Source organism: Mytilus edulis, chromosome 8 (genome assembly GCF_963676685.1).
Source record: "Mytilus edulis chromosome 8, xbMytEdul2.2, whole genome shotgun sequence".
NCBI lineage: Eukaryota > Metazoa > Mollusca > Bivalvia > Mytilida > Mytilidae > Mytilus > Mytilus edulis.
The window spans coordinates 41,712,264-41,856,442 of record NC_092351.1 but is presented as its reverse complement, the minus strand read 5'-3'; the positions used below and the strand labels follow the sequence as shown (position 1 = coordinate 41,856,442).

The following is a 144,179-nucleotide window of genomic DNA, read 5'->3' as shown; positions in this document are numbered from 1 at the left end:
ATTTTTAGTCATTGAGCTTTATAATAAGTCACTTAAGCTTTAATCCCTTTTTTTAATTACATAAGGAAGAAATCAAATTAGGGACTGCCTGATCCAACACCACTTTTTTCCAAAAATGTAAAATCACATCTTCAATGGGGCGAAATTTGATGGGCAAAAAATTTACATCAGTCATCATGGTAATATTCTTTTCTTTTGCCTAATATTAATCATGCTAATTAATGTAGACAGAAAATGAGAAAATAATAAATTATAAAGCAGCAAAATTTAATCTTTAACCTTATAGTATTGGATTCAAACTTTAACTGGTCATGATAAATCTTTACCAAATATCAAATTAATATAGATCTTCCCACGGCATCAGCTTGTCTTGCTAAACAGGCGTTGGACTTCAAAGTAATCTTGGACAAGATATATAGCAACAGTCATTCGTTTTGTTTTTTTAACAATCGCTGAAATGCAGTTGTAAGGGGAAAAGAGGGGGGGGGGGTATTATATTTTTAAATGGTTTAAAAATAACAAAACAGTGTCAGATAATTGATTTCTTCCTATTTAGGGTTTGAAATTAGCAGGAGCCCACATGCCAATGGCCCCTAAAATTTGATGTGCGCTACTTAAATTTCAGCTTTTCTTGGGTATTGGGTCCATTCGCCCTAATAATATGTTCCCCTTTGGGATTATTCGCCCTTATAATATGTTCCCCTTTGGGATTGTTCTCCCATAGCGTCCATTCGCCCTACTAAAAAAAATTCAATATTCAGGGCATTGAAGTTTAATAAACTTATTCAGATAGATTCAGTTTATTGCTTGTTTAGGATCAGTAATTGCTCAATAATTCGGACCACTGATTATTGTGATCCTTGTCTTTTCATTTAATGGATTAATAATAAAAACAAACGTTTTGTTTTGTTTTGATAAAATATTCAGCTTGAAGTTAATGAAAACAATGATGTACGAAATGTAAATCACGAAACGGATTTACAAGTTCATTTATTATTATACTATGAGACTAGTTTCAGTTATACTGCATGCATTTGTGATTTAATGAATACAGTTATTTTGTTAACAAAAAGGAGGGGTGATAATAGGGAGTCCTGATCCTGAAATCCCTGGCTTAAAAACACTAAATCCTGAGGTCCCGAAATTAATTAAAGTAAATCCCGGCATCCCGAAATCCGAAAAAAAGAATTCCCGGATCCCGAAAGGATCAATCCAGAAATCCCGACCTTAAAAACAGCCGATCCCGGAGTCCTATCCCCCCTCAAAAAGCAATATGAAGACAAATACAGTATTCTACTCTGAGTCAATCAAAGGGAAAATGATAAATTGATTATATAAATATTCTGTCAATTTTTCAACAAACTTTAACATAGTTTGTTCAAATACTTAAAATCATGAGACTAGACCGAGACTACTACTGTACTACTGTAGTAGTCTCAGGACTAGACAACAATTAGAAAAAAATAAAAATCAGGGCGAATGTACCCTGAGAAAACAGGTATCAGGGCGAACAGGTACTAGGGCGAACGTAAATCAGTGAGAATGGACCCAGATTCCTTTTCTTATATAGGAATATATATTTGGCATACACAATTTAAGTTGAATTTAAGCTGTGGGCTACAGCTGCCAGTCTTCAGTTTAATCCCTTCCCACCCCACCCATAGATTACATAGTTGATCCCTTTTATTTCATTTTTTTTTTATAATATATGTATTTAAATGTATGTACAAAAAACATTGTAATTACCTAGTGCTAATTTTGAATTGATGTCAAATGTTCCATTGTTTCTCTTTCCTGTTTTCACGTCGTTTAATGAACTACACACACTGTTCTGACACCGTATAAAAAGTATGCTGCCTAAACCATATCGTCTCTCACTCTCAATGTCGGCCAGGTGTAGTCGAGCATCACATGAGGTGCAAAACATCTGTTGGGCTAAGGCTTGAAGCTCGACTACCCGTCTACCAGTCTTCCAGTCATCATTTAGAGATGGGCCAATGGTACAGCTTGCACCAAGTTCAAGATCCGAGTCTGAGAAAACTGGATAGGTGTTGGAATGCACGTAGTTGTGATCTTCTGTAATGGGCTCATCAACAGGATGACTTACTGATATATTTCTTTTGGACTCTTGTGCTTTGAATTGCTTAACAAATGACTTTTTCGATTGAAATTTTCCTGTTTTACTTCTCAACATTTTGCAGACGATAATTAGAATGTTTGCAAATTAAGTTTGCAATAACAAGGTAAATTTCGCTGATTTCAAACGCTCGAGTGAATCAGCGTTATTCCAAGATTTGAATACGAGTTGTCTCCCTGTGAACGCAAACCTTACCTTAAAGACAAGAGTTTCAACTCTTTTTAAGGACGCCATACGAGTTGGTTAGCCGTTTTTGTATATCAACACAGATGACATCAGATATGTTCCTATCGTCGAAAACACAATTCCTTCCTTCTTCTGCCCGAATGTATCTTCCCGAATTATAATTATCATCGAGTGTGTACTTACATGAGACACAAGACAGATGCCGCATGTAGAGCAGGTCATGCTTAACCGTCCAGAGAACTTGAGATCAACACCAGTTTTTTTGTTGGTTTCGTGTGGCTAAGTCTGTTGTCCTCTATGTTTTGTTTTGTATACAATTGTTGGTCTTTTTGGTTTTGTTTTTGGTTTTTTAATTGCTATGGAGTTGTCAGATTATTTTTACTTCTAAGTTTTGAATGTTCCTTTGGTATTTTGCCTCTCTTTAACACAGTTTAATCTTAAAAAAACATGTTTAACCCCGTCGCATTTTCTTGAATGTCCCAAGTCAGGATTCCCTTTTCTTTGTTAGTTTTGTTTGATTTTTAATTTTAGTTTCTTGTGTATAATTCGGAGTTCAGTATAATGTCCATTATCATTGAACTCGTAACATATTTGTTTAAGGGTCAAACTAAAGGACTCCTCTGGTGAGGGAGTTTCTCGAGGCATTGAAACCCCATTGGTGGCCTTCGGCTGTTGTCTGCTCTATTGTCGGGTTGTTGTCTCTTTGACATATTCCCCATTTCCATTTTCAATTTCAATGTGCTGGATCCCAAGTGTTGTCCCATTCGCTCTTCGGCTTACAGTCAAACCTGAGTAAACCGGACCCTGAATAAACCAGTTTTCCCGTTCCTTTCCGGCCGATAATTTTAAAAGTCCCATTTTCCCCCTTCTTTGTTAAAATACACTTTGTAAACCGGACACTGTGTATTCCGAATTCCGGTCTTTTGATGGAGTCCGAATACTTTTAATTACATCAATTATTACTTGTCATAACCATAACCAGTTTGTCTAATTTTAGAATATCAAATGATCGATTTGCAATCAAAACATATTTGTTTATACAATATGGCTTTTTAGGATAATCAATTAGCCAGCTGTTAAACTGTGAACTTACAATCGTACAGTAGTGAGCTGCATTATTTATTACAACACCATAAACGTGTTAATTAAACTCGCCGAATATATCTCGGATTGAACTTACGTTGTAATTTGGATAATTGTTTCAAATTAATAATCGAAAATACCTTTCTGTAAAACCATTGATTCCTTTCTTTAAAAAGCACAATTGCGACAGCCATGTTTCACTGCTTAATTGAGTACAGTATACATTTAATCATTCCTTGTGTTATATTGAAAATAATTGAATCCAATAAAAAACGTAACGTTATTGAAATTTGCAGTCCACTAAGTAGTATTTCGCTGTCTGCAAAATTAATATTTTACAAAAAAAAACAATATGATGTTCTTCCGTTTGCAGAAAAGTTCACTATAAAGTACTGCTTTGATGAGAGCACGTAGTAATCATATCATTCTTTACTTCCACCAAAGAAAACAGCTACTTCTACAATTTGTGTCACAATAGTGAACAAACTGACAAAAGTAAGAAATTGGAAATCCTTTGCTCCCTGTTGTGAACCCCTAAACTACTGACCCTGATAATGAAGAAAACCGGATGACAACAATCAATAGGTATTGTTCTCTGTACGACAATGTTTCGATCGTGATGAAATTTTGTTTGATTATATACTGGCTTTTTATTGGCAATACCAACATTGGAAAACAATCATGGATTTAAAATGAAACTCTCGTGTCACAATCAAAACAACGCGAGTATAATGATGCAAATGAAAACAATGAAAATCAAAGTGAAACTGATGTTACCGAGCTCTAATTGACATACGAGGATATGAAAAACAAGGTTAAATATTATTTTTTTTAATTCGAGGAACAACCAGTTTCTTAAATTTCTATAGCCAATGAATATGAAGATTCAAAACAACGATCCTACGAAGTTATTACGTTATTGCTCTTTGTATTTTAATTGATCAGTTTTTAATATACAATCAGACAGAACTTTTACATGCATTACATAGGACAACACAAGTCTTTTACTTCCGGTCAAAACGGAAACCTGAATAAAACGGCTCACTGTCCAAACCAGCCTTTTCCAAGTCCCGTAGCCCGCCGGTTTATACAGTATTTATCAATGATATAGTCGAAATTAAAACAAAAATCACTTAATCATGTTAATTAAATTGTGCAAGTTCCAAGAGTTTTTGTATACTGTTTCTAGACATGTTTCTACTGTTGTTAAATATAAACTAAAAAATTGATTGAATTATTTAAATCAATGGAAGTCCTTTATCCAAGATTAAATTAATTGATCCGTGTTGTGGAAAAATGAATGTCTAAATATACAACCAATTGCTAGTATATACAGTTAATAATCAAATGTGAAATGAAGCATAAGAAAATACACCATAACAGTTGAAACGTTAAAATGTGACGTCACACATCTGGTCATATAAGGCCAATATTGGTAAACAGTCCAGTCAATCTAGCATAAATTTGACCCTAACCTTAAAGTAATTGCAACAGAGATTTCGTTATTCATTAGTTGACCATTTATTGAATTTTTTAACATATCGAGGTAAAGAACCTCAAATTTAATAAAAATAATTAAGCATGTATTCTTCTTTTATGGTTTAAAGTTTCTTTAAACAAGTAAGATGCTGAGAAAATATAATATACAGATATAAACAATACCAATGTTTCACATTATTTTTTTTAAATGGTCACAAAGCCACAAATTTGCTATTTCTTTAACGAAAAATGCAACAACAACAAAAAAAACACATAACACTTCCGTTTTTGTACATTTCATTAGTAAAATATTATATTATTTAGTTTAATACAAACTTGTAACCCCATCAAAGTATCATACTGTACATAATTTTTTAAGAAAATCAACCAAAAACTTACCCCAAAAAGACTCATTTTTGCAGAGTTATCTCCCCTTCCAATATTAATTTCCTTAGGAAATTTAACATGCTGATTTTGAGTTTTCCTTAAGTTAGATTTTATTGGATTTTTTCTGTGTATATTAAGGGCTTAAAGCTATAGGTTAGCACTAAAACATTTTCTGTTGCAATTAGTTTGGGGTTAAATCTTAGTTTGACTGGACTAAAATATCGATGACGAACCTTTTCTATAACCGAATACGAATGTATTGTGATTCATAAGAAACGCAACTGTTTATATGGGTTCCACGACAGGGTTCTCTAGCGGATCAATAGTTTCTAATTCTTAATAAAATCTGTATATGGAAAGATAAAGGTATCAGTTCCACATTTATTTTATATACACCATTATCAAAATTGTAACAGGGAAGTACAATAAAAGTGATTTCAATGATCTAAACTTCCTTGATATGATAATTTTTCCTAATTAAACCAGCATCAATTTTCAAATGCTATCATATTTATAGGATGCGCTTTCAAAAATTCATAGCCATGATTATATTCATAAATTTATTGTTGATACTAGACGTAATGGAATCTTCTCGTCTAGGACGTTGTACCGATTATGACAGGTAAATTATAATTCTTTTTAGAACCAATATAAATAAGTTAAAACTCAGCTTGTTACTATAATCACATGGATTCATTTTAATATTGTGAATATCTCACGAAAGTTCAAAATTTGTGGTATTTTCATTAGTTGGGAAAACGCATTAGTTCTGTAGTTCCTGTATCTATTGAACAGATTCATTCATTACCTTGAAACTTACAAGCTTACTGTATCACATAAAGAACCTCCCTAAAATATAATTTGCATTCAAAATCAGAATATTCCACATCATTTGGATTCTGATGGATACTTGTCTTATAGGCAATCATACCACATCTCCTTAGTGTCATATACGTCAATCTAATAATTAGTTATGGGTAAATATTTTATAGTTCCTTTTCTAGAATTGCAAAGGTAATGAAAAAAAAAGATGCTTTACCCAAACATGAGAAGCAAACATTGATATTCCATATCCGAATTTCGACAACAAATATCTTTTCAGTGATGTTAGGAATCAGTATTTGGAAGGCTAACAATTTACATCAATTGAAGATAGACTCTTGAAATTTGAAAAGTCGAAAAATGCTAAACGGATCATATAAACCCGAAGGCAGATATAAAACAAACCCCAAACGACAAAAAAGTAAAATCTAAATTGAAAACAAATTTCAAACCTATAATTGCATTGGATAAATATATATGTAAACCTGGATATTAGTAAACAATCTTTCTTACGAGGATTGATTGATTGTTGGTTGCTTTACGCCGCATTAGCAAAAAAGGGCTATATCGCGGCGATTCTTACGAGGACACTGGATCGTTACGAGAAATAAAATTGAGAATAGAAATGGGGAATGTGCCAAAGAGACAACAACCCGACCAAATAAAAAACAACAACAGAGGGTCACCAACAGGTCTTCAATGCAGCGTGAAACTCCCGCACTCGGAGGCGTCCTTCAGCTGGCCCCTAAACAAATATATACTAGTCCAGTGATAATGAACGCCATACTAATATACACAAGAAACTAAAATTAAAATAATACAAGACTAACAAAGGCCATAGGCTCCTGACTTGGGACAGGCGCAAAAATGCGGCGGGGTTAAACATGTTTGTGAGATCTCAACCCTCCCCCTATACCTCTAACCAATGTAGAAAAGTAAACGCATAACAATACGCACATTAAAATTCAGTTCAAGAGAAGTCCGAGTCTGATGTCAGAAGATGTAACCAAGGAAAATAAACGAAATGACAATAATACATAAATAACAACAGACTACTAGCAGTTAACTGACATGCCAGCTCCAGACTTCAATTAAACTGACTGAAAGATTATGATTTCATCATATGAACATCAGGCACAATCCTTCCCGTTAGGTGTTTAGTATCATACTATCATAACATATATGAGAAGAACATAACCCGTGTCATGTCAACAGCTGTTTTTAGAATAAATGTGTTTAGTTCCGATGCAAAGACCTTATCAGTGACTCAATATTAACGCCAAAATATGCAATCTTTAATGACTTGACAACAGTATCGTAATTATATCCCTTCTTAATAAGTCTATTCAAAGGTTTTGTAAGTTTCTGAGGTGAATACTGACACCTTTGTGCTTTATAAAGAATATTTCCATAAAAAATTGGATGTGAAATACCTGAAAGTATTAGAAGTCTGCATGTTGAGCTATATTTACGAATGATGTCTTTATACCGATGATAAAATTTAGTAAATGTTTTGACTAGTTTGTGATATCGAAAACCCTGGTGTAATAATTTTTTCAGTAATACATAAATTTCTCTCGTTAAAATCTAAAACATTGTTACATACACGAGCGAATCGTACAAGTTGAGATATATAAACACCGTAAGATGGTGTCAAGGGAACGTCACCATCTAAAAACGGATAATTAACTATAGGAAATAAAAAATCATCCCTTTTATCATAAATTTTAGTATTCAGCTTTCCATTAGTGATATAGATATCAAGATCGAGGGCAGTGGTCATTGTTAGTATTAGCTTTATTTAAAGTAAGTTCAACAGGATAAATTTCGTTAATATACATACTGAAGTCGTCATTATTGAGAGCCAAAATATCATCCAAATATCTAAAAGTATTATTAAATTTGTTTATCAGATGTTGTTACGATGGGTCTTTGCTTATTTTTGTCATAAATTGTAACTCATAACAATACAAAAACAGGTCCGCAATAAGTGGTGCACAGTTAGTCTCCATTGAAATTCCGATAATTTGACGATATACGGAATCCCCAAAGGGAACAAAAATGTTATCTAGTAAAAATTCAAGGGCATATATAGTATCAAAGCATGTCCAATTAACATAGTTTTTTTGTTTATTGCTACTAAAAAATGACCTAAAAGAGTTTGAACATATATATTCACATTCTGATTTTTTGAATGCCCATTAAATTAGGTGTGTGAATTTTTTCTTAATGAGAATGTGAGGCAATGTGGTATACAGGGTAGAAATATCAAAACTTTGAACAGATTCAAAATCACCAATACAAGCATGCAATTTATCAAGTACTTCCAACGAGTTCTTGACACTCCAAAAGTAATTTATTCCACTATTTTCGAAGGCCTTATTTGAACAATTTATTATCAGGTTTTTAATTGTACCAAGTGTGCTGGTAAGAATAATAGACAATTTAGTAGTTGAACAATGGCTTGAAGACGAAATAAATCTATATTTGTAAGGGGTTTTGTGTAGCTTCGGAAGCCAATACATAGTTGGGACTTTCATTGTATTTGGCTCTGCTTGTAAAGCGGTGGCTAAAAGTTTATGTTTGTTACAGATTTCGTTTTCTGAAAATGGAGTCAGTTGGAATGTTGGTGAATTGGTGATTTCCTTTTTCAGAACCTCAATGTAAAATTTACGTCAAACAATAATTATTAGCAGCTTTATCGGCCGGGACAAAAACAAATTCCTTGGCTAGTTCTTTTAGTTTATGTTTGATACGAGAAATAGGTTTATTGTGGTTATTGTTTATAGTAAAATGTTCTTTAAAATGATGAATACGTATATCAACTATCTTCATTACTGAATTAAAAAAAGAGTCCAAAGATTTTTTGTCAGCTTTTTCCCGTTATGTTACATGTACACATAAATAAATTATATAAACGCTTAAAAAGTGTACAAAACAAAATCAAACAACAACAATAATAAAAAAAAAAGGAAACATTCAATGCAACTATATCTATCATGTAACGTGTAACGTTTTATTATGTGTATCCTCGGGTTCGTATCAGTTTCCTGGGAATTGAAGAGCAATTCAAAAATTCTAAAATCAATAAAAAGTTTACGCTATCAGTTCCATATATAAAACAAATACTACATAAAATGAAATTCAATACCTATTTACTTAACCCGAACCTAGTAAATTGGAACAGTTTAACAAAACCCTTTCGGTCTGATATTATTTTTAAACCAAATGTTCGGAACTAGGTTGAAAGCTAAATGTACGAAACTGGGCTGCAACCTAAAAGGTATGCTCAAAACCGATCCTTAATTTATGGAACCGGGCTGAAACCCATTAAAACGAATTATGGAAACTATTTCAACTGGTGTAAACTTTCGGTTTATGAAACTTTATTTAAATATATATGTATTAAACTGTTGTAATAACAGGGTAGCACTAAGGTATGGTATAACAGCAAACACTCACTGCAAAAGTGAGAGATGTGGAACGCAAAACTCATAGAATTTTTGTCTAATGCTTAGTCCGTTTCTGTATGTGTGTGTGTGTTACATTTTAATGTTGTGTTGTGTTTTCTCCTCTTATATTTAATGCGTTTCTCCCAGTTTTAGTTTGTTACCCCGATTTTGTTTTTTGTCCATGGATTTATGAGTTTTGAACAGCGGTATACTACTGTTGCCTTTACTTAGTACACGCCATGTTTAGACAACTTGTACAGAAACAAATCAATTAACTGTCATACCTTTCTGCTCTACTTCTTGCAACGTCTCCGGTACAATTGACAACTTTAACTGAATAGCTACCCGGTATTTATACTTAAAGCGCGGACCTCAAAGAGAGCAGGCTAGCAATATCTGTACAGGTAAAGCGTTTTATAGCAACCAAGGATAAAGGGGTGATTTTGTTGCCGTTTTCAACTATTAAACGATCACATGGCAAAAATTCATAGAGATATCGGAAAATATATAACTAGAAATTTTAAAACATTGTTAAACTGCAAATTCGTAACAATTATATATATTTCGGATAACAGATATCCTTCATCAGTATGATTATGATGTAAAATGAATCGTATCAATCTACTCCGATTCAACTAAAACAATATTTAAATTCATACAATAAAACAGTTAAAACCGTCGAGTTAGTGGCAAGTAAATGTTTGAGCATTGAGTATTTGTTGACAAGTCAGATATCGTCTGTTGCCATGCATTTAAACAGCCTTAATTAGAGGAGACGTTAGCTCTCAGACAGGAGGTTTAGAAAAGATCTTGGATACTTTTGGGGGCTTAGCATTAATGAGTCAATTGGCACGGATCAAACGTGAAAGGATAGTAAAGGATGGATTGTATGTTAAAAGAAACGGAACTATTTCGCTGCGCATCTTCTGCTTGTAGTAGGTCATTGCGGCTGTTATTGTTAGCATGCACAAAACCCTTATCTTTATCCCGTTTTTTAAAACTTCGTTTGGTCAAAAATCCAGGAAGTTCCTGTAACCGTTAAGTGATAGCTTCCTCACAATGAATGTAATGCATACTCTCTGTACAGGTGATAGCTTTGGGTAGAAAATTATTGATGTTTATCTGTAGGTTTACAGTAGAGGTCTGTTAATATGACACCGTCCTTTATATATGTAGTTGTGTCTAAGAAAGATATTTTAGAGTCGGAAATTTCATACGTAAATTTAATTAACTGATGGGCGTTGTTTGCATGTCTGATAAAATCATCGATGTTTTTTCTTTTTCTTTTTTTTCTTTTGGTGTTGAAATCTGTTTTTAGTAATTAATGTTCATAAGAATTTTACAAAAACAATAATTTATTTTTTTGTATGGTCGTATGAAGAGGAGCATAAAAAAACATCAACAAAGCAAAAATAATTTTAAGTAGAAATTCTATTTTTTTAAACAGAATTATAGATAAAAACTATTAAATCCGGTGGGGATAACAGTACATATCCCGTACACCGTTGGTTTCACATATAGATGAAAATGACTCTAGCAAAGACTTACGCGTATAGTCGAACCATATGAGTATATGCATATAGTCATGACCATACGCGTATAGTGAAAATTCTAATAATGTCCAGTATATATATATATATAAATTATATTATATTGACTATAGATCTAAAAATATTTTAGCATTAATTATTTTGTGCGAAATTATGTTTATGTATAAATATACATATTGTTTTATTTCAGTTCAGGTATTGAAATATGGTTTTGTTGCCTGAATCACGAGGAGGTTAATGGCACCTGTATTGGTAAGTAAATCTTTAATACATGTTTTGTTTGATTTCAATCAAAGTTAAATTCAAGTTCAATAAAAATGACAATTCGGAGTTGTGGAACGTCAAATCAACAGCTATCCAACGACACATTAAAAAAAAATTAACAGACTTATGAAGGATTATTTTAGAGGGAGGTATGCAAACTAATTATATCAAATTTGTTCTAGAATATAACAGTTATTAAATCGATAGTAGTAAAAGTTGCAAACGGCACCAATTACCTGATCACCAAGAAATACAAAAGTTTTTGAAAATAAAAAAAATCATACATATAAAAATTCAAAGAACATGACTATAAATTAGTCATTTGATGTTTCAAATCTATCCATAACTTTTTGGGGGGATTTAAAGTTTTGGATGCGTGTTTTTTTTTTTAATTTATACGGAATAAAAGCAATTGACCTTCAAACTTTGCATGAACCGTTGAAGCGCCTATTGCTTAACATGTGGTCGTCACCTGATTTTATTTCTTATCAATTAAAAAATCACAGGATGCCATTCTTATATTTACAAATATGTATTTGTTATTAATATTTGAATCTGGGCTATTACAAAAAAACCGTCACGCGCGGTAAAAAAAAATCCTCACCATTCTATGTGAAATCAATTATACGTCCAAAAGCTGGAGTTAACAAAATGAAGAGGTCGATTTCAAGATAGACAGTTCGTAAAACATTAATAAAATTTGAATAATTATACATGCATATCATGAACTCCACCAGGCAAAGTTGATTTTAGATCCTAAAGATTCCAAGTATGTATACATCTTTTGCTTTTATGCTATTGTCAAATGATTGTGTTCCGACGTTCTAGGTGAACATAGATCCAAACAAGCGCTTTGGATGCAACACATTCATAAAGATTCATTTTCAGTAACTAACCCTTTGTAAATACTGCCGCTGCTCGAGTGGTAGTCACCGATGATATCTTCATCTCAGGATACAATACTTAGCTGTTGACATGATTATAACATACCTTTCTTATATTCTTCATTCAACAACAGCATTAACAATACCAGTTTACCACAACATATGATTTATGCATTCCGACAATTAAATAAACTCATCATAGATACCAGGATCAAAATTTTTGTATTTGCGCCAGACGCGGTTTTGGTCTTTAAAAGACTCATCAGTAGTGCTCGAATAATCAAAAAAAAAGGAAAAAAGGTCAAATAGAGTACGAAGTTGAAAAGCATTGAGAATGAAAAATTCCTAGAAGTTTTTTCGAATAAGGCTAAGGTATCTTTTGTTTATTAATATCGTTTCACTTAATCAAGTACTGGTACTCTAATTTCATCTTGTGGATTTGATCGTCCTTTGAAACGATAAATATAGAAATTGTATAGAACAATGACATCAAAGCGGATTTTGTTTTCTTTAAATGGTTATTTTTCAATAATAGTATCGAAAGGAATTGGACGATATGGACGCAAGAGTGTGTTAACCTGATGTTTAAAGTCATATGAAACTTCAAATTAAAAAATGATGCATATGTTTTTTTTAACTAAATGACTAGATTTTATTACAAAACTTTACATACTAGTATACATTTTTTCTGAAGACAGTTCTAAAATTAGTCCAAATGAGTAGGTCCGGTAAGGACCGATTTTGGCCTCAAATTTCAGGTTCATCTGACAAAAGATTTTGACTACTTTTTAAACACTTAAGTGTCTATTGCATTTGAATCAATTAGTTTATGTGAAAGATTTGAACTGATTTAGTCATTAAAAACGATCCGATTGAAGCTCAAATATGAAAAATCAACCAAATATGCCGAAAAATGGCACTTTTCAGACGGTTTTTGTCAAAAATGAAAGTGGCCGCATCCGTGTTCATCCTCAACCTTTATATATGTTATGTATTATCATAAAATACAACATCTATTTCAATATTAAGGATGAACACGAATGCGGCCACTTTCGTTTTACACGAAAACCGTCTAAAATTTAACTAAAATGCTAGAATTGTGAAGATTTCAGTAATTAAGCATGACTTTAAGGTGCTAGTGCCCGATACATGTTCATTGTATAGTAAAAAATAGCCCATATTTATGTAGCAGAAACATTCTACTGTTCAATGAATAACTGAAAGTTTACATTTTATCAACTTTGTAAAACTGCTATATTTTGGGGCCAAAATGGGCTCTTAATGGACCTACTCCTTTAAAAGAAAATTCAAGTCTTAGATAAATGATTTTATTTATTAATTGTTATTTGTATTTGAGCTAACTGTCAGTTACTGCGCGTACCCTCATATCTGTACTTGGTGTCTTTTTTGTTGTAAGGGACGAGTGAAATATATATATCCTGCCACGCCCTGTCTGTATTTGGATTGATATTTTTCTTGGTATCGAGTTAGGCCTTTTTTAACTGATTTTTATAGTTTGTTCTTATGAGTTATGATTTTGGATTTTCCTATGAATTCAACAAAAAGCTAAACGTTCATTCGAAAATTTGATATGGTGTACCCAAAGTTGATATCGTTACAATACATATTGTATTCATAGTAACATCCTTTAGTTTTAACTTATTTTATCTTAATGTCTTTTTGAACATCAAAATCATGTACATTGTAGCTGAAAATTATTGATATACATATCATTTTTGGGTTTCAACAGAATGTTTGAATGGATTTGAATCGCTAGACGGCAGTCCATGCAGACCTTGTCCTAAAGGATTATTTGGAAAAGGATGTCTGAAGATATGTAACTGCAGCACAACTGAGTATAGTGATCAATGTCTTTTTAGCTGACCTATCCCAAAAGGGCCAAGTGAGCTTTTCTCATCACTTGGTGTCCGTCGTCCGTCATCGTCCGTCGTCGTCGTCAGTTAACTTTTAGAAAAATCTTCTCCTCTGAAACTACTAATTGAACCAACAAAAATGAATCCGATGACCCCGCCCATTGACCAGGACGTCCGTCGTGGATTGAAATAGAACATGGGGGTAGAATGCAGTTTTTGGGTTATAGCTCTGAAACTAAAGCATTTAGAGCAAATCTGACAGGCAGGGGGAATGTCCATCAAAACAATACAAGATATATCTGCTCTGCCATTTTCAGATGCATCAGGCAGTTCGTTGTTGGGTTGCTGCCCCGACATTGGTAATTTTACGATAATTTTGCAGTTTTTGGTTATTATCTTGAATATTATAATAGATAGAGTTAAAATATAAACAGCAACATTGTTCAGCAAAGTGAGATCTACAAATAAGTCGACATGACCAAAATAGTCAATTGACCCCTGTAGAAGTAGTTGTCCTTCGTATTTAAAATTGGACAATTTTTGGTATAAGTAACATCTACAAAAAAGCAATATGACGAAAATTGTCAATTTTAAGGAGTTATTGCTGTTTGAAGACAATTTTACACAATTTGTTCATCAAGTTTGCTACCACTAAAAAATCTTTTCCTCTGGCCAAATAGTTTCAAACTTTAGCTAATAAAATTAACGGTACCAATTTTCTTGCACCAGATGCGCATTTAGACAATACATGTCTCTTCAGTGATGCTCGTGGCCAAAATATTTGCAATCCAAAGCTTATATAAAAGATGAAGAGCTATAATCCAAAAGGTCCAAAAAGTATAGTCAAATCCGTGAAAGAAATCAGAGCTTTGCATGAGGGAGATCTTCCTTAGGGTAACCAGTTTATAAATTTTATCCAGTTTTGATCCATCGACAAACATGACCACCATGGCTAAAAATGGAACATAGGGGTCAAATGCAGTTTTTGGCTTTTATCTAAAAATCTAGAGAAAAATCTAGAGAAAATCTGATACGTGTTAAAATTGTTCAATTGGTCAATATTTATCAGCCCTGAAGGCTTCAGACGAATCGAACAACCCAACTAAATTGCTAGCTTTCAGGAAATTTTGCATTTTTTAAAATTATTATCTTGAATATTATCATAGATAGATATAAGGGACCGTTCAATATTTATCAGATGGATGGGCCGGTGCAAAATGGGGCGGGGCAAGCACTTTTTTTGTGGAAATATTTGGCTGGGCGAGAACTTTTTAAAAAATATTTAGTGGATGGGCCAGAACATATTTTATATATATAGGAAAAATTTTGCTATCAATTTTATCGTTGTGTAGGAAATTTCTTTAGCGGACACTCAAAACATGTCTCAACAAACTGGTAGCTTGGTTCATTTCTGTTAATTTAAAGGATTTAATTAAGGAATAAAAAAGCTAGAATTTTCTGCTCGGACTATCTTTTTTAATTATTTTGACCTTATAGAATACCAAGTTGTTTAATAGTTTGGTGTATTGCTGTTAAATTTATGAATTTGATTAATAGGTAAGGTAAGAAAAAAAAGGTCAAATTTTCATTTTAGGCTAAATTCAGATAGTCACCTTTAAATTTTTTTAAAACTTTTTCAAATCAACTTGGATTTTCATAAAACTCAACAGCTATCTCAATTACATATTGATCTTACAGAAAGCCAGTTTGTTTGGTACTTTGGTGTATTGCTGTCATTTTTATGAATTTTATAAATGGGTAAAAAAAAGCTAAAATTTTAAGTTTAGGCTGAATCTAGATAGTCATCTTTAAATTTTTTTATAACTTTTTTATATCAACATGGATTTTCACAAAACTCTACAGCTATTTCATATACATATTGATCTTATAGAATGTCAGGTTGATTGATAGTTTTGTGTACTGCTGTCATTCTTACGGATTTAATAAAAAGGTTTAAAAAAAAAATCAAATTTTCCGTTAAGGCTAAATCCAGATAGTCATCTTTAAATTTTGTTATAACTTTTTTCAAATCAACATGGATTTTCATAAAACTTTACAGTTATTTTATTTATATATTGATCTCTAAGAATGCCAAGTTGTTTGGTAATTTGGTGTATTGCTGTCATTCTTATGGATTTAATAAAAAGGTTTAAAAAAAAGCTCAAATTTACAGTTTTGGCTAATTCAAGATAGTCATCTTTAAATTTTTTTTATATCTTTTTCAAATCAACTTGCATTTTCATAAAATTTTACTGTTGTATCATTTTTATATTGATCTTATTGAATGGCAGGCTGTTTAGGACTTTTGGTTCTTGCTGTCATTTTTATGGATTTAGTTAATAGGTTAAAAAAAAGCTACAATTTTAAGTTTAGACTAAATTCATATGGTCACCTTTAAAAAAAATTATAACTTTTTCAAATCAACTTAGATTTTCATAAAACTCTACAGCTATCTCATTTATATATTGACCTTACAGAATGCCAGGTTGTTTGGTAGTCTTTTGATTGTTTGGTGTTTAGCTGTCAAATCTAGGGAATTAATTAATAGGCGAAAAAGGCTGCATCATAGTCAAAAACATGTCTGCCTATATTTGCTTAAACAGACCATTTTTTTCTTTTTGAAAAGTAGAATAGATCAAGGGACATTTATATTTGAACTATAAACATGCTCAGTTATTAGGACAATAATTTGTAATTCAACATATGATAAGTTTACTAGTCCAAGAACTATTTCCCCTTAATTTATATTATTTCCTTAATTTTAAATCAATATTGTATTTGAGGCTGCACATATAAAATCAAATCTGTACATGTATATTCATACTGGTTTTAAAAAAACAATAAAATGTATGGTTCTGATACACACATATATATATGCATATAGGAATTAACTAGCACATTTTAAATTTTGTATTAACACATTAAAAGTCTATTCTTTGATTTCAAGACATAAAAATTTAAAAACTTTAAAAAAGAAAAAGAACCTAAATCATTTTTGATTGTCCTAAGTTTTAGAGGGACAAGGACTTTTTTTTATAGATTTTTTTAGATGGGCAAGGACTTTTTATCAGAATTTTAAAGGATGGGCATTAACTTTTTTAATGAAACAATATTAAGAATGCACCGGCCCATCCATCTGGTAAATATTGAACGGTCCCTAAACTCTAAACAGTAATAATGTTTAGCAAAGTTAGATCTACAAATAAGGTCAATGACAAAAATTGTCAATTGACCCCTTAAGGATTTATTGCCTTTCAAAGACAATTTTACACAACTTGTTCATTGAGTTTGCTAACATTTGAAAATCTTCTTCTCTGAAACAACTGGATCAAATTCCTTCAAACTTAAACTAAATGTTCCTTATGGTGCCTTATTTATTAATTGTATCCGACGTTTAAATCCATCGATAAACATGGCCTCCATGGCTAAAAATAGAACATTGGGGCCAAATGCAGTTTTTGGCTTATTTCTTAGAAACTTTTTAGAAAGCATTTAGAGCCAATCTGCCTTTGGATATAAATGTTCAAAAGGCCAAGTCTTAAAATTCAGACAAACCGAACAACCCGTTGTTGGGTTCCTGCCACTAAATTGGTTATTTTAACGAAATTTTGCAGTTTTTGGTTATTATCTTGGATATTATTGAGGAGAAAGATAAACTGTAAACAGAAAAAATGATCAGCAAAGTAAGATCTACAAAAAAGTTTGATGACCAAAATTGTTAATTGCCCCCTTAAGGAGATATTGTCCTTTACGGACAACTTTACATAAGTTGTTGATGTTTTTTAATTTAAAAATCTTCTTAAATGAATCTATGTGAAATGTTGTATTGTATTTCCTTGTACGTCAAGAAAAACACTTTAGTTAAAATTGAACATATTGATAAAATGCATATATTTGCTTTTGAAGAAAATATGACAGATACAATGAACATTTAAATGGCATTTTTAAGCCACTCATTATTATATATTGAAAAGCAGAAATAATCATTGATGAAAGATTTAAGCAAATAAATAACAGGTGAGCGACTCGGGCTCTTGAGAGCCTCTTGTTTTCAAATGTTCACTCCTTTTGTCCTGTGTACAAGCTTTAGTTACCATACAACCTCAAGTTGTCAAAAAAATCTATAGAAACACAAAAAATAAATTACAGGTGGTTTGGAACACCAAAGATATATTTATGACTCAGAATCTTTTTACTGCAATAAAATATAGAATAAATTTCCAACAACTGTAAAATTCAAGGGAATATTTTTTCGACCCTTTTTCGCATGCAACCGGATGTGACGTACTACGACTTCCCTTGGTGATAATATACATATATAAATAAATTTTGTACAATTTAAAAGTAATTATAAAAATCTTACTATTATACGAAGTGCAGTTAACGTACTAAATGTACTTCTGTACTTGAAGAATTGAATTAGGAAATAAAAGAGCGATTTGTGTGTCCATAAAAAATATATTGTTTCTGTGACTGAAAAGTCTTTATTTATAATAACACGCATGCAAATCGGTATATCGATAGAAACAATCTTTAACAAATACCGTAAGGTGGCCAGGCATTGCGATGGGATCGTAAAGATCTTGTTTCGGATCGTAAATGTAATTAATTGAAATTCTACTTCAAAATCTGTGAAAAATCTGGGTTTTTTTCTTTCAAAACGCGGAACAAATCCGAAAAAATTGCTAATATGAATACTCTTCACATGACACAACATGACACAGAAATTAAAAACTATATGTCACCGTACGGTCGAATGTTTACAAGCACTTTTTCTACTAGACATTTTTTACGCAATTTTACAACAAAAATGAGACCAAAAAGGTACACTCAAGGGGATTAAAACTCTATTTTGGCAAAACTTTGGAGAAATAAGTGACATCTTAACCCCCTTTTTGCAATATGTTCTTTTAGCAAAAACAAGTAAATTGTTGCCATGAATACAAATCTAACATCAGTACCAATATCATTTGTGGTGGTAACTTTAAAGAAAAGAGCAGTACAACTCTTTTGACATACCAGCGTTATTCTTCTCTCCAATGACGTTTTATAATTGTGGTACCTTTCCTGTGCCAAATCAGAAAAATGGCAGTTGTTGTCTTATCGTTCGTTTCTGTGTGTGTTATATTGTCGTTTGGTTTTTTTGTTGCACTTTAGTTTTTCTGTTGTTTCGTTGTTTTCCTCTTATAGTTGATGTGTTTCCCTTAGTTTTTGGTTTTGCAATTTGCGCTTTACTGTTTAGGATACTTGTACCTTATGAAAAAAAGAACATTTGCGCTTTCTCAACATACCGGTAACATAAAAAATTATATGATATAAAAAAAAAACAAAAAAAAACACACCTCATTTATACATTTATATACAGCAAAAACCCTCAACCTTTCTCTAATAAGCTTGTGTCAGATGAAAAAAAATGGCAATTTCCCACGAGAGTTCATGGGAGTAAATTCCTTATAACAACCATGACTCTTTATAAAATGCAACAGGTACAGCAGTTCGTTTAAAAATAAAATGTCGGTCTTCACAAATTGAAGCAATTTTAGATAAACTATGATGGTACAGTTCCTGGATTATCCATGCAACAGAAAAACCACATGAGGAATATAGTATCCTTTTATAATCAACTAATAAGGCAGCTAATTGAAGAATTTCGGTTAAAATCTATTTTTTCCATCCATAAGATTTTCGTTTCTCTATCTTTTGCTGAGAGACTGGTGCATTACATTAGCACTCATTAAAAAAATCATTACGTTTGCACACAGCTTTTGAATACATTAGCGCGCCTTCTTTTCGGGATAAACTCCGGTTAATAAGGTAGACTATACATATGTATTTATTTTACTATTATTTTCGAACAGGATAAGTCCGTGTAATTACGCACATTCCCTAAGTCCTGGAACAGTATACAGATAACAATGCATAAATACTTATTTCACACGTCATAACATGCTCAAAAATGTATGTAGTTACGCTTGGATTCTGCTTGATGCCAAAAGACTTGGTGGAAAATGGGAATCCGATGAAATACCTTTTGCAATTATTTACGATGCATCTCTATGAAATATCTCTTGACTTTTAAGTGTTCTGTCTTTATGGAAAGTAAATTCCTTGTACATAAATACCCATCCCCCAAAAACATTTTTTCTGACAAACGAAACTGTGTCTTGGTGCAATTTTACAAACTGAATTATATTATGTATACATTAAATTGCCATTTTGTGAAATAATGAAACAGAATATTATCTCCTCTAAAATATTCGCATATGTAAGCAAAGGCTACGCGCAAACGTAAACAGAAATTAATTCCAAAATGCGCGAGAAATGTAATGCGACCCAGAAACGTATTTATTTTCCTCATATTCTTAGTTTTTTCTACAAAAATATCTGGACGTACGAAAAATTTGGACAGTGAAACACATTATAGCACATTAAACCGGTGAATATAATCTTGATGCATGTTCTTAAAAACTAATATTGAAGGCTAAAGTTTACTAAGACAGCAACTGTCTAATAAGGAATATTAATGCACAATTATTTTCGTATTTGTAAAATCCTCTGGGTCTTAAATGCAGGATCTACTTTCGGAACACTTGAGATCATCCCAGTTTGTTTTTTGTGGGTTTCGTGTTGCTAAGTTTTTTTAGTTTTCTATGTTGTGTTATGTGGACTACTGTTTGTCTTCTCGTCGGTTTTCGTTTTCGCTATGGCTGTGTCAGTTTGTTTTCTACCTTTAAGTTTGATTGAACCTTTGGTACCGTATCTTTTGTCTCTCTTTTAAAATTTTACCCCTCCTTATAAAAGTACAGAAACGATTGTGTGTCCAGTGAAAAATAAATAATGACAATATTTGTTAGCGGAAGCAAAGTTATGATAGCTTATCAGAACTGCACACACTATAGATAATCATTTATCTGTCATGTATACTCGTTTATGGCCGAGTAGAGATCGAAGAGTGGTCGAATGTGATCATGAAGCGATCAGGCTTTGGTCTATTTAATCTTGACCAAATATCAATCAGATTGTCGATGATCCGGAAATGATCGGATTTTAATCTAGCAAAGGTCGAGATGATCAAATACCGATCGGTAAAATATTTGTATTCCGACCAAACTCGATCTCTACAGAATCCTTTCCCGATCAATTCGACTGCTACTCGACGAATCGTCGATTACTTCTCGAGTTACTGGCTTCACGATCTTTACTCGAATTGTTTTGACAAGTCAAAATTCTAGGGTAGTATGTTATATCAATGACGATAAAGGTATACCACCAAGAACATTCTTATCGATTGAGTCAGACCAGTCGCCCGATCGCTTAATATATCTTGTCGGTTTGTATTCTTCATCTGTCTCAGCGCAAGTATAGTTTAGTGATCAGGGGATTAATCCCTAACCATGGCATCAGAATTAATACTATTGTTGAAGGGACCATAAATGCCTTAAAATACATTGACATTATTAGTGCGGTGACTGAAGGCAGATTTTTTTTAATTTAATCTCCCCACCGAACACACACCTACATAATATATCATTGGAAAGAAGAAATCGTGTACTATAATAATATGTCTGTCGTCAGGACTTGATATGGTCACATTTCTTTTAAATTGAGGTCGAAGGTCAAATGTAAAAATCTGTGAAAATTTGGGATGGTTTCAATTTTGACATTTTTTTCTATTTCTAAACTCTACCTAAATACAAATGATACCGTTTTGGCTTTAGTAATGTTTGTTATTATACATAAACCTTAATCATTGAGATTTTTTTATCAAAAAAATCCTAAAACGACGTTTTATTAACAAAACTTCAAAAACCAAGTTTTCAACCTATAAAATGTTTAGAGCACCTTAACCTTATGAAAAATATCAATTTCAAGTAAAAATCAAGTGTCATGCAGGACAATACTTTAAAATTATTTTTTAAACTATCATAGTGGGTGAGTTATCAATCCAAAGCCATAACCACGACAGTCAAATATGACCTCAAATTGAATTTGCGGATACTTCAGGTTTTTTTTATAGACTACTCGTTGCTTTTGTTTTTTTTTCACAATTATTACTGCTACCATAGTATTATCTTTTGTTGTGTATTTAACTTTGGTTAATATCTATTACATAGTTTTGTTTTGCAACTATATCACCCCTTTTTTCGCTTGCAACGTACCACAAACTTCAAAAGTATTCCATATACAAAAAAAGAAGATGTGATATGATTGCAAATGAGACAACTATCCCAATGAGACCAAATGAGACATAAAACAATTATAGGTCCCGTACGGGCTTCAACAATGAGTAAAATTCATACTGCATAGTCTTCAATTCCCGATATGAATAATGTAAAACAAACCAAAAATCTAACGGCCTGATTAATGTACAAAATAAATAAGAAACAAACAAATATAGTATATAGAAACAAACGAAAAACACTGCGTTACCGTCTCTTGACTTGAAACAGACGCATACAGATAGTGTTGGGGTTTAACTTTTTTAAGGGCACGCCTACACTCCCCTAAACACGGGGCTGGAACCGTGTGTACCAGTGCAACAAGCTTTATACCAAATCAACCGCTATCTCCATCATCTTCATTTTCATCAACCGTCACAAAACATGTTTTAATATTTCTACACATTTCTTTCATGGCCACAGGTCTGCACATGAAATGTTCTGCTCAAAGCAAACACGTTATTTTGAGTTTTTCTTTACAAGTACAGATAAGGTGTTGTAGGAAGTCCGAAGACATATGTTCCTAAAAGAATACCAGCTTCAAACCATCCCTATCAATTCATTCAAGATTTAACAGAGATCTAAAAGGGGGCTAGGAAGGTGTGATGACATTCATATGCTTGTCTGCAAAGATGCTGGGGAAACATTATACGAGACGTACACACTATCTTGAATTCGCTCAATGTCATGGTTGGCAACAAATTAGATAGCGTCGCACTTTACTTTAAGAAGCATAAAATCCATTTGCATTCAATGTTTCAACAAGGTGTTTTGAACCAAACTCATTGTACATTTGTAAAGTCAATTCTAAATGAAAAGGAGTAAAACAAAAACGGTTGCCTCAACAATTGCTTAGCATTTCCACAATTTCTCTGGTGCCATTTCCTGAGAATAGTCTTGGCTGTATGCAGTTTCATTGAGTAACCATAGAATGAATTGCAATGAATACGAAGGCATTGACTGAATTAAGAAGGAAGAGACAATTCACCCGAAGTTGGGTAGTCTTCTTTAGAGTTTCGATGTCTTTTCTAAGTAAACTTGCAGCGGAATGAAATATCTGTCCGTTATTTGTGTCTATTACAGTTGACATTGAGATTTTGAGGTCAGTGTTCAATTGACTAGAAGCTTATACGGCATCTTAAATAGTTATTTTGCTACTAAATATTATGTTATATTTGCCTTGAACTTGTTGAAGTTGATTGACAACTGAATTTCTATAGAAATAAATGAGTTTAGACTGCATTTTACATACAGAATATTTTAAATTAGAATCAGCCGGAAAAAATTATCTATATTCATCAAGTAACGGTGCTATGAGGAATGACCATTAAATCGCTGTCAATAGCCAAAATAAAATTAGTAAAAGCAGTATCGTGTTCTGAGATATCTGCTTCCACGGGTTTGGATTTTTTTTTATCGTTTTTAGCAAATAATTTGTAATATTACCAAAATGACAGAGTGCTTGAAGTTTAAAAGATGGACGGGAAACTATTTCAACTTTAACTTTATCTGACACGCATAAAACATTTTTAATACGCTCATTTGATTCAAACTTGAGTATTTTTTTTATCTTTCTAAAATGTTTTGTTGCAACAAAATATACAAGCACTCCAGTTGAACAACTGCATTCTTGAACGTGTACAAATACCCGAAACTGAGGGATAACAGTCACATAATTGTATGTCGTCATTAAATATCAGACTAGAAGCTTCCTCGCTCTAAAAAGGGGGAACAAATATATTTACTTTGTAAGTTTTGTAGCATGAACGATGATAAGCTGCCTGCACAGAGTTCTTCAAATTAACAGCTTTCGCATGAAACATCTTGATGTTCACCTCATGATCATCATCCAATCTTTTATGCAATGCAGATACAAAAATTGACTTCCTTTAACTGGTAAATTGACTCAAAATTTCAATCGAGGGTTTTTTTTGGGGGGGGGGGGGGGGGGGGCATATTATGCACTGCATAAAATTTAACGACTTTTGTCTTTTCTTTGGACTTAATAAAGCAATTTGCAAATGACTTGACATATCACGGAATATTTACTGAAACTATCCGTCAATTATTTTGATTTTACAATAAGACTTTTCTGACAAAGTATTTGATGTTTTATAACGAAAAAACATAGAACATAAACATATACAAACAAAGTATGTGCATATGTCAGTGCACTTTAATTGAAAATATGTGTATATAATAGCGAAAATGGTAGTTATTTCATATATCATTTGAGAGCAAATTATTGACTAATACACAAAATGTGACGGAAGGCAAGTGATTGAGTTCCGTGTTGAAAATGAAGATTTTTACTCGATTCTTTTTCCGTTGATTTCTTAAGGTTTTTTTTCATATTTTGGTCCGAAATTTTTATCACTTATAAGTTTTATTAAATACTATATGCTTAAAATATTATGGGATAATTTTTATTACTACTATGAAGAAGAAACTAAAGTTTGAGTTTGAATTTGCAATTTAAATTACCTCAATTTTAAATAGTCTAAACTTCGCAAATTTTATAGATTAGAAGAAAATAAAATACTGAATAGAATATTTTGACATATATAAATAGCTTCAGGAAAAACTATTTCAATTAAATATAAGCAAACATACACATTTATTCATTTTAAAAAAGGGGGGTTGAAACTCTCCAATATACTACCAGTCATTAAAACGACTTTTTAGAAAAAAGTGACCGTACGAAATTCTGACGACAGGGCAAAAACTAAAGAAGACATATTTTTCTTTAAGTTAAGACCATTTTTAGCCGTGTGTTTTTTGGGGAGATTAAACTCGCGATCTAGACAACTTTTTACGCTTCTGTCACCGCACTATATTGACATTAACGTGTGGTCAGTGGTTGTTTGTCATTTTCCCGACAATGACTACGTTTTTTCAGACAAAAATGCCCTCGTCCATCGAGCCCGATCCGTTAATAATTTTCGTAGTGATACAGGATTATAAAGCACTAACTGGCTAGCTCAGAGTCATGATCTTAATATTATTGAAAATCGTTCGTGGGTATTAAAAAGGAAACTGCAAAAACGAACTTAAAAAATAAATAATACCAAAGACTAGGAACGTAGAATTAATGACATAAGGGACAACGTAACTGTAACTAACCTGTAATCGTTGTATAACAGTAGTAGGATTTTACGAGGAATGGGGGGAAAAAAAGAAAAATGACAGATTATTATTTCATAAATTGTTCAAAAGTTTCAAATTTTTTCATGTGCAGATTTACCTAGGATGGCGGCCATTTGTTTTTTTTAAGAAGACCTATATATAAAGCTTTACATGAATAAATCTTATAAAATATAAAGGCAATAAAAAAAGCTTACTTTTATATGAAATGCAGTTACTGTACTAAATGGCAGTTACTTCTTTACTTATAGAATAGAATTAGAATATACGTTAACGCTTTGTGTGTCCATATAAGTATCTATGACTTTACATTTGCTTCGTTTATAATAAGACATTATTTAAATATCAATGCAAAAAGTAAAATCACAAAAATACTGAACTTAGAGGAAGATCAATTGGGAAAGTCCATAATCACATGGCAAAATCAAATAACAAAACACAATCTGCTTCAGTGCAATTATATTAATTTATCAATATATAGAATCAATTTTAGGTTTCAAACAAAATGAAAACTTTCCACTTTCCTTTTCCCTAAAGTCTATAGAAAAAAGAAAACCACAATACTTTTACAGTGACTTGACTGTTAGTGTTGCTATCCACCAATTGCAACTCATTCAAAATTTTGACCAAATTGCAATTTGTTTTATAAAATCAAATTGTTCAACTGGTCAGAATATTGAACAAATTGTTCAGTCAAAATGTGAAAGTGCAAGGTGATAAAATAAAATATACTTACAATCCTATAAGACTTTAACTCCACTTTATTGATGGTATTACTAAATCAGTCTATCAATCTGTATAGTTATATTATAGCCATTACCATACTAAAGGTGAACTGTTTTATTTTTAATTGCTATAAAAATGTCCAAACTAAGCTTTTATATAGTTTTTCTTTCGAAAAGTATTCTATATTCATAAGAATCACACATTATGTGAATAAAAGCATTTCATATTCAGTAAAATATTTGTGAAATTGCAATATGTTTGTAGGAAGGGGAGATAATCTTTTTTGGTTTAAAAAAATCTTTATTCAAAAGAATAGTATTTTAGGTTATCTCCACAAGGAAACTTATCAATAGCATATTGTTATTTCACACATATTTTACTGAATATATGATTTATTATTTTAAATGATATATGATTCTTATAAATATAAAATCCTTTTTATTTTTAATTGCTATAAAAATGTCCAAACTAAGCTTTTATATAGTTTTTCTTTTGAAAAGGATTTTATATTTATAAGAATCATATATCATTTAAAATAATACAACATATATTCAGTAAAATATGTGTGAAATAACAATATGCTATTGATAAGTTTCCTTGTGGAGATAACCTAAAATACTATTCTTTTGAATAAAGATTTTTTGAAACCAAAAAAGATTATCTCCCCTTCCTACAAACATATTGCAATTTCACAAATATTTTACTGAATATGAAATGTTTTTATTCACATAATGTGTGATTCTTATGAATATAGAATACTTTTCGAAAGAAAAACTATATAAAAGCTTAGTTTGGACATTTTTATAGCAATTAAAAATAAAACAGTTCACCTTTAGTATGGTAATGGCTATAATATAACTATACAGATTGATAGACTGATTTAAAAATACCATCAATAAAGTGGAGTTAAAGTCTTATAGGATTGTAAGTATGTTTTATTTTATCACCTTGCACTTTCAGTCTTGACTGTGGTTTTCTACAGCAGTTGGTTCAAATTTCTGACCAGTTGAACAATTTAGTTTAATGAAACAAATTGCAAATTGGTCAAAATTTTGAATGAATTGCAATTGGTGGATAGCAACACTTACAGTCAAGTCACTGTAAACTATTTTCAAAAAACTATCTTTTGCTAACTAATTTACGTTTAATTTATTAAATGCAAATCTTCATTGGTAGATGTAATCACATAAAAGGATGTATCAATATTCCAAAGAATGCGACTGGCGAGGAAAAAGGTGATGATATTTTTTTTATATCTACTACATTATCTTCGCTAATCATAGTTTTCACTTGTTTTTCATGATTTAGTTTTTGAATCACAGACTAGAACATTTTATACTATAACTATTTATAAAAATGGCAATTTATATATCTGTTATCTGTCTTTGCAAGATGTTTATTCCGGTAGTTAAGAAAAGGTTTGCTCTTCAAGAGGAGTTATCATGCCACTAACACTTGATCATGTTGATGTTGTGATCTCCTTTATAAGTTACATATCGAAAAAACTTTCTGTTGGTCAATTTTGTTATGTTTAATTGTAACAGGTACACTGCAGATGATTTAGTTGTCTGCTGTTTAGTCAACTTTTAAATGATAGTTCAATTAAACTTTAGGTGATATAAAGTTTTACTGTTTTTGGCATAATTCTTAGTGTTGAAAATATCATCGCATTTGTCAGAATTTAAGCAAAATCATTTACGAAACTGTTATCCGCTTTGTTTAAAATGTTTCTCATAAGTGTTTATTGCGTCTGGTGTTGGTCGAATTGAAAAGTAATTTTAAACCAGTTGGTATTTCGTTTATATTTTGTATAACACTATTGAAGCCAAGACTGCAATATTTTAACACATCTGAGTCTACTGCAGAATACTCGAGCGTATCTTTAACTGTTCAGACTAGAACAAAATCAGATTTGAGGACTGATAAGAATGACTTTTTTCACGAAAACTGAATAAATTATTAAATGTAGAATTTCAGCGACAGTGCACTTTAATAGAAAGTCTTGCAATTGAAAATTCAACGAATAATACATCCGGTTATATACTGAACACCAACGTTATTAATCACAAGCTGAGTGTTGTTTTGTTCTGGCACGAAAAACACATACACAAAATCTTTACTGTAAATAGAGGAACGAAAGACACCAGAGGACATTCAAACTCATGTGTCGAAAATAATCACACAATACAATGAATAAAAACGAAATAGACCAATTAACAATCAATAGTACACATAAAACAACATATGAAACTAATAATATAGAAGTCAATATAATTCTCAAAGAATGTAACATCCTATTGCATAGCTGCATTTCCTTGTAAGTGTTTTACTATACGCTTTGTATCAGACTCAAGTTTGTAAATGATATCAAAACTTTCAAGTAGGTTGGCCTCACGAGACAGACATTTATTATCGCAATACGCATCTACAACTATACATCTGGTGTAGAAAATTGGAACCGTAAATGGTATTGACTTTACATCATCAATAAATTAAAGGGATTGTGATATTTCAGTTTGTTTCTATCTTTTAGGATAACACAGCTGAAATATAGTGTATGTATGGAAAGATTAAACAGGAATTTCATTGATTACAGATGATTTAGTGGGCAGAAAAGTACTTGAAATAATTGTTTAAACATACACATGCAAAGAAGCTGTGATATTTTTATTATTTATTTAATGGTATGAATATTCATGTATTAAGAGATTTATATAAGTATTGTTTTAGCTTTTGTTCAATAAAACAATTGTGTTTTTACAGAATCTACAATACCACCTACAACCACGAGAGAATACAATGTGAGCTGGTTCACTACACTGCTGTATCCTACCATAGAATTAAATACAACGTTTATGATTAGTTTGAGAAGATCAACAAGCCCTTCTATAGAGCCGAAATTGAATGAACTGGGTAAAACAATGTTTGTGGGCTATTAATTTACATACGGACATTTGATACCAAAAATCTTAAGCACCTCGTACACATTTACCTGTACTTAGCACCAGCAGTAATTCATATCCAGTGATTTTTATAAGTGGCACATAACACATACATAACACTACCTTAATTTCGACTTAGTTTAATTTACTGATATGGGGTACGTTTAAACATATTTATTTATAGTGGATTGGGAAACAAGTTATTGCAACTTATATCAATCCTTTCCACTTTGCGAGTGCGAGTTCTGCATTCGTCTGCAAGTTCTAAATCTACAAGGGTGTCTTTTACGTGCAATACTCGCAAATGGTGTCAAGAGAGAGCCACAAGTTCAGTCCCTGAAATGTTCTTATCGGAACGGGGATCGAACTAGGAACCTTTTTGTTAGTATTCCAATACGCTAACCACTACACCATGGCTCCCCTTAATATGTGGTAGAACAAGTCTTCAGAGATACATGTGATTTAACCTTTTATGAGTGTACGTGTCCGAAGAGCTTTTCTGGGTTGAACTGTATCGGGTACATCAAAAACCAAACATAAAAGCATATGATGTATATGTTGTGTACTGGTTGCGATTTTGTGCATGTTTTACCCTGTACAAAAATATTGTATATGTTATTACTTGTGTAATGCAAAAATAAAAGTTATAACAAATACAAAAGTACCCGTACATGTTATAAATTGTACAAATTATGGATTAAAATAGTGTTATCATGTACAAAATTTATAAAATAAATTTAAATAAAGCTGAATAGTTTTTTTTAGAGTAATTGAATCTGCTCTTCAACAGTTTTGGTCATCAGCATAACTGATGTAGATATCATGCTTCAAATTGTTATTTTTGATAACTAATAAGATCATTGCACGAGGCGAATGTCATTTTGATGATTTATATGTAGATCCTCTACTTTAAAAACAGGGTATTGCCTGAAAAGAAATTTTGCTCGACATATAAAGTATTTAAATGTGAAATCTATTCTGGTTCTCCTCTTGCATCTTAAAATCAACTATAATGAAAGTAGTTTACTATTGCCTTCAAAGTGGACACTCAAAATTTCAATTCATCAGATTAGAATACTGAAAAAAATTATTCATCTGGCCATTAACTGTATAAAAAAAGACAAACCACACAAACTTGAACGAAAAATTAAAAAAAATGAGGAAAATATTATTGAGGTTGCAATTTTAGAAACATATCTTTATTTTCAAATTGTTACAAGTTTACATATTTTTAAGGAATATTTTGTACTTGTAATAACATGTGCGATGTACTTTTGAACATGTTCATGTTGTAACATGTATTTTTGCCTTGTTAAATTTTTAACATGTACAATATTTTTGTACATGCTATACAATGTACAAAGTCGAACTTATAAATGACATATAAAACTACTCAATCGTATACTTTGGGAGTTAAATGATATTAAGCAAATAGCCAAATCCATACAAGGTTAACTTTTCCAGAGTAAAGTTTCCTTAGCTTAGCACTTATCATTTGTCATATCTAATACTTCTCATCGGTGACTCTTGAATCAAAAGAGATTAAATGCAAAATCACTTTTAAAAAATGATTTAGGCATTAAAATCCCTATTTAAAAAAAACCAATTGTGCCACATATTGCTGAGTTCTGTTTTATACATGAAAACAAATCTTCACTTTAGAATCATAATTATGATGATAAATAATCACTTCTATGATAAATCAAGTCAACAGTGAAAGTCTGTGAATTATGCTATTAATGCTCTCTTGTTTGGATAAAATGTTTACACTTATGACATAAACCAAATGAAGGTTTAATGATCAATTACGGTATCAGATATACAATTAAGTTTGCTCGAACCATTGACCCCTAAACAAGATTCGCTTGAATGCAGAACATTTAGAAAATCCTTTTGAATTGAAAGACCGTACATATAAAAGTTTGTCGATCCACTGAACCAACTGTAGTCATTGAGAGTATTATCGGTTAATTATTCAAAGCGTTAGTACTATAAACATATCGCAGAGTTGGAACTTGTTTAGACGTTCTTATCTTATACTTATTTCTTTGTCTTCATCTTACGATCCTTAGCGATAGATAATTTAAAATAACATTTGTTTTTTTTTGCATATTATCTTTCAATTTCCAAATTGCAAAGTATTGTTTTCAAGCGTCTGATTGTTTTATAAAATAATTCCTTAATTTCCGTTTATAAATTAAGAAAAAAGAGGCATTTTAACCTTAAATAGATTATAATAAAGCTTTGCGTATGCCTATTGGCAATAAAGCGACTAACAAATTCGGATATTAACACATTTTTTATTTAAATTTCATGTTTTCGGATAAAAATGAATCCACAAAGCGGATGCACTAACACGAACTTGACAGTGCAGTAGTCATTGCACATGATGAGATAAATTGAAATAAAGGGGTCAGTTCAAATCCTATGAAAGTCCCTTTTTATAGAAGAAGATGGCTACTTGATTTTATAATACTTTTCTAAATTTACTCATGTAATCTTTAAGAAAAATATGTTAAAAATAATACAGGTTACATGTTCCAGTAGTTCTTAAGTCCATTTTTCATCAAATAAAATAATTATTGCTCTCACTAATTGTCCAAAAAAACTGAAAACAAACCAAACATATTAACACTTGTTTGTATCTGTATCCCTAAAGTCTTGGACTAGCAATATTACATTTTTTCAAATATGATACGTTACGTTAAAAATTAGCTTATCCCGTCCATGAGAAATGAGTTGTTCATAAGTTTTTTTCTTTGATTGTACGTCTTTTATTTTTATTATGAAGGAATCTATAGTAAGAAGTCCAATTTCTATTTTCCTTTCATATGTTATTATAAAGCGATAGTCGTTGTCTATTTATTTTATTGTTTTGAAATGATGTCTTGTCTTTTACATATATTTCAGTTTGGTCTATTTGACATGTCTTATTCTGGTGAAAACGGACATTATTTCTTTATTCTTATTGGTTCCTGTATGTGAATTATTTGCGACTATTACATGCATTCCTGATTTTGTTGCTTACCAAGTGTTATCTTGTGTTGTTTTTTGCTGTTGTTGTTTTTATTGTTGCAAACTTCCCTTTTTATGCATACATGTTGAATTTAACTACTGTTGTTGGTAACTGTTGTTTGTTATTGAATTTTCAGGTTTGAATAACAGAGAAATCATTGTTTATTCTATTTGTGCCGGTACATTGGTATTCTTTGTATTAATGTGCAGTTTGTCCCAGCACCGGTATCAAAAGATTTACTGGCATTTCAAGAGGTATCAGACTAGCAATATACGAAGAACAGAGAACCAACAACAGGGAATACCTCCTGAAGAAATTGAGGGAATATATGAAGTGATAGATGAATCAAATATGATATATAACCTTGGTGACCTTAGGAATGATAATATGTCAGTTCCAGGCACTAATGGAAGTTATGTTCAGCCTGATAGTAACGATTATCTCACGCCTTATCATCCTGTGGATGATGATGCAAAAACAAATAACTCAAAAGACAATGAATCAGAATCTACAGCGTCCTCAGACTCAAATAATCGACCAACAAGTAATCACGAATCCTCTTCATCAAGCTCAGACATGCAAGGAAGAAGATCTAGCTATCTTAATCCATATCAACTAATCGTTCAGTCGGTAGATATTCACGAATATTTATCTATTGATAACATTGATGATTCCGTTTCATCGGGGTCAATCGAAAAAACAAGCGAAAGTGGTTATTTGAATCCAGTTCAGTCTGTGATTCCAGTCAGTAATTTACTTGATAATAAGTATGTCATCGGTTGTTCAGATGGACCGGGTTCCTCGTTGAAAGATACGCGCACTAAAGAAATGGGGGTTAAGTGTCAATATCCTTATATAGATGTCACATCGGAAAAGGAACCACTTGAATACAAATCAGTAACTGGTAAATCATCAGATACAGTTCCAACGAACTTAGATACGGCATTCGAGGATTCTGTTGAAAGAAAATTGGATGTTTAACGAGCAAGTTCTAACAAAATATGATGATTCGACAAACTATTCATCTTTTAATTTCAAAACTGGACAATTTTCTTGCAATCAATTTTGTGATACATTTTTTGTTTATGTAGAATTATTGTGTTCTAAATTATATAACCTATAAAACTTGTATCAAAAGAACAATTTTGTTAAAACGCTCATCCGAATAATATAATTTCACAACAAAAGACGAGTACTTAACCGTCTGAACTTGTACTTGACCTTTACTCGACCAGTAACTAACCATTTCAAATGTGTGTGAACTATTCTCGACCAATACTGAACCATGCTCAACCTAGCCAAACCATACTCGACCACGTCTGAACCATGTTAAATCCATATCTGTATCTATCTATTTTATTTCATCAATTTTTGAACGGTTTTAACTACAGCTATTTCCCTTGACTAATTGATTAAGTTTTCTATTTATATTCATATCATGTTCGAATTACATTATATGTACCCTAATGCAGTGAACATATTTAATTAACAATGACACTTGTGTTTTGTGAAAACAAGAATTTAAGATAATAGAACTCATCTAGTGAATTCATATACTCTTTTGGTTTTAGTTTTACAGGATGTTTTGTTTTTAACTTCATTGATGTTATTAAGTTTTCTCGTTTGAATTGTTTAACATTGTCATATCGGGGCCTTTTATAGCTGACTAAGCGGTATGGGCTTTTTTCATTGTTGAAGGCTGAACGGTGACCTATAGTTGTTAATTTTTGTGTTATTTTGGTCTCTTGTGGAAAGTTGTCTCATTGGCAATCATACCACATCTTCGTTTTTTTATACATCAAAAATATTAGAAATTTTCACCATTATTAAAATATCTAAAATGGTATTCAAGTTTTTTTTCATGTATCAGATATATGTTATGGTTACTGGAAAATAATTCTGGTAGAGAATTATGGTGGCAGTCGAAGTAAACTAATGCAGTGAACATATTTAATTAACAATGACTGTTGTTTTGTGAAAAGAAGAATTTAAGATAATAAAGCTTATCTAGTGAATTCATATTCTCTTGTGATTTTAGTTTTACAGGATGTTTTTTTTTAACTTCATTGATTTTATTTAAAATTTATTACTTTCTGCCCAGGTGTGATCTTTTTTAATGAGTGTGCCATAAGCAGGGGTATTTTTTTTTTTTATAGTTGACCTTTTATCATAAGAGAATTATTAATCGTTGCCTCAAATTGTTTTCCATCTCGTTTAAATAGATGTATTCTAAATAATAATAAGAAAGTATATATTTCTGATATAAGGTTACAATAAGAATAGATATATTTCTATTATAAGGTTATAATGAGAATCAAAATATTTCTGATATAAGGTTATAATAAGAATAGATATATTTCTGATATAAGGTTATAAAAGATATACTTCTAATTTAAGATTATAATAATAACTGATATATTTTTGATATAAGGTTAAACAGTTTCAGTGATTATGTTGGCTGTTGTTTTATCAGTTAAACAGATATATCTATTGTAGGTAACCATGAAACCTATGTAGCTTTTATTAAAGAATTAAGGTGAATTCAGAATTGTTTAAAAAAAACTACAAGACAAACAAGAATCACCTTAACAAGGTTTAAGTACCCTTAGTACAGGTGTGGTTCAGGTTAATGATTTTTTTAAACAAGACTCAGACTTCAAAATTAGATAACTATCTCGATTTGATAAATCTGGTAATCATGTAAGGATGTAGACAAATTGTCATGTTATCTACAGAAAAGTTATTTAAACAGTTAAAATTGAAATAAAAAGGTAGATCTTACTCCATCAAGTAAAGAAAATAATTTTAACAGATAACATTTTAAAAAAAGTAGAGGTTATTCGGTCAAGTATGGTTAAGACTGGTCGAGTATTGTTCGGATTTTTGGTCGAGTATGGTTTAGACCTTTGCTCGAGTATGCTTCACACCGAAAACATAGGTCAATAGTTGGTCAAGTATTGGTCGAGTACAGGTATGGAACGGGTTAAGGCTGTTTAAGTATGGTCGAGTAATATTTCATACTATTTCAATGGCAAAATCAGGGCAACGAAGTACTGGTCAGTACAGTCGTGTATGGTTAAGATTAGGGTCGAGCAATATCAATAAAAATTCAGATCAATTCAGACTGGTCGAGTAAATATCAGTATATTCGAGTTCAGATATAGGCCATTTCAGACGTTTACTAGTTTGTAGTGATAGGATTATTGGGTTGTAAAAGACTACATAGGATAAGGTCAAATTCACAAACAACAATTTGTTGTGTAGAGCGTTTTGGTTTTGATCCAACGGGATCAAGCGTTTTAAAATTAGATTTCAAAATTAGTGTTTTTTGCTCCTTTTTTTTATAGAGATGCTTGTCAGAATATAATGAAACGAGTTGGTATTGCCTGTGAGATGCAACATTGTGATATATCAAGTTTGAAATCCGACTTCGTTCATAATCTTGACAAATGGAAAGAATCATATGCATATAACGTTCGTATGTTCTTGGTCTGAATACACTATTGTACATATAATAATTGCAGCTGTATGTAAACATCCATGCATTTTTGTTATAAAATTGATATGGCATTATTTTCACCTAGTGTTCTTAGAGTATATAACATAGTTGAAAACACAGATATTTTCAAATCGTATCCGCACAACAATGACTTTTATTCTAAGAACGGAAAAATGGCAATTCCTCTGTCTAAATATTTCCAAACTTTGTTTCCGATTTTTAAAATAGTTTTATTTTCATTTACAAAATATGTCTATACTATCTGTTTCTGTACAACCATAGCCAATCTAAGATACAGTAGTGATTGATCCTTCTTGTCGTGTTCATTTGGGTTCATTTGTGGTTGACACCTGTAATTTCAAATACTTTAGATATTGATAAAGATAAAATAAAGAATTCAAGACAAAAACTAATGAGTCTGTGTCCTACATTTTTTAGGTCGTCACCATATGCATGTTGATGTTAAGTGTACCGATACACAGCCCAGTAGTAAGCACTTCGGTGTTGACATAAATATAAATTATATGGTAGTTTTTTTTTAAATTTCCTGAATTTTTCGAAAAACTAAGGATTTTTTTTATCTCAGGAATAGATTACCTTAAGCGTATTTGGCACAACTTTTAGGAATTTTTGATCCTCAATTTTCAGCTTTGTGCTTGTTTGGCTTTATAAATCTTTTGATCTGAGCATCACTGATGAGTCTTATGTAGACAAAACGCGAGTCTGTCGTATTGAATTATATTCCTGGTACCTTTGATATTCGACATTTTTTCACTACCAGTTTCTTAATGCCATGCACATATGTTTAATAATATGAATGACTGAAACTATTCTAAGACTTGAATACAGTATATACCTAATCCATTTTAATTCCGCATCATAAAATCATTTATATTTTTAATATCTCATTGTCTGAGTTGGGACTAAAACGTTTGAATGCAATTTAAAAAACTTAATATAACAGAATGTGGCAAATAGTGAATGTGCACAGCTTCTAGTACTTCAGTTGCTTTCGAGTGTCAAATTGAATATATGATAAAAAACTTACATGAACAAGCAAAGAAATTTCTAATACAGCTTACTTATTTTTGTCTCCATAAATGGTTTCTTTCTTTCATAAGTGTTCTTTCGTTTTGCGTCACTGAGTTTCTTGTGCTCTTTTCATTTGAACAGGAATTTTTAATAAACCTTTTCTGAAGTCTTGAAAAGAAATCAAGTTTAAGGAGGTATTTTAATTGATAATTCAGTTGTAAAATATCGTCTTTGACATGCCGCTTATAATTAGCTATAAGAGAGAGGTAGAAGATATTAAATGGACATTCGAACTTAAAAGTTATATGTCATCGCCTTATACCAGTGGTTCATTTACATGTAGCAGTGGTGTGGTATTTCAAGTGGAGGGAAGGGGATTGGTTTATTTTAAAACCCAGGGAATTCTGATACATATATATGCTTAAAGAAGTCTGTAAACTTCTGATTTAAAGTTGGTCGTTGATATTTGATATTATAACAGAGATTTTAATGGTTATCTTTAAAATAACTTTGTTCTTCTTTCATTTTCAATACTTTTACACGTTCTAAATTGACGGGGTTTATCCAGCACTGAGTAGGAACATGCAAATGTTTAGTGTCTTCGTATTTTTGTGAATACAATTTGGCAAAGATATTTCACGAGTTCAAAAAGATGTTACATAACCATAGCGGTGATATCACAATTGAAATTTCAAAAACATAAAAATGTCATAAAAAATCATTCACAATCAACTAATCAGTTATTACAACTTTCGAATATAAAGAAAAAGAAAAGCATGGGAGTATGTTAATATTAAATAGAAATGGGTTGTGAACACAATCAAAAAGGGTGTCAGCGATGTGAATTGTGGGTATATTCAGTTTCCCAATACTGCCGGATATCGATAATGGAATGATAAAAAAAAAACTCACTCGGAGAAAAGAAATTCTGTCATATCAAATGTATCCGCTAGGAAAGAAGAATTTCCATTAGCACTTTAAAATGTTACATCAATGACTTTCATCGTTAATCTATAATATCAACTACAGGTATAGCTCTAATGGTAAATTGCTTTTTATATCGTAAATTATTAGAAAATTTTGTTTTGTCATTTGATTTTGCCATGTGATTATGGACTTTCTGATTGGATTGTTCTCTGAAATCAGTATTTTTGTGATTTTACTTTTTTTTGGCACATATCTTCAGTGAACAATGATAAAACTTTCAATAAAAACCGAAGGTTATTTCATGGGTACAGAAGATTTCAAAATTTAGTTTAAGCCAAAATAGCGTGATTGCTACACGAAATATGCTTGACCCATATTTCAACTGTTTCAATAAATGGATTTCATTGGAATAAACATAGGATTTTTAGAAGGACAGACGAGGAAGTTGTTAAAAAATAATGGGTTTGATTTCAGTAGTAATAACAATGAGCTTTAACCTTTTGACCCCAAATTGGCCTCTTGTTATTGTATTGTTTATGTCTTATATTGTACTATGCTCCTTGTATGCCCATTTAAAGGAAATACACATCTTCTTTTTCTTCTATATCATCTGTGTTAATTTCATTACTTATCAAGCAAGGAATACTCAAGATATTATCCGAAAACAAAAAGATGTGGATACATCGGAGAGCTAAACAGATTGACAAACAAAAGACTGACTCTAGGTTCCAGGTTTTTTTCCAGGGACCATAAAAAGTGTAATTATGACATAAATGCACATACGTATAGACCAATTGATGGTCTTTTGCTGTTTTTTGCTTTTTGGTCGTGTTGTTGTCTCCATGACACATACACCATTTCATTCAAAATTTTTGATGACAGAACTGTTCTTATATATATTGATACAGCTACACTGTCAGCTGGTGATACAACAATACTGATTGATTCATTATGTGCTTATTTTCCATGCATACTAAGGAAATTTATAGGATAAATTAACATACATCTATTGTGTATTTTTTTAAATGTAAATCTCCAAGAATGAAAAGCAGGAAAATTTTACAGCTACTAGGCAGATGCAGAATATAAGACAAATGTCTCTTGAATTAGGAATAAACTCATTATAAATACCAGGATAGCAACAGTGTCTATCATCTTTCAGGATAACGGCTGTAAATCTATTCATATATCATAGCAAAAGAGATGTTTACTCCCCCTCAGCATAGGTTTCAATCCCAGATAAGAAGCCCAAGACACCAATTTATATACCCTTGTAAAAAGTAAAATCACAAAAATACTGAACTCTGAAGGAAAATTCAAAACAGAAAGTCCCTAATTAAATGGCAAATCAAATGAAAAAACACATCAAACGAATGGACAACAACTGTCATATTCCTGACTTGGTACAGGCATTTTCAAATGTAGAAAATGGTGGATTGAACCTGGTTTTATAGCACTGAACCTCTCACTTGTACGACAGTCGCATCACATTCCATTATATTGACATCAATGTGTGACAAAATGTCACAAATAGGGGTACAACAACAACATGGAACCCATCAAAAACTTAAGGTTATTTCAGGTGCTTCGGAAGGGTAAGCATATCCTACTCCACATGTGATGTTGCTCATGTTATAGCAGAACCCTCGTGGTTATTATTGAATAACACTTTCATACTACCTTTGTACTTGTCTCTCTCTGGGTACACAATTCCTCCAACTTTTTTCTGAATATTTTCTGGTGCTTGTCCCTGTTACTTAGATGTAAATCATTCTATATTTTGTATTAACTCTTTTTTCAACTATTATTTACAACAAGCATAATTTTCACATGCATATAGTGTTCTAAGTCAATTTTAACCAGCATGTGTACTCTGTGCAAGCAAAGTTTTAAACGTTTTTCTTGAATGTGCATTCTACTTGGACAGAAGTTTGGCCATTTTTTAAAGATTACACCATTATAAATAAGCAGCTGCACCATGAGCACTTGAAACATCCTTTTGTGCATTTTACAATGAGATAGATTGATAAATAATTGCTTAAAGCCAAGACTTTAAAGGAAGAAATAAAGGCTATGTCCTGTAGGTAGAACTGATTAAAAGAAGTCTCCTTCTTGTGCAATAACTTAGAATAAGGGGATTGCTGTATTATGATACACCCGTGATTTACTTTAGGATATTATCTTTGCTATAGGGTCCAGGTTTTTGGAGAATAACAAAAAAACAAATCAATTAAGTGCAGAATTTAATCTATCAGATCTAACAATACTTATTAACTTTAATAAGATAAATAAATAATTAATACATTTCATAACATAAAATCACAGACTATTCAATGGACGGACTTTTGTCATATAACAATGATCTTCATAAATTATCATAAAAATATAGTTTCATCCTATTTATATATCATTTTATATATACTATTTTAATATTGCCAAGATGTATTAACATTCATTCTTAAAAAATCTTATTAGTTATTCAAGTACATATCTCAACAACAATTCATAAATAAATTTTACTTATTTTATAAATACTTTAGTCCAATTTTGTTTTATTTTATATATATTTTTTAATATCCAAAAGATGAACTAACATTATAACAATACAAAATCTTATCTTTCGTTATTTAAATGATTTTCATATTTGATATAAACCAGTTTAATATATTTTTGACTCATTTTGTAAATAAAGCAATCTAGTAAAAATGAAAGTTAAAGTGATTGGTGAATTACAATTCTAACAGCAAACAAATAATAAATAAATAAATACATAACAGCACAATATCACTCTAACTAAACAGGATATGCAACATAATTGTATATTTTATGTCTCAAATAAAAACAGTTCAATTACTGAGTCTTAAGGAAGAGGGCAGCACCACACTGTAGCCAGACATTCTTATTTCCACCACATGGTACCTCCATTTTAGCCACAATACGATCACGTTCATTACTGGTGTAGATAGGTATAGAGATGGTGTCATCTAAACTGTACGCATCAGGAGAATCCTGGAAAATAGAAAAGAAGTTTTAAGATTAAAACTCTAGTTTGTTTTAAAATTTGTGGTTTTTAAAAAAAAAGTTTCTATTGTTTTTAATCATTAGAAAATATATCTCCTAATTTCTTTGGTGGTTGCGTTCCATTAGCACAATTATCATACACAGTAAATTCTCTTTTATCACTTTTCCAAATGTTTATTCTCCAAATTAGTTTTAACAAATACATCATCATTTAATAGCAAACTATTATTGAGGATCATAAGTCTATCTAGTATGTGCACACGGTCATTCTGAAACAAAGTCTCTAATAAATATTTTGGTGAAGATTCTCATTTCTTCAAGCAAAGCTGACCTTTGATGATTTTTTACAGTTAATTTTATGTCTAGATTTCATGTAATTTTCTTCAAGAAATTCACAAATAGTTGAAACCTCTGTAATAATTATCAATCTACAGTACATTTATATTGTAGATGAAAAAAATATTTTTTCCCTAGTACACAGATGCCCCATCTGCACTATCATTGTCTATGTTCAATGGACCGTGAAAATGGGGTAAAAACTGTAATATGGCATTAAAATTAGAAAAATCATATCATAAGGAACATTTGTACTTAGTTTCAAGTTGATTGGACTTTAACTTCATCAAAAACTACCTCAACCAAAAACTTAATCCTGAAGCCGGACAGTTGGACAAACGAATGAACGGACAAGATTAACAGATGAACAAACGGACACACAGAAAAGAAAACATAAAGCCAATAAATGGGGCATTATAAATGGGGCGTAAAATATTAATTTCAAGGCATTCAAATCAAGAATGCTTTAAATTACCAGTTCGTTTGATAATTACCTTAGGTATCCACCCAATAACACATGGTGGGATTCCTGATACACTGGGGGAATCTCTCTGATTCTCTGACAGTCTGGAACCATCAAAACTACAGCCTTCCATCAGAAGTCCTCCAATTCTAACCTGGATTTTAGCTCCCTGTATAGACCCCTTCCAGCTGGCACCAAACTTCAAGCTGTCCATAGATACACCTAACTCTCTGTGAATAAAAATAACAAATTTAATCAATAGCAAATGTATTATGAAATTTAATGAACAACACAAAGATTTTAGCCCTCAACAATGGTATATATAAAAGAAACAAAGTTTGAATACTAAGAAAAATCATAACTTATACAAAAATATGTGTTCTGAAAATTATACTGTAAACTTGAGCATCTGTCCATTTCAATTTAGAACAACAGTTTTTTATAATCTGATTTAGGTATAAATAGCTTTTGAATGTCTCATAAGTTCATTTAAGAAAGCATAAAGCATATAATTGGACTTTAGTATGACGTCCATTTAAGAGATAACTGTATTGTATTTGAAGCTTTAAGGACGTCCATCGGTAGTTTTACTGTCGCAAATTTAGTTTACCTGGCGACGCCGAGCGGAGACAGGTAAACGGGTATTTGCGACAGTAAAACTACCGATGGACGTCCGCAAAGCTTCAAATACAATACAGTTATCTCTATTCTAATGCAAAACAAGTTTATAATTAAATTTCAATCATTATTTCAGTGTAAAATGTTCATTAAAGAAAATTACGCAAAAAGATGTTATGTTCTTTGGTCCCTACACTAGGTGACGTAATAGGTATGCTTCCGGCGTCAAACATTAACACCGGGCGTTTTCTGGCTTCTGTGCCGCTTCAGAATGTAATAAAATTTGATGAAAAGAAGATTTTCAGGCGCAACAAGTGAGTTTTTTTGTTTATTATTGTAGAAATAACATGTGAATACATTCCGAAATTCAAAATGTCGGCTTCCTTAGTTACAGACAAGGAGATAGAGAATTTTACGCCTGCTGTTATCCAATCAGAACAATTGTTACAAAATAATTGCATTAGAGTATCATTTAACTAATACACATTTTTGTTAAGGGGCCAGCTAAATCACATCTCTGGGTGCCCAATTTTCTCGCTATATTGAATACCCATTTTTTGCCTTCAGCTGTTTTCTACTCTTTGGTCAGATTATTGTCTCTTTGACACGTTCCCCATTTCCATTCTCAATTTTATTTACATAAATTATCTCTGAAAGAGATTGGACCTACCTTGCAGTTTGTTGTCTCAATGCATTTATAAATGTATCAGGATGGAATAGTTCTGATAGATCTAAAGTATCTCTTAGTATGGTATTATGTGTAGCCTTGTCTACCCACGTCTGTATGGCTATAGCTCTAGACACTAGTCCACGTAGGTACTGTATAGGGTCTTCTGGTCCATCCCAATTACTTAACCATGTTAGAGGAGTCTGAAATAAGAGAACTCAATTTCAAAGACATGAGCAAGAAAGATATCCTGAAAGTTCTTCTTCAATATAGTTGATGTGTATTTAAAAATTATGAATAAATATTGTCTTGTATTATGGCATAGTATTATATTTTTTGTTTTGTTTGTTTGTTTTTTCTCTATAAGTTTCTTTGTTAGGGGATAAGAATCACATACTGTATACTGTGGATTCATTATTATTCGTTGGATACCAATTTTCGTGTATTTCGTGGGTACAGGTTAACCACGAAATTAAATGTTCCACGAATGACAAACTTTCCGTAAGCTTGTATGTCGACTTTGATTGAACCACGAAATCAAATATCCACGAACATGTGAGATTTCCTCAATCCACGAAAATTGGTACCCACGAAAATAAATGAATCCACAGTAGATAATAATCAAAGTTAGAGCTACTAGAATGATATTATCCACTTTATATATAAATATCAAAATAACTATGTCTTTCTATTGAAAAAGTTATCTATGTATAATAATTTAGGAAAAAAAGACTGGGCTTTAAAAAGCAAACTGCAAGTGGAAAAAATTAATAATCAGAACAGATTTAATCCATACTAATACCAACCTCTTGGTGAAGTAATGCAGCAGCTAGCTTCTGTGCCTCTGATGTCAATAACATGGTTCCCCTGATGATCTTACTGAGTGATGCTAAGGACTGATGAATACTTTGTACCAGTTTAATAGCATTATAATATTCTAACTTGATGAATGATACAACAGGCAGTTCCTGTCCTGTCTTGTCAGATGGTGGGGAAACTCTGGCTTGGATTACATTTGCTCCCTAAAAGTACAAAATTTGTATACTTTGATACATCGCATGTTAAATAAATCAACTACAGTGAAACCTGAATAAACCGAACCCTGAATAAACCGGACACCTATCTAATCCAAACCGTTCTGAAAACCAATCATATCACATTTTATGCATTGTGAACCTGATGAAACCGAATACCTGCCAAAACCGAACAACATCTCATGTCCCGAAAGGGTTCGGTTTAGTCAGGTTTTACTGTAGTTTGAAAGACAAGATATAGTGTATAAATACATGACATCACAGTTACACTAAAAGATAAATAATAAATATATTACTCTTTTAAGAACAATATGTGTCCATAGGATACCATGCCTACTTTGCACCCCAGAGATTGGAGAAAAAGCTACCAGTACTTTATCTTTTGGGGGGGGGGGGGGGAATTTCTATCTGCATACCAGTCATCTGACAGTGTTCTCCCACTAATGAATAATTTCTACCTTTTTCACCTTTAAGTCATAGGAAGAAGTCAAATAAATAATCATGAAACATTCTTGGTTTACAGAATAAACAGCACCCAATCATTATGACATGTTTTAAAGGGTGAATAATGATTGGACTTATTAGAATATGAGTTGTAAGAATTACTCATATGAAAAGTAAAATAAAGAAAAAATGAAGAAAACAACATGAAATAGGTTCTGTAACAAATCTCCCACTATGGAGGTTTAAAATAATACAATATACTTACAGAATTCAGTTTTTTCCACAGATTCAGAACTGGTCCTAGTTCATTAGCCCAGACTTCCTTATCAAACTTGCTGGCTTTAACATCAGCTCTCTGTAGAACCTTCAGTTGTGATATAACTTGTGAACTAACAATGCGCTGGGCAGATCTTTCTATATTCTCTGGTAAACCAAAGTAAGATGGCTTATCAAACTCTGGTAGCTCTTCTATAGCATCAATATAATCCTGAAAATATATAAAGTATAAATTACACATAACATTCTTATATTGTAAATTTATCACGTAAGTCTGTACTTATGTTCCACTTCTCTTTCAACAATCCTAGACAGAGCAGTTGATGTTGAAATAATGGGTTACTACTTTAAGACACTAAGCTTTTTCATTGTATTTTTAAAAAGTTTTGGTTGTTTTACCGTTTATATTTGAAGGTTGTACCTTAGAGTAGGTCTTTATTTCTGTATAGCATTTGGAAGATTATCTGTCATCAACTACGAAATTGATGGCAAAAATGTAGTATACTGGAAACAAACAAGGCACAAGAAATTTTTCAAAAACAATACTGTTACTGCCATTCTAATGCAACTGTTCAAACTGTTCAAAAAATGTCTTTCTAAAACTTATTAGTAGTGTTTAAATAAACTATAAACTGCTACTCTAGACACATTGACCTGGTAATCAATGAGATTATGGATATTAAAGTGTATCTGAATAATATAAATAATCAACATCATGTGAAATCAAATTTTTGCCATATTTAAAAAAAAAAAAGGATAACTTTAAGTGAGCTGGTTCTTATTTAAACTATGAGCTAAATCTAGATTTAATATAAATTTAGCTTTACATATCAAATAGTAAAAACATACCCTATAGTTAGTAGATGATGGAAGTTTGAGTGCTCCAAGACGTTTGTTCCTGGATTGGCTGGATAAAACACTGCCATCAAAGAATTGTTTGAGGTAAGATACCATCACTCGTAAATCAAATGGATTATCTACCCTTCCTCCATAGATGGCAAACTCATACAAACCATGAACAAACTGCCATTGTACTTCAGAACCTAGAAATATTAAATTTATAAATAATTATTGTGCATGTAAGCTCTAAATTAAATGAAAAGGAAATTTACAATTCAAGAGTCCAATCTTGGGTCTCTTGCTGGAGTTGTTCATTTTATATTTTCTTCTTCAAACTCCTGATGTTGACTAACAAGAGTGCACACGCTGAAATGTCTCGCCTTCTATACTAATCATTGATATTATGTAGATAGTCCTAAGTATAAAGCTTTATTACAACTGTCTCATAAACTTAACATTAACCAAGATAACTAAACAAAGACCAATGAACCATGAAAATGAGGTCAAGGTCAGATGAACCATGCCAGGCAGACATGTACAGCTAACAATGCTTCTATACAACATATATAGTTGACCTATTACTTACAGTTTAAGAAAAATAGACCAAAACACAAAAAAAACTTAACACTGTGCAATGAACCATGAAAATGATGTCAGGGTCAAAAGAAACCTGCACTACTGACATAAAGATCATAAAATATTTCCATACACCAAATATAGTTGACCTATGGCATATAGTATTAGATAAAAAGACCAAAACTCAAAAACTTAACTTTGACCACTGAACCATGAAAATGAGGTCAAGGTCACATGACATCTGCCCGCTAGACATGTACACCTTACAATCATTCCATACAACAAATATAGTAGACCTATTGCATATAGTATGAAAAAAAACAGACCAAAACACAAAAATTTAACTATAACCACTGAACCATGAAAATGAGGTCAAGGTCACATGACATCTGCCCGCTAGACATGTACACCTTACAATCATTCCATATAACAAATATAGTAGACCTATTGCATATAGTACGAAAAAAACAGACCAAAACACAAAAATTTACCTATAACCACTGAACCATGAAAATGAGGTCAAGGTCAGATGACACCTGCCAGTTGGACATGTACACCTTACAGTCCTTCCATACACCGAATATACTAGCCCTATTGCTTATAGTATCTGAGATATGGACTTGACCACCAAAACTTAACCTTGTTCACTGATCCATGAAATGAGGTCGAGGTCAAGTGAAAACTGTCTGACAGACATGAGGACCTTGCAAGGTACGCACATATCAAATATAGTTATCCTATTACTTATAATAAGAGAGAATTCAACATTACAAAAAATTTGAACTTTTTTTTCAAGTGGTCACTGAACCATGAAAATGAGGTCAAGGACATTGGACATGTGACTGACGGAAACTTCGTAACATGAGGCATCTATATACAAAGTATGAAGCATCCAGGTCTTCCACCTTCTAAAATATAAAGCTTTTAAGAAGTTAGCTAACACCGCCGCCGCCGCCGCCGCCGCAGCCGCCGCCGCCGGATCACTATCCCTATGTCGAGCTTTCTGCAACAAAAGTTGCAGGCTCAACAAAAATGGTAAACTACATTTTTGTTGTTAATATATTAACATCAAAAACAATCTAAAACTTAAATTAGCATCTGTATAACTTTTTTCGCATTCAAGTATTTCACTTAAAAAAAAAATTACTGAGAAAATCAATAAATTGAATTATAATGCACATTTCATTGATTGAAACATTTTATTACATTTTATCTTTTCATATTTAAATTCATTTATGAGTAATCAATTCCTTTAAAATTCCAAAGCACTCTCTGCACATATGTCAACAATTATTACTTACCAGATTTACATAGTCTATCAATGATATCTGCACCTGCTCTCAAATCAGATAAAGAAAACTCATAAAACTTAGTCCAACCCTGAAAGAGAAACAAACATATGTTTAAGCATTTGCAGAGATCCTTGTGTAAAGCAATACATGTATATGAACAGGTAAATTTTTTATACCTATATGTTTAAGAGAAATTGAAAAAAAATCAGTTAAAAATGATGTCTGAATACAATTTTAATATAAGGTATGTCTTAGCTGTAATTTTGCTAAAATCTAGCATGTGATGGCTGGAAATTGGAATGTAAATCAGTTTTACCCCGAGAGATAATTCATTGAAAACATTGCATTGTTTTTCTGGACTATTGAAATAACCAGATTTAACTCTTGTTTAGTTTTATCTCTTGTTTAGTTTATATACAAGAGCCTTCTTGAATATATGAGAGATTATCAATGAAGAATTAGCTTTATGTCAAACTCATGTCAACTTATCACAAATCCATATTATACTGAACAAAACTGGACATTATACCTGTGGAATGTACATTCTTCTTTCTTGTACAACAGCGTGGAACCAAGCTAAAGCAAACAATGCCTGTGATCTGACAACATTTCCTGTCTTACTGACATACTCTGGACTCCAGGACTCATAGGTTCTCATCAGATTTCTCTTTAGTCCCGGTGGGGCCTATTCAAATATTATGAAATTAATTTGACAATAAATCATATAAAAATTACAGATTTGCCTCAGCAGTTTGAACATCAATAAAATGTTTAAACCCTACAGTTATTTCTACAATTTATAGCTTGAACATACATACCTCATAAGTAACCTTTAAGCTGCTCTGCAGGAGAATTGTAGGGAACTTAGGATGTACTTCGGCTGTCATCCACAGTCTAAAGTCCTCATGTTGTTTCAATGTGTTAATTTCCTGAATAAATAAGTTTATACATATTATGTAATATCATTTAAAATACAAAGAAAACATTGAAAAGATATTTAAACTTAAAAGATATGTCTGTATGTAATTTTGATAGTATAATGGAAAATGTTGAAATTCCAATTATTAAACTTGTTTGTAAACTGTGCAAAACTTTTGAAGCAAATGACTGAGGGTATGCTTAGTACTAGTGCCAATACAACTGCTTGGCAAGTTGACTTCCCAATTTATCTTGTTCCATAAATTAATGTATGCTATTTTTCTTCAATGTTAATCTTACCTTTTCTAGTTGTGGAAGCCAGGCTGTAACTAAATGAAGATTTTTCAAACAAAGCCATTCTCCATTTTGTGAACATTCTCTCAATAACTGCATAGCAATATCTGCTTGTCCTTGACCCATAGCAACCTGGAATGATTTTGTTATCATTTCTTTATTCAGTGTCTGTCTATTAAATTCTTAGTGAAAGTAATTAAATTTAAGATAAGGCAACGTAGATTACATTAAATATCAGAATGACACTTTACTCCATGTGCAACTTAAAATGAATTCTTTGTAAAATGATTTATTGTTGTGTTTAATGTCACTTTGAACTCACTTGGCTATGTGTTATGATGACCATTTCATATTGTTCGAGGAAGCAACAGAACCTGGAGAGAACTTCCAAACTCAGCAGTATAACTGGCAATCCTAGTCAATGACTGCATCTAATTCTTGCCACAATCAGGGTTAGGATAGAACTTATGAAAAGGAGGACCATGTTTTAATCAAAACATGCAAGGTATCTTGATTAAATGTAACAATCAATTGATAAATATAGATATTTCAATAATAAGTTTTTTTGCTGGGTTCTGCATACTGTGATTCATTTATTTTCGTGGGTATTAATTTTTCATGGATTTAGGAAAACTTTCCAGGATATTTGATTTCGTGGTTTTGCCACTCTCTGCATACGGTAGCTTTAGAAAATATGTAATTGGTCAAACATTTGAATTTGTGGTTCAACGTTACCCAGAAACCCATGAATATTGGTATCCAACAAACAATAATGAATCCACAGTAGAAAATAATGGTTTGGGGTGACATTTCTTGTTATAAAGAATGATCATTACCAGGGGAGGTAACTTACTTGATGATATTTATCACTGCCTATGGTCGAGGTTGCTAAGTCTTGTAATTCTTGTGAAGGATCGGCACCAGGGGAGATCACTATCAGAATAGGCTCACTTGGAATTGTCTCGCTTTCAAACAACTTCTTCAGATTAACAGATGGTGGCGATAGTTCCTGCATACCTAAGATGATACAGATTGGTTAATTAAAAAGACTTATTTTAGAGAGGAAAAAAAGGTTTTTATTTAATGCACAAAACTGTTAAATTGAGAGTTGTTTTATCCTTTATAAAAATTGTTAAAAAAAAACAATGCAAGAAAAGAATATTTTAACCAGACACACATAAACAAAAAAGTGCTTTTACAAGTACACAACAAAATACAAATTTATATGTTCTAGTTCCACTCCTGGGTCCATAAGATTATTTTTGTTCATCTTATTCATATGTTTGAACAAAATTGTGTCCAAAAGTAAATGGATGCCCACTTGCACTTTCATTTTCTATGTCAAGTGGACAGTGAAATTGAGATAAAACACTAATTTGGCATTTCAATTAGAAAGATCATATCATATGGACCATGTGTACTAACTTTTTAGTTGATTGGACTTCCAAATTGATACTTCATCAAAAACTACCTTGACCAAAAACTATAACCTGAAACTTGCACTATCATTTTCTATGTTCAGTGGATTGTGAAATTGGGGTTTAATCTATTTTGGCATTTAAATTAGAGAGATCATATCATAGGGAACATGTAAACTAAGTTTCAAGTTATTAGACTTCAACTTCATCCAAAAATACTGTGATTGAAAACTTTAACCTGAAGCAGGACAGAAGGATGGATGGATGGACAGACGGATGAATGAATGGACACTCAGACCAGAAAACATAGTGCCCCTCTACTATCGTAGGTGAGGCATAAAAAAAATAGATTTTTTAATAATTTTATACAAAAGAAAGTTTCTTGTACCTAAAGCTTTGCAGGCAAAGTGACCCATAGCAGTTTGAAGCCTGTCTGGTCTGAAGGCTTGAACAACCAGTAACTGCTGGAACAAAGATGTCTTCTTTTCAATGGCTGATGGGAATTCATTCTCACATTCACTGCTGCGAGAGAAGTTAGACCACATGGAGGAGTCATCAAAATTAAATATGGAATACAACTGGGAGAAGTTTGACTGAAAAGAGAAATAAAAAATAAAAAATAAATATACAAGCATGACTACAAATTGATTTCATAGTAAAATATAAATATTCAAATTCAAAATTTAAATGTAATGTTTTAGTTTCATCTAAAATATTGATCATTAACATTACATTTTATGTAATCTTGTATCATAATATCACCACATGTCGAAATGTTTTAAATTGCCAATTATATGTTCTACTGCCTGTCTGTGTCGCAGAATCTAATTTTTCATCATAAAGTTAAAAATTCAAATATTTTAACAAAAAATACAAACATGCTCTAAATGAAGAGCTGTTACAACATTATAAACAAGTTTTAAAACTGTGATGTTATATCCTAACAGGTTTGTATGGTAATTACCCTGAAGTTAGCCACTGCTTGACCTCTCTCCTGGTCAACCCAGGATGGTGCACCTCTTTGTCCGTCAGACTTCACATCAGCCACTAACATTCCAGTAAAGTGTTCCCATTCCTGTAATGAAAAAAATTACCATGTTTATCATAGAAAATTGTTACAAATTCTAAAATAGTAAATGTAACAATAATTGACCTCTAGAAAATCTTTCTGATTCTCCAAATCTTAATTCAGTATAGCTAACAATGAAGTCATTGTTTCATTTAACTTTCATAAATTTAAACACAACTAACTATAAACTGAAAATATGTTAGGTATAGTTGATTGAAATTTAATGCTTTTGTTTCCATATTTTATTTTGTAATGATTCATTTTTAGAGGTTTCAAGTTTAAGAGAGTACTCTTATTATAGATTAATAATATATTTCCACAAAATAAATGAAATTAAAGCCCTTATGACAACTTCAGCATTTGTAGAAAATACATCATTTATTTTTATGTCAAAAAGGTAAAAAACAACAGTAGAGACTATGATCCTATACATTTATCAATATTAATGTTTAAATAATTATAAAAATAAAACACTTTTATACAACGAATGATCAGTTACTAAACACATATATGTAACTTCAGCACTTACCCATACATCTTAGAACAAAACATGTTTAACATTTATTATGCTTACATTTTCCTGAAACAGCTCTGGTCTTGTTCCGTGAACCATATGCATGGCAAACATAAGTCTATCAGCTTTAAACAATGATCTACATACATATTCATAGACCAACATCTTTAGCCTCTGTGACAAGGCTTTAATCCTGTGGTCTGTGCCAGCTCCGTCCTACAGGAAAAAATATATTATCAAATCATAGTTTGACAATTATAACAAGAAGTTCCATTTATTCTCATACCTGCATACCTCTTTATGTTATTCAAAGTATTATATGGATTCCCAATTATTCATGACATGCCAATTTTCATGGATTTCCTGAACCACTTATTTAATACCTGTTGGTTTTGTTCACATATTGTTGTCAATATAACAGAATTTTATGTGAATGTCTTACAAATGAGAGGTTTAGCTAGCTATAAAAAAGATTTAAACCACCTTTTTCTACATAAGAAAATGCCTGTACCTATTCAGGAATACAACAGTTGTTATCCATTCATTTCTTGTGTTTGTGTTTTAGCTTTGGTTTTGCTATTTGATTGCAGATTTCCGCTTAGAAAATATATAAAATTATGAATAATGATTTCCTTACCTGCTTAGCTGTAAGAGCTCTGTTGAAAAGTCTGAGGAATGCAGCCAGACTAAATCTGTACATGTTATTGATCTTAGCCAAATCACTGATGACAAAATACAGTTTACTTCCACTCTCTGCCAGGGGGAGGTAAGTGTTACGTTCCTGTAAAGTAAAATATATTTATTATTATAACAGATTTTTTTTCCCAAGTGTTAAAAAAACTTGAGAATAATACTATTTACTAGAATATTACATACATAGCATATATTTTACTACTAGTATATCAATTACATCTTCTGTATATCACATCCAAAGATTCAAATTCAGTATTTATTCGAATTCTTACAAAAAATTAGGTCTTGTGGTAGAGATGTCTTTTGAATGCATATAATCTCATGCAAACACATATATATGGTCTAATATGTGGTAAATATGCAATTGTAGAATTCGAATTAACTTAATTTCCTAGTGAATTACCTGATCAAGAGATGCCTGCAGCCTGACAGATTCAGACAGAGAATCAGCAATAGTTATACTACTGGCTTTGGTCTTATTCAAGGAATCCAACAGTTCTTTATTTTCTAAAATGTTTCCTTTAGCACTTGCTAATTCCTGAAATAAAACAATGTCTTAAAAGTTTTTAAATCATCTATACAAATTTCCATGTGAACAATCAAAATAATTATATAATTATCATAAAATCTTTCAATCATGTGAAGTTTCATTCTATTGTTAAAATAAAATCTTGGATAGACATTTAAAACTGTTATTTAAAATTTTCCATTATTTCGAAGACAAATCAGGAATATTAAAGTTGATTTTCATTCGTATGTCGGTATGATGTGTTTGAGCTTTTGATTTGGTCATTTAATAAGGCACTAACCATTTTGATTTCTTTCCTCGGGGTTTGGTATTTTTGGTATTTTACTTTTGGCTATATATGAATAATAGTAGTCACTTGCAGAAAGGATCAAAACTTATTCATTATTTTTTTCTTCAAGCTATGATGTTTTTTTGGTGTTTTTTTTTCATTTTAAATACTAACCTCTAGTAAAGATTCCTCCATCTTAGCCAGTTGTATCTTGAGATCTTCCTCCGTCCTAAGTAAATCTGTCTTTCTTACTTCCAACTCTGGTTTCTCATGTTGAATAGTATTGGCCAAAAGCTGTAAAATATTTAATTCAAACAATTAAGACACCTTAAATCATTGTTTATCATACTGTGGTGAGAAAAGGGAGAACTGCAATTTGAGATATAATGTATCTATAAGTACTGTATATAATAAAACTATTAGCATTAGTACTAATTGAATTATTTAAATTCAGATTATGTTTAGAATCAGACAACAGTTTACAATCCTGCTTTGCATAGTATAATGTAGAATGTAACAAATCTCTACACAATACTATACCAAACACTAATTATAACAACAGTGTAATCTGTCTCTCTTTATTCTATTTCAGTGTAAAATTTTATTAGAGGTATTCAGGTATTTCTAAATAAATATATATTGCATGTATGGATACAGTAGTTCAGTTTAAAAAGATTTTTCGTTTACAAATATTTCTTTTTGCATACCTGTCCAGTAAGACCAGCCCTGGTGGTAGTAAAGTTAACCTCAGTGATGACAGAGGCAGCATCTGGAGGTATCTCAGGCTGAGGATTTCTGGTGGTTAAGAAGAGTCTGAACTCCTCATTGTAATCTATGGTCTTCTCTCCTATCTGTACAACAAACCTAGGACCTGTAACAAAGGAAATTCATACAAAAACTCTACCACAAAGTTAATACCCCTCAAAGAGTCAGATTTCAGATAAATCAAAAATATAAAAGTTACAATTATAAAAGCTACTTTTATTCTTATCTTATCATCATTGCTTTTTTCATCAAAGAAATTGACAACATCAATTTCAAGATATAAAAAAAATGTCTAATAGCATTTGGATTTCATTTATAGTCATAAATACAAAAAAAATCCTGACACTGATAAGATGCAAGCTGAATGTAACTTGCGATTTATTTTCATGTTTTTTTTAATAAAACTTTTTTTGTCTGTGTATATAAATGCCTGTCTATCTAATTTTTGTACCTTGTGCATGTAAGTCTCCTCTCAACAAAGGATACAACACAGGCTCAACCCCATCGACTTCCTGTATGATGAGTGTTTTACCAAATCTCACCGCAAGTTCTAATGAGGTGGAAAAGTTAGCATCCTGTAAAATAAAACACACCTCTATAATTTAAATCAATACAAATACATCCTAAAAGTAAATTTCGATGCCTTGCAGTTTTCCAGGAAAATACAAGTCAATAAAATAATCTCCTTTACATTTAGGTGCAATACCACCAAGTCATGGTACGTCACATCCCGTTGTTTACGAAAGTAGGTCGAAAAAAATATTTCCTTGAATTTGACAGTTGTAGATAATTAATCCTACATTTTATTGCAGTAAAAAACATTTCTGTGTCATAAACTTATGTCTTGGGTATTTCAAAACACCATTATTTTTTATTTGGCATTTTTATAGAAAATTTTGTAATCATGAGGTTACATGTTGACTATAAACCTTGTACACAGTTAAAATTAGGGGAGAAATTTGATTGGTTAACTTCCAGTACTGGACAGAATAAAACTTTACTCATGATAAGTATTTCTTTATTTGAAACAAAGATAAATTCTGCACATTTTTTTGAAAAGTGCAAATTTAACAAAGACTAATAGGGGAAAATCAATGGTGGTATTACACCTACATATCATCAGATAAGCATGCAATATCCACCATATTTAGACAGCAAGCTTGTAGTTTCTCTTTTTGAACAAATTGCTTATATTTCTGTTGAATCATATTTTTTTTATATTAAATAAACAGTGTCTTAATGTTGACCCTTTATTGCCATCAGATTATTATACTAGCAAAGTTGTAAGTTAGGTCAAAACAGGTTGTTTTTAAATAAAAATTCTTGTAAATACTTAAATCAGCTTTTGTCAATTGTACATCAAAGGGTGAAAATTTCATATGGTCAATGCCATCAATGGCTATCAAAGGCTCTGTATATCTAAATATATAACAGGGAATATTTTTTCGGGTCCTTAGGATAGCAGTGTTCCAAGTAGTTCGTCAATAGCGATCACTGTCCTATCAACACTGAGGTTTTTAGTTTTGAATTTTACTTGTAGGATGTTCAACTTCTGTATTTACCTGTTGATTAATAACTTCCAGTCTGTTTTCTTTCAAATGAGTTTTCAGCCATTCTGTGGCTCTGGAAGATGGATCTATAAGGAAGGGTCTTAATGCACTCTGTTAAAATAAAATAAAAATATACTGAAAGAATAGGACAACACAATAAAACCTTTAAAAATAATCGTTGTTTCTACAATTTCAACATTCAGGTTTTTTTCCTAAATCTTTAATACAAAAGAACATTATCCAAAGAAAAACTGTAATGAAACACTTCTCTTTACTCTAGAAACTTAAATACTTGTCAAAAATCAGTAAATTAAAACTAACAATATCATTTTACTTTTTCTTGTCATAAATTCAAAACAAAAGGTTTTGGTAGCAAACTAATGCTAACTTCATACAACAATCCTTAAGTGTATTTTAAATTTTGATTGAAATTGTCTCTGTGTAATAACTTTTAACACCTTTTTTCCTCACAATAAGTATCCAATTCATTTTTTTCTTGATTGCTTTAAATCCATTGGAAATAATTGCACACATAGTCATGAGCAATTGAAAAAGTACACCACAAATAAAAAGAGTTATGATTAAGACACTTTGTTGGCCTTTGAATTAGAATAAATTTTGTCACAAGGTGTCCTTTACAAAGATCTTAGTGAAGGTAAAATACATTTTTGATAAGGCTGTAGCTCATTTTTAATTTTGTCAAAAAAAGTGTGTAAATAATTAAAATTTGTCATATTGATATCATAACTTCCAGTTTTCAGATTATCTCTGATCACTCTAATCATTAACTTTCATACTTTTGAAACTCCAATTTTGAACTATTTCTATAATTTCAGGGGATAAATAATGACCTTTATCATAACTCCTTCATTTGTATGATATGTTTAGCTTAATTTTACAGAATACTAGTAATATATATCTACTGTCTGTTAAAAATTGGAAAGTAATGATAATATACATTTGTGTTAGAAATTGAAACAGTAGGATAATTTATGGAGCAACAAGATACATAGAGAATATGATATGGCTTTTTCAATATCACATCCGTATCAACCCGAGACACCAATATAATCCCAAGAGCTCTGCTCGAGGGATTATATTGGTTGAGGGTTGATACGGTGTGTGATATTGAAAAAGCCATATCATATACACTTTATTATATACATATATCTCCAAGTAGATGTTTTTTATGTGACATGACGTCATACAGATAAGGAGGATTGAAATGACGTCATACAGATTATAGGTTTGACATGACGTCATACAGATTAGGGTTTTGATAAAGCCTTTGCAACAGTGACTGCAATCGATGACGTGACGTCATACAGATTAAAGGTGTGATAAAGCTTTTGCAACCGTGCTGATATCGATATCATCACGGGTGGCTGATACAGCACGCTTGCTATTGATTGTATTACACATACAATTTATCTGTATTTACTACTAAGTATATAATAAATATTAAATAATAATATTATCCTGCCCATCTTGTCCTAGCTACATTAAATCAAAATACTAAACGCTGATTAATACCTAACTATATGTTGAAATCTACTATCAAAGCACTAATTTAATTCTTGTTACCATTATATAATACATGTATAATTGAAAGGATTAAAATTATTTTCTAGTAATTTAGTAACTTCTAGCTACTTTACATTAAATATAAATAAACTTTCAGCCAGAGTATAAACATAACTAGTATAATAGATAGAGTTAATAATTATGTTAGCGAAATAGTATCTATCAACTGTATTACAGAAGCTGAATGGGCGGGTTTTATATAACTGAAACAGACCAATCATTAAGCTGATCTGGGGTCATGTGATCTATCAGATTCAGAAAATGCTATTTGTGTGAACTTACCATGCTTCCCTGTAAAATTACAGCAAGTGAAATCAAGCATTAATGCATGTGTATTGAATTTCAAAGTTAAATTTAAATCTGTAATTTTTAGGTGAACTTTTTTTAGTGTGTACATAAGTATGAGCAGTTTCAATTTATTGTTAAACACAAAACACCACAATGAACCCCAAAAAAAACTTTTAAAATTTAATTTCATCAAAATTTAGATTAAAGCATAAAGCAACCCTCATATCTCAAAAATAAATTGTTTGCTAAATTTGCAACACAGCCATTCCTAGTTTGGGATAAAAAAGCTAAACTGCTGAACTTGTATTAAAGCTAAAACTGAACACTCTCAACAGTGAAATCATTGCTGAAGCAGCAAGCAATGTGCAATTGAAACGTGGGTACTATTCATTTCTTTGAAAAAAGTTTAATGCTCCCATCAAACTTTGATCTACATTATACTTATATAAATCAAAATTGTGCTGGTGTAAGATTCAAGCTAGTGACGCTGTTTCAAATGTCATTTTATCTTATATATAGACAGGTAAGGTAAAACATGATGGCAAAAAAGTAAAAAAACAAAACTACTGCACCTATAAAACAAAAGTTTGATGAAAAGAAAAACAAATATGTGACCAGTCAAACAAAGATGTGCACAAAATCATTGTTAGGAGCTGAAAATGGATGAACAAAATAGGGTGCATTTTGTGTCAGGGAAAATATCTCATCTTTTTAAACCGATTCTTACCCCAGCTTCTATAGAGTTGATCTATAAATTATTGATTACAATTATACATCAAAGCATTATATATCTATTACAGTCAGTCAAAATACATCATGCAAAATGATAAGTTTTCAGTTTTAATCAATAAAGGTCAATTGAATCAAACAATATTTGCATGGTGCCTTTGAACTAACAGTATTTCCATTCTAACCAGATATGAAAACGGAAAAAATTTAAATAAATAAAATAAAAATTAAATTCCGTTTATATGTAAGTTGTTACAAAGCATTATAAATATCTATAAATATTAGAATTTTTGTTATAGTCAACATCTTTGAAACTACATGCAATATTTACCTGTAACTAAAGAACAAAATATAAATGTTAATATTTTTTTCAAAAATATATAAAATTTCTTGTTTCAAAGACACTGCAGAGTACAATGATATTTGTATCTCTAGTTTTTACTTTATTTAATAAAAGCATTATCTTAAGCAATCTGACAAACATGCATGCATATTTATGTATATTTCATGCATTTTTAGTATTCTATCTTTAATCATGCATATTAAATGTGATTATTGACGTATTATCTTTTTGTACCTACTTTATATATTTTTTTCCTCTTTCAAAATTTAAACATCAGACAACAAAACAAATATTGAATTAAAAAAACAAAATTAAAAAACTTGAAAAAAATATTTGTTTAATTTTAAATCCATCCTATACCTGAAGTATGACCAATGCATTTTCCATAGACAGGTCATCAGATGGCAATCCCTCGGACTTCCAAATCAGCTGTTCACTCTCTGTGCTAAGGAACCTTCTCATGTCAAAACCTTCTACAGTTAAAGCCTCCATCCAGCTCTTTAGACAATTCCTCCTGACATCCTCTGGAGCCTGAGCTAGGTAAGTGATAAAACCAGCACCTAGTAGAGCTCTCTTTGGAAGTTCTTGTATTTCTGCTGCAAGCTCACCAACCTACAATCAAAAATACTCTGTTCAAACATGCAAAGTCAATCTAAAATGTTGAACATACTATGATGTTTAGTAGAGGAATAGTGAATTGCATACATGATTATTGTTCTTTTAGCACTGTGATTTAGATATTATTTTAGAAATACTTATTCTTATTTAAAGTCTAAGAATAATAATACAACATTAAGTGTCTAAGAAAATTTTCACTTTTCAAACATTTCACTATCAATTTGAATGCATTGAACAAGATTGTGAAAATATAAACAACAAATGCATCGAAATTTTAACTGCTCTGTCTAAAGGCACAAATCTTGAACCAAACCCTGTAGACAGTACATTCATTCTATTCTTAAACATTTTTAAGGGTTCACCGGAACCAAGTGTCTCATCTACTTTTGCTGTTGCCTATATTTTTAGTGTGATAGAAATTTTGGTAGAAATCCAGGACAGTTTAAGAAAGATAATAATATTTTAAAAACTTTAACCACAGAGTGATTATTTGTACACACCGCCAGGGACAGAATGTACAATCACCAAAAAGGTCTTAGACACATACCTGCTGATTCCATCTCTGGTATTCTCCATCTAACTTGGTGACCAGTGTCTCAGCAGCAATGATGGTTTCATTTTCTCTGTCTAATTTGATTTTCAACTCAGCAGCTTCTTTGGTAAATGTCTCAAAACGATTTCTAAGGGAGGCAACTTTAGCATCTACTTCATCTAAAGCTGTCTTCAATTTGTCCATTCGACCCTGTGCCTTTGCCAAATTCCTTTAATAGATATATCAATTTTTAAGGAAGGCGATTTGATTATATCTTTCTTTTATGGAGTACTGAGCTATATATATATATATAATGGACATTAATGACAAGCAAATGTATATTTAATCATTCATAAATATTAGAATGATTGTAAAATATGACTTGAAATGTTTGTTTTGTCTCCTTTTTACACTTATTCATGGTTTTCTGTTTAAGAAATAATTTTGTTGTGTCATGCTTTATGCTCATTGTAACATTACATTTTCATATTTAATAAGTTCAAAACATAATTCCTGGGTAAATATATGTTCTTCGAATAACAATAACTATCTTTAGTTTAGTTAGCTTAAGTACTAGATAGTAATATTAAATTTGAGTTTTCAGCACAAACATATTCTTGTTTATTCAAGAGTTATTCTATAACAAACATCATAGCAGTCCTATTCAGCGTACCTTTTCAGTTCATTTTGTTCAGCTTCCAGTGGTCCTATCTTTTCAAGAACATAGGAGAATTTGACATTAGCCTTCACCCAGATTGCTAAAGGCTCGGCAGCTACTGATGCTCTCTTGGCATTCTACAATATCACGAAAAAATAAACATTAACTGTCAGACATAAGATTGATTTTCTTTTGTCATTGATGTTTAAAAAAGAGAAAAAATTGGTACCTATAAGCACTTATAAATTTATTCCTGGGTTCTGCTGATAGAATATTCAGTTTAACCTTCTACATATTCACTCACCTTTGCTTCAAACGAGGCGCTACTCTTTCTTAAAACTTCTTCCACACTTTTTCTGGTTTCTGGACTAATGTTTCTAGCATCAAATGTCTGAATTTCATCCTTTACTCCTCTCTTTCCCAAGAAACTACAAATTTGAAAAAAAATATTAATACTTAGCTTTGAGATTGATCGACAGTTTGTTATTACATCACTTGCAGCAACATTCCCTTCAATTGGTGTTGGAAGCTGGAGTGCCCAGAGAGAACACATACCCATGGACATTCATCAGGAAAACTGGCAATTGTAGTTAACTAAGAGCAGGGTTAAGAATATTGTCAGCAGCAGGTACTGTGGATTCATTTATTTCCATGGGTACCAATTATGGTGAATTGATGGAAAGTTGCATGTTCATGAATTATTAATTTCGTTATTTTGCCAATGTCTCAATTCAAGCCTATATAGAATTTATAATTTGTTATATATTTAATTTCGTGGTTCACTAATCACCACGAAAAATTGGAATCCAACAAACAATAACGAATCCACAGTAAATAAAACAAATAAGGCTGGTGTTAATTAACACTTTTATATAAGACAAAGATCCTGTATAACTGAGACTAAATTGATAAAGAGATATGTATATGAATTACTTATTATATTTTGTGGTTAACATCTCTCAAAATACACATAGGAACAATTTTAATAATTGAATACCCTAGCTTAAGAGATCTGACTGGTATATGTGGACCAAGTATATTGATCAATTGGCCAACAAAGTCTTTTTTTTTCTCATTAGATTCAATTCTATAATGATATATCGTATAGCAGGTTATTTTTTGCGAGAGTAAAATTTCGCGATTATCATTGAAAAAGGTATACCAAATGTTTTGGTGAATACTTTTGCATGTGCGCTTTCAAATTGGTGGAATATATTTTGCCGATTTTATTCTATCTTTGAAAATAAGTGAAAACAACCCACTATACAGTATATAATGGTTGGTCATATTAATAAAAATTGAGTGATATACACCCACCTTTTCATGCTGACCCATGATGTATCAAATATTCCCATCAATCTGAGTACACCTTCCAATATGTCCCTATCTGCACCCACCTTTTCATGCTGACCCATGATGTATCAAATATTCCCATCAATCTGAGTACACCTTCCAATATGTCCCTATCTGCACCCACCTTTTCATGCTGACCCATGATGTATCAAATATTCCCATTAATCTGAGTACACCTTCCAATATGTCCCTATCTACACCCACCTTTTCATGCTGACCCATGATGTATCAAATATTCCCATCAATCTGAGTACACCTTCCAATATGTCTCTAATGACATCTGGTGGTGCTCTCAGGGACCTGATTTCTGTGAGAGCATCTGGTCTGATGTTGCCTACAGCTGCTTTAGCCTCCTGGACCAGAGGTTCAACCTCCTTTAACTCAACATCAATGACTTTCTTCCTCTTCTGAAGAACTTTGTCTTCCTCTGCTGCTTGTTGTTTCAATACTGTCATTTCATTCTTTTGATCTCCAGCATTCTGTTATGTAAAATTAGGAATATCATTTTAAATATGAAATCAAATACAGGATGATCACTAATGATCTGTAAATTATTTCCTATACAATAACATGCATTGACTGTTGTCTGCTCTATGGTCGGGTTGTTGTCTCTTTGACACATTCCCCATTTCCATTCTCAATTTTTTTATCTTTGGAAAAATAGACAGTCAAGGTGTTCTAGAAAACTGATGCATATAACAGACCATGCCATACATATAAACATGTAATTAAGGATTTGATTTTTTCCCTTTTTGTAAAATAAATAGACTTTTTGAAAGAAAGGAAATTGTTTTAGAAATATATGTTCTATAGATTCAGAAATTTTTATGCAATTTTATAGTACAGGTATTTTTTACTGGTTATAATTTGTGACCCAGAGCTGACATGCTTTAGCTAAGAGTGTCACTTCAAGTAAGGCACCACATTTAGCTGACATATATTCTTATTATTCCTGCCAATTTCTGAAAGTAATTGTTTCAAGTCAGGTCATTGTTTTTTTGTTTAGATTGGTTTACATTTTGTCATTTATTGGCCTTTTAAAGCTTCCTCAGTATTGATTTTGCACATTGAAGAAGGCCATGTGGTGACCTATAGTTACTAGCATCTGCATCATTTGGTCTCTGTTATAAGACTTGTCTAATTGGCAATCATACCACATCTTATCATCTATTCATTTATAAAATATCATACCTGCATGCTGACAGTGATTTCCTTCAGTGCATTGTCAGCCTCTGATTGTTTGACAGCCAGTTGTTGACTTTGTTCTGCTGCTTTTCTTTTCAGTTCATCCACAAGTTGTTTGGCTTCATTTAGTTTACTCACACCAGCCTACATGATTGATTAACAAAATGTAACTAATGAAAACAAAATGTAATATCCATTCGTATTAAAAATTCAAATTCTAGAACTGATCTGGCCACAACTTTTTTTTTGTTCAAAGCAGTTGCTTACTAACCATTCCCCATGTATAAGAAATATTTTATTTAGATAGACCTGTAAACATCTATGCATTAACCCCATAATAATTTTGTTTCATTCACTCCCCCAATATATTTCACATAAATCATGTAAATCATTAAGCTTAAAAGCCTTCATTAACTTATGCATACCTGTAAATGATGTTGTCTTCTTTCAATTCCTGACTTCTTGTTATTATAAACCTGTTGGTATGTATTGAGGAAAGCTACATATCTCCTTGGTGTGGCACCAAGGCCTAACTGTGCACAATGTTCATGTACATGTAGGAAACATTTGAGGAGTTCTTCTCCTCCAGATAACTTTCTTTGTCGTGTCTTCTTTTCTCCAATGGAGGCTCCTTCTATCTTTGGTGGCTTTGTCAATAGCATGTAAGGTACCTGATAAAATAATTGTACGTAGATATTTTATAAAACAAGAACTACGACTAAATCAGCCCTGTATAAATTATCATGTAATAAAATATATAGTTTTTTGTTTGTATTTTTATAAGTTTGTTCGTATGCTTTGCTGTAATACCACTGTCATAGGTTACAAGGAGGACTGAACACGTTTACATTCATTGTGTGCCTGTCCTTAGTCAGGAGCCTGTAATTTAGTGGTTCCTGTTGGTTGAAGTCTGACCTAATTTGTTTTTCAGTTGTAATTATTTAAAATACTAAGGCTTGTCTACCTCAGGCATAGATTACCTTAGCTGAATTTGGCAAACTTTTAGGAATTTTGGTCCTTAATGCTCTTCAACTTCGTACTTTTTTGGCCTTTTTTTTTTTTTTTTTTTTTTTTTTTTTTTTTTTAACTTTTTTGGATTTGAGCATCACTGATGAGTCTTTTGTAGACGAAATGCACGTCTGGCATATATACAAAATTTAGTCATGGTATCTATGATTTATTTACATTGATTAGGCTTATGGTTTTCTTTTTTGAGTTGTTTCATATTTTGACATATGCCAAGCCATTAAAGATTAATTTACTGTTTGGGTTTTGATTATTGTTGCAGGCTGTAAAATTCTCTATATTTGTTTACATATATACTTGTGCAATTATAATTAATCAATACATCTAAATTCATTTCATTATTGGTTTAGAATATCTAACTGACACCTTTGTAACCAAAAAATGCATATTTAAAAACAATATGTACCTTAATCATACTATCCCTGCTCCATCCCTCCATCCACTGTACAGCACACTCCTTGTACAAAGCAGGGTTACTCTCACAGTTAACTGTAAACTTGGCATTGGTACAGTCCATAATCAAAGCTATGTGAAGATTACACTTTATTCCTGAACAAAAGAAAACATTTATCAGGATTTCTATCAAATTTATTTCAGCTGAATATCGATGACCTATCACATATACAAATCAAAGTAATCTTATGCTGCCCATTAAATTTAAGTTTCAATCCTTTTAACCAGTCTTTTTAAACTACAAAACTCACTTTGGAAAATATTGGTTCATAACAGGAAAGATTATTATTGTTTCAACTTCTAAAATGCTGCAATAAAAGTGGTGTCATCTATTTTCATGGAAGAAAAATTATGTTTTTTTAAACACTAAAATTTGTGATTCACCTTTACCTATAAAATCCACTAAAACTGGTATCTTACAAATAATAATAAATCTGCAGTAATAGTTTTATAAAATACAAATACAGAATATGTCAAGTTTATTACTTACTAGAAGCAAAGAAGTTTATCATAGTTCCCCTGAATCCTGCCTCTGAAGCCATATCTCTCAGAGGGGCCAAGATAGGGTCCAGTTCCTCTGGGGTATATAGACCAGGGACCTCACCACTGGACAACAGACTGTTAATCATCTCTAAGAATTGAGGTTCAATAAATTGATGGTCCTCTAGTAACAGTACTACTTGTTCTCCTTCAATTCCTGCTAGCTGCATCACCTGTTAATACAAATATAAGTAAACATTGTACATTATCATACTTCATGTTTTAATGTCAGAATTTGATTGGTAAATAAGAGTGAGATAATTCACTCTATCTTATTGCAAATACTCTATTAGCCTTTACAGAGACATAAGATCAATTGTATGCTTAATCAAATTTGGATTGCTGTTATGTTCAAGATGTCATTTCTTATTACTTTGAATTTGAAAAAAAAAAAAAAAGTAAAAACTGAACATTCAGAATTATAAATGAAATGACAAATAGGTGAAAGGGTTCTAGAGTGGATTTGTGCCCCTCAAAAAACATTGTCAACCTTGGTTAACCTCAGTTGTCATTTATTGCTCAGTCTGCTCAATCAGATGTAAACTTCATGAACATACTATGTATAATATATATTACCATCAACAAACATTCCCCATTTCCATTCTCAATTTTATTTATATTATACTTTTTAAATTTGTTAATCCGCATTTTTCATATTTTTTCATTTAAAAATAAATCTATCACAAAGGGTAAATTTTAATAACAATAAATTTTACTGTACTTTTTTTAGTATCTGGTCAAAATATTCAGATGAGTGTCATTATTTAGAGTTCAAAATTTTAATATACATTAACTTACATGTTTCAGATCATTTTTGAAGTGTTTCATGCTATACCCTCTAAATACTTTCGGAGTATACAACTGCATCATGTGCATATGTGCTACCAACAGAACAGCAGTTCTACGTCCTGCTCCACTTTGTCCTGCCATTAGGAGAGATCCTCCTGGTTTTGTCAGGACCCTGTCTACACGAGCCATATGATCCAATACTTCCTTGAAGATCAGAATGTCCAAATCTCTGTTTTCTCTACCTGTTAAATATCATAAATTGAAGGCATTATTCCAAACATCTAAGACTACCCAGAATTTTTATCAACTCTTCATAGTTACAAGCCTCAAAACCTAGGCCAGTCAAAATTGTTTTCATGCGTGTACTCCAAAAATGGGCCAGGATAGTCAACATGTTAGTTGATGGTGGCTGCTTAACTTTCATAAAAAAACACTTATAAGCCATACAGGTTTAAATTGCTTATGTTATAAAACAAGAAAATATAATACTTCAAGTTGCAGGCACATCAAATGTATGCAGTGCTTTGTCAATAAATCTTGTAACTTGCAAAGGTATATCCAGCATTTGGTTATCAATAAATCCATAAATACACTTACTGTACAGTTTAAGCCCTCTTTCAACAACAGAAACAAGATCATCTCCTGTTAATTTTCCCAATGACTTTCCCATTGGTGGAAGTGGTGCTCCAGCTGCTACTGATGGGGCTCCAGATTCTGTACGAGCTCCCCAGGTAACAAAGAAATCATCTAAAGTTATAAAGAATAGTCATCTATAGAATACAACAATCTTCTCAAAATAAAAATGCCTTGAAGTAGCTTATCAAACTAAGGGAAATTACTGTAAGCATTTACAAATGTGTATTAAATGGCCCCCACTGGGTTAAAATTTGTGATTGATGTATGATGAATCCTCAAAACTGAACACAAGATGCAATGAAAACAATATTTTATACCTGAAACTAACTAATTTAACTTTTTCTCTATAACATGTAATCCATAAGCAATTATTATGCCTATTCCTGTTATTTTTCTACCTGTGAAAGTAGGTAAGTTAAAAGTATCTATTTATTTAAAACACTTACTTTCTAGATTATCAAAGATATTTGTTGACCAATCAGATCTGATCACAGACATTAGTATACTGTCAAATTTATTAAGACCATCACTGCCTACAATTTTATCTCTAAACAGTCTCCTAGCTTCATAGGCCCATATCTCTAGCAAGTGGTCACTGGATCCCTCCTTAGCTCCTGCATTCAGATCATATCTCAGCAGACTAAGACACCAGTTTGTCAGATCTCTAGGTGTGAACAGATAATGACTGTAGTCATCCACAGTAAACCTGGACTTCAGCTGTAAGATAGATCATATCAATTATGTACTGTAAACAGAACACATAATAGGAATGTATAAAAAAAACATAGGGTTAGACATAACTGTATGGGACTTTCATTGAAAAAAAAAAAATCTGCAAAAAACTTAACTCATAAAACAAGAACTTCATTCTAACAGAATGTCCTGATAAAAAATGCTCCTGCTCATATAAAATATATCAGTATATGTACCTCAGTGTGTCACCCCAAGCAAAAACAATATTTAGTTGTCAGATTTTCCTTTGAAATAAAAGTTTTTATGTACCCTTAGTATTTCTTGCCTTTTTTTCATGAACACTTCAGCAAACATAGTTATAGGAAATGTGGAGTTAGCTTCAGCATGAATGATTGAACTACTTTGCCAATCATAATTTTGATATGATCATACAGTGGACCAATGGAACTCCCTAAAATATGGATTTTATAAATGTAAACAGTACGCTTACCTGATCATACAACTGCACCATGGAACCAGCTAATGCATGAATCTTAGATCCACTCCCCCATACAGGATGCTTTTTCAACTGTTTATGTAATATTGGAGTCAGATAGGATGTGTAGATTGTTTGTAGCTGGTCTTTACTTGGATATCTAATTAAAAACATACATAAAGTGTTATCTTATTTTTAACTACCATCTGAGTCTTAATGAGTTGATGTGTTTACAATTCCATGTTTGATTAAAACAGTGATATATCTTGTCTGCTTTGTACCTAAGCCTTAAGCAAGACAAATATATTTTACTGGACATTGATTTGATAATGAAAGAATTCGTATATCTCAATTCTAAATAAATATAAAAATTTCAAAAACTTGTTTTCTCTCAATCTACTGAACAAATCATTTAGATAAAATTGAAGTAGGATGTCAGTTGGTGTCATCCTCAAGTTTTCTAATTGACTAATTGATAGATTGGTGATGGCTTTACGCAGCATCAGCACAAAAAAAAACTATATTGAAGTAAAAGAGTTTAATAATTAAGTTACCCAATACAGCATATCCTGACAACAGAAGTAAAACGTGAAGTCAGTTTATGTCGTCCCAATCCTGTACCAGCATTCATACTGGCTACAATCTGTACTCCTTCTAAACCAACCCATTCTAAGTTAGAGTCATAGAATCCATTGTAAGTCACAACCTAAAAAAAAACAAAAATAATATAAGTTGCATAATCTTTGGAAAGAAGACTTCAACATGTTCAATTGTATGGATGTTCATGAAATTACAATTTTATAACATACTTGGAAATTCCCATGTATGCCAAACGAAAAGTGCTTGTGGAACTTTTTCTGACCTGCTTTTTTTTTTAATCATTATATGCAATTAGAAACCAACACCATTATTCTTCTAAGACTCTTGCATCATGGGTGAAAACAGTCTAATAATAAAAAGTGATATCTAAAATCACTTTTTTCTTGAAGCCTAGCAGTAAACCATCTTCTACTTTCAAAAGTATAATTTCTCTCTCTCTCTCTCTACTAGTATATGCATGTCTGCATATATTTAACTGAAATGGTCTATTACCTGTTGTAAGAAAGCAATTAGCTGACAGGTGCCCCATTTGTCTGGTTTGGGCAGGTTGATATCTTTTAAGTAAAGGACCAGTCTTTCACAGTCTTTTGGTCTGTAGACCCTACCAGTATTGGTGTTTAGGACCATACAAGTTTGGCCTAACTTCTGCAGAACATGAGTAGGGTTGGTCTGAGCTGAACAATGGACTATGGCTATCTGTGTGGACCTTAGCTGCTCAAAACAATGCTTCAGCAACATTCTGAAATCATATTTATTAAGTACAAAGAATGATCATAAAAGACAAGGATGAATAACCATTTTTATCTTCATGTAAACATTGCAATGTTCTAATGATGCATTGCTAGATTCTGTCAGGATGTACAAACATTGCAATTGCTTCATTCAAAGAACTGTGCTGAAAGATCCCATTCTTTCTCCACATAAACAAGTGGAACTGTTCATGTCTGATCTATAGTTGGAGAGACATTCAAATAATAGAGAAAAAAATACAGATACAGTCAAACCTGATTAAACCGGACCCTGAATAAACCGGTTTCCTGTCCATTCTGGCCGAAAATGAAAGTCCCATATTTTTCCATTCAAAGTTTTTGTTAAAATACCCTTTGTAAACCGGATCCTGTGTATTCCGAATTCCGGTCTAATTATGAAGTCCCAATACTCTTAATTATATTAACTATTACCTGTCAAAACCGGTTTGTTTAAATAATTTCAATGATGGATATGCAATCAAAACATATTCTTTTATACAATATGGCTTTTCGTGATAATCAATTAGTCAGGTGTCAAACTGTGAACCTACAATCGTACAGTAGTGAGCTGTATTATTTATTAAAACATTATAAACGTGTCAATTAAACGAAAAGACACATCGAATATATCTCAGATTGAACTTACGTTTTAACTTGGATAAACAAATTTAAATCCCGGAGTAAGAAATTTACATCGTGATTTCGAAATCCTGGGTTCCCTGTTGTGAACCCCTAAACAAATGACCTTAATAATGAAAAACACCCGGATGACAACAATCAATGGATATTGTACACTGTACCACAACGTTTTGAAAGTAATGAAATTACGTTTGATAATATTATGGCTTTTTAATCGGCCATTCCAACATTTCAAATTATTGATCATGGGAGTAAATCGAAACTCTCGTCTTACAATCCAAACAACGCGAGCATTATGATGCAAATGCAAGCAATGAAAAACGAAGTGAAAGTATTTTAATTTATCAGATATAATTTACAATCAGAGAGAACTTTTACATGCAAAATGTTGGACGTCACAAGTCATTAACTTCCGGTCAAAACGGAAACCTGAATAAACCGGCTCACTGTCCAAACCGGCCCTTTTTCATGGTCCCGTAGCCGGCCGGTTTATACAGGTTTTACTGTAATTGCATTTTCAAAAAGCAAGAAAAACTCATAAATATTTTGGTCGTTTCTCAGATCCTATAAGCTTATTTTGTGTTTAAGACTATGACTGTAATATTAGATCCTGCACACTAAAAACACAATTTCAATATTAAAACATTGACTTTAGTAGGAACTTACTCTTTTCCACATCCCTCTGGTCCTACCAGTATAAATGGCTGTTTGTTGTCTGCCTGTAGCCATGGAGCAAAGTAGTCCAAATTCTTTTGTACATCTGCTGTTCTGATTACAGGCAATGAGGCTGAAGAACTGGCAGTAAAATTATCTGCTGACAAATCAGTGGCACTCTACAAATTAAACCAAATAATAAGAATTAGTTATAAATTTCTCTGAAGACAAGTCAGTAACACTCTACAAATAAACCTCGAAAAATTTCTTTAAATGACAAATATTCACAACTGATTCTCTGTTAAAATAAGCTCTTTTTTTTTCATAGAAAAAGTTTAGAAACATTTTATTCATCATTCTGTTCTTGAAGTTTTCATTGTATTGATTGAATATATAAAATTATCAGTATGTCAATCAAGGTTGATTTTTTTTTTTTTGAAAATCAAGATAATAGTATTGTATACCCTTCATGAATTAAGGTGTTTAGTTGTTCCCATGCATAGCGAAAATTCTCATTACTTTAACACAGTTCATGCAATGATTGTTATAACTTGCAATATCTCTTGATTTTAACTAAACTCCCCATTCAAAATGGCTATTGTAATGATAGTTTGATGAACAAAATCTCTTGTTAAAGATTAACAGATTCTCATACAATACGACTGTGAAACATTTTTTTCACTGCGGTAAATTATAGCAAGAAAATTTACCAAAGAACTGACCATCAAGGATAGTATTTTTCTATTTAGTAGTTGTAATACACTACAGTAAAAACTTGAACTTTACTCCTGTTGTGTTGTGAGATTCTATAGTTGTATAATTTACACATGCATTTCTCTTTCATCATGCTTTATATAAGAACAAGTAAAAACATGCAAATCGAAATAGGTATTTTGAAATGAAATAAAAAAAATCCTGTCTGTTTTTTGACAGATTCATGATCGGTACATGCAAATCTATAAACCGATGAAAAATTATGTTCCGGAAAAGACTCCAAATGTGATAGAAATTCGTAAAATAATTGCTTTTTTCTAAAATTAACCTTCCAATAATGTATCATTAACAAATTCTAGTGATTATAAATATTGTTGCGGGTCATTCACTCAAAAGATTCACATTCTGTAAGTTCTCCTTTTCTAAAACAGTTAACATGCTATGATGTGAATTAGAATTGAGTTGGAGATATCTAATTCTCTTAGCTTACCCTGATCTGTAGATAAGTAAAAATAAATAGTACTGTAATACTAATTTTAGCATTATAAATAGTTATATAGCAGTTTATATTTTACCTATCTAATTCTAGCCTGTTGCATACAGATATACTATGAAAACCTAAACTGGGTAGGCATTAAAACTATTCAACATCTCATATTATAATAAGATCCTTTAACTGGTGTAGAATTTTTTTTATAAAAATCCAATGCAGCACTAATATTCTAAATCGCTTTCTGGGGCCACATATATTTTTGTCTTTTACAGTATTTTTTTTTTCTTTTTACTGTTTTAGTTCACATAGTAGACACTATATAAAATACCATTGTTATAAAACTCTTTCTACTCCCAAGTGTGTATTTATATGATTTTTGATTGCTAGATTTTCAGTGACAATCTGCAAGTCAAAGATCATCATTTAAATATACTGAACACGATATTGTGACCAAACTTTGTGCCTAATTTCCTTCTCCCAGACTATAACTATTATATATATTTGGCAATGTACTGACACAGGGTATCAAACTAATCTACTAGCTATGACCCAACTACAATTATCCTTAAGTTATAGTAAATATTAGCTGTCCAAGTACCAAGTCAGAAACCTTGTCCTCAACATTGTGAGATCTTTGTTAAATTGTATTCAATGTATTCACTTTTCTATTCTCATGGCAACTTAAGAGTCAAATATCATTTAGATACTTGTCTATTGTAAAAGACCATAATGTAAGCCACTAGATGACGTTGTATGTTTGTTTAGTGTTGCTTGATAACTGTTTCATTGAGGTATACCCCACATCTCCTTTAATTCATTTTCATTTCTTATTTTCCTTCGAAAATTAATGTTATCAAACACTTAATTATGTAATGCTCAAAACATTTATGACGTTACTTCAAGGAAGGTGTCAAACTTGTAATCTATTATCCAATGACTAAATATCTATGATTACAAAGTAACTGCAAAGCGAAACTTCAAAGCAAAAAAGCCAGTAAATATAACTATATAACAAAGTAGTACAGCTTCATACCCCATTTTGGAACACTTGTACCTGTAATTAATGCACAATAAATAAAAAGAAATGCACACACACTAAAGGTTATTCCATTAAAATTATGTGGGAGGGTAGGAATTGAAGTTTAATTACTAAATATTGGTCATGTTGTTTTTTTCAGTATGGGTGTATTACCATTAAGCAAAATTATCTAAAAAACGGTTCTTTGTTGCAAGGATATTTTAAAAGTTTATTCCTACCCTGTCACATATGTTTTAATGGAATAGACCTAAGACGAATTAAAAAAGTTAAAAGTATTGATTAGTTAGACAAGGTAAAGGCTCTATCTAGTTCCTTTTTATGTACTTTAGATTTATTAATGAATGTGCATGAACTGGAAGACTATTATCTTTCCTTTTTTTTCCAACATCAAAAAAAATCTTAGTACATAATAAGCAAACACACAGATTAATCAAAGCAATTCATACCGATCAATTCTAATGAAAAATTTTGTGTTTCAAATCAAGCTGTTAATATTACCAAACAAATGATTAAAAGAAGAAAAAAAACAAATAAAAAATTTCAGTTCCATTGAATTTGATCATGAGAGTAGGATCTCAATATCTATAGTCTTACTGTTGTTACTTGACAGAACAAAATGCAGTTAGTAAGTTGTTTAATTTATTTTACCTCCATAGCATAGGTCATCAGACGTCCCATGTTTTCATCATAGTAAGTGTCCAGTGGACGTCTGCTCTCTGGTGGTTGTTCTTGTGTCAAGGAAAAGACCTACAAAATATATTAGTCATTCAAACTCAATCTAAGCTAAATGCATTGTTCTTCATTTAAAAAAAAAAGAATAATGCACAAAATAAATATACTACAGAAATACATCTTTATCAGATCATATCATTCATTTTGCCCATTTACATACTATATCACAGGAACAAGCAATGAAACTCTATTGAAACAGTTTTAAAATAATTACTAGAGAATTTCTTTTTAAAGAATCAAGTAGTGCTCAGAAATTTTGTCTTGTTAGCAAATGCAAATGGTCTTTACAAATATTGCAACATCTTATTTACTTTTCTCTAATTCAGAACCTTTTAAGCATTTTGGGAAATATTTTCAAAACATTTGAATTGTAAAACAAAGTCCTAAACAATGTAATTTCAAACAAAGACTTAACCTGGTGTTCAGTTTTATTGGTTATGCAGCATAAGCTTCTAAAATTGTGAATTTTCATGGTAATATGAATGAAGAATGGATGTTTGAACAACATCAGTGTTTAAATAAGAATTTTACTATGAATACAAATGTTAAAATTTATCCTACCTCTTTTGCAAACTCCTCCCTACTGCCTTCATTGAGGTTTCCTCCCAATCCATGTATCAGACATACAGCAAAGTGTGCTTTATTTCTAACATTATGTAAATGTGACAGTCCATTTAACACACAACCAACTAAACTTGTATCTACTACAAAGTCACTCTGTAATATAATAAAGTAAATAATCAAAAATACTCTTTTATACACAGGTATAAACTTGAACCAAAACAATATATTACACTAATGACTTCAACTTAATATCTTTTTGGTGAATTTAATTTTATTTTTTTATAGAGCTTTTCAAATATTTGTTGAATATAGACATAACCATTGCTGAGATCATTAAAACAAACTTTAGTATGTTAAGAAATAAAGAAATAATTCTTGAAAATGACAAAATCAATTTACCCTTTTGAGGACCCATTCCACAGCCTTGTAGAAATAATCCTCTATCCATCCTGATAGAATCTGTTGGTCAGAGTCTGGCTGAGAGCTTAACCAGGAACTGACCAAAGCTTTCACATCTGTATCTTCATCACTGAAATACATAGAACATTTCTGTAATATTCTATTTAAATTACCTTTAAATCATATATATCTTAATCTTCAAATTGTAGCGTTTAATATAAAAAAACTTTGTGCCACATGTACAGCAGAACTAACTATCCTTCTGGAGCACCCAAGACCACTTATTGTTTTGGTGGGGTTCATGTTGTTCAGTTTTTATTTTTTCATGAAGTGTTTTGCAGACTAATGGTTTTCTAAGTCATTTTTTTTATAATAATTTTGTCATTCTTCTTTCAACTTAAGAGCTTTCAAAATACCTAGAGTATCTTCTTCCTCTTTGTTATAACTTAAATTTGATAGCTTTTGCCTTATGTCATTGTATAAGATCTCTCCAAGAAAGTAACATTTGACTGATTGAGTCCTACATGTATACATGTGAGAAATGATTGGTGTTTGCTTCAAAAAAAAAGGCTACATCGTGAGATTGTGAAAAAGTAACTTGGCCTCAAAAAATGAAATCTACAAAATGTTACCACACAATGTTAAAATTTGTAGAAAAAACAAAGTTATATCTTTTAAATACATGACAAAGAGAAAGGACGCTTGTCATTAGATACATGTATGTTATCAAATTACACATGTTACACTGTACTTGTGTTAATTCTTTTAAATAAGATTAATAAATTATGGCTTTAAAAAAAATCACCAAAATACAATGTAATCATATATAATCACAAGTAATCATGATTACTTTAAAGAAAAGTAATCTAATGTAATCAATTACATTTGAAATAAGGTGTAATTGTAATGTAATCAATTACATTTTATAGGCAAAGTAAATGTAATTTAATTGATTACATTTTAAAGTAATAGACCCCATCCCTGCCACACATTACAGTATTTTTACCTGAGGAAGATCATTCCCATTCTAGAAATAGTAGCAGGTGAGGCACAACTCAGGTCATGTGTCTCAAACAGGAAGTTAACATTAGGTCCAAACTGGATTCTTTCACCAGATGGCATGGTCAATAGTCTGTTGTCATCCAGTACAGAGTTCAAAGATTCAATCCATTCTGGGTCAATATCTCCATCACAAATGATCCAAGACTGAATTTCTGAAACGAAGTAATTAAATCACTATTAAGGTGAGAAAGTGTTATATTCAATATCCATCTGAAATAAGATATGTACCTATAATGATAATAAACCTTTAAACAAATATTTGATTGGAATTGGAGTAAATACACTATAACTATTTCCTTTACCATGAACTATTTACATAAGATCAGCTCCACAAAGTGGTTTAATTTCTTCAAAAAATAAGAACACATATTTTTTTTACATGATAAATGAACTAAAATTCTTTAAAAGAAGATTTTTTCAATCTCCTACAAGAATGCAAAATCTAAAATAAGAAGATGTGGTATAATTGCCTATTAGACAACTATCTCCCAACATGCAAAATTCTTTATAACCAGACTTTATTTCTGTACCTTGAGGTTCTTTGACGACTTGTCTAGCACTGTAGGTCAGTACTCCATCTGTCCATTCTCTAGTATCCATATCTATAGAACCCAGCAACTAAAAACAAATAAATATACAATTTCAACAATCCATTATGAACATCTTTTCTCTACTGTATATCTTTTTGCTGTAACCTTAAAATTGTATATATTTTTGAAGATTTATACTGCTGTTTCAATCTTTTTTGTTGTTGTTTATTAAGAGAAGTCAAGTTTCGTTAGGTGTGGTCTGCTTTAATGTCCAAAATGTTTGATGATTCCTGTTCTACATTTCATGAATTATTATAATGAAACTTTTCAGTTTCAACTTGCATATATATGTTACAGTAAATTGGTGAAATTAGGAATTACATGTAATTACTGAAATTTAGGAATTACATGTAATTCCCGATGCACTTAGTAAATACAAGTAATTCCTAAAACTACCCAGCAATTACCAGTAATTACTGATTTTAAAATGAATTTTTACACCTATTTACTAACTGTTAAAAAAATGTTGTCATATGGTCAACTGATCAAAAGTTATGGTAATACTAATTTAAAAATCAGTGAGTATTCAGCTATGAAAATTTTAAGGGTTTTGCAGAACCCAGTGTCTCGCCTACTTTTGCTGCGAGTCGCAGGCCATCAAAAGTAGGGAAATTTTTTTTTTTAATTTTCCTCTAGATACTATCTTTTGACTAGTTCTGTAAGAATCTTCTATCAAAATTTGTTAAAAATTCAGGATGGTTTATGAAATCTAAACTTTAACTGCAGAGTGTATGTTATGTTAACTGGAAAAACTAGTCCGTTTAAATAAGTAATATACGAAAAAGTATAGTTTTTTTTACAAGCTTTATTTCTAGATATTATCTTATTATCATAAACAAGCTTCTGCCCAATTTTGGTAGAAATCCAGGATATTTTGAGAAAGTTATTAAAAATTAAAAACAATTAACCACTTTTAATGTGCCTTATAATCTTTGATCCTTAAGTAAGCCCTAAAAATCCCTACCCCTTACTTTCTTATTTGATATCTTGAATTATGTCTTTAACTTTTAAACAAAAATATGAAGTTAGTAAATAGCTGTAAAAATGACCAAAAAAAATCAGTAAATACCTGTAATCACTGAAACAACTAGTAAATACATGTAATTACTAAATTGACTAGTGATTACAGGTATTTACTGAAATGTTTAGTAATTACGTGTAATTCCTAATTTCACCTATTTACTGTAACATATATATATCAAATGTAATATTTAAAAAATCTCTATAACATATTCTAATAATATTAAAAACAAGAATGTGTCCCAAATGCATAGATGCCCCACTCACACTATCATTTTCTATGTTTAGTGGACTGCGAAATTGGAGTAAAAACTTTAATTTGACATTTAAATGAGAAAGATCATATCATAGGGAACATGTGTACTAAGTTTCAAGTTGATTGGACTTCAACTTCATCAAAAACTACCTTGACCAAAAACTTTAACCTGAAGCAGGAGGAACGGAAGGATGGACACACAGACCAGAAAACATAATGCCCCTCTACTATCGTAGGTGGGGCATAAAAAAAAAGAGCAAGTAGTCTATGCCATACCTGTGTCCTATGCATAGCTTTAGGATTCATAGTGTACTTCTTAACTTCCTTCCCAATCTTGTGTAATCCCTGCCGTAAGATTCTCCATAAAGTAGACTTCCCAGAACCACTGGGTCCCACAACTACCACACCAGTTCTCTGTCTCAATTGTTCATAAAGCTCCAATGCTTTCTTTACCTGTAGAATTAAAGGCTTTTAGTAAACTTATAATTCAATCTTATTAAGGTAATAGAGATTCAAAGTAGAGCTAGCAATAGTCTACTTATGTTCAAATCTAATTACATCCATAAAGAAGACACACATCAAGGTAACAAACAAAGACTTAGGGAATCACACGAACAGCAAAAGGTGCCAGATATTAGTATGTAGACTGTGTAAGCGTCTCCTTCTTAATTAAGGGTTAGCAAATTTACATTTACTGAGGATTTAAGAGATTCTCTTGTCTAACCAAATTCATAAATCTTTTAATTTATTACATGCATGATATATCTTATCAATGTATTTTAACAAAAGAAACATTGAGCAGCTCCTCCCATATTGTTGGTAGGTGTTTTGTTGCTCAATATTTTCTCTTCTATTTTACTGGGTTTTTTTATAGACTTGTTTGTATTGGTCTTTTTTGCTTTTGGCATAGTATTTTTCTTCCATTTGTTTATGATTGATAACACAACATACTCTTGTATCTGAAAATATATTCACATTAAATAGTACACCTGATAAAATAAATCTCACAAACCTGTATCTCATTTGCTTTTAGATTCTGTTCCTTGCAAACTTCCCTGATGGCTTCTGCCAGTTTGTCAAATTCAATGTCTTTAAATTCAATGCCAGGGAAAACATCCTTAACCAAAGCATTAAATCTAGCACAATCTGAGAATGTCAATTTTGATAATGTGTTGATTCTCAATGCTTGTACAACTAATTTGGCTTCCAGTTTTGAATCAATTTTTTCTAAAAATATAAAATATATAATTTAAAATTTCTGTGAAAGATTACTATCAACTGAGTTGAATATAAAAATAAACTTAACCACTTTGGTTATAAGAATGAAAAATTACAAGCTTCATTTTCATTCTTTTAGTTATACCATCAACTCTCAAAATGAAGAGCAGCAACAAAGAGTTCTTACTTTTAGATATATTACATAGATTCTTGTATTTTATGATTTTGGGTCTCTTACCCTTACTTTTATCCTCTCTTCTCAACATACAATAAATACAGACAGATCTGACAACTTTCCTGATTTATAGGGAGTTTCTCACAAACAAGAAGTGCTGATCTAACATTTGAAACTCTCTGTTATAGAACAGAATGCCTCATGTATGTATTTTTGTTCTGTATTTCAAGACATTTTTGAGATTTTGAGCAATTGGCAGGTATGAAATCACTCAGTGAATTAATAATGGCCTTACATGACTTTTGAGTCATTTTTCAGGTGAAGTTTACATACCTTTTCCTTGCTTGCTTTTCTGTAAGAGACTACCACAACCTCTCAACACTGTCTTCAAAGCTCTTAATCCCCAATCATAATGTTGTTGTGGTGTCAGCAACTCCCTTTAAACATAAGATACATTTACATTTAACCAAGCTGAAATTAGTAAAACTGCTGCAGAAAACATTAAAGACACATTTAATTATCTAATATGATTATCTTCTATTATGGAGCTCCACAAATAAACTAAGAATATCTCTTTTATGTGACACTTACTTTTTTTTTTTTATTGGTGATGGTTATTTTAGACAGATAGCCTTATCAATTATATGAAATAATCACTTAAAATTTAATGTATGGTGGGGTTAAATAAGGGGAAACAAGAATGTGTCCATAGTACACGGATGCCCTACTCGCACTTATCATTTTCCATGTTCAGTAAACCATGAAATTAGGGTCAAAACTTTAATTTGGCATATGAATTAGAAAGATCATATCATAGCGAACATGTGTCCTAAGTTTCAAGTTGATTGGACTTCAACTTCATCAAAAACTACCTTGACCAAAAACTTTAACCTGAAGCAGGACGAACAGATGCACGGACGGACGCACAGACCAGAAAACATAATGCCCCTCTACTATCAAGAACCAGCAAATACCAATTTTCAAGTCTTTGGTTTCATCCGGTTAGGGTTCAACAAACTTCCACAAGACCATCGAGGCGGTACAAAAAGAAATAATTTTTCAGATAATTTCATATTTCTTTCATTCATAATGTTAATTATTCTACTTTCAATATGATTCAAATACTATAATTTCAGAACAGCACTTACTTGGAAAGATTAAAGATGGCCACCAGTTTCCTTCCTAACTCCTTGGCATGTTTGAACCCTTCAGAGAAGAGAATGACTTCAGCAATCTGTTCATTGTCTGGTTTGGACATGGCAACAGGTCTGAACAATTGTTTCAAATTATCAGGTAGCTTCTGTCGACCTCCATAACCTTTACCTGCAGGGTTCATGGTGATGAAAATTCCAGAATTGTGGTCTATGTTCACCTGTAAATGATAGAAAGAAATAAGTTAAAAGATTTTGTATTAGAAAAAACAGTTAACAGTTTAAACTTTAAATATACTGCAAATTATAAGATATTTTTCACAATCATATTCCATTAAATTGTCACTGTCACTGTCAGAAAAAAACAGCAGGTTCTTGTCCGACAAGCTGACCATAAATACAAAACACCCATTGGTGGCATTTGGCTGTTATCTGATATTTGGTCAGGTTGTTGTCTCTTTAACATATTCCCCATTTCAATTCTCAAATTACTGTTCATATGTCTATAACAATGAAATTTTTCATTGAATATTCTCTATCACATATGAAGTTTAAGGGAATTTTAATAAATAAGAACAATGTTCCAAAACTTTTTTGGATACTTTTTTTATATTATATAACTTATGTTACTTTTGAGTGTACCATATAAGCAGAAATATGTAGACATTCAATGTTTCCCTTTTACAAACTGTTATCTTATCACACATTTTGGGTAAATATTTATAAATTTTATCATTTGGTTATACTGACATGTCTGCCAAGCAGTTCAGCCGTTGGTGCTCTGTTTTTGATGGCGTCCTGTATAACTTGGATCTGCATGGAGACAGCTGATAATACAGCTTCTTCCAATCTGTTGAACTCGTCAAAACATCCCCAGGCTCCACACTTGACAAGACCAATGAAAATACGTCCCATAGATTTCACATCTATACCCTGTAAAGAAGTAATCGTTTTTTGATTTATAATAAAGGCATATGAATAAAATAAAAATATGGCTTCTTTTCAATATACAAGAGGATATACAGTTTATCAGTAAAAGTAGATTTTATTATGTGGTAGGGTTTATGATTTTTCATAAGTTGCATAACCTTTAATCAAATGCATGCATAGTCACCACTGTGAACCCGATTTTTTTGAAGATTCAGAACAATTTTTAACAGAATTCCCAAAACTTAATTCTCATAGGACTTAAGATAAGATCCCTAAAAATTCATCATAGCCAATGTGACAATTTGTACAAAGTGAAACTTCTGAGAATATTTTACCTCATCACAATTGAAGACAAGGACCTGTCTACCAAACAGCCCACCAATTGCTTTGACAGACTCAGTTTTCCCTGTTCCAGCTGGTCCATAAGGGTTTCCTCCAAGTCCCATGTGCATACCTACAACATATATCACATACTTATGAATTCTATTAGTCAACACACACAGCATTTAAAATCTATTCTTCAAAACAAATAACATTTAAGGCAAATTATCATGATAATTCTAATAATTCTACCATATACCAAGGTTTATTGAGATTTTATTCAATGATGTCTTAGATCTTACTGAAAATCAAGCAATACTAACTTCAATGAAAGTATGACTGCATATATGTATTTCACTGTGGTACCTTAAAGTTTCAGTCAACTTCCTAGGTATTATAGTCAGATAAAATGTAAGTGGAATATGCACATTTCTCTGTCTACTCACCTTGAGTAAGAGTAGGATAACACTTGTCTGTCAGTGGAGTGTGTACTAGTTTCTGTCTATTCACCTTGAGTAAGAGTAAGATAACACTTGTCTGTCAGTGGAGTGTGTACTAGTTTCTGTCTACTCACCTTGAGTAAGAGTAAGATAACACTTGTCTGTCAGTGAAGTGTGGACAAGTTTCTCTCTACTCACCTTGAGTAAGAGTAAGATAACACTTGTCTCTCAGTGGAGTATGTACAAGTTTGTGTCTACTCACCTTGAGTAAGAGTAAGATAACACTTGTCTGTCAGTGGAGTGTGGACAAGTTTCTGTCTACTCACCTTGAGTAAGAGTAAGATAACACTTGTCTGCCAGTGAAGTGTGTACAAGTTTTTGTCTACTCACCTTGAGTAAGAGTAAGATAACACTTGTCTGTCAGTGGAGTGTGGACAAGTTTCTGTCTACTCACCTTGAGTAAGTGTAAGATAACACTTGTCTCTCAGTGGAGTATGTACTAGTTTCTGTCTACTCACCTTGAGTAAGAGTAAGATAACACTTGTCTGTCAGTGAAGTATGTACAAGTTTATGTCTACTCACCTTGAGTAAGAGTAAGATAACACTTGTCTGTCAGTGGAGTGTGTACAAGTTTTGTCTACTCACCTTGAGTAAGAGTAAGATAACACTTGTCTGTCAGTGGAGTGTGTACAAGTTTCTGTCTACTCACCTTGAGTAAGAGTAAGATAACACTTGTCTGTCAGTGAAGTATGTACAAGTTTCTGTCTACTCACCTTGAGTAAGAGTAAGATAACACTTGTCTGTCAGTGAAGTGTGTACAAGTTTATGTCTACTCACCTTGAGTAAGAGTAAGATAACACTTGTCTGTCAGTGAAGTGTGTACAAGTTTCTGTCTACTCACCTTGAGTAAGAGTAAGATTACACTTGTCTGTCAGTGGAGTGTGTACTAGTTTCTGTCTACTCACCTTGAGTAAGAGTAAGATAACACTTGTCTGCCAGTGAAGTGTGTACAAGTTTTTGTCTACTCACCTTGAGTAAGAGTAAAATAACACTTGTCTGTCAGTGAAGTGTGGACAAGTTTTTGTCTACTCACCTTGAGTAAGAGTAAGATAACACTTGTCTGTCAGTGGAGTGTGTACTAGTTTCTGTCTACTCACCTTGAGTAAGAGTAAGATAACACTTGTCTGTCAGTGAAGTGTGTACAAGTTTCTGTCTACTCACCTTGAGTAAGAGTAAGATAACACTTGTCTCAGAGTGGAGTATGTACAAGTTTGTGTCTACTCACCTTGAGTAAGAGTAAGATAACACTTGTCTGTCAGTGGAGTGTGTACTAGTTTTGGTCTACTCACCTTGAGTAAGAGTAAGATAACACTTGTCTGTCAGTGAAGTGTGTACAAGTTTTTGTCTACTCACCTTGAGTAAGAGTAAGATAACACTCGTCTGTCAGTGAAGTGTGTACAAGTTTCTGTCTACTCACCTTGAGTAAGAGTAAGATAACACTTGTCTGTCAGTGGAGTGTGGACAAGTTTCTCTCTACTCACCTTGAGTAAGAGTAAGATAACACTTGTCTGTCAGTGAAGTGTGTACAAGTTTTTGTCTACTCACCTTGAGTAAGAGTTAGATAACACTCGTCTGTCAGTGAAGTGTGTACAAGTTTCTGTTTACTCACCTTGAGTAAGAGTAAGATAACACTTGTCTGTCAGTGGGGTGTGTACAAGTTTCTATCTACTCACCTTGAGTAAGAGTAAGATAACACTTGTCTGTCAGTGAAGTGTACAAGTTTCTGTCTACTCACCTTGAGTAAGAGTAAGATAACACTTGTCTGTCAGTGAAGTGTGTACAAGTTTTTGTCTACTCACCTTGAGTAAGAGTAAAATAACACTTGTCTGTCAGTGAAGTGTGTACAAGTTTCTGTCTTCTCACCTTGAGTAAGAGTAAGATAACACTTGTCTGTCAGTGAAGTGTGTACATGTTTCTGTCTATTCACCTTGAGTAAGAGTAAGATAACACTTGTCTGTCAGTGAAGTGTGTACAAGTTTATGTCTACTCACCTTGAGTAAGAGTAAGATAACACTTGTCTGCCAGTGAAGTGTGTACAAGTTTTTGTCTACTCACCTTGAGTAAGAGTAAAATAACACTTGTCTGTCAGTGAAGTGTGTACAAGTTTCTGTCTACTCACCTTGAGTAAGAGTAAGATAACACTTGTCTGTCAGTGGAGTATGTACTAGTTTCTGTCTATTCACCTTGAGTAAGAGTAAGATAACACTTGTCTGTCAGTGGAGTGTGTACTAGTTTATGTCTACTCACCTTGAGTAAGAGTAAGATAACACTTGTCTCTCAGTGGAGTATGTACAAGTTTGTGTCTACTCACCTTGAGTAAGAGTAAGATAACACTTGTCTGTCAGTGGAGTATGTACTAGTTTCTGTCTATTCACCTTGAGTAAGAGTAAGATAACACTTGTCTCTCAGTGGAGTATGTACAAGTTTGTGTCTACTCACCTTGAGTAAGAGTAAGATAACACTTGTCTGTCAGTGGAATATGTACTAGTTTCTGTCTATTCACCTTGAGTAAGAGTAAGATAACACTTGTCTCTCAGTGGAGTATGTACAAGTTTGTGTCTACTCACCTTGAGTAAGAGTAAGATAACACTTGTCTCTCAGTGGAGTATGTACAAGTTTGTGTCTACTAACCTTGAGTAAGTGTAAGATAACACTTGTCTGTCAGTGAAGTATGTACAAGTTTCTGTCTACTCACCTTGAGTAAGAGTAAGGTAACACTTGTCTGTCAGTGAAGTGTGTACTAGTTTCTGTCTACTCACCTTGAGTAAGAGTAAGGTAACACTTGTCTGTCAGTGAAGTATGTACAAGTTTCTGTCTACTCACCTTGAGTAAGAGTAAGATAACACTTGTGTGTCAGTGGAGTGTGTACTAGTTTTTGTCTACTCACCTTGAGTAAGAGTAAGATAACACTTGTCTGTCAGTGAAGTGTGTACAAGTGTTTGTCTACTCACCTTGAGTAAGAGTTAGATAACACTCGTCTGTCAGTGAAGTGTGTACAAGTTTCTGTCTACTCACCTTGAGTAAGAGTAAGATAACACTTGTCTGTCAGTGAAGTGTGTTCAAGTTTTTGTCTACTCACCTTGAGTAAGAGTAAGATAACACTTGTCTGTCAGTGGAGTGTGGACAAGTTTCTCTCTACTCACCTTGAGTAAGAGTAAGATAACACTTGTCTGTCAGTGAAGTGTGGACAAGTTTCTCTCTACTCACCTTGAGTAAGAGTAAGATAACACTTGTCTGTCAGTGGAGTGTGGACAAGTTTCTCTCTACTCACCTTGAGTAAGAGTAAGATAACACTTGTCTGTCAGTGAAGTGTGGACAAGTTTCTCTCTACTCACCTTGAGTAAGAGTAAGATAACACTTGTCTGTCAGTGAAGTGTGGACAAGTTTCTCTCTACTCACCTTGAGTAAGAGTAAGATAACACTTGTCTGTCAGTGAAGTATGTACAAGTTTCTGTCTACTCACCTTGAGTAAGAGTAAGGTAACACTTGTCTGTCAGTGAAGTGTGTACAAGTTTATGTCTACTCACCTTGAGTAAGAGTAAGATAACACTTGTCTGCCAGTGAAGTGTGTACAAGTTTTTGTCTACTCACCTTGAGTAAGAGTAAAATAACACTTGTCTGTCAGTGAAGTGTGTACAAGTTTCTGTCTACTCACCTTGAGTAAGAGTAAGATAACACTTGTCTGTCAGTGAAGTGTGTACAAGTTTATGTCTACTCACCTTGAGTAAGAGTAAGATAACACTTGTCTGTCAGTGGAGTATGTACTAGTTTCTGTCTATTCACCTTGAGTAAGAGTAAGATAACACTTGTCTGTCAGTGGAGTGTGTACAAGTTTATGTCTACTCACCTTGAGTAAGAGTAAGATAACACTTGTCTGTCAGTGGAGTGTGGACAAGTTTCTCTCTACTCACCTTGAGTAAGAGTAAGATAACACTTGTCTGTCAGTGGAGTGTGGACAAGTTTCTCTCTACTCACCTTGAGTAAGAGTAAGATAACACTTGTCTGTCAGTGGAGTGTGTACAAGTTTCTGTCTACTCACCTTGAGTAAGAGTAAGATAACACTTGTCTGTCAGTGAAGTGTGGACAAGTTTCTCTCTACTCACCTTGAGTAAGAGTAAGATAACACTTGTCTGTCAGTGGAGTGTGGACAAGTTTCTCTCTACTCACCTTGAGTAAGAGTAAGATAACATTTGTCTGTCAGTGAAGTGTGGACAAGTTTATGTCTACTCACCTTGAGTAAGAGTAAGATAACACTTGTCTGTCAGTGGAGTGTGTACATGTTTCTATCTACTCACCTTGAGTAAGAGTAAGATAACACTTGTCTGTCAGTGGAGTGTGGACAAGTTTATGTCTACTCACCTTGAGTAAGAGTAAGATAACACTTGTCTCTCAGTGGAGTGTGTACATGTTTCTATCTACTCACCTTGAGTAAGAGTAAGATAACACTTGTCTGTCAGTGGAGTGTGGACAAGTTTATGTCTACTCACCTTGAGTAAGAGTAAGATAACACTTGTCTGTTAGTGGAGTGTGTACAAGTTTATGTCTACTCACCTTGAGTAAGAGTAAGATAACACTTGTCTGTCAGTGGAGTGTGGACAAGTTTCTCTCTACTCACCTTGAGTAAGAGTAAGATAACACTTGTCTGTCAGTGAAGTGTGTACTAGTTTATGTCTACTCACCTTGAGTAAGAGTAAGATAACACTTGTTTGTCAGTGGAGTGTGGACAAGTTTGTGTCTACTCACCTTGAGTAAGAGTAAGATAACACTTGTCTGTCAGTGGAGTGTGGACAAGTTTCTCTCTACTCACCTTGAGTAAGAGTTAGATAACACTTGTCTGTCAGTGGAGTGTGGACAAGTTTCTCTCTACTCACCTTGAGTAAGAGTAAGATAACACTTGTCTCTCAGTGGAGTATGTACAAGTTTTTGTCTACTCACCTTGAGTAAGAGTAAGATAACACTTGTCTGTCAGTGAAGTGTGTACAAGTTTCTGTCTACTCACCTTGAGTAAGAGTAAGATAACACTTGTCTGTCAGTGAAGTGTGTACAAGTTTATGTCTACTCACCTTGAGTAAGAGTAAGATAACACTTGTCTGTCAGTGAAGTGTGGACAAGTTTCTCTCTACTCACCTTGAGTAAGAGTAAGATAACACTTCTCTGTCAGTGGAGTGTGGACAAGTTTCTGTCTACTCACCTTGAGTAAGTGTAAGATAACACTTGTCTGTCAGTGGAGTGTGGACAAGTTTCTGTCTACTCACCTTGAGTAAGAGTAAGATTACACTTGTCTGTCAGTGGAGTGTGTACAAGTTTCTGTCTACTCACCTTGAGTAAGAGTAAGATAACACTTGTCTGTCAGTGGAGTGTGGACAAGTTTCTGTCTACTCACCTTGAGTAAGTGTAAGATAACACTTGTCTGTCAGTGGAGTGTGTACTAGTTTATGTCTACTCACCTTGAGTAAGAGTAAGATAACACTTGTCTGTTAGTGGAGTGTGGACAAGTTTCTGAGCATTTCCTTGGTACTCATAAGTGTAATCAAATTCTGCATCTACCATTTTCATGACACACAAGCCTTTCTTGTTCATGCAGTATCTGAAATTCATAGATTTGAATAAGGTAAACAATAAATTATTATTAGCATCTTTTTTTGTAAATTAAAAAAAAAATCCACAATAAACACATTCCTGGCATTTAAGTTAATATTTAAAACTGGTGGTAAGAATCAATAGATATAATATCGAAGATGACAAACTATGTTGGATTTCAACCAGTTTTTGTCATAAGAATTCATATATTGCTGTTGCATGTGACTAGCAATTATATAGTGCAAAAAGAGAATAGGGATAACATAAATATAAGTGGCAACCCAACAACAGCATTACAATGCCATTTGGAAATCACCACATGTAAATTGATGGGTCTATGCAATACACAGTTTTGGATGATGTGCACACATTCAATACTAGACTACATATAAAAGTATTAACCTAAGTTGTTTCTGCCACATCCAGTCTCCTGGCGACCGAGTTCCTGCCTGTAGCAGCTGATGAACAACATCAATAGCATGAATAGTATCCAGAATCAGGGCCTTCAGTTTGAGTTCTAGAACATGTCCAGCGGTTTCTCCCGAACTTTCTGACATATCAACACTAGTGTATGATTCTAGCTGACTGTCTAGCTCCTTGTTGTAGGATGATAAACCACCACTAGCTACAGCCTTCTCACAACTCTCGGTAAACCTGATCTGTTCTGCTAAACACAAAATCTACAAAGAAATATCAGAACTTATATTTGAATCAGAAAAATAAATTGTGTAATGAATCTTAAGTACTTGTTTATCTGACATAAAAAGTATTTCAACAATTTCTTTTAAAAATAACATATGAATCTGATTTAAACTTTCCTAAAACATCCTATTAAAAGTATCCGCTGTTGTCTTTCTTTCTCTTATTCAGGCTGATACAAAAAACTCCTAATCGTTTTTGCATATGTATTTAACTAATTACACATGTCATTTCATATGATGCATTTTTTCACAAATAAATGTATCGTACACACTTAATATTAAAATAAAAATTCGTAAGGGTTCCACAGAACCCAGTGTCTCGCCTACTTTTGCTGTTAATCGCAGACTCAACAAAAATGAGGAAAAACATCAATAAAAATTTCCCTCTCGATACTGTCTTTAGTTTGAAAGAAGCTTCCAAGTTTGGTAAAAAATCCAGGATAGTTTACGAATCTAATAAATGTTTTATAAACTTTAACTGCAGACTGTATGTAATGTTAACTGGAAGAAAAACTAAGTCCATTTATAAGTAAAATACGGATAAAGTTAATTTTTTTTTACAAAATTTACTTCTGAATAATATCTTATAATCAGAAACAAGCTTTTGTCAAAGTTTGGTAGAAATCCAGGATAGTTTAAGAACATTATAAAGATTTTTAAAACTTAAACCACAGAGTGAATGTTTTGTTTCTGGCAAAAAAACTAAGTCCATTTATAAGTAAAATACGGAAAAGTGGAAATTTATTTTTACAAAATTTTCTTCTTGATACTATCTTATGATCATAAACAAGCTTCTGTTCAAGTTTGGTACAAATCAAGGATAGTTTATGAAAGTTATTAAAATTTTAAAAACTTTAACCACAGAGTGATTGTAATGTTTCTTCGCAGAAAAACTAAGTCCACTTATAAGTAAAATACGGAAAAGTGGAAATTTATTTTTACAAAATTTTCTTCTTGATACTATCTTATGATCATAAACAAGCTTCTGTCCAAGTTTGGTACAAATCAAGGATAGTTTATGAAAGTTATTAAAATTTTAAAAACTTTAACCACAGAGTGAATGTAATGTTTCCTCGCAGAAAGTCCATTTATAAGTAAAATACGGAAAAAATGGAATTTCATTTTTACAAAATTTACTTCTGGATACTTTCTTATGATCATAAACAAGCTTCTGTCCAAGTTTGGTAGAAATTCAGTATAGTTTAAGAAAGTTATTAAAATTTCAAAAACTTTAACCACAGAGTGAATATTTGTGGACGCCGCCATCGAGGACGACGACGCCGACGGAATGTAGGATCGCTTAGTCTCGCTTTTTCGACTAAAGTCGAAGGCTCAACAAAAATGGTCTCTTAAATTCTAATTCAATTGTTTTTAAAACATTTAGTACACATATCTTTAAACAGTTTGTTAATTCATAAAGCAATGCAAAAGTAATACCCAAATAACTTGTAAATCAGTGGTTGTCATTGGTTCAAGTCTGTAAAATTAGTTTTTCATAAAATGAATTGTATAGATTAGGCCATTGTTTTAGTTATTTGAGTTGTTTCACACTTTTTATGTCAGGCTTTTTTTATCTGCCTTTATTGCTCATTATTGAAGGCAGCACTGTGACCTATAATTGCTTCCATCCAACTCTTGTGAGTAGTTTTCTCATTAGCAATCATACCAAATCTTCTTATTTCTATATCAAGCATCATCTTCTCAAGAATACCATAATATTTTACCTGTGAAGGATATTTGTTAGGGTCAAGGTCACCTCTCTGAGCATCTTTGAGACAAGTTCTTAGTAACTCCTGTAGTGTGTCAACCATCTCCTCAGACAACTTGCTCAGCCAAACCTGTACAGAAAGTTCATTTGAGAATAGAATATACATGTAACTATTGCATACAAAAAACTATTATATAATTAGCCATATCAAGATTATCATTTTTAATCTCATTATAGTTTTAATGAAGTTGTTATTACTGACATATACAATAAATCACAGTTTACTTTGATCTATCAAATTAAAGATAGTGTGAAAATAGAAGTCAAAGATTGAAAACGTTATATTTTTAAGTCTTTTAATCTTTTCTAGTCTTTCAAAGATGTTAGCTTTAAATGAATTTTGAAATAGACGAAGTTTCTGCATAAATACCACTTCTGTACATTTAAATATGATTGAAGACATTTTGTGAAATATTACCTAACTGAATAAGACACTGCTGAACCAACCCCTCATAAATTTCATTTTGTTTGTACTCTTCTCAATTCATATAAACCTTTACATAAGACTATTATTGTTTATCATAAACAGCATACCTCTACTTCTGGTAATATCTTGACCTTCCTCTGTAGTGGTACTATTTCTCCATCTAGAGACTTCATGGCAATGATATGTTGACAATTCTCATCAAATTGTACACTATGTATACCAGCAAATAGTTTCTTCAGATGTGTCTGGATAACATTGGGGTTTGTAGACTGTCCCAAAATCTCCAACAAATCATCATCTCCAATGAAGTAAAATCGGGGGAACAAACTTCTCTTCTCCTATAATAGAAAATGAATCAATAAAATAATAATAGTAAGACACAAAAAGATTAAATTTCAAAAATGTCGTGCAAACATACAACAGCCCCAGTTTCAAACTCAATATAATAAAATGCAATAATTTCTGATAGCACAAATTATCAAACAAATGTACCAATTACTTAGCAATTGCATTTAATTATGTTAATATAGAAAGATAATAGTCCTTCCTATATCTGCAAAAAGTATCTTAAAAGTTGGACACCACACACAATTGTTCCTTTCTCTGTGGTTAAAAGGGGGGAAGCAAATACTTTTTTGTTACAAATTAAAATAAAAGGTACAAAAAAGTGTAGTCTAACCCCATACATTTTTTTCCTGGAACAGCTCTAACCTAAATATGAGGGCATATGTTATCAATATCATGTATTGATTGCTACATTTCACTAAGTAGCTAGCATCAACTTTATTTATATATTCAAATTTTGTACAAAAGCAAAAACAGTGAAACACAACAAACTTTTCCTTACATTGACAGATATTTAATATAATGTACCTCTAAGAATTCATTGAGTGACTTCTGACATCTCTGTAACTGGTCTACCATTGTTGTCAGTAGATTCCTCAGTCCTGCTTTGTTAACAATAGACAACACTCTGTTATCTCTTCTCACATCCATCATAATGTTCCTGTAAAATAATCATCAAGTTTCAAGTTTTTAATACAGTTTGTGTTGTGATGTGTAAAAAAAGTTGCAGCAATATGAATATAATGAAAGAGTTCTATCAACATGATCAATGACTATTTGATTATCTGAATTGTTTTCTTAAAAATGATAATACTATTAGTGCTTTCCTTTTAAAATTTATGATCCTATGTAAAAATTCTTAAAGTCTCTTAAAATGTTTTCCCTTGCCTAAATTATGCTATAATAGCAAACTGATTTTAAATATTTATATGCACTAATTTTCCATTACTGATTAGAACAAGAATGTGTCCCCAGTAGACGGATGCTCCATCCGTACAATCATTTTCTATGTTCAGTGGACTGTGAAAATGGGGGAAAATCTCTAATTTGGCATTAAAATTAGAAAGATCATATCATAGGGAACATGTGTACTAAGTTTCAAGTTGATTGGACTTCAACTTCATCAAAAACTACCTCGACCAAAAACTTTAACCTGATGCAGGACAGACAGAGGGATGGACAGACACATAGACCAGAAAACATAATGCCCATAAATGGGGCATAAAATGTTTCCTTACCAATAACAGTGTTTATTCTCCAATAAAGAGATCATTATATTTATGGAATTAAATTTAAAACTAAGCTTTTTATTTACCTGAAATCATCATCAACTCTTTTGAATCTGCCTTGTTCTTTGGGAAGAGCTCCTCTGCCAAAGATTGGTTCCAAATATACCCACTTTCTCTGGATCTGGTTCAAGTTGTGTAGGTATTCATCAAGATCAGCCAACCGTTGTTCCCACACCGATGCTTTGTCTTCAAAACTCTTGTAATAGGGTGAATCCTTCAGAGACTGTAGCAAGGCTTGGTTATCTCCAACCTGAAATGAAACGATGTGTTCAATAATTTTATAAAAAAAAAGAGGACTTTTCAAGGATAAGTTCTTAAAGTGATTAAATTCATATCAAATATATACAACTGTTAAATTGTGGTTTGAATATAAATTTGGTTCAGTAGATCATAAAACTTTCATATAATATAACATTGTTGATGTTTATTGTAACATCATGAGGCGTCTGTGAAAGAGGTTGAAATCTGCAAAATGATACAAATTCTATTTTCATTGTTTTATTACAATTTTTGTTCATAGTAAATTGTAAATTAAATTATCTGCAATACTATTTATCAAAAATAGGGGGTTCAATATACCACAGGGGGGTTCAAAATACCATATGACACCGGCATGAAAATTAGCAGGAAATGGTGTGAATTATATGATGTTTTTTTGTCTTATTTTTTGTTTCATTTTTTAAACTTTGGTGAAAGAGGCTAAATATACCAGGCAAAATAAGACTAAAATATCTTTGTCTAGAAGAAATAAGCAAATTGTTTCTCATTTCAAAAAAATCTTTCCTTGTTCTTTGATAAATATCCTATTTTAAATTAATGCAATGAGTATTCTTTAAAAAGCCTTACCTGACTGACAAGATCCTTCCAATCTTTGATCAACATAATTGAGTTCTTGTTGCTATCCTCATATTCTGTCATAGAGAATACTGCTCCAGCTCCCCATAGATCTAATTCTCTGATGGCTTCTCTAATAGTTACCTCCCCTTGGGCTCTCTGGTTCAATTCCTAAATAAATGGAATGAAAAAAGTTAATTTGTTCAGATTAAACAAGCCACAATGCCTTATAAGCATAGAAGAATATTTTTAAATAGATATCAGTCATAAGCTTTTCGTTGTAACTGTTCAAAGACACTAAAATTTGGCTTGTTATGTCTTAATGTTTAATACCAAATTTCAGTACTTTATCAAACTTTTAATATTCAAGATGTAAAAATAAACATATGCTGATTTTGAATGGCTTATCTTTTACAATGGTGAGTTATATATTCTCAAATACCTTTAGAACATCAGCATTCTTAATAATTTCATCGCTGGAGTTTAGAACATGTCCAAAGGTCAGTTTCTCAAGAGTTGTTCCTCTTGGCATGTGTAGCAGTCTGAAGAGCTCTAACCAATGGTCCTGTGACAATGGTTCACCTCTGACCCACTTGAGGACAGGTAGAACATTCTTGTATTTATCAATATCTTTCTGTATTTTGACAGTCATTGTGGTGGTTTCCTCTGATTTAAGTTTTTCATACCATCCACCCAAGAACTCCTCAAACATGTAAGTCTTTGCTCTATAAAAAGAAAATATCCACATACTTATTGTGTATATAAACATATTGGACTTTGGATTTACTCAAATGTACTTGATAGTTATTAGTTTAGTTATCATAACAACGTCAACCATGTAATATTAAAAAATCTTTGTAATAATGAAAATTAAACTGGCTTATAATAGGTCTTTTCGGTAGTTTAATGTTTCAGCATGAAGGCGTGTTAAGAAGCACTCAAACTATCCATATGAAAGTAACAAATTTAATAATTCGCTAAAGGAAAAATTTCACCATTCCTCAAACAAACATATATATTTAGTGCCAAACACATTTTCAAATACTTCCCTAGGAAGAGCCTTAATGATGTCTTATTTGAGTAATTGAGCTGCTTCATTGACCAACATCTTTTCATTAATCAATATGATTTTAATTTCTTCAATATGTCAATTTGGTCTTTCATTGCTATATATGGAACCCTTACTAATCCCTTTTGACAGAGAAAATAACTTACCTGAATGAGATCCAGTCCTCCTTTGCCAGCTCCTGCAGACCATTGTTGAATTCGTCATACAGACCCCACATGGACTCGAATGCTGACATATCCTGCTTCAAATCATTGGCAATCTCAAAGTCAGGTATCTCCATACCAAAGTGAGAACAATCAGTCCTGTAAAATAATCAAACATATCCATTACATTCAATTGAAAATTTTAAAACATTTTCTACCATATTACTATGGATTCATAATTTACTGGCGAACTAATTTTTAGTAGATTGAAGAAAAATTGCATTTTCCAGGATATTCGGTTTCGTGGTTTTGCAAAAAAAAAAAACAGACCTCTAGAAAATGCTTCCTTTGCTGAACATTAAAATTAGTGCTGCATTCATACTCTCAGTATCCTTGTAAAATGGTATACAAGGAATAATTTATGAATCAACAGTAAGCATATTTAACCACTAAATTGATAAATGCATAACATGACCAGTAAAACCAAAGAGACAATTAATGAATAAGTGTTCAAATATCAAATCATAAGGCATTCATTTTTTTCACAATTTTTTTCATATCATATTTGAACTAGTACTTAAATGAACGATATAAAATGCAGATAGGTTCATAATGACAGTTACTTTTATAGACTGAATTGGATGTCTATAAAGTAAAGGTAATGACAACAATGTAACATTTAACTGTATTTTAACAGAAATCTTACAGTAGTGTGGCCTTGGTTTTCTCTAGCTCCTCCCACTCCTGTTTCTTCTCTTTGATCACTTTAACAGCTGCTTCACATTTCTTTCTGTCTCCATCCAAAGCGTCATCCCCAGGTTTTAGTTGATGCCATCTAGCAGCAAATTTCTCAATGTCTTGTTTAAAGACCTTCACCCTGGAGTCAACATTGCTTTTCATTACTTCAACCTGTGTACAAAAAGGACTCATTATAGCAAAGAAAAACAGAAACTATGATCAACAAAACCTTCCCTTGCAGTCATGATAGTATTCATGAATATTCAGGTGTCAGCAAATGTGTGCAGCAGTTGTGAGACAAACATTACCATGATTACTGTATCTGGATAATCAATAAACGAAATTGACAAATTATAAAGATTCAAAGCATATTTATGCATAAAGAAACAGAGAAATTAAGTTGTGAACAGTGTCAAAATTAAACATAATTCAAACATTATAAATGAAGATAGGAAACAAGGAACTATTGCATCATTTTAAGTTCAAGATTTCCAAGTCCAGAGTTGTTGGCTAGGTTTTATTTGGCATGTTTCTTGTCTTTGAATTTCTGTGTCCTTAAATTATTGAATTTAAATATGCAAGGGGCGGTTTTTGAAATTTTATCTTGTTCATGAGTTAAAGATAAGTTAACTAACCTGTTCTTTGACCATCAGTTGGTGACTTTCCATCATCAATTCAAATTTGTCCCAGAATGCTTGTAACTGACTCAAGGAGTCCACACCTCCACCAGCTACGGACCTCAACAACTTGTTCTTAGCTTCAGCTTTCTCAAACAAGGGACTAACCTGTCAATTTATACAAATACATAAAAAAAAGAGTTCTTCACAAACTTATATTTTACCATCAGGGAAAATATTTGACTTTTTATAGTTCATATGAAATCATATCTCATTTGATAACAGATAATGGTACCATAATTTGTTATTAAATACTGTAAAATAGAAAGTTATTTGCAAGCATTTATTATTGAGATTTTAGAAGAATGGACAAAAACGGATGATTAATCATTGCGATTTTAGGAAATGCATCTGACATCAGAATGTGAGTTTATATTACTGTGATACTTATCCAGTCACACTATCACATTAAATAAAAAAAAAACTAGTTTCTATATTTACACTATTAAATGTGTATTGAAATTTCAGTTATACTATTCACATGCGTAAATTAAATTTACTTTTCTAGAATGGTATAGCAAAAATTGGGAACCTGACAGCATTAACAAAATAACAAAACTTGAAAAATTGATATCTTACATCTTTTTTAGTTTTCAAAAACTCAGCATGTTTAGAATTGGCTTCTCCTATCTCCTCCACGCTCTGTGGTCTTTTAGACAGTGTTTCCATGGCATCCTTCAGGAACGAATCTATGGTGTTGACCTCTGTACTTATAGACTTTCTCAGGGAATTGAGAAGAGCATCAAACAGTCTCTGTATATGATCATCAATCACACCTTTGACAGGTGTAGTGTTGACTGTTATACAATCTATCTTCACTTGACTGAAATTTAAAAAAAACCAAGATGATGGGTCATATTTGAAGTTAAGAAAGAGTTATGAGAAAAAGTGACATTTTTGACAGACACATTACAATGTGGATATAAATTGTTACTGACATAACACTATGGGTGTCTATCAAAGTCACTTAAGCAGTTAATAGCGCTAATATATCTTCAAAGATTTTTTAGAACTTGACTTGAGACTTGACTGCAAAAATATATTCAAACTCTACCAAAGAAGGTTTTAGTGACCAAATCAATACATACATGTATTATACTAGATCAAACATTTGTAATAATGATATCCTTTTAAAGATTGAAACTAAATATTTTTTTAAAAGGCATTTTAGAATGAAAGCAAGCTGAAAACAAGAATGTGTCCAAAGTACACGGATGCCCCACTCGCGTTATCATTTTCCATGTTCAATGGACCGTGAAATTGGGTAAAAAATCTAATTTGGCCTTAAAAGTAAAAAGATCACCCAAAAGGGAACATGTGTTCTAAACTTCAAGTTGATTGGACTTTAACTTCATCGAAAACTACCTTGACCAAAAACTTGAACCTGAAACTCACACTTTAAATTTCTATGTTCAGTGGACCATGAAAATGGGGTCAAAAGTCTAATTTGTTTTTAAAATAAGAAAGATTATATCATAAGGAGCATGTGTACTAAGTTTCAAGTTGATTGGACTTCAGCTTCATCAACCAGGTGCTCCGCAGGGCACAGCTTTATACGACTGCAAAGGTCGTACCCTGAACAGTTGGGGCAAGTATGGACAAAACATTCAAGCGTGATACAGCTCTGAATTTGGATTGTGATAAAATTTTTGACATTACATGTTTTTTTTTTACACAAAACAAATGTCAAGATTTTACAAATCAATTAAAGATTCCTTCTTCAAACTTTTTAAATCTAGTTGACACAGCATAGGTTTCTGACACAGAATGAATGTGGTCTAATGAACTTAAAAGTTTTTTTTTATTTATGAAATCTGAAATGAGAAAAATTTAACCCCCCCCCCCCTTTTTTTTTCACATCCCCGTTTCCCTTTTTCCAAAACTGATATCAATTCAAATTTCTAATGGAGTTTGCAACAATAACTACTCTTTTAAATACATCATAAAATATTAAAATGTAAAATAAAGTGCTTGTTATCACTGAATGGTAAAGATTGGTTGGTAGTAAAAGTGAATATACATTGTTTATTGTATAAAACAATAAAAAAAACTTCATCAGCAACATTTTATATTGGCAAATTTCCAATGAAGTTATTTACATAAAGTTATTGGCAAATAAAAATAGAAAATGACATCATAGTCATGTCTGGCAAATGTCCAACATACATTATCTCAAAACATTTTAGATAAGATAAGGAAAAAAAGCTTCATCAGCAACATTTTATATTGGCAAATTTCCAATGAAGTTATTTACATAAAGTTATTGGCAAATAAAAATAGAAAATGACATCATAGTCATGTCTGGCAAATTTCCAACATATATACTGAGTGCCAATGAAAACGCAACACTTTTGTTTTTCAAAAAAGTCTGATAATTTTTATTTATTTTATATTAGAACTTTGTAAAGTTGGTTGAAAATGACTTTAAAGACAATTGTCGACAACTTTAGGGTTGGGTGATTTTTGGAACAAATGCAAAGTAAGGGTTATTTTGAACGGACATAAACCGAGTTCACCGCTTTTCAACATACGCACCATTTTCACGATTTTGTCATTTAAAGCTTGGCTAATGTCATGAATTTTCCCGTCCTTATTGTAAGGAAACTGCAATAAACATCAGAGTAAATGCCAGGACTTTCTGACAACCAGCAACATGCAGTTTCGGGCATGATCCAATGAAGCCTTTCACAGCATACAATAACCCAAATCATCCACAAATTCAACAAAAATGGATCAGTTAATGATAAGCCACATCCCGGGGTTCAAAAAGCAAGAAACGCTCAGCAAAACCGATACATTTGGTCTTTAACATATCCGATATCGACTCTGATGGATGTCCAAAGGTCACGTGAGTTCAATGGTGGTCACGGTAGATCCTATGGAGCAATTTCAGTAAAGCACCATTTGCGCAGAAATTCAACGGTTAAAGAGGACCACAGTCAACATCTAAACGGCTGTCTGGTGTAAACATCGAATTCTGTAGACCAAAAATCATTCATAATGTACCAAAAATTTGTAAGGGTTCCGCGGAACCCAGTGTCTCGCCTATTTTTGCTGTAAATTGCAGGCTCAACAATAATGAGGAAAAAAATCAATAAAAATATTCCTCTTGTTACTATTTTATGATTGTAAGAAAATCTAAGTCCATTTAAAAGTAAATTACATAAAAAATGGAGTAATCTTTTTACAAACTTTACTTCTGGATACAATCTAATATGATCATAAATAAGCCTCTGTCCAAGTTTGGTACAAACCCAGGATAGTTTAATTAAGAAAGTTATTAAAATTTTAAAAACTTTAACCACAGAGTGAATGTAATGGTTCCCCGCAGAAAAACTAAGTCCATTTAAAAGTAAAATATGGAAAAAATGGATTTATTTATTTACAAACTTTACTTCTGGATACAATCTTAAGATCGTAAATAAGCTTCGTCCAAGTTTGGTACAAACCCAGGATAGTTTAAGAAAGTTATTAAAATTTTAAAAACTTTAACCACAGAGTGAATGTAATGATTCCCCGCAGAAAAACTAAGTCCATTTAAAAGTAAAATATGGAAAAAATGGATTTATTTATTTACAAAATTTACTTCTGGATACTATCTTATGATCATAAACAACCTTCTGTCCAAGTTTGGTACAAACCCAGGATAGTTTAAGAAAGTTATTAAAATTCTAAAAACTTTAACCACAGAGTGAATGTAATGGTTCCCCGCAGAAAAAACTAAGTCCATTTGTAAGTAAAATACGGAAAAAATGGAATTTTATTTTTACAAAATTTACTTCTGGATATTATCTTATGATCATAAACAAGCTTCTGTCCAAGTTTGGTACAAACCCAGGATAGTTTGAGAAAGTTATTAAAATTCTAAAAACTTTAACCACAGAGTGAATGTTTTGTTTCCCCGCAGAAAAAACTAAGTCCATTTATAGTAAAATATGGAAAAAATGGAATTTTATTTTTACAAAATTTACTTCTGGATACTATCTTATGATCATAAACAAGCTTCTGTCAAAGTTTGGTAGAAATCCAGTATAGTTTAAGAAAGTTATTAAAATTTCAAAAACTTTAACCACAGAGTGAATATTTGTTGACGCCGCCGACGACGACGGAATGTAGGATCGCTTAGTCTCGCTTTTTCGACTAAAGTCGAAGGCTCGACAAAAATCATCAGTGGTGGTTACATAGACGTTTGGCACCAGCCTTGGCCAAAAGTCGTGCGTTTCGCCAGATTTAGGTCCGATAGAGCAAATTTTGCATCAGATTTGACATGGTTTAGACGATGAAAACCACCACCAATATCATAAAGTCAGCTTGAGTTTGCTTTACAGGACAAGTGGAATAACATTCCTCGAGATCACATTAAACGTCTGGGATGATCAATTCCACGGCGCTGTCGAGATTGCGCTGCACAACGGGGTTGTAACATTTTTAGTTAGGACTGTGATTTGATGATTCGACATTGGATGTTTCGTTTATCTATTGCGCCCGAAAGATGACAATGAAACATTTTTGTTTGATATCGATCTATTGTTAGAATTTTTAATTTTCAAGAACAATTCAGTTTGAAAGATTATGATTTCTAATATAAATTTTATTTTTGAAAAACCAAGTGTTGCGTTTTCATTGGCACTCAGTATATTATCAACAACTATTCTATACAAAGAAAGATAACTCCAATTGAAAATTAATTGCTATTGCACAATATTGTGCAATTAGATATTTCTTGCTATTGTGCAATACTGTGCAATTGAAAATTTCTTGCTATTGCACAATACTTGATATGGAATCCTGATTTGGACCAACTTGAAAACTGGGCCCATAATCAAAAATCAAAGTACATATTAAGATAAAGCATATCAAATAAGCCCAAGAATTTAATTTTTGTTAAAATCAAACTTTGTTTAATTTTGGACCCTTTGGACCTTAATATAGACCAATTTGAAAACTGGACCAAAAATTAAGAATCTACATACACAGTTAGATTTGGCATATCAAAGAACCCATTTATTCAATTTTTGATGAAATCAAACAAAGTTTAATTTTGGACCCCCATTTGGACCAACTTGAAAACTAGGCCAATAATTAAAAATCTAAGTACATTTTTAAATTCAGCATATCAAAGAACCACAAGGATTCAATTTTTGTTAAAATCAAACTAAGTTTAATTTTGGACCCTTTGGACCTTAATGTAGACCAATTTGAAAACGGGACCAAAAATTAAGAATCTACATACATAGTTAGATTCGGCATATCAAAGAACCCCAATTATTCAATTTTTGATGAAATCACACAAAGTTCAATTTTGGACCCTTTGGGCCCCTTATTCCTAAACTGTTAGGACCAAAACTCCCAAAATCAAATCCAACCTTCCTTTTATGGTCATAAACCTTGTGTTAAAATTTCATTGATTTCTATTTACTTATACTAAAGTTATTGTGCGAAAACCAAGAATAATGCTTATTTGGGCCTCCCAACCTCTCTTTTGTGGTCATAAACCTTGTGTTAAAATTTCATTGATTTCTATTCACTTTTACTAAAGTTAGAGTGCGAAGGTCCAAAATACCAAATAGAGAATAATGGGGGAAAAAAAGAATATAGAAAAATGGGGCAAAAATATTACAAACAACAATGATGGGGCTTTATGATATATAAAGAATAGAGAATAATAGTCAGAATGAATAAAGAAATGAACACCCCTCCCCATCCACACCCTCATGAATATACCATGCTCTTACTTTGGCAATTTCTCTGCATCTCTTCCTCTCAGTTTCAGACCTTTGAAGTTTTTCTCCCAGTCAGACAACTGGGTCAGATGTTTCTCTACAAACTCATCCAAGTCAACTGCTCCTAAAACTACCCATTCCTAAAAAAAATATAAGAAGTAAACATGTTTGACTGTTTGAGGTCTTTGAGAATATATTAACTTTAATTTGCCAAGCTGCATTTGTTTTCACATGTCTGAAGTCAGAAATCTGTTGTTCAGTGGTTGTTGTTTGTTGATATGGTTCATTATTGTTTCTGGTTTCTCTTCTTTTTTTTTTTATGAAAATAGACTGTTGATTTACCTGTTTTAATGGTTTTACAGTAGTAATTATTAGAGCCCTTTATAGCTTGCCTTTCAGTGTGAGCCAAGGCTCTGTGTTGAAGGCTGTACTTTAACCTATAATGGTCACTTTTTACTAATTGTGACTTGGTTGGAGAGTTGTCTCATTGGCACTCATACCACATTCTATTCTTAAATCTAGTCAAGTTTAGGATAACTTATGTGAAAAAAAGACCTTTCGTCATACAAAATGGATTAATAATTTTTTTAAATGTGGCTATGAGACAGGCAACTCTTATAAGTATTAAATTAAAAATAATATTCCATTAAGTTTTGAAAACATTAAACTTCTTTAAGTGAATTAAATAGATATTACAATTATACCTTGAATTGAGTCTGTGCCTCATCCAGCCTTTTAAACAAGACATCAGCTTTCTTGTAACAAGTGATAAATCCTTCAGCATTCCTGTCTATAATGGCGGGGAAGATCAGATTGGTAGCATCTTCACTCACACCTTTGAAATGGTTGGGTATGCTGATGAATCTCTTCATCTCACGGAAATATTTAGCCTTGATCTCTTCAAACGGAGGTCTAAACTGTAACTGTTGTTGTCTATAAAGATATTAAACTTTTATAAAACAAAATTAAATTCACTTAATTGCCTTTTTTTTCCAAAAGAAGTGTTACAGTTTGTAATCAGAAACTGTGTGAAATTATAGCCCTCAAAAAAATAATGGGGATATTAATATAGGAAAAGCAATATTTATATATACATCACTTATGGTGAGTTACAAATTCTTCATTCATATTGAACAAGGCTGACTGACTTATTGGTGGACTTATTAATTGTAAGTTTAACTTTTAACATGACATTGTTGTCAATATAATGGAATTTTATGTGACTGTTATAAAAGTGAGAGCTTTGGCTAGCTATAATACAAGGTTTACATTTTTCTACATCAGGAAATACCTGTACCAATTCAGGAAATTGTCAGTTGTTTTCCATTCATTTGATGTGTTTGAGCCTTTGATTTTGCCATTTGATAAGTGATTTCTTTTTGAATTTTCATTAATTTTTGGTATTTTGTTTATTTTACTTTTTGGGGCACCTTATGAATATACTACTATAGTGAATGACATATATATAGGAAGATGTGGACATACCTGTATGTGAGCTCTACTTTGATTTCTGGTAAGTTCTCATTAAGAGCTTCAAGTCCCATTTGATACTGATGTTCCAATGATAAGTGACCTACCTGTATGTGAGCTCTACTTTGATTTCTGGTAAGTTCTCATTAAGAGCTTCAAGTCCCATTTGATACTGATGTTCCAATGATAAGTGACCTACCTGTATGTGAGCTCTACTTTGATTTCTGGTAAGTTCTCATTAAGAGCTTCAAGTCCCATTTGATACTGATGTTCCAATGATAAGTGACCTACCTGTATGTGAGCTCTACTTTGATTTCTGGTAAGTTCTCATTAAGAGCTTCAAGTCCCATTTGATACTGATGTTCCAATGATAAGTGACCTACCTGTATGTGAGCTCTACTTTGATTTCTGGTAAGTTCTCATTAAGAGCTTCAAGTCCCATTTGATACTGATGTTCCAATGATAAGTGACCTACCTGTATGTGAGCTCTACTTTGATTTCTGGTAAGTTCTCATTAAGAGCTTCAAGCCCCATTTGATACTGATGTTCCAATGCCTTATACAGTTGTCTATCCCAGTGGGCTTTCCATGGTTTCATCATGTCAGCAGAAAATCCCTGAAATTCAAAATGACTAAATTATCAAAAAAGAAAACTATACTTTATATATTTCATGTGTCCAAAGCACTTTTTCAGGAAATACCCTCATCAGGAATGTTCAAAGCCAAGTACTTGAAATACTCATTTATTTATCATTAAATATATATTTATTAAGTTTATTGTTTAAGAGATAATGACTTGAAAGCCTTATAACTTTTTTTTCTATCAAAAGAAATTTGTTTTGCAATGCAAAAACATTAGGAATAACATTTCTGTATAAGAAATTCAACCATCAATTTAGGAATTGTCCGTAAACATTGCTCTACTCTTCTTCACCAGTTAAAGTGCATATATGACTGTCAAAATATCAGATTGACGTGGCAAATCATAAATTTCAGTACTTTTAGTTCTAAAATCTAACTCACTTGCTGTACCAATCCAGCCATCATGTGTCTGATATCCATTAAACTATCTTTCCATTTCTGTTGTTGTCGTAACAAGTCAATGTTCATCATCTGTGTCACCTGTTATATAAAGCAGTTAATAATATAATCAGGTTTTATCAACTCTTTAAGAGGTTTAATAATCATTACCAATATAAACAATGTACTTAAATTTGATGATTTTTAGAACTTTCACACTCTTTTTGCATGCTAATCATGTGGAATTCAAATAACAGGCTCACATTTTCAATTTTTTTTAATCAAATGGAGCATGACCATTATGCAATCCTTAATCCTTATTCTTTCTTTATCATGCATATAAGAAGAGGAAAGTTAGTATGTGAGAAATTTTTCAGAACATTAAGTTAATTGAGTTTCTTTCATCAAGTAACAAGTAAAGTTAGTTCTGTGTTGTGATTAGTTTTCTCTGGAAAAGCACCATTTTCTAAAACCTAGTATATAATAACGAAATAAAAAGTTCATAGCAAGTTTAGCATTCAGAACTTGCAGAAGAAAATATGTTGTCTACAGAAAATTTTATTATCTAAAATTCATCAATTAAAATACTAGACACATAAAAAGACAAATACACCCTGTCATGACATAACATTAGACTTGCCTTATCAGTGATAGTAAAATGAGACTTTCTAAGTCTTCTATTCTCTGTTGTAAGTCTTTCGGCAGCTTTCTGTAATTTGTGGATATAGTTATCTAATTCCTCAGGGTTGTCCCAGGTAATCTCTACATTCTCTCCCTTAGTTTTACTTCCTGTAATTATAAATATATGTACTCATTGTAAAAATGTATCGAAGTGTAAAATTCAGGGTTGTTTCAGAAATAAAAATAAAAGTTCAGAAGACACTTTTTATTTAACATCACCATCCACAATTTTTAAAAGACTATTTCCTTCAATTTTTCAGGCTACTGTTCTTGAATAACCACCCCCAATCAAATTCAAATAGACAACCTACCTCAAGGTCTATGAATATTATGTTAAGTGTTTGAATACATTTGATCGTGTATGTTGAATGAGAAATATTGATATTATCAATATTTCTCATTCAACATACACGATCAAATGTATTCAAACACTTAACATAATATTCATAGACCTTGAGATCAAAGATGCTTTAAACATTTTGCAGGACTTTAAATGATATAAGTTTAACTAAATAAAATACAAGTTTCTAACGAATATAAAATTAAAACAATCTAAAGTAAGGAAGATATACATTACCAGATCTTGGATTCTTGACAAGTTTCTCAAAAGATAGAGCAGAATCTAACATCATAGCTTGTTGACTGGGTATCATTTGTTGGTCAATCGAGTTGTAGAAATGAGCAACCTGAAAATGAAAAAAAAGAAATACAGATGTCAACATCGCTTTCATTTAAAGATGAGAGTTAAATTTAGCTACATTTTACACACTGCATATTTTATTAGCTTTAATTATAACCAACACAAAAATAAATCTTTTTTCATAGCACAAACTAAACAAGGCTTACTTATCTAACCAAAAATTGAAAAGGAATAAAATATAGAAATGTTAAGAAATTGAAACAAATATTATCCAAACTGTCAATTATAGCGATTTAATACCATCATTATATTATCCAGATTTATACAGTTTCTTTTTTCTATAACTTAGAATCAAAATTTTGGTCATTGAATGATATTTATGATTTTTGTAAATTGTAATAACCTGTTTCAAAACGACTCCATGTCTGTAGAACTTTTGAGCTGTATTAGAAACATGTTGTATTTTTGCTGGTACAGCAAACCCCATTGACCCAAGCTGTCTGACTTCTCTCATCAAGGTCACCAGTCTGTCACCATAGTTCACATGTAACTTTCCTGTTTTATGATTTAATTCCATCAGCCTTCCACTGGTTTCCAAACTATTAAATAATTCAATACATTTCTGATATGATTATAATACTATTACAGTGGATTCATTCACTATTTGTATGATATATATTACTGTATTATTGCTGTGTGTTTGCTTATTTAACATTGTCTAGAGATAAAGGGGGAGGGAAGAGGTCTCACAAAAAATGTTTAACCCAGTGTTAGATGTAACTGCAATCAGGAATAGGGTAAATAGTCTAGAGATAAAGGGGGAGGGAAGAGATCTCACAAAACATGTTTAACCCAGTGTTAGATGTAACTGCAATCAGGAATAGGGTAAATAGTCTAGAGATAAAGGGGGAGGGAAGTGATCTCACAAAACATGTTTAACCCAGTGTTAGATTTTACTGCAATCAGGAATAGGGTAAATAGTCTAGAGATAAAGGGGGAGGGAAGAGATCTCACAAAACATGTTTAACCCAGTGTTAGATGTAACTGCAATCAGGAATAGGGTAAATAGTCTGAATTGTGTTCAATTTCCCTGTACATTCTAAACTTAAAACAGATATGCAAGTTATAGTTTAATGTGAAAGTCTGAAGCAGGTTAATACTGGAACTGATCTGGACAATGTCAAATGAACATATACATAATGTTATTCTGAATATTACCTAAGAGGATTCCTTGTATCGTTTATTTGATCTAAAATGTCCCTTGACCAGTCATCAAATGATTCATTCCTCCATGTTCTAAGTTCTTCCAATAAATCATGTCCATCTTTGTAGAACTTTTTATATCCTGCTAAATCTCCAAGCAAAGTCTCTGCTGTTTTCATGGTTTCCTCAAGCTATATAAAATAATAACAAAACTTGTCAAACTACTATTTAACAGGTAATGTGTTCATTCAGTAAGACTGTTCATATAATGTTATGGTAATAAAATTACCATACTTACTGGACAAACAAATTCCATTCTCAATTTTAACCTTAGTGTTTTGCTAATTCCCTTAATTTCAATTCATTACAATTTGTTGTTTAAGAAAAATATAAATTTAATATCAAATTTGTATTAATCTAATTCTTGATCAGGACTGCATTTATGATTCAAAATCTACAATCTGTCAAATGACCTATTACTTAAAATGTCTTTCATTGTAAAAAAAAATAAGAAATTTCTTCATTCAATTGGAATGCTATTGAATAAGATTTCATTTTTAATTGTGAAAGAATAAAAAACAACAACAAATGGTCTACAGAATTTCATTTTCTAACTGTAAAATCTGTGTCCAAAGTGTAACTTCCCTAAAAATATTTCCATCTCACAAAACAGAGGTAGCCATGTCCAACTTGACACATTTATCAAAATAATTATTGAAAAAAAAATTTGGGCCTACCCTTGCTTCTGTTTGTCTCACATATACAATAGAATTGACAATTTCAGGTAAATTTTTCCCCTTTGGGATTCCCTTCCCACCAGCTCTCTGCCCTGTTCTCTTCTGGAAGTCATCTTCAGCTTCTCTTATTTGTACAGTTAACTGACCAAGTAAAGTTTCCCTGCAAAAAGAGGAAAAGGATTTCTAGTTGATCAGTAACCTCACACATAATACATGTACTTTAGGGATGCAGCAATCACAATCTTTATGGTCTTACAGAATACAAGAAATATTGAAATGCCAAGTCTCCAGCTCCTTGTGATTGTAAAATCAATTGTGAAATAATGGCAATTTATGCATGCATTATCTTAAATTTAAATGAATAAAACAACAAATTTCAGTGCATCAGTTTCATGACTAATTATATAATGGTCTGAAACTGTGCATATAAGCACAGAAGTAAGGTAAATGATTTAATATGTATGATTTAATATGTATAATTTAAGTTGTTTATTTCAGTTGAACTAGAAATGAGATACAGTATTGTATTTTTAAATAATTTGCAAGCATCATTCGTATATACCTATTTACTGACTCCACTGACATGTTGCCAGTAAAATCATTTTTTGACCGTCAAATCAATTTAAATAAATTTCATAATGACATACTTAAAACTTGCTTTAAATAATACAGTAAATATTGAATAGTTTCAAATGGCCAGTTTAAAGTTTACCTTTCAGATACCATGTCTCTGTTGATATTCTGTCTTTTGATTAACTCTTTATATCTCTGGAACTCTCGCAACAACTTAAAATAAAAGAGAACATTCTAAATATTTCATAAATACAAAGTTATTAGTATTTTTTTATTTATAATGCCAATTTTAATTTGCAAAACGTCCTTTATTCAACAGTTCATGTGTCTTCTTAGTTCTCACTTTGCACACAAAAAAGAAATGAAAAAATGCACTTTTATACATGAATATAATATTTTAAAAATCAATCTCTCATAAGAAATAGAATTTTTCAGTAGATACTAAAATCTCAAAGTACATAGTCATATAAGTTTTTTACACTACATCAAGCATTTGTCAGGTGGGATACAATATTTCTCCCCTCGGGTAAAATATTCAAATTTAATGGTGAGTGTTGAGATATTTCACATTGTTCAAGATTCAGTGATGAAATCTATTTGTCTGATGATTTTTAGACAAAATGTAGACAAATTTTTCAATCATCTGCAAAAAGGATTATGTTCTTTATATGTAAACTCATCAGACTTGAGAAAACTTTGTATAAAACTTACTTGCTGAGGATAACCTTCAAGTCCCTTCAGCTGTTGCTTTAATTTTACAGCTATTTTCTGCTCAACAGGGGCCATAACTCTATCATATTGTGCTACAGCAGCATTCCACAATGGTTGTGTATATGGATTGTATTGGAGGGGATTTAATCCAAGAAATGAATTGAATGCCTCATTAGTTCTTAGTTCCTTTTGTTCTTGGGAACTTAGTAATCTTATTTGTTGTTCATGAACAATTCTTAGTGTTAAGATCTGGAATATATAAAATATTTATCTTATCATCTATTGCATGTAACTATTTCAATATTATTTAAAAAAAAAAAAAGGGAGTTGAGGCTTATTTTTCTCCAAGTGCACATACTTTTATTTATTCTAAGTACAGTGGACATACACACAAGAAAAAATATGCAATTTGACAAAATATATAAATTTTCATGTTTTTGTAACTTTACAAATGACTCAAATCAAACATTTGAATAGTAGATAAAAAAAACTTCATGCAATAATTTTGTTTTTGTCAAAGAGTTTCACAGCTTCAGTAAAATATGCTACACTGCAGATAATCATTAAAAATTTATTTGTGGATTCATCAATATTTGTTGGATACCAAATTCTGTGGAATTGGAGGGTTCAGGGGAACACAAAATTTAAATGTGCAACAAATTACAAATTTTCTAATGGAATATATGCAGACTTTGCCATATCCATGAAATTAAATATCCACGAATATGCAAGTTTCCCTCAAACCACGAAAAATAAATGAATCCACCGTATAATCTAAGTACATTTTTGAATATAATTTAAAATCAAAGTCCCTTCAAGTACCTCATCTAATCTCTCAGATAATTTTTTCAAGTTATCAGGTGTATATCTCTCCCCTTTCCATGGATGAGCCTTGAAATGTTTCCAGAACTGTCCGGTCAGTGTTTCACAAACTCCTTGCCATCTGTCACATATAGATACAGCAGACCTTAATGACTCCTTCACTGGACCAAACTTTCCCATCCATAGATCTTCCTCAGACAACTTCCTCTGTATATATCGGCCAAGAGAGCCACCTGTTTAAACATTTTTTGTAGTGTGAACATATCATGTAACAAAACTTGAAGTAAATTCTGTAACTAAAATATCTTATTAAAATAATGTCATCTTACTCAACATTAGCAATATTAGGGCTTTCTGCTTACATCACTAGCCAGGTTCTTTTGTATTCTTTATAATAAATCAATACTAATGATTAACAAAATCAGGCTTTCTTCTCTTTCCAATATTCTTTCATTCCTATTTTTTTTTATAAAACTTAAAAAAAATACTAGTAATTTTTATTCAATTTGGTAACTCCTTATTTTAGAGAGGACAAGAGCAATATAAACTTTTGCTTTAAGGCAGTATTTATTAAAATCTATTAATCTTTTTTTTTTTAAGTTGGATCATTCTCCATCCAGACAGTGTAATTAACATAGTATAGTTTAAACATATTTATTTATAGTGGATTGGGAAACAAGTTTTGCAACTTATATTAATCCCTTTCCACTTGCGGGTGCGAGTGCTGCCTTGTAGCGGCATTAGCCTGCTCTTTTTCGAAATCTACAAGGGTGTCTTTAATGTGCAAGAGATATGGCTATAAAACCAACTTCTTTGTTCTCCCAATCCTCTAATGGAGGAATACAAATAAATTTATTACCAATAACATCCATGAAATGTTTCATTCTTGGTTCAGGATATAGGTCATATTCTATACATTTCCAGACATCATCCAGTGCATCTTGTGTAATATCTACCAGCTCCATAACATCCTGTAGTGACATGGCATCCAATCCACCAAAGTCCTTAGATACAGGCTTAAATAGGTCAACATAGGTGGCAGCTCTCTCGTCTCTCTTTGACAAATCTCCCCAGTACTGAAACTCATCTACCGGGCTCAAAATACCTGAAATGATTATTTTACATAATTAGAAAAATTTGCCTATCATAGTTTGACTCTTTACCAGTCAAAGATGCATTAAACAAATAGCAATTTATTCAGACTGGCAATTCATCTTGACTTGTCTGAATTTTTAAAACAACAAACTGTCAGAAGCTTTAATTGTTCATAAAAATTAGTTTGGGATGGTTCAATTTAACTCCTAGAAGTTCAGATCATCTTCTGACAAGGACAAATATTAAGGGAGTTCGCTTCTCAGTTTCAAAGTAATTAACTTTTCAAAACACTAGTTTATATAGATACGGGATTAATAAAGGAATACAAAGAGCAAAAAAATATATATAGGTCACCGTGCTTGTTTTCGAGATATTAGCCATTAAAATTTTGGCGGGAAAATATTCTCTCTTGACTTTTCAAAGCTCTATCATTGACAGGTTGAAGTTCTCAAAAAATGTTAAAAAGTAATTAAAAATTTATAAGACTTTTACAGATGGCTTATCATAATACATGTAAAAGATTTACAAAAAGAAAAATGGGGGTCACCAGGCAACTTTTTTCAAGGCATTCAAATGGATAAAACCAGAGGATTCCGAAAATCTGACAAAAAATCTAAAACATGACAAGCCAGCTTCCTTAATAGAATAAAATTTAATTTTATAAAAATAAATCAATTCTTCATTCGTAAATCATATTCATGTAGTTGTAGAAATTTCTTCATGTGCTTCCAGCTAAAGTCATTTTTTATACTGCAATCAGCTATTTTACTATACAGATAAAGCTACATGTATACGTATAAACGTTAGCTTTATACGTCAATGACCTCAACTAACCTATAAGTCCCGCCTACTAACCGGAACTACTGTATTTCATCAACAACGTCACTTCACAACCATGACAACGTGTAATAATAATGGTCAAACTTTTATGTATTTAAACTTGTACATGTTATGTCTTCAAATTGTTAATTTATATACCATGTGTATCAAATCTTATTAATTAAGTTCATTTTCTCTTTCTAATTCCTTAAAATTTCAATGTCTTACCGCCGAACTACGCTCATAGGGAAATACCCAAAATGGTACCTCAAGAGGGAAATTCCAAAACACTTTTTTTTAACAATATTTGTTACATATTTTTTATTTTTTTATATTTTTTATCGATTTCAGTATAAAAACAATATACGTATAGTGTCTTGAAATATGAAATTTATTTGTATTCGGCACGAAACGGGAAAAATGCTCGGTAGAACCTCGCATTTTCCCCGTTTCTAAGCCTCATACATATAAACTTCATATTTCAAGATACTATACGTATATTGTCTAAATTTATTTTTTGTTCTGTTGCACATTTCTCCTTCAAGTTTTATCCGGTACAACAGGAGGTCTTCCCATCTCTTGTTCTTGGTAATATTTTAATCTTTTGAGATGTGCTACTTACTTCCAAGATTGTCTGAATCATCCTCTTTTCCTCTACCTCTAAATGAAGGATCTTGTTTCCTCATGGCAGCTCCAAGACCGGCTTCCAATTCACTTATCAAGCTTTGAAGTTTTGGATCCAGATTTCTGCTCCATTTACCGTCTTCCAACATAAGTGGAGCATAGACCTTTTGAACAGCATGGTACAATGTGTTCAATGGAGAGTCTACCATTGAGGACACAATAATATTGTTATGAAGGTTATCTGGTGTAATGACATCTGGACGAATCTTGAAGAAAACTATCACCTGCTCTTTATTTTCGTTAGGTTCAACCTGGAAATATTTTGTTGAATGATACAATGAAAATATACTAGCTTTTCAACATTCTTCAAATAAGGAAAAATCCTTAAACATGCTTATTAGGCATGTTAAGAAAGCAAAAACTTTATAGTCCAGCATACCTTAATAAATGAGTAGAGCCTAGAACCCAAATAATCAGCCTTGTCAATTTTTTTTTTAAACTGTAACTATCAATGTATATCTAATATATACATGATATATGCATTTCCTAATGTATAATATCTAGAAGTACAATAAGCAAAAAATGTATATCTGCTTCATATTTATCATTTTTTATAAAGATATATGCCAAAAATAGAAAAATACTTCATTTTCATCAATTTTCTTAGAATTTGTTTTCTCCTCATTTCATGATTATAAATGTGCTACCACAGGTTGCCCACTGAAACTTTTGTTGAAGAGTAAAGAATACATATATGGTGTATACAAATATTTCAGCAAATATATTTGTAGGTAAAAGATGGAAATCTCAAAAAACTTTCAGATTTTTAGGGCCAAAATTATGAGCTAGTGAACCAAATACTTTGTCATGAATATCTATGAAATATTTGGCACTGGAAATCAAAGTTTACAACAATAAATCAATCTTGTGTATATGCAATTTGAAAACAATAAACATTATAAGTTTCTCAAGTTATTTAAATGTGTGGTCATTCTTTGATAATAAGATCAATAAAAGCAGGTATTCAACACATGTTTAAGTCATAAACTCACAAACCATTAATTACCTTATTATAAAAATTAATCCTTTTTCCTTCATTTTTTCCAGCTAGAACTGTGGCATTACCATCATCTAAAAAATTATTCAGGGCCCTTGAATCAGCCAATGCAGAAATAGATCCATCGGACACAGCAACACCAAAATAATTGGCTGTTGTGGCCAACACATACTCTTTACGTGAATCTCCCGGCATTCTGAATTTACTTCATTTTCTAAAACATAAATAACAATATATAGCTACAATTTATACATAAGTTATGAAAAAAAGCAAGTAATTTTTGTAAATATTGTCAAATACATCTGTCAATAGTCAGAGGTACTACTTGTACAAGTAATATTTATTTTAATTGTTATGTTTGAATAATCTCCTCATTATCTTCTCAAAAATATACTTGCATAAGTAATTTTTTTCTACAATCACATGACAATCCTACAAAAATTCTCAAGTTAAGAGATCTAAAAACATATGCTTTTAACAATTTTTCTCACTGCTTACGGTTTTCACTGCAGTTTTTAATCACTTGAATCACTATCAAATGTTTTTACTAAGGTTTTTAGATTTTTTTGTCAAGGCTCACCAGTCAGAGCTCTGACATAAACAAGTCAGAATAAAATGACTTTCATAGGTCAGATATAATTTGATGTAAGTGTTGTCTCCCTTCTTGCACTCAACAGAATATGACTTGTACAGGTCAGTTTATGTCAGACTTTAATTTATCATAAAATGACTTCCACAGGTCAGATTTTGCACAAAATATTGTGACTTAATATCTTCATATTCTAATAAGATTTATGTCCCTTTTTAATGCATTTTGACTTAGAGAGGTCATTTTTGTTCTGACTTGAAGCAGTCATTACTACCACTTTGTTATCAATCTCCATAAAAATATAGCTATATATATATATATATAGTGATTACTAGTTTCGAATCAAAGAGTTTAAAAAGTGGGGCTCATCATACCTTCTTCTTTCCTTTCCAGAATCTTAACATAATATATTTATCTTATCAAATTCAATCATTTCAAAATACAAACAAAAACCAAAGGAGAAAAAATGGATCATACAGTTATCTGTCAATATCAAAAGATTTACAAAATACAATATTGGATACATTTACTAGTACCATGACAATACTTCAAATCTTCCAAGGAAAAATAAAGGATCTATTCTCATCCACTTTTAGCTAAATTTATCAAGAGCAAAAGATTTATTATTTTAATATGTCATTGAGGTAAATACTGTTGTGCAAACTGACTCAAACAAGTCACACTATGTTCTGACTTCAAAGAGTCAGTCAAAACTAAACGTATTTCAACTTTTAAGTCTAGTACTGTCATATATTGATTTAAAAATGTATGGGAAAGCCAGAAATAGGACAGAGGAAATATTAAAGGTCCCCTAAAGTCACAATGAGGACTATAAAAAAAAATATTTGGTATATTCAATATTTAAATGCATTTTCTTTTAAACAGGTCAAATCATGTTTTGACTTAAAACAGTCAGTCCAAAACTAAATTTATTGAAATTTTTAGAGTGGGGCACTGACATATGATATTAAATGAAAGTATGGGAACGTCAGAACATAAGAAATATATGTAAGATCCCCTAAAATAAATAACCATTTCACTTAATTGTTTCTAAACATTTATCAAATAAATTCACAAATGGAAGAGTCAGAAGCAGGGCTTAAAGGAAGTACACCTAGCTTTGATTGGAAAATTTGTTCTGCAATCTGACTTGAACAGGTCAAATCATGTTCAGACAAATTGACTTAAACAGGTCAAATGGGCATGTTCGGACAAATTGACTTAAACAGGTCAAATCATGTTCTGACTTAAAAGAGTCTGTCAAAAACTAAATGGCTTGCAAAGTTCTGTAAAAGTCAAGCATTATCATGATGGTGATGTGATTGCTAGAATGTATGGAAGTAGGAAAAAAAAATCACAAAAAATTAAGTCACAATTATAAGAACTATATAAAAGATAATTTGGTATATTTTTGATATCTTAATATTTCATTGAGGTAAATCCTGTTGTGCAAACTGACTTGAACAAGTCACATTATGTTCTGACTTCAAGGAGTCAGTAAAAAACTATACTTAACTTTAATTAAGTAATATTGCAACTTTAAGTCTGGGATTGTCATATATGCATTTCAGAATGTATAAGAAACTCAGATAAAAGACACCCAATAATAAAGTCACAAAAATGTGGACTATAAAAAAGTGTATTTGGTATACTATTATTTAGTATTCAAATGTATTTTGTTAACAAATTTCTTCAAATTATTTTCAAATTTTATTTCTGTATTTTCATGTCACTTTTTTTCTGTTAAATTAACATTTGGAACTTTCGGTTTTAAAAAACATTATTTTAAAAACCATTTGACTGAATTGTTTCTTTAAAAAAATTATGAAGTAATTAACGCAACAGTAGCAGATTCAGATATGGAGGGGGCTTAAAGGAAGAAGACTTAGTTTTGATTGGACATTTTTTTTCTGTCAACTGACTTTGACAGGTCAAATCGTGTTCTGACTTCAAAGAGTCAGTCCCAACTAAACTTATTTCAACTTTTAAGTCTAGTTTTTTCATATTGATTTAAAAATGTACGGAAAAGCAAGATAAAAGACAGAGGAAATAAGGTCCCCATACGGCGCAGTAATGAGGACTATAAAAAGTTTATTTTTCATATTCAATATTTAAATGTATTTTGTTTTAAACTGGTCAAATTATGTTCTGACTTCAAAGAGTCAGTCAAAAACTTCTCTTTAGCTAATTATTACAAATTTTTAGTCTGGCATTGTCATATGCATTTAAGAATGTACAGTATGGGAAAATCAGATAAAAGACACCCAATAATAAAGTCACAATAATGAGAACTATAAAAAAATGTGTTTGGTATATTTTATATTCAAATATATTTTGTTTACAAATTTCATCAAATCATCTTTAAATTTTATTATATTTCTGTATTTTCATGACCTTTCTTTTCTGTTAAGTTAACACATGGAACTTTTGGTTGTAAAATATATTATTTTAAACCATTTGACTGAATTGTTTCTAATTATAAACCTATCAATTAATTAACTCAACATTAGCAGATTCAGATAAGGGGAAAAGGGGTGGGGGCTTAGAAGAAGAAGACCTAGTTTTGATTGGATTTTCTCTGTAAACTGACTTTAACAGGTCAAATCATGTTCTGACTTCAAAGAGTCTGTCAAAACTAAACTTATTTCAACTTTAAGTCCAGGATTTTCATATTGATTTAAAAATGTATGGAACATTTCTATTTGATATATGGACCATAATTTGCTATTGGGCTCCGTTTCCTATAACTATAGAAAAGTGATAAAATTTGAATTACTGTAAAAAAAGTTGTAACTACATCTAAAGATGCCATTATTTTTATTAACATACAAGTTTATGCTACTCTTCCCTAGAAAAAAAATTGAAATATACGAATTTCAAAGATTCTTACTTTTTGCTTCCGAAGAGCATAACGCTGACTGATTTATAGATAATCGTCACCGGCAAATTCGTAACTTTTGCTTTCAAATAACAAAGAACATCGACCAATAAGAATAGTGAGAAGAAAATGCCGAGAACTATAAGTATTTATGTAGCAGATGTAAGAACAGTGGCGTGATTTTTGTGTCCGATTTCGTAACGCAAATTTTAGATGATGTAATCTGCTTTGTTGTAATAGAATTCTTAAAAACAATATGCAAATATGAACTCTCGCGAGATGTTCAAACAGGTAAATCAGAGATGATTTACATTCTTGTTTTGATCTTCGTAATAATTAAGTAAGAAAATGACGTTATCGTTATGCGTAACATTTCACACGAAACAGAAGTCCAGTTATTTATTAAAATTGTTTTTGTCCTTAAGTTCTAATCATTTCCGGTCATACGTGAAACATGTGACTAACATGTGATCACGCCCTTACAGCCGGACATACGATATACTAGTTCTAAACATTGTTTTTGTTTCCAACGGGATGTTAGCAAACATAATCTGTAGACTTGTTTCGACTTGTTTAAAAAAGGAAAATACAATTTTCAAAATGATTGCGTCGGGGGTCTATTATTATTCCTATGTGCATAATGTTACATATGATCTTGTGTGAAAATAAATGCCCAATGACTTGACAAAATCGATTTCAAATTTGACCGACGTTTAAACACACTACGTTTCCCAATAACGATGTAAAGGGTCCTTGGAAAATTCAATCGAAATTACATCTCTTATCATGGTGCCGATGTTCGTTGGATTGATTTTGCTTCAGCAGTAAATATTACTGGATATTTTAGGTGAATAAAGATAATTAAATGAAAAATTCATGTTAATATACCGTTACACTAGGAATGTACAAAGTTGGTAACTTTGTCACAATTTTTAATTATTTTTTTTTATTCATGTTCTGCAAACACTTTTCAGAAACGCAATAAACTTGTCAAAGGAAAAGTAAACTTTTACCAGGCATGACTTGAAAGGAAGTACTTTATTGATTTTAGCCCACTAAAGTAGGTTAAAATGTGGAAACCATGTAGATGGTGTACAGGTCACAAATATCACATGGTGCCTATTTTAAAGATTTTAATTCCAAGTTAAAAGTTTATTTCTTTACTGGATTTAGAGAATTTTACATTGCCAATGATTTGGAATAAATTTTATATAACTGGAATTTCAAAACCAAATATAAATATATTTTTTTGGCCAAAACATCAAGATACAACGATTATGGTATCCTGTATCAATGAAGAAAATATGGAAAATTCTGAATAAATTGTACTAATTGTTTTCAAAACAAGCACATATTTAGGAGTTTTATAATACTGTTACATTTAAGATGGATTTTAAGAAAAAGTATACTGTTCAGATTATTTTAAGCAGATTTTGCAATAAAATAAAACTAAAAAAATGCTTTCGGTTTCTTATGGTTTCCTGTCACGTTTAAAAAAAACTTTAATATAACATTGAAAATAGATTTTAAATATTAACATGAAGCAAGTAACACTAGTAATGGTGTTTATTTATGCCTTTTGAATTATATTGTGCAAAATAAAGAAAATAAAGATTGGTTTCCTGTTTGGTTTCCTGTCACGTAAACGGTGAATCAAAATGTATTAATTTTTTCTCGAAAAACTCAATTGTTCCATTCATACTATTCTAACACCAACACAACCCACAAAATAAAAGTTAAAATTTTAGAACTTATAAAAAAGGATACAAAAAGAAACCAAAGGCCGAATACCAAATTATGGTCCATATTCAATATTCAAATGCATTTTGTTTTTTTGAGATTTTCATTAAATTATCTAAAAAAAATATTGTATTATTTCTGTATTTTCATGACTTTTCTTTTCTGTTAAGTTAACACATGGAACTTGTGGTGGCAAAATTTTTTTATATTTTAATAACCAGTTGACTGAATTGTTTCTAAAAAAACTCAGTAATTAATTAACTCAACAGTAGCAGATTGATATTTAGGGGGAGGGGGCTTAGAGGAAGAACACCCACACCTAGCTTTGATTGGACATTTTTTTCCTGTCAACTGACTTTAACAGGTCAAGTCATGTTCTGACTTCAAAGAGTCGGTCCCAACTAAAATTATTTCAACTTTTAAGTCTATTTTTTTCATATTGATTTAAAAATGTACGGAAAAGCCAGATAAATGCAGACAGAGGAAATAAGGTCCCCATACGGCGCAGTAATGAGGACTATAAACGTTTATTTTGCATATTGATTATTCAATATTTAAATGTATTTTGTTTTAAACATATAGAACTTTTGGTTGTAAAAAACATTATTCTAAAAAACATTTGACTGAATTGTTTCTTAAAAAAAATTATCCATTAATTAACTCAACAGATGCAGAGTCAGATTAGGAGAAAAAGGGGGGCTAAGATGAAGAAACCTAGTTTGATCGGATTTTTTTTCTCTGTAAACTGACTTAAACAGGTCAAATCATGTTCTGTTAAAAAAATGTTGAGGAGAAAATACTTAGAAAATCAGACTAAGTTTGGTGACTTTGTTGTCCTTCAAGAAGTGGTACATATATAATACATAATATTTTCACTACAACTATCTATTGGGTGTTTTTTAAATAGATTTTTAGCAACATTTATAACTTTGTAATTTATGTTCAATTGTACACTTGTTATTCTTAATATATATTTTTTTGGGAACAAAATCTTGTCAGGGTTTCTTATGGTACTAGCATGACAAGAGCATTCATATTCTAAAATACTCTAACATTAAAAACAAGTCAGTATCTTCAGATCATTCTGAGTCTTTCTGGCCTTATTAAATTAAAGTCAGAACATTCAGACTTTCATAAGTCAGAACATTCAGACTTTCATAAGTCAGGCCAAAATTAAAAATATGTTTGTTTCCCCTCCCCCCCACCCGGGTCAAAAATAAGCCCCCGGGTCAAAAAATTATTTTCCACAAAAAAATCGAAATTATTTTTTCCTGAAAATAATTTGTTTCCATTTTTGGAAAGTGCTTGAAAGCAGAAGGATTGATAATCTAAATAAATACACTCAAATTGAGCACAAACAACTGATAAGTGGCCTGGACTGGACAAGGTCAAACCATTCATGTGACCATGCTATGACAATCACATCCAGTTGAAAAAAAAAAAAAAAAAAGAACCTGCCTTCCTGGTCTGTTTACAAAGGGTAGACCCGGGGGAGGGGAAACAGACATTCTTTTAGATGTGGCCTCAGAACATTCAGACTTTCATAAGCCAGAACATTCAGACTTTTATAAGTCAGAACATACTGACTTCCAATGTTCTTCTCACTTCTGTAGAAACAAAGACTATCTATATTTCAAATAAAAGGTTAATGCTTTATGTGGCTAAGCATCTGGGGTAAGAATTATAGATGTGTAACTTCATAGGAAAACATATATGCCATATAATTAGGGATTGACCCTGTATGTCATTCAAATCTTCTTGAAATTACGAACAGGAATATTATATGGTTTAGGGGTGGTGATCCAGACCATTTCAAAAAGGGGGATGGGGATGACCCCCATGGACTTTCCCTTTATTTCATTTGATTCATTGTATTGTCCCATATCATAATATATAGGCTTAAGGGGTGGGGATCTCAACCGTTTACAAGTTTTCAAATATGAGGGGGTGGGGTGACCCCAAGGGACTTTATCTTTATTTCATTTGATTTGTCTTGTTGTCCCTTACACTAATATATATGGTTCAGGGGTGGGGATCTTGACCATTTACATGTTTTCACACAGTAGGTGTGGTGTTCACCCCCCCCCCCCCCCAATGGACTTTACCTATATTGCAATGGGTTTGTTTTATTTTCCCATGCAAGAATATATATGGTTTAGGGGTGGGGATCTCGACCGTTTACAAAATATAAGAACATTCGCAAATGGCAGGGGAGGGGTAAACACAGAGACTAGCCCGGTATATTTCATTCAAATCAATTTGACATTAAAAAAAGGAATATATATGGTATGGTTTACAGGTGGGGATCTCGACCATTTTCAAGATATAAGATCATTCTCAAATGACATGGGGTGGGCGACCCATAGAGACTAGCCTGGTATATTTCATTATACTTTACAGAGAGAACAAATTGAGTTTAGGGGGCAGGGATCTCGACTGTTCAACATTGTCAAATGACAGGGGTAGGGTGATCCCTGGAGACTTACCCTACATTTCATTTGATTTGTTTTTAATATCATATTCCATGTTCATAACTGAAAACCCGTTTTGTGAATCTCTTAATGTTCTCAAGTTTAAATCATTTTTAAAATAAAAAAAATAAAAAAATATTTCGGTTCTTTAGGGAGCTACCATTTGATTTTTATGGGGGCTAGGATGAAAAATTTTGTCCTGCATTTTTTTTTTTAGCTGTAATCTCTGTCCTGCCTTTTTATTTTTCACTCTGTTCGGTCCTGCCTTTTTTTTTTTTTAGTTTATCCTGACTTTTTTTTACCTAAATTGTCGTCCTGACTTTTTTTTTTGCAAGTGTCTCATCCTGCCTTTTTTTTTTTAGTCAAAACTCCTGTCCTGCCTATTTTTTCAAATTTCATCCTAGCCCCCCCCCCCCCCCCCCCCTAAAAATCAAATGGTAGCTCCCTTAGTTAAACCCTCCCTTCCCTTTTCCTTTATTAAAATTATTCCGATTTCATTTCATTTTCATTAATATTAATATTCAAAAGATCGTTTTTCTCATTGGGAGAAACGAAAAAACAAATATATTTATAAGCTGCAAACTCGGAAAGGTTAAAAAGTCAATTCATGATTGAGTTTAAAAATAGAAAAATCGCGTGATGATGTTCAGCTCGAAGCAATAATTTTACTTTTAAAATTGCACTGACTTGTTATTAATGTTAATACTGTTTAAGACAACACGAGTTGTCTCCCGAAAATAACAGTTCATTATCATTACAACATTTTCTGACCTGAACAAGTCAGAATTGTCAGACACCAGGTCATCTCAAAGGCCACGCGTCCGTATTTACAGGTCACGCGCCTTCATGAAACAGCAACAAAATCACTTGGAAAGACCTTCTTTATACGCAAAAAATATTAAAATGGCCATGAAAATACAGAGGTAATATGTATTACCTTCTGAAAATGACCACATTGACCTAGATTTTCTCTAAAAAAACGTAAATAATCACTATATTTTCAATAACTTCTCGTTCGAGAAACTCCCAAAACAACGACTCTCAAACACGTGATCTCTCGCAAAAAACCACGTGATCGTATGTGTCTTAAATCGGCGGCAAATTCAAAATATCTTCTGGTTTGACGGACTCGATGGAAAACTACGCAAAACAAAAATTGACCCATACAGGTCAGAATTTCAAAACATTTTCTGACTTGAAGAAGTCATTCTATTCTGACTTGTTTATGTCAGAGCTCTGACTGCTCACAACAACATTTTACGGTTTCAGATTATTTTGCAATTTTCATATGTCAAAAACGGCATCATATGTTTTCATATGAAGTAAAAATTGGATCAGTACACACACAGGAAATGATTATAAATTCTGGAAATGAGTATTTTCTAAAGTCACAGTTCTGGTAATTGATTGAATCATAAAAAGAGTTATTTAATTCTTTTCAGTACTAAAACTAACTTGTATATAGTTTAAGTTGAGTTTTTCCTTTGAGCACCTTGGGTAGAATTTACCTGGACACTGGTCGTCCATTTATTTATCCAGATTATTGTTATATCAGAAACATTTACAGATTATATATTACTAGATTCAGCTTTACTGTTTTCTAGACATGACTAGACTCTGATGTAGATTACTTGTTTATACTTTGTGCCAAGTTCCTTATTTCCTGGAGAACTCAATCCAAAAGTGAGTTTTTATTCTCTGGTAATAAAGCATCCGAAAGTCTTCTAATTATTAATTCATTAATACCGGAAGAGACCCCTTTCACAGTTGTTCAAAATATAGATACCAAACACGCCAATATATACTCGTGTGAAATCGAAACCGATGAAAAATGGAAGATACAAAAACATATGTCAGGAATTATACGATAACATATGACACGACGATAAGTCTGCTAAGGAAAAACAGTTAAAATTCTATCAGAGCAAAGAAGTTCTCCAAAATTAAGAAAAGAAGATTCTGTTCATAACAATAGTTAACCACCTTCTTTTATTATAAACTGATAGTCGACATTTCTATTGAAAGAAATAAAAGCCAGCATTTAGTGATTTACTGTGATGATTTAGCACTGGCATTGCAAAGGAAATGATAAGAAATAGTCAATAAGTTGCAATATTTCAACATGACAACCTAATATTTAAAATATTTATCTGGGAACATCTTGTTAGAGGCATGTATTCACCTAACTTGCTTTATGTCAAATATTCTATCATAAAACTATCACTTTACCAGCATGCACATATTTTCTGTCTCTTTCCTCCCGGAATGCAGAAATGTTTTATTGAAACGGTGGTTTTGATTGGTTGATCTGGACGCTCTTACGTTTCCTCCAATCATAAAGAGGCTAACAAAAACTAATCAGCATCCGGTTAAAGTTGGTGCGCCTGCTCAAAGAGGTCATTTCCGCTTTCTAAAGGTTCTGAAAAAGTTCAATACTCATCGGATTACTTTAGAACATCGTTATTTTCAACCATTTTTGCATTCCAGTTATAGATGTGGTAAGAAATGTACGATTGAAATATGCTCTTGTTTTTTTCTTAATTTCAAAACGCTGGAAACATAGAAAATAAACGTTTTTGCTTTCTATCTCTTACACAATTTCGTCGTCAGGGCAAAGAAAATCGATGATTTATTTAGCAAAGAAATTAGTGAATTTCGCGACTTTTTGCGTTTCCTATTTCTTTTTGAAAGACTATTCAATGATATTGCTATACATGAAGTAACATTGTTTTTGACAAAAGGACTTGCAGATTTGGTCAAACTGGACCAAGTCTACCCTATTATTAATACAAATTTTTTCATGAAAGACGCACACATTAGGTTTTTTTTCCTGAATCGTATTGTACGTTTTTATGTGTAAAAAAATATGTTCTGTTTATGGATTTCATTAAAACTTTTACACTTAAGTGTCGAAAACTGTTTTTTGATGCACAAATACATGGATGCACATCATTTTTTATTCTGAAATCTGCATAACAACTTCTTCCTGAAGAATTATATGACCTTTTGGCTAAATTTCATTCCTCAGGCCTCAGCATGGCCAATCCAAATAATTATGACGTCTGGCAAGGCTTGTTTTTTCTAGGACGCCTTCCTACGACGTCATAATACTGAAGCCATTTTTAGCTCACCTGGCCCGAAGGCGTCCGGCGTCATCGTACGTCATCGTTAACTTTTACAAAAATCTTCTCCTCTGAAACTACTGAGCCAAATTAAACCAAACTTGGCCACAATCATCATTGGTGTATCTAGTTTAAAAAATGTGTGGCGTGACCCGGCCAACCAACCAACAAAGGCCGCCATGGCTAAAAATAGAACATAGGGGTAAAATGCAGTTTTTGGGTTATAACTCAAAAACCAAAGCATTTAGAGCAAATCTGACATGGGGTAAAATTGTTTATCAGGTCAAATCTATCTGCCCTGAAATTTTCAGATGAATCGGACAACCCGTTGTTGGGTTGCTGCCTCTGAATTGATAATTTTAAGGAAATTTTGCTGTTTTTGGTTATTATCTTGAATATTATTATAGATAGAGATAAACTTAAACAGCAATAATGTTCAGCAAAGTAAGATTTACAAATAAGTCAACGTGACCGAAATGGTCAGTTGACCTCTTTAGGAGTTATTGCCCTTTTTAGTCCATTTTTAACCATTTTTCGTAAATCTTAGTTATCTTTTACAAAAATCTTCTCCTCTGAAACTACTGGGACAAATTAATCCAAACTTGGCCACAATCATCATTGGGGTATCTAGTTTAAAAAATGTGTGGCGTGACCCGGCCAACCAACCAAGGTGGCCGCCATGGCTAAAAATAGAACATAGGGGTAAAATGCAGTTTTTGGCTTATAACTCAAAAACCAAAGCATTTAGAGCAAATCTGACAGGGTTGAAATTGTTCATCAGGTCAAGATCTATCTGCCCTGAAATTATCAGATGAATTGAACAACCCGTTATTGGGTTGCTGCCCCTGAATTGATAATTTTAAGGAAATTTTGTTTTTGGTTATTATCTTGAATATTATTATAGATAGAGATAAACTGTAAACAGCAATAATGTTCAGCAAAGTAAGATCTACAAATAAGTCAACATGACCAAAATGGTCAGTTGACCACTTTAGGAGTTATTGCCCTTTATAGTCAATTTTTAACCATTTTTCGTAAATCTTAGTAATCTTTTAGAAAAATCTTCTTCTCTGAAACTACTGGGCCAAATTTAACCAAACTTGGCCATAATCATCATTGGGGTATCTAGTTTAAAAAATATGTCCGGTGACCCGGCCAACCAACCAAGATGGCCACCATGGCTAAAAATAGAACATAGGGGTAAAATGCAGTTTTTGGCTTATAACTCAAAAACCAAAGCATTTAGAGCAAATCTGACATGAGGTAAAATTGTTCATCAGGTCAAAATCTATCTGCCCTGAAATTTTCAGATGAATCGGACATTCCATTGTTGGGTTACTGCCCCTGAAATGGTAATTTTAAGGAAATTTTGCTGTTTTTGGTTATTATCTTGAATATTATTATAGATAGAGATAAACTGTAAACAGCAATAATGTTCAGCAAAGGAAGATCTACAAATAAGTCAACATGACCAAAATGGTCAGTTGACCACTTTAGGAGTTATTGCCCTTTATAGTCAATTTTTAACCATTTTTCGTAAATCTTAGTAATCTTTTAGAAAAATCTTCTCCTCTGAAACTGCTGGGCCAAATTTAACCAAACTTAGCCATAATTGGGGTATCTAGTTAAAAAAATGTGTCCGGTAACTCGGCCAACAAACCAAGATGGCCGCCATGGCTAAAAATAGAACATGGGGGTAAAATGCAGTTTTTGGCTTATAACTCAAAAACCAAAGCATTAACATGATTAAGAGCAAATCTGACAGGAAGTAAAATTGTTGATCAGGTCACGATCTATCTGCCCTGGAATTTTCAGATGAATCGGATAATTGGTTGTTAGGTTGCTGCCCCTGAATTGGTAATTTTGAGGAAATTTTGCTGTTTTTTTTTGTCATCTTGAATATTATTATAGATAGAGATAAACTGTAAACAGCAATAATGTATAGCAAAGTAAGAACTAAAAATAAGTCACTATGACCAAAATAGTCAATTGACCCCCTAAGAAGTTATTGCTCTTCATAGTAAATTTTTAGCAATTTTCTTAAAATTTGAAGATTTTCAATAACATTTTCCACAGAAAGTACTGTTATAGATAGAGATAATTGTAAGCAGCAAGAATGTTTAGTAAAGTAAGATCTACAAACACATCACCATCACCAAAACACAATTTTGTCATGAATCCATCTGTGTCCATTGTTTAATATTCTCATAGACCAAGGTGAGCGACACTGCTGTGTCGGCTCTTTAGAGCCTCTAGTTTACATCTGGCCTTTGAGAGCAAATTTTGGGGGGAACTTTGATACCTAATTTTGACATGAAATTCATATTGCCGGCTAGAAATTTTTTACTTAGTTACAAAGACCTACCTTTTTTGTGCTTATTGAAGCAAAATATTTCCAGAAATATTCAAAAGAAATGGTACATGTTTTGAATTCAAGCATCTTTTTAGCTCACCTGGCCCAAAGGGCCAAGTGTGTTTTTCTCATCACTTGGCGTCTGGCGTCGTCATCCGTCGTCCTTAGCTTTTACAAAAATCTTCTCCTCTGAAACTACTGGGCCAAATTAATCCAAACTTGGCCACAATCATCTTTGGGGTATCTAGTTTAAAAAATGTGTGGCGTGACCCGGTCAACCAACAAAGATGGCCGTCACGGCTAAAAATAGAACATAGGGGTAAAATGCAGTTTTTGGCTTATAACTCAAAAACCAAAGCATTTTGAGCAAATCTGACGGAGTAAAAATGTTTATCAGGTCAAGATCTATCTGCCCTGAAATTTTCAGATGAATCGGACAACCCGTTGTTGGGTTGCTGCCCCTGAATTGGTAATTTTGAGGAAATTTTGCTGTTTTTGGTTATTATCTTGAATATTATTATAGATAGAGATAAACTGTAAACAGCAATAATGTTCAGCAAAGTTAGATTTACAAATAAGTCAACATGACCGAAATGGTCAGTTGACCCCTTTAGGAGTTATTGCTCTTTATAGTCAATTTTTAACCATTTTTTATAAATCTAAGTAATCTTTTACAAAAATCTTCTCCTCTGAAACTACTGGGCCAAATTAATCCAAACTTGACCACAATCATCTTTGGGGTATCTAGTTTAAAAAATATGTGGCTTGACCCGGTCAACCAACCAAGATGGCCGCCATGGCTAAAAATAGAACATACAATGTAGGGGTAAAATGCAGTTTTCAATGAATATACAATAACTTCTTCAAACCCGAACAATATTTAAGTTAACCTTTATTTACAATGTTCATGATGTTTAAACTGGTACTGTTGCCTTGTTCATGATCATGTTTTTTTTTTGTACATTAAATTTGGGTCTTCGTCGATACCATACTTATTCCAGACGTTCCGTATCAGGGGACATTTCAGGCATTTCCTCTGTATTATTATAACTTCATCACGGTGACAAGAATAACAGTATAGAGTACCATTAATTCATAGAACAAAACAGCAAATCGCTGAAAATTGCTGAAGTCATGTTTGCAAAATGGCAAAACGAGCCAAAGACCAAAAAATGACATGGACATTTAAGCGTCTTTTATGGAGACAAAAACTATATATATATTCCTAAAAGTCTTTGGGGTTCTTCAATTGATATAATAGCAAGCTAAACTAAATGAGATTATTATTAGAGTTAAATCTCGTCTGTACTTGCCAAATTTCACAAATTTAAAGTTGTTTTTAAAAAAAATATCATGAATGAAGGTTAATTACGTTTTGACCCAGGGGAAACCTTGATCAATTGTATTGAACATTGTAAGCAAGGGCAAAGAATAGTTAGAACCAAAAGTCATCATCCTTCAGTTTTCAAACCAGATCTCAATCTTCATAGCCTTTTGATGTTTTCTGTCTTTTGGGAAGGTCATGAAGGTTGCTTTCTCTTTGACACATATTCAATTCTTAATTTTATGGGTCACTATAGATCTTTGCTTAATGAAATAATGTGAAGTCTACAATCATGACTACTTTCACCACAAAATAAATCTAGAAGTAAAAATACTGTCTGTCAGATGTATATTGTATTGGATGTTTACTGTTTTGTAGGTATGTATGCATGATTTAAGCGTGGAAGAAGAGGAAGAATCAGAAGGTCATCTTTTCAGTCAGTTGAATACTTTGGTAAATATTATTATTCAAAACTCATGAAACTGTGTAAATGAGGATTGTATCACATGCATTTAGAATTGTTTTGAGAAAGGTTAAAGTTCGTGCTAAAACATTAAAAGGAAAAGACCATTCAATTTGAATTTTGATGCCAGTGTTGCAAACAAAAATTATCTACATGTAAATTAATCTAGAAACATATATCAGTCATGAATTTTATTGAAAAAATTTATGATTAAGGTTATGTATACTGGTACAGTGGTTATTTCATCACACATCTAGAGAGTAGTCAAAGATACACATAGTTCCCAGGGTTGGAAATCTCTACAGAGCCTCCAGTTGTTTTCAGATTAATTAGGTTGTCTGATGGATATAAGTTTATAACATGTTTTTCTTGGAACTTTAACATTTTCTACTTTCAGCACATACAAGAAGGATCAACTTGCCACACACACTGCGTAAATGTAAATTATTTTAATATGCCTATAAGAAGAAAAAGATCCTCACCTACTTTTGATGACCCTAGATCTAAGAAAGCTAAAGTTTCATCTTCTTGGTAAGAAAATAATTTTTTTATAGATTTCAAAGGAATAATTTCATTATTGGCAAAACTACAGTATGAACAGGCCAGTGGTCATTATTTCAGATTGTCCAGGACCAGAATAAGGACTTGTTCATGTTTGAAGTGACAGTTGAAATTGTTGAATGATCAGTAAAATAAATTTGTAGCACAATGCATAAAAAAAATAATTGACAATTATTGTTCAATGTATGTTTAGTGGTGTTTGAATAAAAAAACAGTTTTGTGAATGCTCCCAAAATAATTTATAATTAAAATATGATATACATTTTTTTTGTACTTTCTTTACTGTAAACACTATAGATGTTAATGAATATTTAATTCATTAAACAGGAGCAGACGTGACCAAAGAGTCCAGGACACAGATAGCATGTTCAGTAATAAAAGATGTATAGCATGGTTCCATGAATATACAAGTAAGTATAGAAAAGAAGATTACTAATGAGACAACTCTACACAAGAACCAAATGACACAGACATTGCTTGAAATATTGATTTGAAAATTGGTATATAGTTTTGTCATGACAAGTTAGATCAAGTTTGAATTTTGTTCTAGTCTGATGATTCTGTGCAGAGTTATGGTCCCTGGACTTTAAAATTCAATCAATAATCCACAGTTTTTTGTCATGCCTGAAGATATTGACTTGATTTTTGTTATAGTTTTCACCATGACAATGCATGACAAGGTGTAGTAGATCAAATTAGAATTTTGTTCCAATACAAAGAATTTTTAACTGGTTGGGGACTATGTATTGCCATGCAACCTCAAATAATGCTTATTATATACGTTTTTATTTACAAATGACTATTGAGCAATATGTATAATCATTCTTTAATTTATAGCTGATGATGAAGACACATTAGGTCCAGAAGGAATGGAAAAGTTTTGTGAAGACATTGGTGTAGAACCAGAAAATGTTAGTATTAGAACAGTATAGTGATAAAAAAAAGATATTGACACAATGATCATGATGGAGATGTGATATGATTGCTGATGAAATGACCCAAATCAAGGATTTGAATTTGCTTTGTAAAAGAATGAATAAGGACCTCATGTCAATTTCATTCAAGTAGACATATCAGAAGTTGCAAATCCTTAAGCATGTTCAGACTTTACATACTTATATGCATATACAACAAAAGTCCTAGTTTAATAGGCCACTGAACAAAGACAAAGATAGTGTGAAGGATGGGGGCATTTTGTTTTATACTTTTATGTGATATTTTTAGCAAAGCAACATATATATGCCTTCTTATTGCATATTGATATTGTTTTTTAACTTTAAAAATACTATATTGAATTGATTGGATACAAATTAAAAGAAATAAAAAATAAATTTTACAGAATGTTTTATGTGTGCTTTATATCTTCAGATTGTTATGTTGGTTCTAGCATGGAAGTTAGAAGCCAAATCAATGTTACACAATGTTTTATGTGTGCTTTATATCTTCAGATTGTTATGTTGGTTCTAGCATGGAAGTTAGAAGCCAAATCAATGTTACACAATGTTTTAGGTGTGCTTTATATTCTTCAGATTGTTATGTTGGTTCTAGCATGGAAGTTAGAAGCCAAATCAATGTTACACAATGTTTTAGGTGTGCTTTATATTCTTCAGATTGTTATGTTGGTTCTAGCATGGAAGTTAGAAGCCAAATCAATGTTACACAATGTTTTAGGTGTGCTTTATATTCTTCAGATTGTTATGTTGGTTCTAGCATGGAAGTTAGAAGCCAAATCAATGTTACACAATGTTTTAGGTGTGCTTTATATTCTTCAGATTGTTATGTTGGTTCTAGCATGGAAGTTAGAAGCCAAATCAATGTTACACAATGTTTTAGGTGTGCTTTATATTCTTCAGATTGTTATGTTGGTTCTAGCATGGAAGTTAGAAGCCAAATCAATGTTACACAATGTTTTAGGTGTGCTTTATATTCTTCAGATTGTTATGTTGGTTCTAGCATGGAAGTTAGAAGCCAAATCAATGGGTTTCTTCACTAAAGCAGAATGGTTAAAAGGCATGACAGACTTACAGTAAGATTTAAAAAAAAACTAGCCGAATAAACAGCCGATTTTATTGTGTGTGAAGCCAAAGGTAATATCTTTGGTTAGCTTGCCTGTTAGGTGAATCGTGAAGTCGTTATTAGGTAAGGTAAACTACCCTTCTTGAGGGTAGACTAGTCCAGCAGATAACCAACCTATCTGTCTGTTGGACTTGGCTACTTTGAAAGAAGGGTACTATACCTGACCTAATAATGACTTCACGATTCAGCTAAAGCTGGCAAGCTAACCAAAGATATTACCTTTGGCTACACACTCAATGGAATCTGATGTAACTTTTCTTACTTTTGACCAAATCTTAATATATTAAGAAATTTTAGTTTTCCTCTGAATACAGAATGACTTTTGCTTAAATTTTTGGGTAAAATTTCATGAAAAACAATCAAAACCCTATGCTACTGATTTGAAATCTAATTCCAAGATTTTTCACTATCTTTCATAGTTCCAATAAAAAGGGACGAAAGATACCAGAGGGACAGTCCAACTCATAAATCGAAAATAAACTGACAACGCCATAGCTAAAAATGAAAAAGACAAACAGACAAACAAAAGTACACACGACACAACATATAAAACTAAAGAATAAACAGCACCAATGTTAAGCAATTTACTAATGATATGTTATACTTAGATATTTAAGTTACAATATGATGTATTTGTGAATAACCATACTTATTAAGAAAATTTTCTTCATTAAAATTTACATCAAAAACACATGGTGTATTGTTTTGTTACAAAAAAAAGGTTCTACTACAATTCCTTAGGCCAGGGTTTTTTAATTTGTTGGTTTACAGATTTTCTCCATGAAAAAGTCAGGTCGGTCAGTCGAAAAAAAAAAAAGAAAAAAAATATCTCTCAAAACAGAAAAATATGCAAAAAATATATATTTCACCCTTCTAACAATATGTTTGGTTTGCTATTTGATCATCATTTCTGATATATAAGTTCGATGAGATATTTTTGCTTATAGCTGCCATAAACATCGCATGACGTCTAATAATTTTCTGTGAAAAAGGGGGTTTGTGTCCACGGACAAAGACGAAATTAAATCATTATTTCACAAACGTAGCCCTAAATAAATTTCAGGAAACTTGGTTCTAATGATCTTCAAACACAAAAAATAATAAAGAAAAAAAAAAAAAACATCGTACGAAAATAAGTCTCAACACACATGACAAAAACGTAATAGACTCGTCCACTATAAAAGGGAAATCGGATTCATAAGTTGTCATGCATTCCAGTTTTTTTTTTATATCGAAATGGAATTAAAAAAAAAAAAATTGTCAATGACATAAGTCTGAAGAAAATTCCAAAGGATTTGTTTTAATTAATTTCTTCAACTTGTCAGAGGTCTTCCACTGTTGGACAAAGTCATTTTCCATGTTTCTATCTTATGGAATGATGACAAATACGTGAAAAGAACTTAATGTGTAATGGGTTTTAAACACAGGTTTCGTTCCGATAAATTATTTGCGCAAACGACATTTCAAGGTCAGTTATGATTGATTTGTCTACTTTGAGATACGTAAATTGGAAGTTTTAGTTTTCACACCAAATTAAAGTATTATCAATTCCATTAGTGGTTAATGCATTTCATTTCATAAAAAAAAAAATTTATTTATATATTTGCGATAATGTTTTTGTTAGGGTCGGCGGGAATAAAAAAGCATGAAAAGTCAATTTTATTTTTATTCTGCAAATCGACAAAATCAGGTCGGCGGATGCGTAAACCAACAAATTAAAAAATCCTGGCCTTATTCATGAACTGTTATTTAAGTTTTGCCTTACTAAATACAATTCAATATTTAGTTTTATTTTAGATTCACAAAATTGCAAAATATGTGCAAACTTAACCCTTCATTGCTCATATGCACTTTGATTACTAGAATATTGTTACATATTATGGCATGCTGTTGAATTACGGGAAAATAGTAACAGAGCAGATATTTGCCCCCGTCAAATCGTTGGTGTTGGCAACTCTTAATACCTTACTGTTATTCTTATTTTGATGCAATACTCTTGAAATGTTTGAAATTAACCTTTACAAATGTCGTGTAAACATCTAATGAAATTGCACAACGTTATTATCAATGATCATGAATTCAACTGTTAACCATTGAGTTTTAGCACTAGTCTTCCAATCAAAATGTGTGTTGCATGCTTACAGCAGAATGCATGGAGTGTTTAGGTAAAGGTATAATATTTGGTGTGCATGCTTGTGAGCTGAGCCATGTAGCCATTATAAGGTTAGATATGCTACCCTCCTTTTGAAGTAGTCTAGTCCTACAGACAGATAGATTGGTTATCTGTTTGTCTAGCCTACTCTTAAAGGAGGGTAGCTTACCTAACCTAATAATGGCTTCAAAGTTCAGCTAACAAGCAAACTAACCAAAGATAATTACCTTGACCTACATACCTACTCAATGTATTCAGCTGTAATAGCATTAGAATTGGTGATAAATGTATTATTATGTGTGTGTAAGTAAGTATAACAATTATTTATTTAATTGTAGGTGTGATTCTGTGAGAAAACTACAGTTAAGATTAGACTACCTCAGAACATTGTTGGATGATCCAGCTACTTTTAAAAATATTTACAGATTTGCATTTGATTTTGCAAGAGTATGTCACTTTAATAGTTATTACCTTAGTATTCACTGCACACAAAATGACTCAGTTAAAATTACTCTTTGCTTACATTCAGTGAATAATTTTTAAAACCGGTTGATAACTGGTGTTTTGAAGTGAAGACACACTGATTTACAACCATAAACTGTAATATCAATAGAATATGCAGAGAGATTGAATATCACAGCAAATCATCAGCTTTCAGTAAAAAATTTCCACAAAGATTGAACTGTTTTCTTTCACTATGTGTGTACTGTAACTTATATATATGCAAATACACTTGCCTTTTAGTGAAGTTAACCTTGCATGTTTGAAATGGAGAAAAAACTTGGGAATATAAAAACATATACATAAGCTAGGTGCTTGAATCTATACAGTTGGAAAGAAAAAATTAATACCAGGACCAATATTTATCAAAAACATTCTATAAAATACAAATTTTTTAGACCATTTGTCAGTAGACTGATATTTCATTACAATTATTATAACATCTAGTTGTCTAACATATTGAGAAGATTTCAAGAAATGTTTTGTTTGTATATTCCAGGATAAAGACCAACGAAGTATGGATATAGATACAGCCAAAGCTATGTTAGCATTAGTATTAGGTAAACATTGGCCATTGTTTGGATCGTTCCATCAATTTTTAGAGGTAATTATTTTTCTGTATTGTAGCTGATTTTACATATATGAATTGCACTTTAAAACCATTCTTGAGAAACCACCCCTTCTGCCACTTTGACACTGACCTTTAATGGAAATCATGCTGATGTCTTCATAAATGTTTAAATTTACATTATAAAGAGGGATTTCCTCAATAGAGTGTTTTTGAAAGGTTCTATGTCATAAAAAGATCTATAAGGATCTCTACAAATTATTAAAAATATAACAATACAAACTCTATTTGTTTTGCTGTATTTTAAATACATGTTCATTCATTTTTACAATCAAAATTCAATTTTCTCAACTTTTATTGTAATTTTTAAGCATTAGTGCTTCTGTATGATAAATTTGAATATATCTGTAAATTTTATTTCATGTCTTGTATATAAAGTAAGATGTGTTTTAAATGTTTGTGACAGAGTGACCTTAAAACCATTGCTAGCCAAGGGTTACGATCCACTCCCGTTCTCTTCACCCATGGCGGATTGAGCTAACATTTGTGATATCAATGTTGCGCCATCTATCGGAAGATTAAAGTCACGCTAATTCCGAATACATAATTCTTGAGCAATGGTAGCACTTGAACTCTTCAATTTGGAGGTAAAAACACGATAGCGTCTTGATTCTACACACTTGGTAATGCCGGATACGAAAATGTACATCAACATTCATGCATTTTTGCGTGAAACATACACAGGAACTTCTATTAATTGATTAAAAACATTCAAGTTGTCACTAAATATAGTCATTTGTTTAGTAATGTAAAGACTTGTTGCACAATAAACACACAGCAATTGTTTACAAACACTTTCTAAATCTACACCTGATCATGCTATATGCGCATTTTGATTGAATGCAGCGAGTTTCTACTCCAACCGATAAAAATCCTTACCTTGTGTCTTCAAAATTTTATCTCAATCCGCCAAGGGTGAAGAGAACGGGAGTGAATCGTAACCCTTGGCTAGCAAAGATACATTAAAACATACGATCACTATGAAATAATATCTTCTTTTTATTGCCACTTTCAATTTAACCAGTTTAACCTCAACATTGACATAATTCTGCATCTTTTACAATGACAGGAACGACTCAAAAACTTTATGTAAGAAGAACTGTAAAACAGTCATAATTTACATTTTAATTTGACTGAAATATATGTTAGTAATGTAAGCATCATTAGATAAACTTGCAAAAACGATGAAAAATATTTCAAAAATTAGAATAAAGTTCAATTAATCTCAAGGAATAATTTAATCTTTTCTCAGGTCAATATTTATAAAAAAGAATATTGGAAACATTAAAATTTCTAAATACAGTTTAACAATAAGAAAAAGATCATTCCCAAGTGTCTTAGATTTTCAGATTTGAAATTATGAGATGTTCTTGAGAAAAAAGGGAATTAAGTTTACTATTTAAAAATCTACAATTGAATTCCAAATTTTAAACTAAAAGAAACAGTTTTCTATTTTCAGCAATCTAAATATAAAGTAATAAATAAAGACCAATGGTGCAATATACTAGAGTTCAGTCGACTTGTTAATGTTGACTTATCCAATTATGATGAAGATGGAGCATGTAAGTAGTACATGTATACTAACAGGTTAAATTATTGTGGACTTAAAAAGGAAGTTATGAACCCTTTGAAATCTAGGCTGAATGATTTTCCACGTTATGCCCCTTCATACTTAAATGCAAGCAGAGACATCATCTTTATTTTCAATTGTATTTTATAAAATATATAATTTACCAGAAAATTTTAAAACTGATGTTGCTTTTATTAGATATTTAGAATTGGTCAATAATCAAATCATTATTTACTTTAAGGGCCAGTTTTATTAGATGAGTTTGTAGAATGGATGAAAGAACACAGAATGGCTAGCTGAAACATTGAATTGTAAAATCCTGGAGCTTCCATTATTTGGTCACATGGTAGTCACATGATCCCCATGTGGTTGGGCAGAATGTAACAATAACAAATGGAAGATTTGTGTCATATAAAACTTAGCCATAAAGAGGAGTAGAAAAATATGTTTAACAACAGATATTTATTGCATTATTATAATATTTTATTGATCTTCCTACCATATGCAAACTTTCTTACAAATCAAAAAAAAAATCTGATCAATTATTTTACTGGTATTTCAATATTCTTAGTGAACATATTGGTAATGATTGTTAAATTGATTTTATTTGTTTTTTGAGAAGCAAGGGCTATGTTGTGATATCCATAATGAATGATAGAAATGGAAAGTTTACATCTTGAAAACAATTGAACAACTTACAAAATATTGCACATTATTGGTATAAAAATGTTTCCTGGTGTATAATATGCATTATATAAAATACACCCAAAATTGTAAATAAAGACCTAAGATGTTTATACTTGTTTTTAAATTGTGACTTTTTTAAGGCTTGTTTAACAATGAATGGAAAATTTGATAGTCAAAAGGGTAAATAAATGACACATTTAGATGGACCATACCTAAGTAATTTTGTAGTCATATTGCTTACATATAAAGCAGGGTTAAATATTTCAATTTTATTGAGCATTGATGTAGTTTAAAAAGTGTTAAAAACATGAATTAATTGTTAAGTATGAAAGTTTGTATATACCAGAAAGACATTGACTTATGATTTACATGTTGATGATAGATAGTTGTGAATCATTCATATTACACAATAACTTATTTATATAGTGCTACTCAGCAGCTCATTGCTAACGTATTGTACATAAACATGTAGTTAATGTGTTCTTGTATGCAATTAGCAAATATGTTAAGAAATGTCAAGAGAGTTTTTGTATTTTTACATGTATTATTATAACTCTTTCCTTTTTCAGATGCATATTTTTTGTCCATTCTCAATATGAATTCTATTCTTGCCAAAATATGCATTTATTTGAAATTCTTAGCTTCCTTGATAATGGTCCGTTTCAAGTACCAGATCTATAAAATATGTATACATTATGTTTAACGACACATAACTGCCTTTTTAATTTTATCTTTTTCATAAAAGATTAAGATGTGTATGGACATGTAGTTAGGTGCTAATGTTATGCTTGACATATGAACATCTGTTATACTCAAGGAAGTGACTTCATAAATGAACTATTCTTTCTTTGAAACAAATCCAATATTTTTCTTGTAAATTGTTATATGAATCTCCATAAAATGGATATCTGAATGATTTCCTAGGAAGCTATGTTTGAAAGTATCTTGCAAGTACTGTGTTATATAACTGCCATGTATAAAAAAAACTGCTACCTATTTATATTTTCATTGGTTTATTTTTTTGGGAAAATTTTCTGATTGTTAATGTTATATGTATTTATTTGTTTTCCATATATGTATGTGGTAGATGTTACTTTGTCCAGAATTATTGTGTTTAAGATGATCAGAAGTACCTGCCAGTGAATTTGTTCTTGCATACTTTTTCAGAAATCTTTTTCCTACAGATATAAACTTCATCTTATTTAGTTTAAAGTTTCTTCATACTCTTAGTTAATTTAGAAATTGTCAGAAGATATGCAACTTGGTATTGCTTTTCAATTATTCCGGGTACAAAACAGAGAATAAATAGCAAAAACTGCAGAAAGATTGACCAAAAAATCAAGAATAGAGAATAATGGGGTGCTAAAATATACAGAAAAGATTAAAAATAAAGGCAAAGTTTATAATGAATAGAGAAAAATGGCCTAAAATGTTTGAAGAATACAGGATTAAAGGACCACCCATCTGACCCTCTACCATCTTACTAATAATGTCTTCTATGCCCATATACAGGATAAATCATAACATTTCATTAACTTCCTATTGAGGGGTGTAACAAATATCATGAAGAAGACTGTTGAATTGGAAACAATTTTTGAAAATGAATTTAAGTTTTCTAAATAATAAGTTTTTCAAAATTATCAGTATCAGAGTGACTAACAATTGACGCATATGGCCTCAAGTATTTAAATTATTGTTATCGTTATGTATATTCAGATAATATTGGTTTGAAAAACACTAAGTATTATTTATAAACTACTATTAAGTATTCCTATATTATTCACAGTTTGCACAGTACATATAAGTTTTTTCTGACCTCATTTGATTTATCAAAATACTAGTTTTTACTATGAAACTGGCTCATTTGTAGATAGCACATTTCATTTCTTCATTTATATCATCAAAGCTATGTTTAATCTATTTATTGAACTTGTTACATAAATGAAAATTAAACAATAAGCAAATTACTAATTTATAATAATTTAGAGGTAATATACTTGATATATAAAAACTTAACTTAATTGTATGAGAAAATATCAGTTGTTTAATTCTGTTTATCGAACTACTTTGTATTGGAAATTGCATTGAGGATGTAGGTAAAGGTAGAATTTTTGGTTAGCTTGCTTGTTAGCTGAACTGTGAAGTCATTATAAGATTAGGTATACTACCCTCCTTTGGGAGTAGTCTAGTCCTACAGACTGATAAGATATATATGTCGGACTAGTCAACTCTTAAAGAAGGGTAGTTTACCTAACTTAATAATCTTGATAATGACTTAAAGGTTCAGCTAGCAAGCAAGCTAATCGAAGATATTATTACCTTTACCTACACACTCAATGCATTCTGCTGTAAGATTGATTCCATTTAATTAGAGGTTAATTATCTCTTTGAAGTAGCAAGATTTGTGTAAATATGATTGATTCAATGTTTATATGTGTGACTATTAACAAATATCTCATGGTGAGTAGTGTGTTTAAAAATGAATATTACAAATTAAATGTAAATGTTTTTATTGGAATACATAGTATATGTATGAATATGTTATGAATACTGTGTTTATGTGCGTGCGTGTGTGTGTGTTTTTGAATGTCATTTTAGTGCTGTTCCTCGTCCTGTGATGATTTTAATAAATGATAGAATCATATTCAAAACAGTGTGGCTGTGGCCATTGATTGATGTCCTTAATTCATTCAATGACTGGGACATATTATGTGAAAGTTTGTCTGTAACGACACTGCTCACTACTTACTTATTATAGAATTTGAACTGTAGGGTCACCAAAGGTTCTTAAACGCCTTTAATAATGAAATAATCCAAAAAATTAATCAGGAATAACCTTTATGTTTTGATTTATATTATTGATATAAATCATAATATCGTGCTATTCATGATTAATTTTTCGAATTACTTTATTTAGGTATTGAGAACCTTTGGTAACCCCACAGTTTAAGTGTCTTTAACAAGTACATAGTGAGCAGTGGTCGTTGCAGACAAACATTGACATAATCTGTATCAGTCAATGGGATAATTTAGGACGTCAATCAATGGCCACAGCCACACTGTTTTGCATATGATTCTATATATATAGTGGGTACATACAAGTTTGACATGTTTGTTCATTATTTCTTTGTTACATATTTTTCTCACTCCAGACATTTTGTAGATTGCAAGGTTGATTTAGATTTCCATTTGCTGTTTTAAGCACTGGCCTAAATATTCCATATTCAGAATCCTCCATCTTTATGTGTACCATGTAGAATATTTTAACAGCATCATTGTAACAAGATTGACAATTTCATTTTAAGTAAACTTGATCAAATATCAGTAGTAACTGATATTTAAAACAGTTTTTTTTATTATCTTGCAACCTAAACGGTTAGGTGGTAAAAGGTCCGGGAAAGAAACATAAGTGTTGATAATCATGTACTGTGGATTCATTAATATTCGTTGGATACCAATTTTCGTGGATTTCGTGGGTACAGGAGAACCACGAATTCAAATGTTCAACGAAATACAAATTTTGTAAAGGAATGAGTGTAGACTTTGCCAAAACCACGAAATTAAATATCCACGAATATGTAAGTTTTCCTCAAACCACGAAAATTGGTACCCACGAAAATAAATGAATCCACAGTAACATTATTTTCTCTCTGAGACCACTTTAAGTTTAGGACAAAACATAACTTAAAACAACGCCCTGTAATGAACAAATGAATAAACATCAACAGTGCTAAATGTGTGTATATACTGTTAAAACTGTCTTCTGTCCATATTAATTTAAAATTTAAAATACATGTATATGATATTGTTAGATTTCTCTTTAACTTTTAATTTATGCTTCTCCATGCATTCCCGGGAAATATAATCAGACTCAGTAAAGTTTGGTTGTTTGGTTTTTGCTGTCTTCAACATTATCGTAGAATCAGACTTTGTTGAAACTCATGTTTATGCTACGGTATGTCTTTAAACACGTGATTATTTATATGATATTTGTGGATTTTTATGAATATTGTTATGTATTCTACAAAAGAGAATGGAGTAAAAGCTTATGAAAGTGGACATTGGTGTGTACTTACTTCTAACTTAAGTTATAAAATGACATGTTAATCTTACAGAACTTGATGTTATTGAGAACGATTAATTCATTTATAGCAAGGCTATCTTGAATTGTTTCATGACAGATGGATGAAAAGATATTTCATGAAAGGATTTAAATATAAATGTATTGCATACATAGCTTATTCAGGTTTATTATGATAATGAATGTGTATCAATGTATAGAATTTAATGAAGGTCACTACCATTGAAATAATATTGTTTTTTGTCATTATTAAATGAGACTACATCTTGAGATATTTTAATAATTTATGGGAAAAGAAAACTTCCATTCAGTATCCTTGTTTTTTTTTACTTTTTCAAAATTTTAAGATCTGAAAACAGTTTAAAATATGATAGTTATGTACCACATAAGCTATTTAAATTTAAAAAGTTCTGATTTTAGAACAATAAAGATAGTTTGTGCTACATTTTATTAAATATAACTATTATTGAATTTGAATTAAATAAAAAATTGGAAACATAACTTTATGCAAAGGTGATTTTTCATTTTAAGACTACACAAATTTCAATTTTTCAATGAACAAAAAGTCAATACAGCCTCATGTTAATTGGCTGACTGTCCATAAACCTATAGCCAAATTCAAATTACAGTTATTTCTATAAATGCTAGATATTTTCCACTTCTATCTTGATTATGTTTTTGAGATGAAACATGTTTTAACATCAGTTATATATATCACAAATGACTATTGAAATGAAATCTCTTCCGTATATCTTTAAGAATATTTATATGTAATATTAAGTTATTGAAAAGAGTTTGTACTAGGATATGAACTAAAGAAACAAAAAGATGCAGTTGAATCAACATACTGTTTTAACATATTATTAAGATGTTGAAGTTTTATTTAAGGTGCTGTTATCATTTCTATATCATCAAGAGAAATAAACTAATTAAATAATTAATACAGTTATTGTTTTTTACATCACAGGCATATCAGGTTGATAACTTGCTCTCAATTGGGTTCTGTCTGACCATGTTTAGTGGTAGAAGCCGTTTACTTTTCTGCTTTGTAAAGAAATAGACAATTCTTTACCAGAACTTTTTGAAAAAGATTAAATAGAAAAATCTATAGACTTAATTAAGGACCTGCATCTACGGTATATATAGTTTCATTCTTTTGCAACAACTTTTCTTAAAACACTAAAGATGGAATAAAAGATCAGATACATAAAGAGTCAGCAAGCAAATAAGATCAGTGCAGACAAAACATTGCACAGAAATCCTAAATTTGAGCAATACCATTGGTGAATGGAAGGTTAAACAGTTACTGTTCTTCATGGGGAACAGGGTTGTAGTTACCATTGTTTATTTTTTCTCAAGTGGATGGAAACAGTAAGGAACAGTAGACAAGACTTCCTAAATTGTTAAAAGAGACAAGTTTCTTTCTTGATATAAAATAGAGCTGTCTATGTACTGTATACAGGAGTCGGAATATACCAATTAAATGTCTTTAGGTATTTGTGTCTTATCTGGCTTGTTGTTCACCAAACATTCATATTACAGCTTCATTTTAAAGAGAAAAAATAAGGAGCTTGCAGCAAGTCTAATGTTTATATATATATTTAAATCCTTGCATTTCACATGAAGAAATGGGACAATCCTAATATATGTTACCTCAACCATTTATTGACTGGTAATTTATTCCTCTATATAAAGCTGTTTTTTATACCGATTTTAAGTTGTTATATTCATGGTTTTATTAAATAAACCTTCTTTTTTTTTTTAACTCTGCTACTCAGATTTCATTTATTTGGGCTATGACGAATGAAGAAGTGGCATATTAATTTATATAATATATCTTTACCTGACTGGGTAGGTGATTTAAACCATCAACAAAGTTAAAATTTTCAATTAAAAATTACTTTGAGCTACCTCCCTTTGTCCAATGCTCACAGGTAACAGGTGATTTCCAAAGAAGTAAATAACAAATTCGGAAATAACCTTTTCTTTCCAAACATTTTATATCCCTGTTGAAGGTAGGTACAATATCATATCGAAAATGAAACAAAAGTATTTTTATTTAATGTTTTTCTTTATTTTTATAGAATCTTCAAGTGAACTATAGAACACACTTTTGTTTTCTAACCACTGCAAGGTTTTGGCTAGTTTCTTTTTTGTCAGTGATCAAGAAAATTTATTTCAGATTCAAAAACGTAGTTGTCATAAAACATGTATTGATTAAAATGTTTGTATAGTCTATATTATAAGATAGCAGTATATATAGCTGCAAACTTTTATGTCTTTGGGTCTTAATTGAATTAATTTCATTGGCAGTCATACCAATTTTCCTCAACAGGGGAGGTCTAATATGATCTCCCGAAGTGTAAGTAATATCTAGTTTAAAATCTAAAGCTGTTGAATTTTTCATAGCTGTTTTTTTTTTGCCGATTGAGTCCAGATTGTATCCAGATCTTTTGAACCGTCTTTGCCATAACCATTCCGGAACTATTTTGTTCTAAAATACAAAATTCGATATGATGCCCACATCAGAGTCCCAACAATAACAGAACATTATATTATTTAGCCCAAAGAAAGCCATGCGGTACACAAGACTGTAAGACTGTGATAGGTTGGCGTTCCGACAGAACCTGGTAATCCCGAATATGAAGACAGTTTTCTAATGCGGGGTTCACACATTGTCGATTATTGCTCCCGTTTGAGATCAGACAGTGATACGACACGAAAAGTGAAAAAGTCGGATTACTATCCTCAATTATCTGGAATGTCCTATCATTGTCTGAACGCAGTCGTTTAAGCTAGGTTCACACTGCCGATCAGATCAACTCGAACAAGCCCGATCAAGACAAATTACGTGATCGGGAGACTGGTCTAACTCAATCGACAAGCATGCTCGGGATAGTCTACCTTACTCTTCATCGATCTGACTTTCTACCGAGAGTTTTTGACATGTCAAAAACATTCGAGTAAGAATCGATAATCAATTCACTCGAGTACGAGAAATATTAAGAATATTGGAAGCATCCTTAAAGTGAAATAAAACTTTAGATTTAAAAACAAAGTTAAATAAATCTAGACACATAAAAGTTTGACTATAAAAAGACCGTACCTTGACCTATACTTGTTTATTTTTATTAATTGTTATTTGGATGGAGAGTTGTCTCATTGGCACTCATACCACATCTTTCTATACCTATATTAAAAAGTATATATGCTTTCAAATGAGGTTGAATTATTTGATGGCAAGTCAATAATACTCCGGTTATGTTTTGGATCTTATTTTAATAGATTGAAACACGAATGGCTGCAAACAACAAAATACTATTTTAAATCTCCTCTTTTATAAATGAATGCTATTCACTTTGCGAATAGAACTTTATAGATTTTAACAAACCGAAGCAAATCCCAAATAATGCAACAAAGTATAACAATTCAATAAATGTGCCTAGTATATCATTGCATACAAATATTTCATAATATGTCAATTCCCATTATTTACAATTTTCGTATTGTTCTTTTACTTAATTATAATAGATGGAAACAAGTAAAATGACAAAAATACTGATTGTGTAGCTGGCTAAACAATAAAACATAAGACATCTTTGTTCTAAGAGATGACTACGTAAGTTTTGTTAACGTGTGATCCTGTTTGTTATTGATAGTAGCATTGCAATACCTTAACATATTATTTTAAATATCGTAAATATGTGAACATCAAGTTAGTTCTTGTAGAAAAGCGTTTATTATATATTACTTTAGTGAGTATATCCCTGTTTATTCCCTGCATGGCTATTGCAAATATGACGACGTACCTGTATATTTTCAAATTTTGAGTGTTCCTGTGCATGCTTTGTTACTCTTTCCCTTATTGCATTTTAATGTCAATGGGAGACATTTAGTCGCTACGTACATTCATGGAAAAAAAATCATAAAACAGGGCATCGTGTCACTCGTGTATTACCGAAACTTCATTTTATTTTATTTTATTTTTACCCATGTTCTCTCAGTTTATCAGATTTGCCATTCAGTAATTTGTTCAGCCAGTGCAGGATGAATACTATGTTTGCATAAGAGGGAACTTCCAGGCCTTGTAAATGTCGTTAGAATTTAATAATAGTACGCAGTATTCTAACTCTTATGTATGAACAGTTCTTTAATTTTTTTTAACAAACTTATTATTTTTCCATTGAATTTGCAAACTATGATCAAATCTTACTAGGTAATGATTATCAAGCATAACCGATCGAGTCATGTTACTGTATTGGGTATATGCCAATTTGTGAATTATTAATTAAATACTTTTAAAAAAGGAATTCTCGGAACACACGTTTGAGAGTAAGTATTTTGAAGTTTTTAGAATAAAATTGAAGTCAATCTTTCACTTTCTATATATTTTGTGGAGAAATTATTACTTTAAGTAAATTTTGAACGAAATATAGGTTTGACCAACAATTCGATTGGTTATTATTTCAGACAATAACCGTTTCTCTTATAGTTGATATGATGAAATAGTAAGTAGGATACTTTTATAGCACGAATTGCAATACATATAAGTGTTGTTCGTCAGTTTTCACTAATAAAAACGGTTCTTACGATAAAGGGACACATTTTTGTTTCATTTCATATTAAAGTTGACGTGTCCTTAAAGTAGTTCAACATGTCAAAATGACATAGTGGGAATCCACACAAAAAACGAAATGTTTAAAAAGAGTGTCCACTACTATCTAATAGCGTTGATTTCTGCAAGCATACATAAAGTCTATAAAATATCATAACATAACATTGAAGCAAAAAAAAACCAATGACAAATTCTTTTTAGACAGTAAAGCATTGTAGTACTAGTAACATGGCGTAATGAAAAGGTGTCATTTACAATGTCCTGGAATCGATTTGAAGCATACTTAATAGAATAATTGTTTGATAGGAATGCAAATGAATAACCTATTTTTTTTCTAAATGCATACTTTCATACAAATCTACAGATAGATACATGCAATCACGTAATTATATTTAAAAATATTTAAATGTCTATATAGATAGAGATAAATAGTCATTCATATCTTGAGCCCCGTCATACTAAGACTATTTTTAAATGCATAGGTATGAAACATATTTTTTTCTATTTGTTTGATATATATTCGTTTAGATTATTTATATGAATGAGTGTGTATTCCCAAAATTGAATTGACTGAATATGAAGAAGGCTTATTATTTCAAAGAATATTGACACCGAAAAAAGAAAAATACCCATTTTAGAAAGGATAAAGATTCTTTATTTTTAACACGTTTCAAGTTTTAGAATGCAACATTTGTCTACATGATCCT

The 144,179-nt window shown here is 31.7% G+C and overlaps 2 protein-coding genes across 7 annotated transcripts; one reads left to right on the top strand and one right to left on the bottom strand.

Annotated features, from left to right (window-relative positions):
• Window positions 1-39,853: 39,853 nt before the first annotated feature.
• LOC139485588 (cytoplasmic dynein 2 heavy chain 1-like) lies at window positions 39,854-121,662 on the bottom strand. 6 transcript variants are annotated; one of them, XM_071270178.1, is made up of 77 exons: window positions 121,569-121,662; window positions 111,671-111,875; window positions 110,603-110,915; window positions 108,926-109,171; window positions 108,067-108,299; window positions 107,245-107,493; window positions 106,673-106,746; window positions 105,961-106,120; window positions 105,239-105,414; window positions 104,424-104,619; window positions 103,958-104,066; window positions 103,340-103,488; window positions 102,703-102,801; window positions 102,156-102,295; window positions 100,915-101,143; window positions 100,223-100,350; window positions 95,067-95,310; window positions 94,446-94,595; window positions 93,779-93,981; window positions 93,076-93,231; window positions 92,303-92,585; window positions 91,873-92,031; window positions 91,053-91,276; window positions 90,266-90,398; window positions 89,500-89,730; window positions 88,922-89,035; window positions 86,899-87,176; window positions 86,364-86,503; window positions 80,431-80,549; window positions 79,916-80,098; window positions 79,163-79,386; window positions 78,348-78,451; window positions 77,634-77,848; window positions 76,898-77,074; window positions 75,286-75,373; window positions 74,700-74,907; window positions 73,694-73,823; window positions 73,292-73,447; window positions 72,647-72,745; window positions 71,993-72,013; window positions 69,765-69,931; window positions 68,203-68,449; window positions 67,665-67,816; window positions 67,126-67,270; window positions 66,389-66,659; window positions 65,904-66,053; window positions 65,316-65,548; window positions 64,468-64,690; window positions 63,931-64,073; window positions 62,924-63,169; window positions 62,505-62,642; window positions 61,518-61,792; window positions 60,265-60,388; window positions 59,976-60,097; window positions 59,318-59,531; window positions 58,513-58,764; window positions 57,808-57,828; window positions 55,221-55,319; window positions 54,110-54,233; window positions 53,601-53,764; window positions 53,068-53,187; window positions 52,500-52,634; window positions 52,041-52,184; window positions 51,464-51,619; window positions 50,785-50,895; window positions 50,209-50,413; window positions 49,256-49,419; window positions 48,409-48,534; window positions 48,009-48,119; window positions 47,720-47,875; window positions 47,200-47,278; window positions 45,332-45,525; window positions 44,472-44,693; window positions 43,535-43,750; window positions 42,732-42,931; window positions 41,475-41,673; window positions 39,854-40,632 (listed from the first exon to the last, which is right to left on the bottom strand). In XM_071270178.1, the coding sequence occupies exons 2-77, from the start codon at window positions 111,854-111,856 to the stop codon at window positions 40,474-40,476; spliced, it is 12,933 nt and encodes a 4,310-aa protein (XP_071126279.1). In that variant the 5' UTR covers window positions 111,857-111,875; window positions 121,569-121,662; the 3' UTR covers window positions 39,854-40,473. The 6 variants fall into 6 exon arrangements, with proteins under 6 accessions (XP_071126279.1, XP_071126280.1, XP_071126282.1 ...); XM_071270179.1 differs by having other exon boundaries at window positions 121,522-121,619; XM_071270181.1 differs by lacking the exon at window positions 57,808-57,828.
• A 51-nt stretch (window positions 121,663-121,713) lies between these two features.
• LOC139485587 (DCN1-like protein 5) lies at window positions 121,714-136,148 on the top strand. The gene is made up of 10 exons (XM_071270177.1): window positions 121,714-121,837; window positions 126,517-126,591; window positions 126,999-127,132; window positions 127,490-127,572; window positions 128,000-128,073; window positions 129,097-129,188; window positions 131,729-131,837; window positions 132,391-132,495; window positions 133,979-134,081; window positions 134,331-136,148. Exons 2-10 carry the CDS (start codon window positions 126,523-126,525, stop codon window positions 134,387-134,389), a joined length of 828 nt encoding a protein of 275 aa, XP_071126278.1. The 5' UTR covers window positions 121,714-121,837; window positions 126,517-126,522; the 3' UTR covers window positions 134,390-136,148.
• Window positions 136,149-144,179: the final 8,031 nt, after the last annotated feature.

What these genes read in the sequence shown, in the direction of transcription:
- LOC139485588 (XM_071270178.1), bottom strand. Translation starts at nt 111,856, where the DNA reads ATGCCGGGAGATTCACGTAAAGAGTATGTGTTGGCCACAACAGCCAAT. An exon ending in GGCTTCCACAACTAGAAAAG is followed by an intron (nt 48,120 to 48,408) that starts GTAAGATTAACA and finishes TTATTTATTCAG; the next exon opens with GAAATTAACACATTGAAACA. An exon ending in TGATAGACTATGTAAATCTG is followed by an intron (nt 45,526 to 47,199) that starts GTAAGTAATAAT and finishes TAATATTTCTAG; the next exon opens with GTTCTGAAGTACAATGGCAG.
- LOC139485587 (XM_071270177.1), top strand. Translation starts at nt 126,523, where the DNA reads ATGCATGATTTAAGCGTGGAAGAAGAGGAAGAATCAGAAGGTCATCTT. An exon ending in GCTAAAGTTTCATCTTCTTG is followed by an intron (nt 127,133 to 127,489) that starts GTAAGAAAATAA and finishes TTCATTAAACAG; the next exon opens with GAGCAGACGTGACCAAAGAG. An exon ending in AAAGGCATGACAGACTTACA is followed by an intron (nt 129,189 to 131,728) that starts GTAAGATTTAAA and finishes ATTTAATTGTAG; the next exon opens with GTGTGATTCTGTGAGAAAAC.